The sequence below is a fragment of the Manihot esculenta genome, chromosome 7 (genome assembly GCF_001659605.2).
Source record: "Manihot esculenta cultivar AM560-2 chromosome 7, M.esculenta_v8, whole genome shotgun sequence".
NCBI classification, from domain to species: domain Eukaryota; kingdom Viridiplantae; phylum Streptophyta; class Magnoliopsida; order Malpighiales; family Euphorbiaceae; genus Manihot; species Manihot esculenta.
Window position 1 is genome coordinate 5,521,029 of NC_035167.2, and position 144,179 is coordinate 5,665,207.

The window sequence follows — 144,179 nt, forward strand, 5'->3', positions numbered from 1 at the left end:
AGTTAAAAGCACAATTGCAGGAGCTACTTGATAAAGGTTTCATAAGACCCAGTGTTTCACCTTGGGGAGCCCCTGTGCTATTTGTGAAGAAGAAGGATGGTTCCTTAAGGTTGTGTATTGACTACAGACAATTGAATCGAGTCACAGTGCGAAATAAGTACCCTTTACCCCGCATTGATGATCTTTTTGATCAGCTTCAAGGTGCTAAAGTATTCTCTAAGATTGATTTGCGGTCTGGGTATCACCAATTGAAGATCAAGGAGTCTGAAATACCTAAGACAGCCTTCAGAACTCGTTATGGGCATTATGAGTTCCTCGTTATGCCTTTCGGGTTAACTAATGCACCCGCTGCTTTTATGGATCTCATGAATAGGGTGTTCAAACCCTACTTGGATAGCTTTGTTATTGTGTTTATTGATGACATTTTAGTATATTCTCGTAGCAAGGAAGAGCATGAGAAGCATTTACGGATAGTATTGCAGATTTTGAGAGATAAACAACTATATGCTAAATTGAGCAAATGTGAGTTTTGGCTTGATCGGGTGGTTTTCTTGGGACATGTTATCTCAGCAGATGGAGTTTTGGTTGATCCTAAGAAGATTGAAGCAGTAGTCAATTGGGATCCTCCAACTAATGTTACAGAGGTTAGAAGTTTTCTGGGCTTAGCAGGGTATTATCGTCGTTTTGTTCAGGATTTCTCCATCATTGCAGCACCATTGACTAAACTCCTTCGGAAGAATGCAAAGTTTGAATGGACAGATGAATGTCAAGAGAGTTTCGAGAAGCTTAAAACATGTCTCACATCAGCCCCAGTTCTTACCTTACCCTCAGGTACAGATGGATTTGTGGTGTATAGTGATGCTTCTCACAAGGGTTTAGGCTGTGTACTCATGCAACATGGGAAGGTGATAGCTTATGCTTCTAGACAGCTTAGACCACATGAATTAAGTTATCCCACCCATGATCTGGAATTAGCTGCAGTTGTGTTTGCATTAAAGACATGAAGGCATTATCTTTATGGCGTGACTTGTCAGATTTTTACAGATCACAAGAGTTTGAAGTATCTTCTCACACAGAAGGAGTTGAATTTAAGGCAGAGACGGTGGATTGAGTTGCTTAAGGACTACGACTGTACCATTGAATATCATCCAGGTAAAGCTAATGTGGTAGCTGATGCCCTTAGTCGCAAGTCCTTTAGTAATTTGGCTTATCTCAAAACAGTTTGGCTTCCTTTGTTACTAGAGATCAGATCCTTAAGGGTAGAACTAGCAGTGGATGATGTAGGAGCATTGTTAGCAACTCTCAAAGTTCGACCAGTTTTGATAGAAAGAGTCAGAGAAGCCCAAAATCAGGATGAGCAGTTGAGTAAGATCCGGAATGAAGTAAGAGATGGCACTCGTACCGACTTTTCTCTAAGGGAGGATGGAACTTTAGTGGTTGGTGATAGACTATGTGTACCCAGAGTGGAAAGCTTGAAGAGAGAAATTATGGAGGAAGCCCATTATTCTGCTTACTCTATGCATCCAGGCAGTACAAAAATGTATAGAGATCTTAAGGAAAATTACTGGTGGCCAGGTATGAAGAAAGAAATAGCTGACTTTGTGTACACATGCTTAGTTTGCCAACAGATTAAAGCAGAACATCAACATCCAACAGGAAAGCTGCAACCGCTCCCTATTCCGGAATGGAAGTGGGAACACATTACTATGGATTTTGTTTCTGGGCTACCTCGTACTTCGCGTGGACATAATGCAGTATGGGTGATAGTTGATAGGTTAACCAAGTCAGCACATGTAACAGCCCGGAAATCCGGACTGCTACCGGCGCTAGGATCCAGATCGGCATAAGGCCGCCGGGAACCGTAGCAAGCCTGACATAACCTGTAATCCTGCTTAATCCCATACATGATCAACAATACTCATAAACCTGTAAACATTTTCATATAACAACCAAGCTCAACCTGTACATAAACATAAACATAACATAAACCTCCACTGGGACCCTCATCAAATGCTCCAATGGGGTATCTCATCATACATAAGCTTGGTTGAAACATAACCTCATATCTCATATCATAAAGACCATGTACATACAAGTGGGATTAACAATCTGTATTGGTCAAGCACAACTCTATCCTCAATATTCAAATTACATAACATAACTTAAAACTCTTTTACATTACATCATAATACAATTTTCATGTCCACAATCTAACTATTACATAACATCACTGCAAACTCTGGCTAACCTCCTGGTCTACCCTGTACCTGCACATCTGGGGTTAGGGGAGAGGGGTGAGCTATAAAGCCCAGTGAGCAGAATAGAGAAAAACATATATTAAATATTTCATGCTTCCATGAAATGCAACACATCACAAACATATCACATATGGATGGTATTGTCACCTATAGTCCTCAACATAGCCCAATCGTGCCAGGGGCGTAGAATGGGCCTCACTGGTCTTTCTCTTACATACATAACATAACATAACATTCCAATATGCCAGGGGCGTAGAATGGGCCTCACTGGTCTTTCTCTTAACATAGTCCAGGGGCGTAGAATGGGCCTCACTGGCAATCCATACCGTATCATCATCATATCATACCATAGGAGGACTAGAGGATCATCCAATAGCCAATCCGCATCCACATCATATTATGCAATGCAACATATTCGTGAATACTAATGCAAACAACCTAAAATATCACATGGCATATATGATGCATGAACATGCTCCAAAAAGTTATATTTCATTTATTTAAAAACTTAAGGTTCATTCCACTCACCTCTGGCTGAAGCTCTACAGACTCTGAAGCAGCTATCTCACTGCTGAGGTCCTCGGTTCCTCGGGTCCGAACCTACACGGGTGGACTCCAATGAGGGACCAATCATACATAAACATAACTCTAATAAACTTCCCCAAAAACCCCCTAAAACATCCTGAAACATTACAAAGAAATATGCATGAAATGGCTGAACAGGGCACTTTCGGCGGCACCTTCGGCGGCCGAAAGTCCTGGACAGATCCGAAAGTCGGGCACTTTCGGCGGCACCTTCGGCGGCCGAAAGTCCCAGACAGAGACGAAAGTCTCTTTTCGGGGGCAACTTCGGCAGCCGAATGCTGCCTCCACAAAGGGGGTTCGGCGGCCGAAACTCCCTTCGGCGGCCGAACCTGGTTTCTGCCAAAGGGCAGAAACTCAGCTCTTTTATGCCCATTTCGCCTCCCAAGCTCAAATCATGCAAAAACTTGCTCTACAACATGCATACTTCACATACATCACACCTAGGGGTCCCAAACTATCATATACCCCATCTACAACACTTCCATCAACAAAAACAAGCTACATTGTTCATCAAAGCATCAAAACCCATAAACTCATCAATAAGCCTAAACATGCATCTTTACCCATAAATCAACTTAAAACTTACTTAAAACATACATTGAGCTTAAGATCGGCTCTTACCTCTTGAAGATCGAGAGAGAGACGACCTAAACTCGGAGATCCAAGAAAATGAGCTCCTGAGTTCCCAAAGCTCCAAAACTTGGTTTGAATGCTCAAAACTTGCAATGTGAGTTTAAAACTCAAGAAAAATGGAAGAGATTTGGAGGAAGAGCACAAGATTTGCAAAGGGAAGGTTGGAAGCTTGCTGTGGTCGAAAATGGGAGAAAGCTCGCCCATTTCGGCTAAGTGCCCCTTTTATAGGTGGCTGGCCAGGCCACGTTCGGGGGCCGAACATGCCTCCGCATTCATGCAATGTTCGGCGGCTGAACGTGAGTTTCGGCGGCCGAACCTGGACTTCCCTCGCCTATGCTTTCGGGGGCCTAACGTGCCTCCAAAACGCATGCATGTTCGGCGGCCGAACTTGCCTTTCGGCGGCCGAACCTGGGTTTTCCTCCAATGCTATTTTCATGTAAAAACTCATTTTCTTTCATACTTAAAACATTAAAATACATGAAAACATTTTATAAAACATGTTCTTACCCTTCTAGAGATTTCCGACGTTCGAGATCCCACCGGACGGTAGGGATCCCGATACCGGAGTCTAGCCGGGTATTACATTCTCCCCCCCTTAAGAACATTCGTCCCCGAATGTTCCTCGACTAGTACATAGCATAACAAACAACATAACATACATACATACATATAAAACACATAGGGACTAACCTTAAAAGAGGTGGGGATATTGCTGGAGCATGGACTCCCGTGTCTCCCAGGTACATTCCTCCAAATTGTGGTGGTTCCACAGGACTTTCACCATCGGGATTTCCTTGTTTCTTAACTTTCTGATCTGGGTGTCTAAGATCCGTACTGGCTGCTCAACATAGGTTAGATCCTCTTGGATCTCCACGTCAGGCTCACTAAGAACCTTGCCCGGATCTGACACGAATTTTCTCAACATAGAAACATGGAAAACCGGGTGGATTCTTGCCATAGAAGCAGGTAAATCCAGCTTGTACGATACATTCCCAATCTTTTGTAAGACTTCAAAGGGTCCGATGTACCGCGGAGCCAGCTTACCTTTCTTCCCGAACCGAACCACTCCTTTCATTGGAGACACCTTAAGCAATACCAGATCCCCCTCCTGAAACTCTACTAGCCTTCTGCGGATGTCTGCATAACTCTTCTGTCTGCTTGCAGCCGTCTTAATTCTTTCTCTGATTAAGGGTACCACCCTGCTGGTGATCTCTACTAGCTCAGGCCCTGCCAAGGCCGTTTCTCCAACTTCCTCCCAGCAAACAGGTGACCTGCACTTCCTCCCATATAAAGCTTCATATGGAGCCATCCCGATGCTAGCATGATGGCTGTTATTGTAAGCAAACTCTACTAAAGGTAGATGTTGCCTCCAAGAACCGCCAAAGTCCAGCACACACATCCTTAGCATATCTTCTATGGTCTGGATGGTCCTCTCTGACTGTCCGTCTGTCTGTGGATGGAAGGCAGTGCTGAAATCCAACCTAGTACCCATAGCACTCTGCAGACTCCGCCAAAACCTGGAGGTGAACTGGGGCCCTCTATCTGACACTATAGATACCGGGACCCCATGCAGTCTGACAATCTCATCAACATACGCCTGCGCCAACTTGTCCACAGAATAGCCACTCCTGACAGGGATGAAGTGAGCAGATTTGGTGAGTCTGTCCACAATCACCCATATGGAGTCCAATCTGTTGGACGTCGCCGGTAACCCCACTACGAAGTCCATAGCTATATTCTCCCATTTCCACTCTGGAATAGGTAGCGGGTTAAGCATTCCAGCCGGCTTCTGATGTTTCAGCTTCACCCTCTGACATATTTCGCAGGCTGACACAAACTGTGCCACTTCTCTCTTCATAGCTGGCCACCAATAAACTTTCTTCAGATCTTGATACATCTTGGTGGCTCCGGGGTGAATGCTGTATCTTGCATTATGAGCCTCTCTCATAATGTCTCCTTTTAGCCCTATGTCATCTGGTACACATAATCTATTCCCATAGCGGAGGATCCCCTTGTTGTCGAATCTGAACTCGCTGTCTTTGCCCGACTGAACAGTCCTGGCAATCTTTACTAACTCTGGGTCCTCATGTTGTTTCTGAGCCACCTGCTCCAGAAACACGGGTGTCACTTTCATCTGAGCAACCAAGGCACCTGTACCAGATAACTCCAACTGTAGACCTTCCTCAATGAGCTTGTAAAACTCCTTCACCACTGGTCTCCTCTCTGCCGTGATGTGGGATAGACTGCCTAGTGACTTCCGGCTTAGGGCGTCTGCCACAACATTCGCCTTACCCGGATGATACTGAATCTTGCAATCATAGTCACTCAGCAGCTCTACCCACCTCCTCTGTCTCAAATTCAAATCTCTTTGACTCAAGATGTATTGCAGGCTCTTATGATCCGTAAAGATCTCACATTTAACCCCGTAGAGGTAGTGCCTCCACATCTTGAGTGCAAAGATTACTGCTGCCATCTCAAGGTCATGTGTGGGGTAATTCAACTCATGCTTCTTCAGCTGCCTAGAAGCATAAGCAATCACCCTCTCATTCTGCATAAGCACACAACCCAGTCCCACACGGGACGCATCACAAAAGACTGTAAAGTCTTCATCACTAGCCGGCAGAGCTAAAACTGGTGCTGAAGTCAACCTCTTCTTGAGCTCTTCAAAACTCTCCTCGCACTGGTCGGTCCACAGAAACTTCTGATTCTTCCTGGTCAATCTGGTTAGAGGAGCTGCAATCTTTGAGAAGTCCTGAACGAACCTCCTGTAATAACCAGCCAAACCCAAGAAACTTCTGATCTCAGTCACTGTGGTGGGTCTAGGCCAGTTAGTCACAGCTTCTATCTTCTTGGGGTCTACTTCAATCCCATTCTCTGACACTACATGCCCCAAGAACGAGATGCTCCTCAACCAGAATTCACACTTGGAGAACTTGGCATACAAGCCATGTTCCCTCAAGGTCTGCAGAACTATCCTCAGATGATGGGCATGCTCCTCTGCATTCCTGGAATACACTAAGATATCATCTATGAAGACAATAACGAAGTGATCCAGGTACTGGCTAAACACTCTGTTCATGAGGTCCATGAATGCTGCAGGGGCGTTAGTTAACCCGAACGGCATCACAAGGAACTCATAGTGCCCATATCTGGTCCTGAAGGCTGTCTTTGGTGTGTCTTCTTCCCTTATTCTCAGCTGATGGTACCCTGATCTCAGATCTATCTTGGAGAAACAACCCGCTCCTGCTAGCTAGTCGAATAGATCGTCGATCCTTGGCAATGGGTACTTATTCTTAGTAGTGACTTTGTTCAACTGTCTGTAGTCGATACAAAGTCTAAGGGATCCATCCTTCTTCTTTACAAAGAGTACTGGAGCACCCCAAGGTGAGGTACTCGGTCGGATGAAGCCCTTGTCTACTAGATCTTGCAACTGTTCTTTCAACTCTTTCAACTCAGCTGGGGCCATCCTGTAGGGAGGGATAGAGATCGGTCTCGTTCCAGGCATTAACTCTATCTCGAACTCTATCTCCCTAGCAGGTGGTAAACCTGGAAGCTCGTCTGGGAACACGTCTAAGAACTCTCTGACCACTGGCACTGAGGCGGGCTCTCCAACCTGACTGTCTAGCTCTCTCACGTGAGCTAGATAACCCTGACAACCCCTCCTGAGCAGCCTACGAGCCTGTAGGGCCGATATCATACCTCTAGGCGTACCCCTTTTGTCTCCTCTGAAGACGACTTCTGACCCATCCTGACATCTGAACTTAACTACCTTATCCCTGCAGTCCAAGGTAGCACCATGGGTAGATAACCAGTCCATCCCTAGAATGACGTCAAAATCAGTCAACTCTAGAACCACAAGGTCGGCGGACATGCATCTTCCCTCCACAAAAACTGGACTACATTGGCAGACTGACTCTGCCACTGACGGGTCACACTTAGGTCCACTGACCCAGAGGGGACACTCTAACTCAGAGACCATCAACCCTAACCTCAGCACGGCTCTCGGAGCGATGAAAGAATGAGATGCACCAGGGTCCATCAATGCATACACATCAGAACAACCAATGATGAGATTACCTGCCACCACGGTGTTGGATGTGTTCGCCTCTTGCTGTGTCATTGTGAAGATCCTCGCTGGAGCTGACGGACCTTCACCTCTGAAACCCGCTGAAGAAGAGGCTGCTCCTCTCCCTCTACCTCTGCCGCTGGCTTGAGTTGGTGCTGGAGCTACTGGCTGAGCTACACTGCCTGAACCTGTCTGCTGGGACTGTGCCATAACAGCTGCTCTAGGACAATCCCGAGCCATATGTCCCTCTTGCCCACATCTGAAGCAGGCTCTGGACCCATAGAGGCACACTCCCCTGTGTGGCTTACCACACTTCACACATGCTACATTGTCTGCACCTGAGCTCGAGCCACCTCCAAAACCCAGACCTGACTTGATCTTGCTCCAGAACTTGTTCTTCTTCTGCTTCTTGGTGGTACTGCTCCACCTCTTACTACCTGAACTTAAGGAAGAAGGATCCACTTTTCCCCTACCTGGGGTTTTGGAACCGGAAGGCTGTGCCACTGACTGCTTGACTTTTCCCTCGATGATAGCACTAGCCTCCATTCTCCTAGCCATATCGACTATGGTGTGAAAACTCTCTCTATCTGCTGACTGTACCAAGGAGGAATACCTGGGATGGAGCTTCATGATATACCTCCTCGACTTCTTCTGGTCTGTGCTAAGGTCCTGCCCAGCAAATGGCAGCAACTCCATAAACCTGTCAGTATATTCATCTACACTCATGTCATCAGTCTACCTCAACTGCTCGAATTCTATTATCTTCAATTCCCTTGAACTATTAGGGAAAGCCCATCCTGCAAACTCATTTGCGAAATCCTCCCATGGAAGACTGTCCACCCTCGGTTTGATGTAGTTCTTGAACCACTCACGGGCCTTCTTGCATTTTAGGGTGAACCCAGCCATCTGAATGGCTCTACTGTCGTCCGCCCCTATCTCGTCTGTTATCATTTTGACCCTTTCCAGATACACAAATGGGTCATCACCATTATCATATTGGGGAGCACCCAGCTTCATGTAGTCGGTCATCTTGACCTTGCTCCCTCTGGATGAGCTAGGGTTAGGAGGTTGAGTAACTGGGGCTGCTGGTTCTGTAGGTGGTGGAGGTGGGGCAACATTTTCTGTGGTAGGGTTTTCTGGATTTGGGTGATAGGGTGGTGGTGGATACATAGGATACTGTGGGTATGGTGGGTAGTATGGTGGGTGTGGCATCTGTGTGGGGTAAGGGCTAAAACTAGGGTAATCCGACGTGCCTCCCATCGAATACCCGGGGTGTTGCGAGAAATGTGGGTAGTGGGGTGGCTGAACAAATCCCGAGGCCTGAGTGCCTCCTTGGGACTCTCCCATTCCCTCTTCTGACATACTAACCCCCAAACTGCCATCCCTCCTCTGCTCTACATCCACACTGTCCTCCACATCCACTGACATTCTCCCTTGTACAGTTCCCCTCACAGATCTGCTTCTGTCCAAATCCAAAGACCTTCTAGGGTCTCTCATTGCTCGGTCCCTGTTGGACCTGCTAGACATTGCCCTAGGTGTAACGACCCGGAAAACCGACCCGTTACCGGCGCTAGGATCCAGATCGGCTTAAGGCCGCCGGGACCCGTAGCAAGCCTACATACATCCTGTATACCTGTTTAATCCCATACATGATCAACAAACATACTTAAGAATTAAAACTTTTCTTTTTCTTCATACACCAAACTCAACCTGTGCATGCACTGTATTCATCATATACATAAACATTAATCCCTCTGTGGGATTTCATCAAAGCCTCAATGGCAATATAAAATCTGTGTTGAGTTGGTTCACATACACATCATATAATAAGATCATGTACATACCAAGGGATTAACATATACTATGGTCAAGCACAAATCTATCCTCAATAACATAGTTACATAAACATAACGGTTCAAACTTTACATTACATTCTTATCATATGTCATGTCCACATACTCTAGCTATTACATACATATGACTTGACTTCACTCTAGCCGACTTCTTGATCTCTCCTGTACCTGCAACTCTGGGGATAATGGGAGTGGGGTGAGCTAAAAGCCCAGTGAGCGGAAACTAAAAACATTTGTTTTAATTCCTCCATTTTTAGGTACGTTATTATTCATTTTTATTTTTATTATCAAATAACTTTTATTTTCATTCTTATTCTTATTCATGCTTTCATGTATGCGTCATAACACAAACATTTCACAACAAGGATGAACTTGTCACTATTTAGCCCCTATCCTTCTTACTTATACATGCCGGGGGCGTAGAGCCGTAGCAGGCACACCCGGACTTCCATCATCAATCATAGTGCCAGGGGCGTAGAGCCGTAGCAGGCACACCTGGACTCACATAGGCTATCATGTCATACGAGGGCTAATGGATCATTCAATGTTCATCCACATCAACAACAAATTATGCAATGCAACATATTCGTGCATTCTAATGCAAGCAACCTAATATTGCATGGCATAATGATGCATGGGCAATGCTTTATGATTCATTCATTTATTCAATTACTTTAAAACTTAAGGGGTTGTTCCACTCACCTGGTAACTGAAGCTTGACAACGAACTCTGAACAACTATCTCACAACCGGGGGTCTCGGTTCCTCGGGTCCGAACCTACACAGGTGGACTCAAATGAGGCACCAAACATACATGAGCGTGACTCTGAAAAGCTCCCCAAAAACCCCCTAAAACATCCTGAAAACATCACATGAAAACATGCAAGAAATGGCTGAACAGGGCACTTTCGGCGGCAGGTTCGGCGGCCGAAAGTCCCTCTGCAGCCGAAAGTCATGCAGGTTCGGCGGCACTTTCGGCGGCCGAACCTCCCAGACAGAGACGAACCTTGAGTTTCGGGGGCAGGCTTCGGCAGCCGAAACTGCCTCCACAAGGGGGTTCGGCGGCCGAAAGTCACTTCGGCGGCCGAACCTGAGTTTCTGCCGAAGGGCAGAAACTTGGCTCCCTTGTGTCCACAGCCTCCAAAACGCCACAAAACCTGCATAAACTTGATTCTACTCATGCATACACATCATACCAGTTCCTAGGGGCCTCATACAAACATATGCCCCAACTACAACACTTCAAACACACATCAAGCAAGCCACATTGTTCAAAAATCACATAAACCTAACATATGCTCAATTAACTCTAACATGCTTCTCTACCCCTTAAAACTTCATGAAACTCATTTGAAACATACATTGAGCTTAAGATCGGCTCTTACCTCTTGAAGATCGAGGAAGAGACGACTCAACTCGGAGATCCAAGCACGAGAGCTCCTGAGTTTCCAAAGCTCCAAAACTTGCCTTTAAAGCTTAAAACTTGCAATGTGGGTTTAAAACTCAAGAAAGATGGAGGAGATCTAGTGAAAGAACACAAGATTTGAGGAGAGGGAGATCGGAAGCTTGTTGTGGCCGAAAATGGGAGAAAACCTCGCCCATTTCGGTTAAGGGTCCCTTTTATAGTGGCTGGCCAGGCCACGTTCGGGGGCCGAAGGTGCCTCCGCATGCATGCAAGGTTCGGCGGCCGAACTTGGAGTTCGGCGGCCGAACCTGCATTTCCCTCACTCAAAACTTTTGGGCGCCTAAAGTCCCTCCGAAAGCATGCATGTTCGGCGGCCGAACCTCAAAGTTCGGCGGCCGAACCTGGGTTTTCCTCCAAAGATTTTTCATGCAAAAACTCATTTAATTCTTACTTAAAAATATGAAAACATTTCATAAAATCATGGTTTTACCCTTCTAGAGGTTTCCGACATCCGAGGTCCCACCGGACGGTAGGGATTCCGATACCGGAGTCTAGCCGGGTATTACATTCTCCCCCCCTTAAGAACATTCGTCCCCGAATGTTTCTCAACTAACATATAAAGCATGGCATCAATCATAACATACATGCAACACATAGAACAACTAACACTCACCTCAAAACAGATGGGGGTACTGCTGGAGCATGGACTCCCGTGTCTCCCATGTGCATTCCTCTAAGTTGTGGTGGTTCCAAAGGACCTTTACCATCGGGATTTCCTTGTTCCTCAACTTTCTGATCTGAGTGTCTAGGATCCGCACTGGCTGTTCTACATAGGTGAGATCCTCATGGATCTCCATATCAGGCTCACTAAGAACCTTGCCCGGATCTGACACGAACTTCCTCAACATGGAGACATGGAAAACCGGATGGATTCTCTCCATAGAAGCAGGCAAGTCCAGCTTGTACGATACATTCCCAATCCTTTGCAGGACTTCAAAGGGTCCAATGTACCGCGGAGCTAGCTTACCCTTCTTACCAAACCGAACCACCCCTTTCATCGGAGACACCTTGAGCAATACTAGATCCCCCTCCTGAAATTCTACCTGTTTCCTGCGGATGTCTGCATAACTTTTCTGCCTGCTGGTGGCAGTCTTTATCCTTTCTCTGATCATGGGCACCACCCTGCTGGTAATCTCTACAAGCTCAGGCCCTGCTAAGGACCTCTCTCCTACCTCTTCCCAGCAAACGGGTGACCTGCACTTCCTCCCATATAAAGCTTCATACGGAGTCATCCCTATGCTAGCATGATAGCTGTTATTGTAGGCAAACTCCACCAAAGGTAGATGTTGCTTCCAAGAACCGCCAAAATCTAGCACGCACATTCTGAGCATATCTTCTACGGTCTGGATGGTCCTCTCTGACTGTCCATCGGTCTGGGGGTGGAAGGCAGTACTGAAATCTAACCTGGTACCCATAGCACTCTGCAGACTCCGCCAAAACCTGGAGGTGAACTGGGGCCCTCTATCTGACACTATAGATACCGGGACCCCATGTAGTCTGACGACTTCATCCACATAAACCTGCGCTAACTTATCCACAGAGTAGTTGCTCCTAACTGGAATGAAGTGAGCAGATTTGGTGAGTCTGTCCACAATCACCCATATGGAGTCTAGTCTGTTGGATGTTGCCGGTAACCCCACTACGAAGTCCATAGCTATGTTCTCCCATTTCCATTCTGGAATAGGTAGCGGGTTAAGCATTCCAGCCGGCTTCTGATGCTCTAGTTTCACCCTCTGACACACATCGCAGGCTGACACGAACAGTGCCACGTCCTTCTTCATAGCTGGCCACCAATACACTCTCTTCAGATCCTGATACATCTTGGTGGCTCCAGGGTGAACACTATACCTGGTATTATGGGCTTCCCCCATAATATCTCCCTTCAGACCAATGTCATCTGGCACACATAATCTGTTCCCGTAGCGGAGGATCCCCTTATCATCAAATCTGAACTCACTATCTTTGCCTGACTGAACCGTCCTGGCAATCTTCACTAACTCTGGGTCCTCATGCTGTTTCTGAGCCACCTGCTCCAGAAACACTGGTGTTACCTTCATCTGTGCAATCAAAGCACCTGTGCCAGACAACTCCAACTGTAATCCCTCACTCATAAGTCTGTGGAACTCCTTCACCACCGGCCTCCTCTCTGCTGAAATGTGGGATAGACTGCCGAGTGATTTCCGGCTTAGGGCGTCTGCCACAACATTCGCCTTACCCGGATGGTACTGAATCTTGCAATCGTAGTCACTCAACAGCTCTACCCATCTCCTCTGCCTCAAGTTCAGTTCTCTCTGACTCAGGATGTACTGCAAGCTCTTATGATCTGTGAAGATCTCACACTTTACCCCATAAAGGTAATGCCTCCACATCTTGAGTGCAAAGATCACTGCTGCCATCTCAAGGTCATGTGTGGGGTAATTCAGCTCATGCTTCTTCAACTGCCTAGAAGCATAAGCGATCACCCTCTCATTTTGCATTAGCACACAACCTAGTCCCACACGGGACGCATCACAATATACTGAGAAGTCATCATCACCTTTTGGCAGAGCTAACACCGGTGCTGAAGTCAACCTCCTCTTAAGCTCCTCAAAGCTTTCCTCACACTGATCGGTCCATATAAACTTCTGATTCTTCTTTGTCAATTTGGTCATAGGAGCAGCAATCTTTGAGAAGTCCTGAACGAACCTCCTGTAGTAACCTGCTAAACCCAAAAAACTTTTGATCTCGGTCACTGTGGTGGGTCTAGGCCAGTTAGCTACAGCCTCTACCTTCTTGGGGTCTACTTCAATACCCTGTTCTGACACAATGTGCCCCAAGAATGAAATGCTCCTAAGCCAAAACTCACACTTGGAGAACTTGGCATACAAGCCATGCTCTCTCAAGGTCTGCAAAACTATCCTCAGGTGATGGGCATGCTCCTCTGCATTTCTGGAATACACTAAGATATCGTCTATGAAGACAATAACGAAGTGATCCAGATACTGACTGAATACTCTGTTCATGAGGTCCATGAATGCTGCAGGGGCGTTGGTCAACCCAAACGGCATCACAAGGAACTCATAGTGCCCATACCTGGTCCTGAAAGCTGTCTTCGGTACATCTTCATTCCTTATCCTCAACTGATGGTACCCTGATCTCAGATCTATTTTGGAGAAACAACCTGCTCCTGCTAGCTGGTCGAATAGATCGTCGATCCTCGGCAAAGGGTACTTGTTCTTGATGGTGGCTTTGTTCAACTGTCTGTAGTCGATACAAAGCCTAAGGGATCCATCCTTTTTCTTTACAAAGAGCACTGGAGCACCCCAAGGTGAGGTACTCGGTCGGATGAAACCCTTGTCCACCAGTTCTTGCAACTGTTCCTTTAGCTCTTTCAACTCTGCTGGCGCCATCCTGTAGGGAGGGATAGAGATAGGCCTAGTTCCAGGCATCAGCTCTATTTCAAACTCTATCTCCCTTGCAGGTGGTAGTCCTGGAAGCTCGTCTGGGAAAACATCTAAGAACTCACTTACCACAGGCACTGAGGCGGGCTCTCTGACATAACTATCTAACTCCCTCACATGAGCTAGAAACCCCTGACATCCCCTCCTAAGCAACCTACGAGCCTGAAGAGCTGAGATCAGACCTCTAGGTGTACCCCTCTTGTCTCCTCTGAAGACGACCTCTGACCCATCCTGATCTCTGAATCTGACTACCTTGTCTCTACAGTCCAAGGTAGCACCATGGGTCGATAACCAATCCATCCCTAGAATGACGTCAAAATCTGTCAAATCTAGAACCACGAGGTCGGCGGAAAGGCATCTTCCCTCTATGAAAACTGGACTACATTGGCAGACTGCCTCTGCCACTGACGGGTCACACTTGGGTCCACTGACCCATAGGGGACACTCTAACCCAGAGACCATCAATCCTACCCTCTCCACGACTCTCGGAGCAATAAAAGAATGAGATGCACCCGGGTCCATTAAGGCATACACATCTGAACAACCAATGATGAGATTACCTGCCACCACGGTGTTGGATGTGTTGGCCTCCTGCTGAGTCATTGTGAAGATCCGTGCCGGAGCTGATGGACCTTCACCTCTGTATCCTGCTGATGAAGAGGCTGACCCTCTCTCTCTGCCTCTGCCACTGGCCTGTGTTGCGGCTGGAGCTACTGGCTGCACCACACTGCCGGAGGTTGTCTGCTGAGACGGTGCTGTAAAGGCTCCTCTAGGACAGTCTCGAGCCAAATGACCCGCCTGTCCGCATCTGAAACATGTGTTTGTCCCTGCCAGACATACTCCCTTGTGTGGTCTCCCACATCTCATACATGCTGTAACCTCTGCGCCAGAGCTTGAGCCACTGCCTAAACCCAGACCTGACTTGATCTTGTTCCAGAACTTATTCTTCTTAGATTTTCTGTGGCCTCTGTCCCACTTCTTATTGCCTGCAACTGCTGTACTCAGAGAAGAAGAGTCTACCCTTTCCCCACCTGGGGTCTTGGAACCAGAAGACTGTGCCACTGACTGTTTTACCTTCCCCTCAACGATAGCACTAGCCTCCATTCTCCTAGCCATATCCACTATGGCATGGAAACTCTCTCTCTCTGCTGACTGTACCAAAGAGGAATACCTGGAGTGCAGCCTCATAATATATCTCCTTGACTTCTTTTGATCTGTGTCCAAATTCAGCCCAGCATATGGCAACAACTCCAGGAACCTGTCTGTGTACTCGTCTATACTCATGTCATCAGTTTGCCTCAACTGCTCGAATTCTATCATCTTCAATTCCCTTGAACTATCAGGGAAAGCCCATCCTGCAAACTCGTTTGAAAACTCTTCCCAATTCATGCTGTCCACTCTCGGGTTCACATAATTCTTGAACCACTCCCGTGCCTTCTTGCACTTAAGAGTGAACCCGGCCATCTGAATGGCTCTACTGTCATCAGCCCCTATCTCATCTGTAATTGCCTTGACCCGCTCCAAATACACGAACGGATCATCACCGGTTTCAAACTGGGGAGCACCCAGCTTCATATAATCGGTCATCTTGACCTTGCTCCCTCCAGATGAGGTAGGTTTGGGTACTTGTGTTTCCGGGACAGTAGATACTGGTGGTGGTGGAGGTACAACATCCCCTGGGGTAGGGTTTGCTGTACTGGTAAAGGGAGGTGGAGGTGGGTACATGGGGTACTGAGAGTATGGTGGGTAGTAAGGTGGGTATGGCATATGTGAAGGATAAGGGCTAAAACTGGGGTAATCCGATGTACCTCCCATCGAATACCCTGGATGGTGTGAATAGGGTGGGTAGTGATGTGGCTGGACATAACTCGAGGCCTGAGTGCCTCCTTCTGATTCTCCCATGCCCTCTTCCGGCATGCTCACACCGAGACTGCCATCCCTCCTCTGGTCTACTTCCATATCCTCAGACATTCCTCCCTGCACTGTTCCCCTTACTGATCTGCTTCTTCCCAGATCTAAAGACCTTCTAGGGTCTCTAGCTACTCTGTCTCTGTTGGACCTACTGGACATTGCCCTAGGCAATGTTGGAGGACGGGCATCAGTGCCCTCGTCCTGAGGTGGCACTCTAGTCAATCGTGCAGATCGACGAGTTCCTCTCATTCTATCTTCTAAAAAACAGCACATAGTATAAACAATCATTAGCATCATATGGCTCATGTGGAAACACATGAACCCTCATCACATACATAGCATCACATCATAGCATTTATGCACATGCATATCATCATGGCATATCATATCATCATATTGACAGGACTCTACATCCTATCCTAGTGGACATGATTTTCCTAGTGTGCTTGACCTTCTAGAACATCTATGAGCCCGACACTCTAGGTCCGATCATATGAACCTAGGGCTCTGATACCACTCTGTAACGACCCGGAAAACCGACCCGTTACCGGCGCTAGGGTCCAGATCGGCTTAAGGCCGCCGGGACCCGTAGCAAGCCTACATACATCCTGTATACCTGTTTAATCCCATAGATGATCAACAAACATACTTAAGAATTAAAACTTTTCTTTTTCTTCATACACCAAACTCAACCTGTGCATGCACTGTATTCATCATATACATAAACATTAATCCCTCTGTGGGATTTCATCAAAGCCTCAATGGCAATATAAAATCTGTGTTGAGTTGGTTCACATACACATCATATAATAAGATCATGTACATACCAAGGGATTAACATATACTATGGTCAAGCACAAATCTATCCTCAATAACATAGTTACATAAACATAACGGTTCAAACTTTACATTACATTCTTATCATATGTCATGTCCACATACTCTAGCTATTACATACATATGACTTGACTTCACTCTAGCCGACTTCTTGATCTCTCCTGTATCTGCAACTCTGGGGATAATGGGAGTGGGGTGAGCTAAAAGCCCAGTGAGCGGAAACTAAAAACATTTGTTTTAATTCCTCCATTTTTAGGTACGTTATTATTCATTTTTATTTTTATTATCAAATAACTTTTATTTTCATTCTTATTCTTATTCATGCTTTCATGTATGCGTCATAACACAAACATTTCACAACAAGGATGAACTTGTCACCATTTAGCCCCTATCCTTCTTACTTATACATGCCGGGGGCGTAGAGCCGTAGCAGGCACACCCGGACTTCCATCATCAATCATAGTGCCAGGGGCGTAGAGCCGTAGCAGGCACACCTGGACTCACATATGCTATCATGTCATACGAGGGCTAATGGATCATTCAATGTTCATCCACATCAACAACAAATTATGCAATGCAACATATTCGTGCATTCTAATGCAAGCAACCTAATATTGCATGGCATAATGATGCATGGGCAATGCTTTATGATTCATTCATTTATTCAATTACTTTAAAACTTAAGGGGTTGTTCCACTCACCTGGTAACTGAAGCTTGACAACGAACTCTGAACAACTATCTCACAACCGGGGGTCTCGGTTCCTCGGGTCCGAACCTACACAGGTGGACTCAAATGAGGCACCAAACATACATGAGCGTGACTCTGAAAAGCTCCCCAAAAACCCCCTAAAACATCCTGAAAACATCACATGAAAACATGCAAGAAATGGCTGAACAGGGCACTTTCGGCGGCAGGTTCGGCGGCCGAAAGTCCCTCTGCAGCCGAAAGTCATGCAGGTTCGGCGGCACTTTCGGCGGCCGAACCTCCCAGACAGAGACGAACCTTGAGTTTCGGGGGCAGGCTTCGGCAGCCGAAACTGCCTCCACAAGGGGGTTCGGCGGCCGAAAGTCACTTCGGCGGCCGAACCTGAGTTTCTGCCGAAGGGCAGAAACTTGGCTCCCTTGTGTCCACAGCCTCCAAAACGCCACAAAACCTGCATAAACTTGATTCTACTCATGCATACACATCATACCAGTTCCTAGGGGCCTCATACAAACATATGCCCCAACTACAACACTTCAAACACACATCAAGCAAGCCACATTGTTCAAAAATCACATAAACCTAACATATGCTCAATTAACTCTAACATGCTTCTCTACCCCTTAAAACTTCATGAAACTCATTTGAAACATACATTGAGCTTAAGATCGGCTCTTACCTCTTGAAGATCGAGGAAGAGACGACTCAACTCGGAGATCCAAGCACGAGAGCTCTTGAGTTTCCAAAACTCCAAAACTTGCCTTTAAAGCTTAAAACTTGCAATGTGGGTTTAAAACTCAAGAAAGATGGAGGAGATCTAGTGAAAGAACACAAGATTTGAGGAGAGGGAGATCGGAAGCTTGTTGTGGCCGAAAATGGGAGAAAACCTCGCCCATTTCGGCTAAGGGTCCCTTTTATAGTGGCTGGCCAGGCCACGTTCGGGGGCCGAAGGTGCCTCCGCATGCATGCAAGGTTCGGCGGCCGAACTTGGAGTTCGGCGGCCGAACCTGCATTTCCCTCACTCAAAACTTTCGGGCGCCTAAAGTCCCTCCGAAAGCATGCATGTTCGGCGGCCGAACCTCAAAGTTCGGCGGCCGAACCTGGGTTTTCCTCCAAAGATTTTTCATGCAAAAACTCATTTAATTCTTACTTAAAAATATGAAAACATTTCATAAAATCATGGTTTTACCCTTCTAGAGGTTTCCGACATCCGAGGTCCCACCGGACGGTAGGGATTCCGATACCGGAGTCTAGCCGGGTATTACACTAGGCAATGCTGGAGGACGGGCGCTCATGCCCTCATCCTCAGGTGGCACTCCAGTCAATCTTGCAGATCGACGAGTTCCTCTCATCCTGTCTTCTGAAAAACCACACATAGCACAAACATCAGCATCATATGGTTCATGTGGGCACACATGAATCCTCATCACAAACATCACATAGCATAGCATATCATTTATGCACATGTATATAATCATGGCATATCACATCATCATTCAAGACAGGACTCTACATCCTATCCTAGTGGACATGACCTTTCCTATTGTGCTTGACCTTCTATACCTCTATGAGCCCGACACTCTAGGTCCGATCATATGAACCTAGGGCTCTGATACCATTCTGTAACAGCCCGGAAATCCGGACCGCTACCGGCGCTAGGATCCAGATCGGCATAAGGCCGCCGGGAACCGTAGCAAGCCTGACATAACCTGTAATCCTGCTTAATCCCATACATGATCAACAATACTCATAAACCTGTAAACATTTTCATATAACAACCAAGCTCAACCTGTACATAAACATAAACATAACATAAACCTCCACTGGGACCCTCATCAAATGCTCCAATGGGGTATCTCATCATACATAAGCTTGGTTGAAACATAACCTCATATCTCATATCATAAAGACCATGTACATACAAGTGGGATTAACAATCTGTATTGGTCAAGCACAACTCTATCCTCAATATTCAAATTACATAACATAACTTAAAACTCTTTTACATTACATCATAATACAATTTTCATGTCCACAATCTAACTATTACATAACATCACTGCAAACTCTGGCTAACCTCCTGGTCTACCCTGTACCTGCACATCTGGGGTTAGGGGAGAGGGGTGAGCTATAAAGCCCAGTGAGCAGAATAGAGAAAAACATATATTAAATATTTCATGCTTCCATGAAATGCAACACATCACAAACATATCACATAAGGATGGTATTGTCACCTATAGTCCTCAACATAGCCCAATCGTGCCAGGGGCGTAGAATGGGCCTCACTGGTCTTTCTCTTACATACATAACATAACATAACATTCCAATATGCCAGGGGCGTAGAATGGGCCTCACTGGTCTTTCTCTTAACATAGTCCAGGGGCGTAGAATGGGCCTCACTGGCAATCCATACCGTATCATCATCATATCATACCATAGGAGGACTAGAGGATCATCCAATAGCCAATCCGCATCCACATCATATTATGCAATGCAACATATTCGTGAATACTAATGCAAACAACCTAAAATATCACATGGCATATATGATGCATGAACATGCTCCAAAAAGTTATATTTCATTTATTTAAAAACTTAAGGTTCATTCCACTCACCTCTGGCTGAAGCTCTACAGACTCTGAAGCAGCTATCTCACTGCTGAGGTCCTCGGTTCCTCGGGTCCGAACCTACACGGGTGGACTCCAATGAGGGACCAATCATACATAAACATAACTCTAATAAACTTCCCCAAAAACCCCCTAAAACATCCTGAAACATTACATAGAAATATGCATGAAATGGCTGAACAGGGCACTTTCGGCGGCACCTTCGGCGGCCGAAAGTCCTGGACAGATTCGAAAGTCGGGCACTTTCGGCGGCACCTTCGGCGGCCGAAAGTCCCAGACAGAGACGAAAGTCTCTTTTCGGGGGCAACTTCGGCAGCCGAATGCTGCCTCCACAAAGGGGGTTCGGCGGCCGAAACTCCCTTCGGCGGCCGAACCTGGTTTCTGCCAAAGGGCAGAAACTCAGCTCTTTTATGCCCATTTCGCCTCCCAAGCTCAAATCATGCAAAAACTTGCTCTACAACATGCATACTTCACATACATCACACCTAGGGGTCCCAAACTATCATATACCCCATCTACAACACTTCCATCAACAAAAACAAGCTACATTGTTCATCAAAGCATCAAAACCCATAAACTCATCAATAAGCCTAAACATGCATCTTTACCCATAAATCAACTTAAAACTTACTTAAAACATACATTGAGCTTAAGATCGGCTCTTACCTCTTGAAGATCGAGAGAGAGACGACCTAAACTCGGAGATCCAAGAAAATGAGCTCCTGAGTTCCCAAAGCTCCAAAACTTGGTTTGAATGCTCAAAACTTGCAATGTGAGTTTAAAACTCAAGAAAAATGGAAGAGATTTGGAGGAAGAGCACAAGATTTGCAAAGGGAAGGTTGGAAGCTTGCTGTGGCCGAAAATGGGAGAAAGCTCGCCCATTTCGGCTAAGTGCCCCTTTTATAGGTGGCTGGCCAGGCCACGTTCGGGGGCCGAACATGCCTCTGCATTCATGCAATGTTCGGCTGCCGAACGTGAGTTTCGGCCGCCGAACCTGGACTTCCCTCGCCTATGCTTTCGGGGGCCTAACGTGCCTCCAAAACGCATACATGTTCGGCGGCCGAACTTGCCTTTCGGCGGCCGAACCTGGGTTTTCCTCCAATGCTATTTTCATGTAAAAACTCATTTTCTTTCATACTTAAAACATTAAAATACATGAAAACATTTTATAAAACATGTTCTTACCCTTCTAGAGATTTTCGACGTTCGAGATCCCACCGGACGGTAGGGATCCCGATACCGGAGTCTAGCCGGGTATTACAACACACTTTTTGCCTGTCAGGATGGATTACTCTTTAGACAAGTTAGCAGAGATCTATGTCAGTGAGATTGTAAGACTTCATGGTGCTCCAGTTTCTATTGTTTCAGATAGAGATCCAAGATTCACTTCTCGTTTTTAGCCTAGCTTGCAAAATGCTTTAGGCACCAAGTTGAAGTTTAGTACTTCCTTTCACCCTCAGACTGATGGTCAATCAGAAAGAACGATTCAGACCTTGGAGGATATGCTGAGAGCTTGTGTGATGGAGTTTAAAGGAAGTTGGGATAGGTATGTGCATTTAATGGAGTTCTCTTATAACAATAGTTATCATTCGAGTATCGGCATGGCTCCTTACGAAGCTTTGTATGGGAGAAGATGCAGAACGCCATTGTGTTGGAATGAGGTAGGGGAAAGACAATTAGAAGGTCCAGAACTAGTACAACACACTACAGATAAAATTCAGATGATCAGAAGTAGGTTAAAAACAGCACAAGATAGACAGAAGAGTTATGCAGATTTGAAGAGAAGGGATATTGAATATAATGTTGGCGACAAGGTATTTCTGAAGATCTCTCCTTGGAAAGGGATTGTACGTTTTGGCAAACGTGGAAAATTGAGTCCGCGATTCATAGGACCGTATGAGATTTTAGAGAGAATTGGACCAGTTGCTTATCGTTTAGCACTACCTCCAGAGCTATCTCAGATTCATGATGTCTTCCATGTATCTATGTTAAGGAGATACAGACGTGATCCTTCCCACATCCTCCAGAAACAGCCTATCGAGTTGAGGGAAGATTTAACATATGAAGAAGAGCCAGTAGAGATCATTGCCAGAGAAGAGAAGGTTTTAAGGAGCAAGATAATACCCCTGGTTAGAGTTCGGTGGAGTAACCATTCTGCTAAAGAAGCTACCTGGGAAAAAGAAGAGAATATGCGAATTCAATTCCCACATTTATTCCCTTCACCAGGTATGTAAAATTTCGAGGACAAAATTTCTTTTAGGAGGAGAGAATTATCAGGCCCAGGCCCAGGCCTGTAAAAAAAAAAAAAAAAAAAAAAACAAAAAACAAATAAAGCTTTGGTTTCGGGAAGGATCCCGAAACCCCAGCCACTGTCTCCCTCCTCCAGAAACAGAGCTTGCTCTGTTAGTTTTAAAAAAAAAAAATTCCTTTTCTTTAAATCCAAATCTCCACCTCCTCAACCCAATCAACCCATAAACTTCTAAGATCCTTCAGCTAGATCCTGATTAAACCTATATTCTGCTTAAAAATTCAATAATTTCTGCCAGAGGCTCCAAAATTTGGGTAGGTGAGTTTTATCCCTTTTATTCAATTTTACGATATAATTTATTTTCTTTACCTTTTAATAGTGATTTTTGTGATTTGAGGATATGTTTTAGTTAGATCCAATAGGTTGATTTAAATAATATTTACAGCTTATTGAGTATTTTTGTTGAGTTTGGGTATTTTTGGGAGGACTAACTATGCCGAAATACTGCCGAAATTGTTTTAAAATATATATAAAATATATATAAAATTTCGTATTTTACGTTTTATATTATTGTTCTAGAGCATTTTTTTTTATTATTTGATATATTATTTTATGTTCTTTTTAATTCTAGGAGAGGATCCAGCTTCCAGGATAGATACTAGGGGTCCTCCTGCGACCTAAGTCGATAAATATATAACATTGATATTTTTTTTAAATATATTTATATGTGTATATGTTACTTTGTTTATTTAAAGTTGGGAAAGGATAAAGATAATTTATATGTCTTGAATGAATGAAAATTGAATTTAAAGCACACCTGAATAAATAGCCGATTACACTCTGTATATGCACCGAACAGATAACACCTTGATGACAGGTGATTTATTTTCAGCATGATATATATGTATACTGTCTTTGGGACAGCGCTTGATATACAGACAGCCTTTGGGGCGTATGTCAGGTGGTCACCCTTTGGGGGTAGCTCTGCACATGTGTATGACCAGTAATTGATTTGCTCTTGGGCCAAACTTGTCATTATAGAGCCTAAGATGCCAGCATTGCTCTCAGGCTGTTATTATGTTATTACACCTGAGATGCCAGCATTATCTGCAGGGCACATATTATGAGTGTATGCGGATTCTATTTTTCACAGTTTATTTTATGTTGATGGAATTAAATTGTATTTATTCAGCTGACTTATTTTAGCTAAATATTTGGTACTCTTAAGTACCTAAACTTATCTTTTCCCCTTTGTTATTTATTTATCCGCTCACTGAGTAGTTTGTACTCACCCCTTATATTTCTTTTCATCTTTCAGTTCCTTTTGGGTGATCCGCTCAGCAGTCCTCATTTCCTAGTTTGTCATTCCTTCCACATCGTCCACTCAGAGTTTAGAGGAGGTCGGACCAATCCTAGGCCTTTTGTCGTTTCTTTTTTGTACTTTTGATATATCATGTATAGATTGTACAGCCCAGTGAAGAATGTATTTTGTTTATTGTAAATATATGAGGGATTGACAGGTCCAACTATCAGTTTTTCTCTTATATGTTTTATAATTTGGAATTATAGCAGGTTACATGTTTTTATATGTATAAATATCAGGGGAAGTTCTGTCAGTTTTTCAGGTCATATCAGTCTCTACAGTTTGGGGATTGGGTGTGACAGTAGATGTATATGTTTTTACAGAATATGTGAAAAACCAGGCTTAACAGGTAGGATACAACCCATCTAGAGCAAGCTCTAGTTAGGGGTACAGAGTACAGGGTACTGAGATAGTGCATGCACAGGTTAAGCCTTGGTACAGAGAAAAGAGTTTGTATTTTTTTCACAGATTATGTTTGATCATGTATGAGATTTACAGGGACACAGAGAGTATAGCAGGCTTGCTACGGGTTCTGGCAGCCTTAAACTGACCTGAATCCTAGCGCCGGTGACGGTCCATTTTGGGGTCGTTACAATATTGTATAGAAGGTCGAATTCAAAATGCTCTTTGGATTCATGGGCTTTTTTTCTCTTTCTCATTTCTAATTGTATGATTATCGGTTAGGGGATCGATGTTCACTGTTCTATGAAGAGTACTATGAGAAATAATACTGTGGTATCAAAACACCAATGGGTTGTGTGTTTTGCTAGTATTGTATACAACAGGGAGAGTTTCTCCATTATGTCAATGTAAATATTTTGTACTCGTGGTATAAAAACCAGAAAAAAAAGAAGGTGCAAATGATGGATATAATGAAAAAAAGAAGCAGAAGAAAGAGATTGGAAAGGAGAAGAAGAAGAGAGAATGGGTATTTTAGTCTTTTTAACTAAAATTAACGGTGATTTAACTGAAAATCTAACGGGAGGGACTAATATCATAGTTTTTAAAAATCACAGTGACTAAATTGAAGATTTTTTAAAACAGAGGGACAAAAGGTTACATTTTACTAAATCAGAGGGACTAAATTACAGTTTACCCTTAAAAAAATTAATAAATTCTATTTAGGAGCGAATACTATTAAATTTAAACCAATAAAAAAATCAATGGGCATAAAAAATTGAGTTTTATACATTCAATACTTTAAAATGGTCAGGACATTTTGAAATCAAATTGTTTTAACAGTGAGATTTATTTCTTCATTACAAAATCTGGGATCTGTTTACAAGCAAGAAAAGTAACATACTTGCCCAAATTTTACAGGAATTCAAGCAACTTTGCAACAATTTTATCCACAAAACCAAAGTATATGTCCCCCCAAGATGTTCTGATTGCAAAAGTTAAATAAGGAAGCAATAACCCAGCTGCATATCCCAGCCCAATGCTCAAGTAGAACCACTTATCAATGAAGCTGTCATCCCTGTCAGAGTCTGCATTCCTTCTGCCGTCTGAGTCACCTGTCACTCCACCATCTGAACACTTCACTGTAAGGGGACCTCCACATAGACCTGGGTTCCCAGAAAAGGATGTTGCATTAAAAGTTGTCATCTGATTTGTGTAAGGGATTATACCTGACAATTTGTTGTTTGAAACGTTCAGATATGCCAAGAATGTCATTGAAGACATGCTTGGAGGAATCCCACCTGAGAAGTTGTTGTCTGAGAGATCAAGAGATAACAATTGGCGTAGTTCTGAGATGCTATTGGGAATCCTGCCACTGATATGATTTCCAGACAAGTTCAAAACCACCAAGCCAACCAATTTTGTTATTTGTTCTGGGAGCTCGCCATGTAAATTGTTTCCGGAAAGATCTATACTTGTTAGAAGGGAAAGAGTCTTGGTGTATACAAGAGGCTGGCCGTACATATTCACAGCGAAGTTTTCTTGATAGTATTGTGTCATGTAAGATCCGTAGAACAAATAGATGTTTACAGTTTGTTGTTGAGTCATGGCTTTAAGATCTCCAAAGCTGGCAGGAATTGTGCTGTTCAACTTGTTTTCTGCCAGGTCAAGAACTTGCAGGGAACTTGTTAGTAATTTGCCTTTAGTATTTGACTAAGTCTTTATAGATTTTTTTAATTTTTAATCATGATTTACTTGTTGCTTAATTATAGGAGATTAGTTTAGATTTTTTCCAGATTATTTGCAGCAGTAGTTAAGTAGTTTTTTCCTTTCCAGTTCTTTAAACCCTTTTCATATAGCTTTATATCTGTCTTTGCTACAAAGTGGTATCAGAGCAAAGAAGGATAATGAGAAAAGAAGAAAATGTGGAGGATGCTTTGAAGGCCAAGTCAGAAAGTTCAGGAGGCAAAGACAAGAAATTTATTGAAAAATATAAGAGCAGCAATGTCAACAAAGGGGCTAGTTCACCTTGTACACACTGCAAAAAGTTGAATCATCATCCAAAGAAGTGTTGGTGGAGGCCTGACATTAAGTGCAGAAAGTGTGGTATCATGGGACATATGGAGAAAGTGTGCAAATCCCAACATTCCGAAGTAGCAAAAGCTCATATAGAAGAAAATGATGAAGAACAACTCTTTGTGGCAACGTGTTTTGCAGCTAAGAACAACTAAAGTGATTCTTGGTTGATAGATAGCGGCTGCACCAATCACATGACTAACGATCCAACTCGCTTCATAGAGATCAATAAGACTTTTATCTCTAAAGTGAGAATTGGAAATGGCTAGCTTATTCCAGTCAAAGGAAAAGGCACAGTGGAAATTGAGAGCTTGACAGGTTTAAAACTTATTTCTGATGTTCTTTATGTGCCTGATATTGACCAAAATTTGTTGAGTGTTGGGCAGCTTCTTGAAAAAGGCTACAAAGTTTTTTTTGAAGATAATAAATGCTTTATTAAAGATGCAATGGGCATAAATGTGTTTAAGGTCATGATGAAGTCTAAGAGTTTTGCTTTGAATCTACTGGAAAATAGACAAGCAGCACTTGTATGTCACCTCAGCAATGCAGAGTTGTGGCACAAAAGGTTGGGACACTTTCATCATGCTGGATTACTGTCTATGCAGAAAAATGATTTTGTGAAGGGTGTCCCACCACTCGAAGAAGAGCTAGCTGATTGTGTGGCTTGTCAATATGGAAAGCAGGTCAGGAAACCATTTCCTCGAATCGTATGGAGAGCATCACACAAGCTGCAGCTGGTGCATTCAGATGTTGGGGGACCTCAGAAAACATCATCTTTAAATGGTAATCAGTATTATATTACATTTATTGATGATTCACAAGATTTTGTTGGATTTACTTCTTCAAATCCAAAGCTGAGGTTGCTAGCATATTCTGGAAGTTTAAAAATTGGGTGGAAAATCAAAGTGATTGCAGAATACGAACAATAAGATCTGACAATGGGACAGAGTACAAGAATGCAATTTTTGATAAATTTTGTGAGGATGCAGGTATTGAGCACCAACTCACAACTCCTTACACTCCCCAGCAGAATGGCGTAAGTGAGAGAAAGAACCGGAGCATCATGGAGATGGCAAGATGCATGCTGCATGAAAAAGAGTTGCCAAAAAATCTTTGGGCAGAAGCTTCAAGTACTGCAGTGTTCTTGCTGAATAGGCTCCCGACTAGAGCTATTGAAGGCAAAACACCATTTGAGGCCTGGTTTGGTTATAAGCCAGATTTACAAAATCTAAAAATTTTTGGTTGCCTATGTTTTTCTTATGTGCCACAGGTGAAGAGAGATAAACTTGATAAGAAGGCAGAACCTGGTATATTTGTCGGATACAGCAGCACTTCTAAAGCTTACAGAATTTTCCAACCTCAAAATGGGAAAATTATTGTAAGTCGTGATGTCAAATTCATGGAGGACAAGCAATGGATTTGGGATGAGACAATAAAAAGAGAATTTTCAGAATTCTCTCAAGAACTTGATGACAAGATAGATGATGTTCCTGTTCGTGGCACAAGATTATTGTCCGATATCTATGCAAGGAGTAATGTTGCTGTTTTTGAGCCTGCAGAATTCAATGAAGCAATGAAGGATGACAAATGGATAGATTCCATGAAAGATGAACTACGAATGATCGAGAAGAATGACACATGGGAGTTGGTGGACAGACCTCAAAATAGAAAGATCATTGGTGTGAAATGGGTTTATAGGACCAAACTCAATGCTGATGGTTCTGTAAACAAACATAAAGCCAGATTAGTTGCGAAAGGGTACAATCAAGTCTTCAGAGTAGATTTTTCAGAAACTTTTGCTCCGGTTGCACGTTTGGAGACTATAAGGATGTTGCTGGCTTTATCTGCACAAAAGGGTTGGAAACTTTATCAGCTGGATGTTAAGTTGGCTTTTTTAAATGGTTTTCTTCAAGAAGAAATCTATGTTGAACAGCCTGAGGGATTTCTAGTCAAGGGAAAGGAGGAGAAAGTTTACAAACTGAAGAAGGCTTTGTATGGCCTGAAACAGGCTCCCAGGGCCTGGTACAGCAGAGTTGATGTTTATCTTCAAAGTCTTGGATTTGAAAAAAGTCCAAGTGAAGCCACCTTATATGTGAAGAAATCTGATACTAACATAATTGTGATATCTATTTATGTTGACGATTTGCTTGTTGCAGGAAGCAATGAAAAATTGGTGAATGAATTTAAAGCTGATATGTTCAAAGCTTTTGAGATGACAGATCTTGGTTTATTGTCTTATTTTTTGGGCCTAGAGGTGAAAAAAAGTGATCATGAAGTCTTCATATGCCGGCAGAAGTTTGCAAAGGAAATTCTTAAAAAGTTTCACATGAAAGATTGCAAAGAAATTAGCACACCAATGAATTTGAAGGAGAAGTTCAGTAAAGAAGATGGAGCTGAAAAGGTGGATGAAGGGCTGTACAGGAGTTTGATTGGTTGCTTGATGTATCTCACAGCCACAAGACCGGACATAACCTTTGCCGTAAGTTTGCTGTCAAGATTTACGAATTGTGCCAGTAAAGTTCATTTTGTAGCTGCAAATACTAAGGCAAGGAGGAGATTGTTAGTAATTTGCCTTTAGTATTTGACTAAGTCTTTATAGATTTTTTTAATCTTTAATCATGATTTACTTGTTGCTTAATTATAGGAGATTAGTTTAGATTTTTTCCAGATTATTTGCAGCAGTAGTTAAGTAGTTTTTTCCTTATAAATATTCATCAGTAAATAAGAAGAAGTATGCTTCCAAGTCCAATATATTCCAGTTCTTTAAACCCTTTTCATATAGCTTTATATCTGTCTTTGCTACAGAACTCAAATTTGAAAGCACTGGAGGAATTTCCCCAAAAAATTTGTTTGATCTCAGGCTAAATATTCTAAGATGTGGGAAAGTCTGTCCAATCCAAGGTGGAATGTTCCCTGTAAAACCTGTTGTTCCCAAGGTCTAGAGTTTCTAGAAAAGACAAGTTCTGGAGAGTTGATGGGATTTCTCCTGAGAATCTGTTGTTGTTTAAGTGAAGTGTCTGAAGTAGATTCAGTTGTCCTAAAGATGCTAGAATCTCGCCGGACAAATTGTTTTTTTGAAGGTCTAGAACAGAGAGCAAAGAACTATTCCCTATGCTTGGAGGAATGCTTCCTGTCAAATTATTTCTCGAAAGATCAACGACCTGAAGTGATTTCATCTCTCCAATAGACACTGGGACTTCAGAAGTTATTTGATTGTTTGAAAGAGAGAGAAACACCAAATTTGGCATGATTTTACCAATGTTGTCAGGGATAGGACCAGAAAATTGGTTGTTAGAAAGATCTAGCAAGTTGATTTCAGCACTTGGAAGAGGAATGGGTCCATAGAAGAGGTTGGAACTCAAATCAAGAAGTGCAAAAGGAGCTATATTAAATGGATTTGGCAACTGACCCTCTAACTGATTAAATGAAATATTCAACACAGATAGATTGCCAGACATTTCCCAAAACCATTCTGGTATTGAACCTGAAACACTGGCATTTGGGAAATGAAGATACTTCAACTCCTTTTGAGATCTAAGCCACTCAGGAAACAAAGGACCAAGATGGCAGGAACCCAGTTCAAGATACCACAGCTGGAATGGTGGGATCCAATGAGAATTGAGATTTAAAATGAATGAATTTTCAGACAACAGCAAGAGCTGCAATTTACTTAGCCTTGAGAAATGAGTTTCAGAGATAACACCTGTTAATTCATTGATAGAAACATCAAGGGCAGACAAGTTGGAGAGTTGTCCTAAACTTTCAGGGAGACTACCATTTAGTTTATTTGCTTCGAGCCTGAGTTCAGATAGATGCTGCAAATTTCCTAAAGAAGCAGGAATGGGACCATGAAGTGAGTTCCACTGCAAATTGAGTTCTACAAGATTCGTAAGCTGGCCTAACCAGTCTGGCAAGTTACCGACCAATTGATTGTCACTAGCAATAAACTGCTGCAAACTGGGTAGAGGTCCTTTGGAGGGGCAGTTTTCTATTCCTTCAGGTATGCTTCCTGTCAGAATATTAGCTGATAAGTCAATATATTGCAGATTACAAAGTCTTCCGATCGAGCCTGGAATCCCGCCCTTGATACCACTGTGAAACAAGTTGAGGCGAGTGAGAAAAATTCATGTTCCCCAGGGAAGCAGGAAGGCTCCCATGTAACTTGTTGAGTTCAAAATCAAGAACTTCTATCTTTTTCCAGCTTCCCCCAAGCAGTAGAGAGCAGCTAGCCGTAAGGTTGTCATTGTTACCAAGATTCAATGACCGCAAATTTGTCAGTTCTCCAAAACCAAGTGGAATTCTTCCATACAAGCTGCTAGAGCTGATGTCAAGGGATACAAGGCTGCTAATATTCACAAGCCAACTAGGTAACATGGAATTGAACTGGTTACCATGCAAGTCCAGGACAGCAAGTGATGTAAAGTTAACAAAAGTAAGAGTAGAAGTGAAAGTTGATAAACCACAAGAAGATAAATGCAACTCAGTTAAATGAGGAAGCTTATGGAATGCTTCAATCCATCTTAGTCCTACCATTGAAAGGTTTGATCCAGTCATTTCCAAATATTTCAACGAGACAAGGCCGGTCACCCATTCGAAGTTATTGACAGATAGATAATAAGGAAAGCTGGGGGAGAGATCAAGGTATTGCAGCCTAGAGAGATTTCCAAGATTTGGAGGGACTGCACCTCTGAAGCCAGCATTTGACAGGTTTAGATATTGTAAATTCTCCAGAGAGGATAAGAAATCAGGAATTGTGCCATTGAAAGTGTTGAAGCTCAAGTCCAAATATCTCAAGGACTTGAGTTTTGTCAGTGAAGGTCTTATCTCTCCACTCAAGTTCCAATTTCCATACCTGCCAGAAGCATCATAACCTGATGGATATTGGTTGTGGAGATCAACAGTAACAACAGCTCCAGTATTGTTATCGCATGTTATACCCCACCATTGACAGCAGTTGCTTCCTCTCCATGAGGAGATCCGACCCTCAGATTCTTCAAGACCCTTTTTGAAGTCAATAAGAGCTTCTCTGTCAGATTCATTGCAGTCCACCATTTGAGCTTTTCCATTGAGAGCAAATTCTCCTATTATCAAACAGATAACAGGCAATACAATATGAAGTTGTGAAATTGTCTCCATAACTATGCATAAGATTTTTGAAGTATTGTAATGACTATAGAGTACAAACAATGTTATTCCAATATATATATAGGTTATTTTGAATCAAGAATTGCAAGGAGATCCCATTTTCCTCAGCAAAAGTAAAGAGTCAGCTTTTACTGATAAAATAATCACACATTGTTTTCACTAATCAGAACAGTGTTCTTATGTGCAGTGCTGGACTTTGAGTACCCTTAGCAGGCAGAATGAAAAGGGGAAACTAATAAAATAACAAGACCTAAAAGTGAGTACCCTTAGCGGCACGTTGGGTGAGCATTCGATTGGTTCAATTTAAAACCGAATCGAACTGAATAAAAAGAAAACTGAAATTTAGAATTTATAAAAACTAAACCGAACAGATTTTGGACAGAAATTAATTTGAATTGAACTGGTCTGACTCGGTTCGATTTAATTGATTGAACTTTTTATTTTTTCCACATTATTTTTAGTATTTTAATATTTCTCTATATTATTAAAAATAATAAACTATTGCCACTCATCGATTCAATTTTATTAATTTTTTTCTGACTAAAACTGAATCGAATAGAAATAATTAAAATTGTTTAAAATAAAAATAGCACCGAAAAGAATAAAAAATTGAACCGAATTTTCAAATTAATTCTGTTCGATTAATTTTTTTCAATTTGAACCAAATGCTATTCACCCGTAATTGCAGGTCGAGTCAACATGTAGTGCTACTATGTTAGGTGAGACTTTATTTTCATTGTTGTGAACAAACATATTGTAAAAAAAGATCTCACTCACCTCAACATATTTGATATTTCCAGGTTCTTTCTTTGATTTAAAAAGCATATCATGCTTACCACCTTTTGTTTATTGAAAGGAAGAGCATTAGGTTAATATTCATCAATAATTTTTCTTTCATAACCTTGTCAACTCTGCCATTATGTATTTGGCTTTTTTGACTCTACATATCTCATCATACCAAAGCTTGGACTCTAATAACTAAAATAACATTATTGCTGTTGATCTTTAAACAAGTAAAAAAATGAAATATTTACTAGGAAAGAACAAAAATCAAACCTTGATTAATAAAATGAGACAAATTTTTAATGCAACTTTGAAAAATTACTTATTAGGAGGCAACATGAAAGAAAATGTCTTGAAAGTGAGATCAATGACAAATTCAGCCAACTTTTTTATATATATTCAGTTTCTTGGATTGGAGTCATGACATTTATTAACAAATGGCACTGTCATCTGTAGGTTATGTGTCACTATAGTTGATTTTGTCAACAGGCTGGAGTTGCCTATGTCGAGTGTTCTTGAAATTAGCATTGAAATGAGAATGATTTGGTATTTTTCTTCTTTAATAGAAATTGATAATTTGATTCCTATAAATAAAATAAATATTTGTTAGGATAAAATTTTTATTAATGACATTTTAATCTTAATAAATTATGCCGTTATCAGCAAAATATTTTAAAAAAAATACTAAATGATATAGAAGGTGACATTCTCCTGCGATTAGGACTGTATGACTGTATGAGTGTGACACAATTACGGGAGATTCAATATAGAAAGATTTTGATATCATATTAAATTTGGATTAAGTTTAACTCACCTAACTTAGGGATGAATATTTAAAACTCTTATAAAGAGGATGTTATCATATCTTAAATTAATATAAAATTCAACAGTTTGATGCGTTTTCGAGTAGATTGATTTACTTCAAAAATCTTGTTGAGCTCAATCATGCAGACGTCTAACGATTTTCAGACTAGAAGAAAACAAACTAAATGGAACTCATCCAGACAATTTGGGACAAATCTCAATGTTGTCAATCCTCGATGTTTCTTTCAATCATTTGACTGGAAAGCTTCCTGAAAGTTGAGGCAAATTTTCTTTGTTGAAAAACCTAGATGTCTCTTCCAATCGGCTGGATGGTGTTCTCTCTAAATCCCACTTTTCAAAGGGCTTTTTGGCACAGGGGCCAGCAGTGGCAAGGTGATCGCGGCATACATCATTAAAAAAAAAAAAATAAATTAAGAACAATGGGATTTGGAACTTAATCTAGACCTCTAGTTGATTTCGATATGATTTTAATTGGAATTTAAGTGAACAGAACAAATTCAATGCTAAATTATCAGAAATGAGAGATCAGCTGATGAGTCTCTGATGATTAGATCAATGTAAACTCACCCTTCTTTTAATGTATATGGATACTATATGTTGTGGGTCAATGCAAAAATAAGACTCACAATAGTTCAATGGAAACATCATCTCTTCTTCACACATTTGTTACAGTCATCTGTTTGATGACAGGATAGCTTGCCGATTATGGCAATGCCCAGTTAGTGAATTGCAAAGCATCTGACAGAGAAACTCTTATTGACTTCAAAAACGGACTCGTGGATCCAAAGAACCTGCTCTCATCATGGGAAGGGAGCAATTGCTGTCAGTGGTGGGGAGTAGGTTGCAACAATTGGACAGGAGATGTTATTGTTGTTGATATCCACAACCCAGATAAAGTTCCAGAAAGCTGTGGGTTGCGTGGGGAAATTAGATCATCATTAGTTTCTTAACTTTACTAATTTTAGTTCACTTGCTGTGTTAGACCTTAGTCATAACATCTTTCACTCATTCCCTCAATGGCTTGTGAACGTCACCAGCCTCATGTACATTGATCTCAGCTTTAACTCCATTTGGGATAGCATTCCAGTTCGTTTTACCAAGCTGCCAAATCTGCGGTTCTTGAATCTCATGGGCAACGGTCTCATGGCCAGCACCTATCAATTGTTCGAGGAGAGTTGGAGCAAAATAGAAATTCAATTGGGATTGATTTTTTGCAGGGTAAGCTACCACCTTCTATTGGAAACGTGACATCTCTCACTCATCTTGCTTTGCCAGGCAGTAGCATAGAGGGCAACATTCCGAACTCAATTTTCAAGCTTTGCAGTCTGGAACATCTTGATTTATCATATAATAATCTAACAGGAAGTTTACCTGAACACCTTGAAGGGACAAAGTCTTGTCTTTATGAAAGTCCATTGCCTCATTTGCAGAACTTGCTGTTAATCAGAACTCGTTTGGTTGGTATATTGCCAAACTGGTTGGGTCAACTTCAAAATCTTGTTCAACTAAATTTGGATTCCAATTTCTTCCATGGTTCTGTCCCTGCTGCTTTTGGGACATTGAGACATTTAGCTGTCCTGATACTTAAACAGAATGAACTGAATGGAACTCTTCCAAATAACTTGGGGCAGATCTCAAACTTGTCCATCCTAGATGTCTCTTCCAATCGTTTGACTGGAACACTCCCTGATAGTTTGGGCAAGCTTTCTGAATTGTCATTCCTAGATGTTTCTTCCAATTGTCTCACTGGTATTGTCTCTGAATCTCATTTTGCAAAGCTAACAAAAATCAAAGTCCTAAGCTTTTCTTGGAATTCTTTCATTTTCAAAATTAGTCCTAATTGGGATCCACCATTTCAAGTTGAGTCCCTCATGCTGTCTTCATGTCATTTAGGTTCATTTCCAGGATGGCTTAAATCACAAAGGCATCTTCTTGATCTGGATTTATCAAATGCTAATATGTCATGTAACACCCCTTACCCTATCAAAGAGTAGATAGAGCAAGGAATGTCACAAACTATACCTTTTTAGATATATCAGGACTAAACAATTTCTTTTATCTGTAAATACCACGTTTTTAGGTAATGCATGTAACTTTCATCAATAAATGTGAGATTTCTAAACCAAAATTTTTCGGCAGAATTTCCTCTGTTTCATTAGCACTTTAACCTGTAATACATATGAACATCACACTTATAATTACACTAACAACTGTCATTTGATATCTTACTATTTTTTATTACATAATCTTTACAACTCACTCTATTTAATATGTACATGCCAAAATAAAACTGTACTATGACTCAGAGACTCAAAAGAACCAGCTATGATAATGGCCTTGATATCTGATGTAGACCTTTGATGAACTTCGCGTGCCTACTTTATCTACAACCTGCGTGAGGTAAAAACCAACACGCTGAGCTAAGGCTCAGTGGGTGATAACAACAAATAACAAAATAGCGTAAACAAGTTCACATTTACAGATAAACAGAATAAAAACATCTTCTTTTTCCTTTATTGCACATTTTCTATTCATAGCAAATCACCACAGCTTAGTGCATGTAATAGATGCAAACATATTAACACTCACTAATAAGTTCACAAAATCAAGTATCAATCTTAACTAAGATCTTAGCCCTTATAAACACATAGTAGGATCGACTAGGTAGATAAGGAGTTATAACGGTAGGCACAGGGTGCCGAACGGTAGGCTCAGAGGCCAAATCTGTGATAGCAGAGCTCTGTGGCCATGCTTATGAGGTACCAGATATGTAACCTCAAATATAGATCATGTATCGGTAGCAGTACTGCGAACTCTGTATGTTTATATGGCATGCCATACCCTTATACTAACCTCGACTCCTATTACGTTTACCAGGGCCAAGCACTATTATATCATATGCCAAGATTTACAATATGGAAAACTCATGGCAAATAGTGCAAAACTTTATTGACTTAGCATTTTAATGTAGAAAACTACATTCTGCCATATATTGCATCAACTTTTCAAGTAGTTTAGAGTTATAATTTAACTTCAGTTTCTTCAGAAGAAATGTACATTTATGTCTTATCTTTCCAACAAGGTATGATTCATGCAATTCTGATCATCCTAACTTAAGTTATGAATTTTTCTTTACAAGCTGCTCAATCAGGTCTTAATCAGTCCAGTATTAGTACCTGTTTATAGTATCACAAAAATTATCAGATTCATACATTTCCATACAAATTAAAGCTTAAGTGTCTTCTACAAAGTTTTAGGTATACTTCTTAGGATTCATTTGGCACTGGTATTAACAAATTTTTCTGAGTACATAATTAGTTATAGTATAATCAATACACACTGTTCCGGATGCACTAACTCTGTATCCAATTTAGGTTCACTTCAAATTTTCATCATCTTACCTACAGATTCAGAATTTGGTCAATTCATGAAAGTTTTAGCTCTTTGTCTTATCTTTCATTTGGTATATCTTAGGCTTAATTTCAATAACCACACAATAAGTTATAAGAAAATCAACACAAGCTGTCCTGTTACAACCTATTCTGCTAGATTTGCACTTTTAGATCTCATGTTAACTTTCTTTACTCTAAGCCTTTCAAACATCATTTTAACACTCATATAACATATTTATACAATCAAAACAACATTTTCAGCAAGTAAAATCAACCCCTAATTTCACTTATTATGGCAGAATCAAAGGAAAACAGAAAAATCATACAAACACCAAACCTTTCTTGGATTCCTTCTTTCTTTTTCTCTTCTAATCTCTAGCTATCTCCTTTCCCTTTGATGTTCCTTCACCTAGGTCAATTTATATCTTAGAGAAGGATTGAATAAACTATAAATTAAAGCTCTATAATGAAAATTCATGCATGAAGAAATGAGAAGATGTTATTTCCTTCACCTTTCTAAGCTTACCTTGAATTTTCAAGCTTGGTGAGGTTTGGCTTGGCTTTGGTGGAAGGAAGACAAAACAAAGCTTTGGTTTTTTTCAATGGGTGAGCTACGGCAATGGTGGAGGAAGAAAGAAGAAAATCCCTTTTTCTTTTTTTAATTTTCTTTTTCATTTCTCCTTTCCTTAGTTAGGTGACACATGGAAAGTAAAATTTGACTTTTATGTTTTAACTTTCCATATTTACACTTTAACCCACTAAACTTTTTACCATGTTTCAATTTAGTTTTTTAAACTTTCACTAATCATAGATTGACCTACTAAAATATGCTTTTAGCCTTTAAAAGTCCTTTTCATTTAAGCAAGCATGACGAATATAAACAAGCACCTCAAGCAAGCACGTCGGAAAACCCTAAGCACCTTTCGAAAGTGACTCGTTCCCGACTCGCTAATCACACTGTCTGCTTTATTTCTGAATACGTCTGTTTCTTTATTTGAGTTTTCTATGATTCAGTTATTAGCAGTTTAGAGTTATGCTAGCACATTCCCTAAGGCCACTTACTCTAGTAGTGAAATAGCCTAGCCCTACCTAGTGATGTCACTGCTCTAGCTATGTGTTTGAAGATGTTACATGTCAGGCCCTATACCCAGTTGGTTTTGGGATATTTCTGGCAACCTCTCTTTGTTAAACTTTTCTTCCAATTCATTATGGGGTCAGTTACCAAATAAATTCAAAGTACATTTTAATGCATTCACTGATTTGAGTTTCAATCTCCTTGAAGGGCCAATTCCTCTTCCAACTAACCAAATTATAATTTTAAATCTTTCTCATAACAATTTTTCTGGCCCTATCCCAGAAAATATTGGTGACTTGTCATTCCTTAGCTTCTTTTCTCTTGCAAATAACCAAATTTCTGGTGAAATCCCAACATCTATAGGGGAACTGCAGGTAGCAAGTGTCATTGACCTTTCAAGGAACACTTTAACAGGAAGCATTCCTAAGAGTATAGGCAATTGCCTTTACCTGGAGGTCCTTGATCTTCAGAACAACAATTTATCAGGAAAAATTCCAAGGTCTTTGGGTCAGTTATCTGATCTTCAAACATTGCATCTGAGGGACAACATGATCACAGGAAAACTCCCTTCGTCTTTCAAAGGTTTGTGGAGTTTGGAAACTCTGGACCTTGGATACAATAGATTAATAGTCAAAATCCCACAATGGCCTGGAGATGTTTTTCCATATCTAAAAGTTCTTAGCTTGAGATCCAATGCCTTTTCAGGAAAAATTCCTTCTGCACTTTTGAATTTGACTTCTTTGAAAATCCTGGATCTAGCAGAAAATCAGCTGAGTGGAAGCATTCCTCCAGGAATGAGTAATCTCAAAGCCATGACTCAAGAACAAAATATTAAGCAGGATTTAATTTATGGGTGGGTGGCTGGTGTCTATTATGAAGAAAATGTAATTGTGAATACGAAAGGCCAGTCTTTAGAATACACAAGGACTCTTTCCTTTCTAACTTGCATAGACCTTTCAGGAAACAATTTTCATGGGGAGTTCCCACATGAAGTAACAAAATTGGCAGGATTGGTGGTTTTGAACTTGTCAAGGAATGAAATCAGTGGTCAAATCCCCCAGAGCATTTCAGAACTGCATCAGTTGGCATCACTTGATCTATCATGTAATAGGTTTTCTGGTCCAATTCCTTCAAGCATCATCTCAATGTCCTTTCTGGAATTCTTGAACATGTCATAAAATAATTTCTCAGGAAGAATCCCTTATGCAGGACAAATGTCAACTTTTGAGGCGTCTTCTTTTGCTGGAAATCCTGGATGGTGCTCCTCTTGCTGTTGAATGTTCTGATTCTGGTCCACCTATTCCAGGAATCAATGGTCAGATTGATAATGGCGATGGTTACATTGTTGATAAGTTGCTTTACCTTGCCATTGGGCTGGGATTTGCAGCTGGTGTGCTGATTCCTTATCTGCTTATGGCATTTAAAAGGACTTGGAGCTACATGTACTTTGATTTTGTGGATAAAGTTGCTGATGCATTAGTATATTTGGGTTGCAAAATTTATATAAAATATTATATATTAATATAAATAAATATGTATAAGAAACTATAATATAAAATATATAATAAATTTTATATAAAATCTCTGAGTATTCATGTAAATTCAATTCAGATAAATATTTTTTATTAATAATGTTGTTTAGATATACAAAAGCAATTGGTAAAATTGGCTTGTATGTATTGACATTTCATTTCTTTTCTCTAAATTACAACAGCAAAGAAGCAAATACCCAAGAGATTCATCATCATATTTTAGCACTCACACGGTATTAGCCGTATTTAAATAAATAAATTTGAGAAATTTCAAATTCGTATTTAATTCCCAATTTCAAAAAAAAAATTTATTCACTTGTTTTAGGAAATAATTGACAATCCAAAATAAGAATGCACAGCTGACAGTATGCAACCTTTACACCATCAAGAAAATTACTAGCATTAGAGGTAGCCCTGCAATGAACCCATTTTTGGAAGCTGGTCCACATGTCACGGAGGCTGAGCTTGCGTGCTGACCTCTGTTCACACTCGTACCACCACCTCCAGCCGCAGTAGCACCACCTGTTCCTACTATAACACCACCACCACCTACAATTCCTCTGCCTCTAGTTCCACTACCTACACCTCTGTTCCCACTTCCACTTTTCCCACCGCTACTGCCACCACCTTTCGCACCCCCACCTGCACTACCTCTACCACCGCCGCCGCCGCCACCCCTTCCACCACCTCCGCCGCCGCCAATTCGAGCATCTGCTGAAGTTACCATCAAAGCAATAAGCGCGACCACGAGAACTATCATTGCAATGTTTGTGCCTGAGAGCTTCTTCATCTTCATCTTCGTATTTGGATACAAAAACGCAGAAAATCAAGAACCCAGAAACCGAGACACAACTGTTGATGAAGAACAGATTTTTGTTTTTGAATAATTGAAGAAGAAGACGACAATGATCTCCGGGGTGGAACTAAGATGGTTTATATAAGAGATGAAAGAGAATTAAAAAGCTGATCAAAAGCGAAACCAAATCAAAGTCAAGAATCGAGCGTGTCAGAGAAACAGAGTAATCTTCCAAGAAACAGAGAAAGAAGCAGTGGATGTGTAGATGGTGTCCTGCAAGATAAGGAGGAGTTTTGAACCACACCAACAATCATTAGGTTTAGAAATTGGATTATTGACTTTTTTGCAATTTTCAAATCTGTTCTACTCCATTAATGACTTTCTTCTTTGGTGTGTTTTATTTTTTCGGTCTACACGTACTCTAACCTCCTCCGTGTCATCCGAAATCATTTTTTTTAAAAAATATTTTTCCTTTTTTGGATACATTCTGATTTAAATTTTATTAATTTTTTAAGTATATTCATTATAAATATGTTAAATTTATTAAATATTAAAAAAATATATTAAAATTTTCTTAAAAATTAAATAAAATTATAATAATTAATTTATATATTATTATAATTTAAAATAAATAAATAATAAATTTAAAATAACAAAAAATTAGAAAATAAAAAAATATTATACTAAATATATTAAATTTTAATTTCTTAAATTTTTTTGTTTTTATTTTATTATACTAAATATATTTTAATACTAAATTAAATATCATTAAAAATTTTTTAAAAAATACCATTAATCTTATTTTGTTATATACTAATATATCTTAAATAATAGAAATTTTTTCACGTAAATTAGTAAAAAAATAATTAATATAATTAAAAATAATAAAAATAATATATTTTCCTTTTCATACTATACTTCACTTGTATTATTTCATTAATTTTATTTTTTATATTAAAAAACATCTTATAATTTAGAATGAATAAAATAGAAAAATATTTATTTTAATAAAAAGAGTATTTTCTTTTAGTGTTTGACACTAAAAAACTTTATTAATAAAAAATTATAAAAAAAAAGCCAGGTAAGTTTGATTTAAAACCAAACCGAATTGAATAAATTGAAAATTGAAATTTTAGTATTTATGAAAATTGAATAGATTTGATTTTGATCAGAAATCGAATCGAATTGAATCGATCTGATTCGATTTGATTCAATTCGATTTGATCGATTTGAATTTTTAATAAATTTATTATTTTTTAGACTTTAATTTTTAGTATTTTAAAATTTAATTGAAATATTTAATCTTAATATAATGTAATCTCTTTATATTATTATCACTAATCGATTCGGTTCGATTTTTAAAATTTTTTTTCTAATTAAAATCGAACCGAATCGAAATAATCAAAATTTTTAAAATTAAAAACGGAATAAAATCAAAATAAATAAAAAAATTAAACTGAATTTTCAAATTAATTCGATTTGGTTAATTTTTTCGATTTAAACCTACTGTTGACCCTAATCGATGTGTCATCTTGTACTAATTGAATAGCACTATTTGGAGCTATTTTAATTAAATTAAATTGTATGTATTATCATCTCATGGCTACTATATTAGTTTTAATTAATTATTTATAATTATTTTTATTTAATTAAAAATAAAAATACACAATTTAAATTATTATTACTAATATTTATTCATAATAATATTTTAAATTACTATTATAAATATAAATTTAATATATTTATATTATAAAAAATTACTTTTTATATTTATCATAAATTTTCAATAAATATTTAATTATTTTTTATATTTAAAAATAATATATCAAGACATATACTAAAAATTTTTTAAATTTGTAAAAATATTTGTTTTCACATATAAAAATAACTTTTAAAAAATCTTGTAAAAGCATAATTTTCGGTAATTTAAAAATGATATAAAATAGTATAAATATATTATTATATTATAATAATAATAATTATTGAAAAAAATTATAAACATATAGGCTTGCAGTCATTTGGGGGATGATAGAGTCTCTGCCGGTCCTATTTTCATTTGAAGCTAAAAAATCAATGGAATTGGATTAATTTAAAATTTTAATTTAATTTTTTATTTATTTTAATATGATTTAATTTTTAAAAAAGAAATTAAATTTAAGTGATTAAATTGAAAATATGTTAAAATTAGAAAACTAATAAATTATCCTCAATTTATCGGTTTGGTTCTTACCAAATCCCAGCAATTCCAAAACCCTTCCAAGGAAATCATAACCCTGTCCCTCGAAATGGCCTCAAGAATTCGTAAAAACAAGAAAAAAAAAAAAAAAAAAAAAAAAAAAAAAAAAAGATGGCCTCAAGAATCCAACTCTTATGCCTAAATGCCCTTTCTCAACTCCTAAAATCCCAACCCTATCTCTTTCCAACTGCGACCCATTTCACCTACACAATCAAAACCCAAATCCCATGCACCAGTACCAGCATCAGCGATGTTGATCTTGCATCAGATTGGCTAAAGAAGTTGCAAAGGTAAACACCCATTTGGCGCAAAGAGAAGAGGCCATGAAGAAGAGCAAAGAATTACTATTCACTGAGCTCTGCCAGCATTTGGCTATGGCGAGGGAGGAATTGAGAAGACAACGGAGCAAACTGCATCAAGAGGAGAAGTGGGTTTTGATAAAGGGTTTTGTTAATGAGTGGGGTTTCAATTTTCACCCCTTGTCTGCTAGGTCTGTTAAAGAAATAATCGAAGAGAAGCCTTCTTCGTGATCGAAGTTTCCTAACTCTGACAAAAAAAAAAGTCTCCTCTGTTTCTTGATTTGAGGAGAATAATGGGGTTTTCTCAAAATAAGTGAACTTTTCTGTTTTGTCTATAGATTGAGTCCTTAAGACAAATCAAAGAATGAGAACTTGGAGATATAACCATAGCAAATTAGCTTAGATAAATTCTTCTAAAGGATATATTGGCCATTGACACTTCCCCTAAACCAATATATCTCCCAACTGCATTGCATAGAATGTCTTTGTTAATGGAAGCCATTTAGTTTCCAACTCCAAACAAACTTGTCGTATGGTTGGCCGACATTGGGGATTGATATTCAAGCATGCACATGCAAGTTTTGAAATATATATTACTTCCTTAGCAACTTTGGCTTCTGGAGGTGGAAGGCGTTGGTCGATTACATCCTTCACAAGCGTATATTGATCCACCGGTAAGGATGATGAAGATGAAGATGAAGATGATGGCGATGGTGATGTTGAAAGAAATAGAAGGAGATCTCTCGGATGTTTTCCCATTATAATTTCTAACGTTACCATTCCAAAGCTATAGATATCGCACTTTTCGTTCACTTTCATTGTGTAAGCTAACTCTGCAAAAAATAAAAACATTGTCAACATTGATGCTGCCTGTTGATTAGGATTGCAGGGTCAAAACTACTAAATTTATAGTAATTGAAGTAAGATATGCACCTGGAGCAGTGTAGCCAAATGTTCCAGCATGTGATAAACAGTTGGAAGAGCCAGGCATTAAGAGCCTAGCTGTCCCAAAATCAGAGATATGAGCTTCAGAATCTGAATCCAAAAGAACGTTGTTGATTGAAATATCTCCATGAATAATTGGAGGAAAGCAATGATCATGCAAATAGGACAATGCATTAACCATTCCTTTAATAACATTCACTCTCTTGACCCAATCCAATTCTCTTGCTTCTTCTTCATTGTTTAAAATCATTCTGAGACTTCCTCTTTCCATGAATTCATAAACCAGAAATGAATGTTTAGGATGCGAACAAAAACCATATAACTTCACTATGTTTCGATGGCGAATATTCGTCAGCACATCAATCTCGTTTCTAAATGCTTTTAAATTATCTATCTCTGCACAATCTTGTGATTGATGGAATTTCTTCACAGCAACTATCTGACTTGTTGGCAGCACAGCTTTGTAAACAACTCCTTGTCCTCCTACCCCAATGCAATATTTTGAGTTGAAATCCTCCAAAGCCTCAATTATGTTTTCATATTGCATTCCGTGATCTTGGCTCCATATTGAACAGACATTTTCTTGCCTTGTTCCGGCCGAGTCGGCCTTCTTATTTCTAGCTCTGCAGATAAAGAAACTTCCAAGCATTACAGCAGCCAGAAACAAAATGCCCACAAGAGGAAAGACAATCAAGTACACAACTTTTTTGCCTTGTTTCCGAGTCTTTTTGCGGTTAAGGACATGGACAGCACAAGCCTTCAGACCAGTGGAATTGCCACATAAATTCGAGTTGTTTCGCAACGCAGCGAATGGGGCGTTGCGAAAGGCTTTAACATCAGGGACAGGACCCTCTAACTCATTGTAAGATACATCCACCATTGTCAAGCTTAACAAATTATCAAAAGTAGTAGGAATGGAACCTGACAGCTTATTGTGCGAGAGATTCAACATCTCCAGTCTTTGCAGCCTCCCCAACTCTTGTGGTATCTTCTCTATCAGCAGATTTTCACTGAAATCAAGGCTTTCAAGAGAGTTTAGATTGCCAATCTCCAGAGGAATACTCTCAGTAAATTTGTTCATGCTAAGATTCAAGAACAACAGATTTGAGCATTCTCCAAGCCGTTCAGGAATTGCTCCACTTAAATTGTTTACTGCCAAGTTAAGACCTTGAAGATCAGATAACCTTCCTATTTCTGGAGGAATGCTGCCGGAGATAAAGTTATTGTCAAGAGCAAGATTGATAAGCATCAACTTTAACAACTCTTCAGGAATTTTTCCAACTAGGTGATTGGAAGATAGATCAACTGAACGCAATTGAGTTGCATTTCCAAGCTCAGATGGTATTTCACCAGAGAGATTATTCTTTGAGATTTTCAGGGTTGTCAAATTCTGGAAAAGGCTCCAATTCCATGAGAGCTCGCCATAGAATTTGTTTTCACTCAAATCTATGTAGTACAAATTTGGGTTTACGCCAAAAACTTGGGATATATTTCCTGTAAGCTGGTTCCTCTCAAGCCTAACTCTCACTAAGCTACTACAGTTTCTCAAGCTTTTGGGGATAGGACCTGTAAAATCATTGTCAAAAGCTCCGAAATAAAAAAGAAATCCACCAGCACAGATGTCTTGCGGAAAATGGCCACTTAATCTATTGGAAAATACTACAAAAGCTCGCAAAGAAGTCATATTGTTCATCCCCGAGGGCAGAGTTCCAGAAAGTTTGTTGACATCAAGGTAAAGAGAAAACAGGCTTGTCAAGTTTCCGACAGAAGTTGGGATAATACCAGAAAGGTTGTTGTCTGATAATCCAAGGTGAGAAAGAGATGTCAGCTTTCCAACTTCTTGAGGTATAGAACCTGAAAGCTGATTCCTACCAAGACGAAGGATTACCAACTTTGTCAAGTTTCCTATAGAACTTGGGATTGGACCAGTCAGAAAATTTTCAGACAATTCCAGGCTTGTAAGAGATCTCAACATTCCAATTTCTTGAGGTATAGAACCTGAAAGCTGATTCCTACCAAGACGAAGGATTACCAACTTTGTCAAGTTTCCTATAGAACTTGGGATTGGACCAGTCAGAAAATTTTCAGACAATTCCAGGCTTGTAAGAGATCTCAACATTCCAATTTCTTGAGGTATAGAGCCAGTGATACTGTTAAAAGACAAGTCAAGGAACTTGAGCTTAGAAAGATACCCAATTTGTGAAGGGATAATCCCATGTAAGGAATTGTTGCTAAGGTTGAGATCGATGAGATTGGTTAAGGACAAGAAGGTGATGATGAGACTCTCAAGTCTTGCTTTCAGACCAGAATTAATAAGACTTACGTTAGTGACACTTCCAGCCTTGTTGCAGTGGATTCCAGACCAATTGCAAGGGCTTGCTCCAGCAATCCAGGAGAACAGGAGAGCTTGGCTTTCATTGTCAATACTGGCTTTCCATCTTAGAAGAGCCTCTGCTTCCTTTGTCACTGATGCCACTTTGTTTTTACCAGCTGCAAATGGAGTTGCAAAACCAGCTAGTGCAAGAGCTTGTGAAGAAATTATCAAAATGGGAACAAAGCAGCATGTAATGAAGCATAAGGACGCCATGGATACACTTATCAAGAAACCTGAAGGAAGTATTTGTTCTGGGACTTGGGTATCTTGGTGAATCCACATTTGTAGCAAGAGTAATACAATTTTTAGAACAATACCTTGTACTGCTCGTGCTCATGTTTCTTTGACTATGGCGGCTTTCGTAGCGTCTATGCTGTCGTAAGTCACAAGTAAGTGATCTGTCTACATCGGACTAGGAACACTCTGATTTCTCCTCAACTACTTTAAACTTTTTCTTTGAAAAATTTTTATAATTATTGTAATTTTCTTTCAATATTTTCATATTGTTTTCTTATTTTTTTCATTATTTTCATTTTTTTATTATTTTCTTGCATTATCCATAATTTTTTTTCCATTTTATATTATTTTTCCTGTTCATCAGTTTGACATTTTCTTTCTATCTATTATTTTTCATCTTTTTTCTATCATTTCTTTCTTTTCCATCATTTTTTTTCTTTTTCTCATATTTCTAACTTTTTCTTATTAAATTATTTTTTTCTAATCTCTTTTATTTTATTTATTCAAAAAACAACTTAAAAATTATATTCGAACTCAGTTTATTTAAAAAATAAATTAAGTCAAATCAAATTTTTATTCTGTCAAATTTCAAATAATTTAGCTGATTTATTTACAGTCCTATTAATAATTTAATTATCATTAATTTCACAAATTATCAAAACTATCATATTTAACTATGATGATTTTCATAAATTAATAATTGGAGGACCATTTTAGTAAATTGCATTATTTTAATGTAAAATATATATTATAATAATTATAAAATAAGTTTAATTAAATTTTAAGGTTCAAAATATTTTTAAAAATATAATTTGGAATTTTAAATAATATTATTAAATTATGTATAATAGAGAAATATTTAAAATAAAGTTTTAATAAAATAAAAAAACAGATATTAATATGTTAAAATTATATAACAGAAAAGATAAAAAAATTATATTTTTCATATAAAACACTAATAAAGAAATTTTAATTAATGAAATAAATTACTAATATTATTAATTAACAAAATTATACTTTTAAAAAGATTTGTTTAGTTACACTAATTATTATAATAAGATTAAATTTTTTAAATAAGGATATATATTAGATTATAATTTTATTATTTTAAAATAATTTTGGAGTTTATTAAGAAAATCTAAATTAATTTAAATACTATTAAATTAATTTTAAAATAAAAATTATTAAAATAACATGTTTAAATATTAGATAAATGTTAAGAAGATTATTAAAATAATAAATTTATATTTTTAAATTATAAATTAAATAAAAAGTTAAATTTAATTAATAAATATTAAAAAATAAAAATAAAAATACATAAAATCACTAATTATTTAGTGAATTAATAATTTAAAATTTATTTCAATTAAATATCTTTAATTTTTTTAATTTCTAATGACCGCTGGATTTCTTCACTCTGGTCTGGGACGATATCAGCCCATTATCTAGAGGCCCTCAAGCCTCATACATGCATCAAGTCTGGTCCACTCAGTCTGGAGACCGGACTCCCATCAATCTCCTCAATCAGGCCGGCCTAGCTCTTTGGGCCCGACGAATAAATCCTCTCTAGGTTCAGCCCATATCATATCTTCCGGTTCAGTCCGGAATCAGGAAGGAGACCTACCAATCCTTCACGTGGGACCGCCCGCATGCGCGTTCATCAGGGGCCGTTACGCATGGAACAGAAATATGATTTCCTCGTACGTCCGTATCAACGTGGCAAGGACAGGTGGCCCAGTGATAGCCAGTCTGTTATACGTCATTAGCAGACGGAAGAAACAAAAAAAAAGGGAGATACTCCCCTCTAAGTCTAAATTTTTTCTAAATTTAAAAATCTATTGTAAAACCCTATTTTCGGAATTTTAGATTATCAATTTCTATAATTTATCTATACTAAATATTGTTTGGAGAAATTTTTGTATTTGTTAAATTAGTTTTAAGAATTAATTAAGAAAATAATAAGATATATAAATTTATTAATGTTTAAAAACTTTAAATTAAATAGATTATTCTTCAATTTAAATTTAAAATTTATTATATTGTAAAAAAAATTAATAATATATTATTAATTATAAAAATAAATTTTTACTATTGAAATTTATCAATTATTTTTATTATAATTGATTAAAAAATAAAAATAAATTTATTATAATTTAATATTTTAATTTAATTGAATTTTTATTTAAATCTAATTATAGAATATGATAAATTTATTAAAAGTAATCTTTATAATCTATAGATTAGATTAATCCTATTTTTATATTAGAATAACCTATGTGTATTGCATGTTTTTATATCCGTTAAAATATTTAGTTTATTTTTTAATTTTTTTATATATTATAATATTATATATATATATATATATTAAATTAATAAAAAATATTTAATCTAGTTTAATTTTATTAATTAAATTAATTATAGAGTTTATATAAATTTTAATATCTTAATTTTTTCTGTTTAAATTCTTTAATTATTTTTGTCATAATTTAAAATCTTTAAAAAATAATTATAATCGATAAGATTTTATAGAAAACTATTCGAAATATATTGTTTTAATATTTAAAAACTTTAAATTAAATATATTATTTTATATTTAAATTTAAAATTTATGTTATTTTTTATTCAAATTTAATGTTATATATATTAAAATTATATTATTAATCGCAAAAGTGTTTATATAAATTTAACATTGTTAATCGAATTTTGTAAAATAATTTAATAATTTTTTTATTTTAAATTAATTGACTCTTACGTATTTAAAAATAAATACTTATAATATTATTAAATTTAGCACTATTTATTTAAACTTTCACAATGTATAAATTGAAAGACAAATTATTTAATTAAATATTAATTTATTTTCTATAATTCTATAATATAATTAAATTTGGAAAATTTTGTTAATATCATTAAACTTTTTGAATTTGATTAGCATTCTTTATTTTCTAATATTAAAATTCAACAATTAAAAAATGAGTTGTTTTCTTAAAAAATAAATTTTCTAAAAAATATATAGGCCAAGTCTATTTTGTGAGGTAGAGCATGTGGCGTAAAGGCAATTGCGAAACCGTACAAGGAAAACGTCAAAGCCATTTTCTTTTCGTCTTCATTGCATAAACAGCAAATTCTGTCTGATTTAAAAGTTTTGTTACTTAATCTAACAATAAGACAATTTAGATCCGCACAATTGAGCTGCCATTAGAATTAAATTTAATTTTCTCTATATAAATTTCGACCGTTCTTTACGTAAATAAGACTCATTATTCATACTATTTGCGTACCTTTATTACTGTGAGAGCGTGAGATTATATCCTTCTAAATACATTAAGAATTAAGGTAAGTTTATCAATTCAATTGTGATGTTTGTCTAGTTTCTCTAATTCTTAATTATTAATATTTTTACTGTCTTTTGTGTTAGGTGTCATACAAGAGAATTTATTATTGATTTTTAGAGTTACTCCATCTTATCAAAGTTTTTGGACTTAATGTATAGGGTTCCGTGTCGGTTAATATCAAAGCTAAAAGTTAATATAAATTTTAATTTATCTTAGTTTAGAGTTTTAAATTTGAGTTTTCTTGTATTTTTTATTTCTGAAGTTTCGGTCTTATATTAGTTTAATTTGTTTAGGGTCTAAACTTGTTTGATTAGTTGTTGATTCAATTTTGGTGGTTAAATTAGTTAAGTTTTATTATTAGTTAATTCAGTAAAAAAAATAGAAAATTAAAAGAAGCAGAAAAAAGAGAAGTAAAAAGAAAAGAAAAAGAAAAAAATTAAGAAGAGAAAGAAAAAAAAAATTCTTGATGTGTCTTGGAGGAATATTTCTCCCTCTTAGATTTGTTTTTTTGTCCCAGTTGAATTAGGACTTGAAGTTTCTTGTGCCTAAATAAATTGCCTCATTTGCCCTAATTTGCATATTCTTATTGTTTTAGGGGTTGTTTGGATAGATTTTCTACTGTTTTAATCAATTTGATACCATATTTAATCACTCACATACATGTGCATGTTTAGAATTTCAAATAAATTTCTTTGACACAAAATAATTAATTTAGCTCTAAAAATTAATTATACATGAGAATTCTGATTTAGTTTAAATATTTTTGCTTTCTTGTTTTGTTGGATAAAAATATTTTAAGTTCCATATTTGATTTACCTTTTAGTAATTCAAATTTTTATATTTTTGCCTAAATTATCTATTTCTCAATTCTTATTTGCTATTTTTTTTTTCAGTCTTGTCATCTTTGTTTTCTTTACATTGTTAAGGTATTATTTGATTGTGATTACACTCTAAATTGATATAATCAAGTAGTACATAGTCTTGTCTTTTTGCTATCATTCATTTTTGTCTTATATCTTCTTTCTAGTGTGTTTGAACTTGCTTTTCTTTGTTAGGATTTTAATATTCTAAGCATTTCTTTTGAGTTGTTGGGATGTTCTAAACTCTAAAATTCAATTAGAAAAATTACAAAAAGTGGTAAAAGAGTGCAAACACGTGAGGAAATGCATTGCTACTAACTCTATTTTTTTTTCTTGTGATTTAAAGTTGTTATTCTTAATCATGAGTTTGGACAAGTATAGAGATGATAGAGAGGAACTTGAGATAGAGATTAAGGAGAATGTTTCCTATTTTATGCTTGATTTTTCAATAAATACCTTGAAAAATTGTACTCAACATTGTAGAAAACGGATGGATAAGAAAGTTACATATAGGTTTAGAAAAGCTATGTTGTTACTTGAGGAGCTTCAAGGTTATGAAGAGAATTTACGTGAAGCAATATTGGAGACAGAGATTTGTTGCTGAAAATTCTATCATTGAGCTTAAAGAAGAGGTTATGATTGATAATAGACATGGGGAAGACATGATAGATGAGGTGGAGGAGACAAATGTAGCTATTTTGAAAGTTGTATAGGAGAATGGGTCATATCCATATGATCTTATTATGACTAGCATTGTTGTGCCTAATTCTTTTGTTCTTAATGTACAAATTGTTGATGAGAACATCAATGAAAAGAGTTTCAGGCTATTTCCACTTATTCAAGGGAAAGTCTTAGAAGATGCATCGGTTACTAAAGTTTCCATTCCTGATATGAACATGAGTAAGATTTGACCATAAATCTTTTCTAAAGAATGAGATAAAAATACGAATTCAATAGAGTAAACTTTCAACGGTGGTGTTAAGTAATCTTATATCATTCAAATGGATCTAAAAATAATTTAAAATTATATTCATATGATCCAAATACACTTGGAGCATGCTTCAATTCATATGAGACAGATATGGTGCAACACTTGCAATTATGAGTTTAAGGAGTATAATCAAATCTATGGGCCAAAACTATATATAAAAAAAAAACTTAAAGTGAAGATCAATGAAGGTTTTTGTGTAGATTTAAATCCATTGGGCTTAATTAGAAGGTGTGAAATCCATCAAACCAAGTGAGCAGATTTGAAGAAATATGTGCCATATATATGCAACTTAAGGAGCATGTGCAAGGCATGTGCACAACTCATGGGCAGCCTTAAATGATGTGTTATACATGTTATTTGGACTTGAATGATGTATTTGGTAAACTCATTTGTTTGGGTTAAGTTTATGCTAACTTATTTACTTTAGTATTGCTTATTTAGTTGTTTGAGCCTAATTTCTTGGTCTTAGTGTGCTGTCCCTATGCTATGGGCTATTTAATTCGACCAGGTTTAGTTTATTCTTAGTCTTTTAGACTTAGGTTTAGTTTTCTCTATATAAACTCTAGCCGTCCTTTGTATGGAAATGACTTTTAATCAAAATTCAGAATTATTCATGCTATTTACGTGTTTTTGTTATTATGAGAGTGTGAGATTGCATTCTTCTAATTGCATCAATAATCAAGGTAAATTTATCAATTCAATTGTGACTTTTATCTTATTATTGTAATCCTTAATTATTGGTGTTTTTACTGCCTTTTTGGTTAAGTGCCATTGAAGAAAATATGAATTATAAACACCTCCAACGATCCTTTTATGGGTCAAAGAAGGAAAGCCTCGCTTCAGAGGTTGCCAGATATGGTGATGGTGGAGTGCTATACAAGAAAAGACTTCTCCGCCACCACCTAACTGCCTTTCACCGGTTGAAAAATGAGAAAGGGTAGAGATAGAAGTCTTTCAAATGTGCAAACTCAAAAAAATGACATGCACACAAATCCAAGAAAAAATAGTAGGAAAAATGATCTTCCCATTCAAAAGTCAGTCAACTCTCGAGAAGAAACGAACTAGAACAAAATCAACCCACCTAAATGGAAAAAAAAAATTTCCATCTAGACAGGAATGGAGAAGTTGCTCTTCCCAATAAGAGGTAGGAACGGCTGTGACGTTGGCAAGGAAAGGAGTCCCTACCTCACAAGAAATATCGACACAAAGGAGGCTTCTCCCTCTTTTTAAAATAATTTTTTAAAATTTTTCAACATCAAAAAAATAAAAAATATTTTTCTATTTCTCGTGAAAAATGTATGGTGAAACTTGTATGGAGGCTTCTCCCTCTTCCTTCGCTTTTACCTTCTTCTTAGGCTTATAGCTGAGAGATATGATTGTCTAGCAGTGCTGCAAATGGATATATGTGATATAGATTTTTCCTTTTAAACTAATTCCGATCCATACATTTTTAAAAGAAACTTAGGCTTTGGAAAATATTTTTGGTGAAAATTAATTTTCAATAAAATAATTTATTTTTTGTTATTTAATTTTAATTTAAAAATAAAATTTATTAATAATTTATATATAAATATTTTTTTTTTAATTAGAAAAATATTTTTGGTTGAGTAAATATTTTTTTGAAAAATATTTTTCTGTAAAATATATAGGGAGGCTTAGTAATAAAATAAATAGCTAACTAAAAACTGAAATAATCTTAACCAAATTATGCATGATTACATTTGACAGAGACTAATTACAAATGAAATACACAGAAATCTTGGGAAGAAAACATTGATCTTGAACTTACCTAGTGTTTAGCAATAGCGACACAGAAGGAGATGATGTCCCAGAAGACGATGTCAATTTTGACGAATCATTTTTGTCACTGTTGGCAGCAGAACCACAGGATGCCATTAGGAATGATATGGACAATTTCATCGGCGGAGAAAGATAAGCCGGCACTGGCATTTCAGGTGGAAGAATAGGCAGAGGAGCCTGAGCCTGAGCCTCACAAGTAGAAAGCACATTAATCACTTGCCGTATTGAAGGACGAAATCTCGCATCAGGATGCACACACCAGAGTCCAACAATCAGCAGCCGCTCCATTTCTTGCTCATCAAAATCCCTGCACAATTTGGGGTCAGCAGATTCAAGAAGTTTTCCAATTCCATAGAGTTCCCAAACCCATTCCACGATTCTTGTTTGATTTTCCTGGAATCTTGGTTCCACAGCTCTTCTTCCACAAGCTATTTCCAAAGCAACAACTCCAAAACTGTATACATCTGATTCTTTGCTAGCTTTCCCAGATGTGAAACATTCAGGAGCCATGTAGCCCATAGTTCCTGCTAAAACTGTTGTTTGAGATCCTTTCCCATGGTCGACAAGCCTGGCTAATCCGAAATCTCCAAGTTTAGCATCAAAATTTGAATCCAATATGATGTTACTCGATTTGATATCTCTATGAAGCACGCATTGATCACCTTCCTCGTGTAAATATAGTAATGCAGATGCTAATCCTTGTGCAATTTTGTACCTGAAATCCCATGTGAGCAAGCTTCTGCCATTGAAAAGGTGGGAATCTAAGCTTCCATTAGGCATCAACTCATATGCAAGAAGTAGTTCTTTTTCATGGCACCAACCAATGAGCTTCACCAAATTTCTATGCCTCATTCTATTGATGATCTTCACTTCTGCTGCATACTCTTTGATCCCTTGTTTAGATTCCCTCGACACCCTCTTAACAGCAACATAGTAATTGAGATCCTTCAGGAATCCTCTATAAACTGCGCCAAAACCTCCTTCGCCAAGCTTCTCGTTCTCTGAAAAATTATTGGTGGCTACAGCTAGTTCATCGTAAGAAAATTTTCTGGGTCCTGTCCCATTCTTGAAATTATCATCCAGCGATAACTCAAAGACAAGATCATCTCTTTTCTCTTCTTTCTTTTTCTTTCCCCATAAACGAAATAAAACGAAACCCAAACTAACAATCAAAATACATGCTCCAACAATGAATCCTGCCATGAGTCCTCTATTACTTCCACTTCCTGCTGCAGCTGGTTCAGTATCTGAGTTGCTAATCGTTATAGCATCTACAATTTCTGAGCTTGAACTGAACTCCCATGATGTGATTCTGTTTATCTGAGATAAAGATCCTGTACTGCCAGAGAAGCCGAAAGTTACCCATTCAGGTAAAAACTTGGCCAAATCAACTTTAGCTGATAAGTTGCCATGCATAATTGAATTATTAGAACGATGAACATAAGTGAAACTAACATGCAAAAGTTTTTGGCTTGAATCATACGTAATCCAAGCATCTGTTCGATTCCCTTGTCTTATATTACTTAACCAAGGAGCAGTAACAACTGATCTCATGGACCTGATGTCAACACCAATATGATCGTCATCTGGATCCCAAGGATTTGTAAAGGTATCAAACTCCACAGCCACGAAGTTGTTCAGTTGAGTGTCTAATGCAACACTATCATTGATTGCCAGGGCAAGATTACCGCCTGATCTCGTTTCAGGAGAAGCTTTTGAGCCATTCGGAACCAGGAAAAATGTCAGTCCATCACCGTACTGGAATTTATCTTCTGAGTCTATAATGAGAGAGAAATGGGTAGTGAAGTTGGTTAGATTTCCTGAAGTTTTGTCCCATAAGTGCAATGGCTGCTTATACGTAGCTCGACCAATGCTGCCACCTTCTCTCTGATCTCTGAGGTTCGTGGTGAGTTCAATACCTGTTGTGCCAACGGTAGTATTAATCTCTGTGTAAATATCAGGATGGTTTGAATCAAAGCTGGTGTAGGTTAACTTTAATGAAGTGGCAAAGGATTTCATTGTTATGGGAATAAATAAGAAAATGGGCATCCATATACAGAGTAGAAAATGAAAATTTGGTAAATGGAGATGAGAATTCAACACCATGAGAACAGCTCCCTGGATAGATTGGAAGGAAAAGAATGGGGATTGATATTAATTCCTTGGCTTGTCAATGCTTCTATAAATATTCCTCCCATCATATGTACAAACATCCAGAAAACTTTCCTGTATTTTTATGTGAAACCATTAAGGTTTTAACTTTGCTGTCTTGATTTGTCTGTGGCTTTAAACTGTGGGAATACTTCAATACAAACGCTCACATGGAAGACGATTGCAAGTTGCCAACCGGAAAGGGACAGAAGGAAAACTTCAAACAAAGCTATTTCTTTTTTCCCTTTTCCTTTTCAACTTCATCGTGGATAACGATAATCTGTCTTTATTATTATTATTAGTATTGTTATCAGTAACAAAACCTAATAATAAAAAATGTTATTAATGTTATCAAAATTTTGAAATTTTTTAATAATATTATTTTCAATTTTAAGTAAATATTTTATTATTTATTTTTTTTTATAAATTAATAGGTCAATTAAAATTATTCATATTTTAAAGAAATTATATGATTTCAATAATTTTAAATACTACCATGAACATACATATTGAACCAGATTTATTATAAAAATATTATAAAAAAATAAAAAAAATATATAAAATTGTGATATTATATAATTTTTTTATTAATAATATATTATATTAATTTTTTACTTGAATTTTTAGTTATCCCAATAATTTGTAGTATAATATTATATATATAAATTTACGAATATACATAAAGGAATGCAGATTTAGAAAAAACGAGTTTTCAATAAAAGTAAAAATTAAGTTATTTTTAAATAAAATGATATTCTCTTTTAAAATAGTTTTTTTTTTTTAGCCATTTAAAAGCTTAGTAACATTCTTATATATAAATTTATTAATTTCCTTTTTGTTTTTACATCTAAAAAATTGAAAATAAATTTTTTTTTTAAATTATTGTTGAAAATATTGTTTAGAAAATTATTGATATAGATGTGAATGGTATAGTTGATTCTCTCTTGGAATTGGAAGTAGAGACGAGAAGGATTCAGTTTAAACTGAAAAAATTAATCGAATTAAATTAATTTAAAATTTTAGTTTAATTTTTTATTTATTATAATTTAGTTTGATTTTTAATTTTAAAAATTTCGATTATTTCGATTTGGTTTTGATCAAAAAAAATCAAAAAAATTAAGCTGAATCAATTAGTGATAATAGTATATTATTTTTAATAATATAGAAAGATTAGATCATATTAAAATTAAAATATTTTAATTAAATTTTAAAATATTAAAAATAAAAGTGTAAAAAGTAAAAAATTTATTAAAAATTCAAATAGATTAAATTGAATTGAATCGAATTGAATCAGATCAATTCGATTTGATTTAATTTTTAATTAAAATCAATTCGATTTAATTTTTATAAATACTAAAATTTTAATTTTTAATTTATTAAATTCGGTTCAGTTTTGAACCCAATAGACCGTGCTCATCCCTAAGTGGAAGGTTCTCATGTTTCTGGATTGGAAGGTTCTCATGTTTCTGGCCTCAAATGCTCTTTTAATATAACTGAATGGAATAATTTGATTTTTTAATTTAATTAATTAATAAATTCAAATTTTATTATAATATTTTAAAAATTTTCTCTTTTTATTTAATTAATTCAATAAAAATCTAACTAATTAATAATTTTACGTTAAAATTACAGAAATATCCGTATTTTGCATGCTATTATTTAAAATTTTACCTTTAATATGTAAAGATGAAATCAGATTTTTTTTTTTTGAACATCCATTTAATATTATTTTGAATAAATTGTGAAATAAAAAAATTCTATTATATATAAACTTTTTGGTTATTAATTAGGTCTTATATTATTATTCTTATTTAAAATTATAATAATAATAATAACATAATCATTATTACTTATTTAAAAAATATGTATTAAATACATTGTTAATGCGGTTTAATTATTTTTTTTAGTAAAATCATAGAAAAATGTGTCTACATTATATACAAATAGGTAAATGTTGATATATGTTAATAATATTAAGTAAAATTTATTTTTTTATTTTAAAATATAGTATAATTAATGAATTTATTTTTTTATTTTTAAAATTAAAGTCTTTAAAATTTAATTTTGTTAAAATTAAAAATTTTCTATTCAATAATTCTATTTAATTAACAATTTAAATGTAATTAAAAAAATTAAAATATAATTCAAAAATACTTTTATGGATAAAAATTCCTTTCACTCCTTAAATCTCTAAATTCTTTTTTTTTTTTTTTAAATCTCTAAATTATTTTCAATCTCTTTAAATTTCTAAATCATATTCATTATTGGTCAAAGAGAACGAATGAGCGAAGAGCGACAGCAAGTGGCAAGCAGCCAGCAGCGGTCGGGGGCTAGCAATGTAAAATGGCGAGCAACAGTGCACGATGGTGAATGACGCGAGCTGCAGCCGATGATGAGCAGAGAGAGATGTGAGATGACGAGCAATGCAAACCACACGTTATGGCGAACAAGGATGGATGCGAGTGGCTGATAACGGCAATCGACGGACTATGCAAGCGACAGGTAACAGCGAATAGTGGCAAACAATAAGAAATTTTTGTTGAATTTTGATTTTTAATTTTTGATAATTTAAATTTATCTATTTTAATTTTTTATTGAATTTATGGAATTTGAATTTTCAATAGATTTTTTTCTGTTCGTGGAGATTGAATTTGAAAATTTTAGTTTGTTGCTTAAATTTATAAATAAATTTTATTGGTTCAATTTTTTGAAATAGAAACTTAGTCATTTTATCATTTTATTCTTATTTTTATAAAGAAATATTAAATTTTAACGAAATTAAAATTTATGTTTAAAAATTAAAATAATAAATTTATTAATTATTTTATATTTAGGAAATTAAAAAATAATTTTTTTCTAATATTAAAAGGAAGAAAAGGTTAAGTTAATTAGACAAATCTTAAAGTTTTGGGAAGCAGTTATTAGAAATAACAATTTAAATACTCTGTTGTGTTATTTGTGCACTTTGTTTTTTCAATGACAATTTTTTTTATATTAATTTTATAATTATATTCGTTTTAAAAAAATACTAAATTTTATGAAATATTAAAAAATATTTTAAAAATAAAATTAAATAAAATTATAATAGTTAAATTTATATATTATTTTAGTGTTAAAAAAATAAATAATAATTTTAGACAGCGGATAAAAATTATAAAAAAGTAAAAAACTAATATATAAATAATAATAATAAAAGAATTAAATTTATTATAAATGTTATTTAAAACAAAAGAAATTTCTTATAAATAATGACATGTGGCAAAAAGTAAATGAGACAAGATGATACTATATCCAAATAAAAGAAACACCAAGAGGGAATCAGACTGTTTTATATATATATATATATATAGATGTTAGCTATTTTAAAATTGGTGGACATAAACAGAAATTAAAGTTTAAAACTCTAATACTTGATTTCTCTCCCTCAAAGTCCCACTATCTCCTTTCGTTCCACAGCCTTTCTCTCTCCCTCTGGTTTTTTCTTCTTTGTTTGGTCCCTCTCCCTTAGATCATTTATTTTAGATCGAGTTTGAGATGTATCCCACTTTGCATGTGGATTATTTCTGAGATTTATTAGATTTAGCATGATCTGGTTTTGGCTGTGAATAATTTTGAGAATTTTATTCATGTGGGTTATTTATTTTTGGATTTCTTTGACTGTGAGATATATATATACTACTGATTGGTTGTATGGTTGGGTTGTGTTTATTTACCGATGCATCTTGAATAGTATTGAAATTGTTGATTAATCTACTAAAGTAATATAGTGCTCTGTTACAAGGCAGAGAAAAAGGAGAGGGAAGATAAATGGAGAAATGTAAATCTCGTATATCATTCTCATAGTTTGTCACATAGCTTATATATATAAATAAGTAGTTAGTGCTAGCTCACTATTCCAGCTAACCACATAATTTATACTTTACTAACTATACTAGTAGACTAACTAATTACTTGTAATTGTTCTTCAACTTGCTTAGTCCGATACTCCTCCTCAAGTTGGACATATATATTATCAATATTCAACTTGTTTATGAGATGTTTGAATTGTGAAGGGTCAAGTTGGACATATATATTATCAATATTCAACTTGTTTATGAGATGTTTGAATTGTGAAGGGTGCAAGGCTTAAGTGAATAGATCTGTTGTTTGCTCTCTTATGTTGATATATTCTGGTTGAATTATACCAACCAATACTTTCTCATATATAAAATGGCAATCAATCTCTATGTGTTTAGTTCTTTCATACAATACGGGGTTCTTGGAGATGTGGATAGTAGACATATTATCACAAAACATTTATACAGGTTGAGGAACCATCACATTCAGATCAATCAAAAGTGAAACCAACCAAAGAACCTGATGTAACAACAGCCATGGATCTGTATTCTGTTTCAGCTGAACTTCTTGCTTTTTTTATTTTCAGCTAATCACGGACTTAACAAGGAATACACAGAACCTGATGTAATACAGGGTTCTTGGAGATGTGGATAGTAGACATATTATCACAAAATAATTATACAGGCTAAGGAACCATTACATTCAGATCAATCTTGAGTGAAACCAACCAAAGAACCTGATGTAACAACAGCCATGGATTTGTATTCTGCTTCAACTGAACTTCTTAAAAAAATAGCTTGCTTTTTTTATTTTCAGCTGATCAAGGACTTACCAAGGAATATACAAAAACCTGTCAAAGATCTCCTTGTCTCTGTACAGCTTCCCCAATCAATATCAGAGTAAGCAGTTAATCTCAATTCAAAGTCTACAGCCAAGAATAACCCTTGACTTGGAGAATTTTTTTAAGCACTTAAGTATTTTGTAACCAGCATCCAAATGTGCCTATGAAGGTTTATCTATGAACTAGGATAGGATGTGCACACTATATATAATATCGGGTCTAGTTAATGTAACATACATCAGCTTTCCAACTAATTGTCTGTAAAGAGTAGAATTAGGAAGCCCACTTTCATCTATATGTTTCAATTTCAAGTTTACTTCCATTGGTATTGAATAGGGTTTAGCACCAAGTAGTCCATACTCTTCAAACATTTCTAAAATAAATTTTCTTTGTGACAAGACTATGCTTTTGACGGATCTGGCAACTTCAAGACTTAAAAAAATAATGAAGTGATCCTAAATCTTTCATCTTAAAATGAGAGTTTAAATAAGATTTGAATTGATCAATCAACAACTTACACTACAAAAAAACAGAATCCGTCGCTGATAGTAAAAAATCTGTCGCTAAAACTTTCAGCGACGAATTTTCGACGGACTCAAATCCGTCGCTTAAAGTCATGTCGCTAATTTTTTTCGACGGATCGGGCTTCCGTCGGAAAAATTTGCGATGGATTTTCCGACGGAAACATTTTAGCGATGAGTTTTTTCGTCGCTAAATCCGTCGGAATATCTAAATTTACCTATAACAATCCGTCGCTAATCTGTCAGAAATAATTAGCAACGGAAATTTTCCGTCGGAAATCCGTCGGAAATATTAAGACATTTTAATAAATATTCTCTTAAATCCGTCGCTAGTCTGTTAAAATTCGATCACAAAAAAAAAATTCTTGCTTTTATTTAGATATTCCCTGTATAATCAAATAATTTATAATTAAGAATCATATTGAATATAAATCAAATATTTCATAATACTTAACAATATTCATAAAATTTAAAATAAATTCATAATATTTAATAATATTCATAAAATTTAAAATAAATTCATAATACTTTACAATGTTCATAAAATTTAAAACTAATCTATGAATTTGTTGAACCATCTGAATCTGCAGTTGTGTTATGCAGTGAAGATCTATTTTTGTTCTTCAATGATTTCATCTGATCTTTTATTTATTTTTCTATCTACACTCGCATTTGCTCTTGCATTTGCTCTTGTATTTGCTCCATGTCTTGTTTCATTTTGATCCGGTTTTGCTCTAATATTTGTTCAACCTCCTCTAAAGAAAACATAGTTTGAGAAGGTCCTCCAGGATGAGCTGATGTGCATGAGAAAAATGTAGTTGGAGTTCCTGATTTTGCTGTAATACCCGGCTAGATCAGGCATCGGCATTTCTACCGTCCGGTGGAATTCGAGGATGTCAGAGGTTTCTAGAAGGGTAAGAGAAAGGTTTTCTAAGATGTTTTTAAGTATTTTAAAGGTTTAGAATGGAATAGGATTGAGTTTTGAAGAGAAAAGACCAAGGAGGCAAAATGCAGGTTCGGTCGTCGAAGGTAATGTTCGGCCGCCGAAAGTGCTATAGGTTTGGCTTCCGAAACTTCACGTTCGGCCGCCGAACGTTGCATGGTTTCGCATGCATGTTTGGCTGCCGAAGGTAAGTCGGTCAGCCCTCTATAAGTCGTCTTCCAGTCATGAAAAGGATAAGTATCACTTTCCTTTCACTCCCTAAGGTAAGACCATGTCCTCCATGAGTTGTTTTCATAGTTTTATCAAATCATTCAAGGATTTAAAGTGTTTTAATGTTGTTTTGAAGGTTTTGAGTTAAAAAGCTAAGTTTTGAGGTTTGGAGAGTTTGAAGAGGAGTTGCTCCATATCTCTAAGTTCAGATCGTTCATCTTCTTGTTTTCAAGAGGTAAATGAAGATCTTGAACTTCTGTTGATATTTTATAGAGTTTTGATAGAGGTTATGGGGAGAGTTGCATGGTTAGGTTTAAAAAGATGTTTTTGAGGGTTATGCATGAAAGCTTGTATATGTGTTATGCTATGTTGTTTGTTGGGGTTGTTAGATAGTTTTGGACCCCTTTATACATATACTTAAGTATATGTGTGTAGAGGAGTTGAAGTATGCATGTTTTGAGAGGTTGAAGGGGTTGAGGAGCTTGGTTGCCGTCGAAGATGGGTTCTGGATGAACTCAGGTTCGGCAGCCGAAGGTACATTCGGCCGCCGAACCCCTTGAGAGGTGGCTTTGGCTGCCACAGTTCACCCCTGAGAGTTTTGGGTTCGGCTCTGGAAGGGGGATTCGGCCGCCGAAGGTGCCGCCGAAGGTTAGAGACTTTCGTCTCTCGAGTGTGTTTCAGCCCCCGAACCTTGCCCTCGAAAGGGTTCGGCAGCCGAAAGTAGAGATTCGGCCGCCGAAGGTGCTTGAGTTTCGGCTCTGGAGAGGACATTCGGCCGCCGAACCTGCCGCCGAAAGTGTTCTATCCAGCCTTCTTTTGCATGCTTTATGTGATTGTTTTAGGAGGTTTTAGGGATTCTTTGGGGAGTTGTTTAAGGGTTGTTTATGAGTTGTTTAGAGTATGTTTGACACCTCATTCGAGTCCATTTGTGTGGGGTTGGACCCGAGAGATCGAGGAGGTCGTCAGGATTAGTTATTACAGAGTCAGTTCAGTTTCTGCTTGAGGAGCAGAGGTGAGTAGAACTAAACTTAATCTTTTATACTGAGAAAATGGAATGCTTTTAGCATAGTTCATGCATCATGGATGCCATGATATGTATTAGGGTGATTGCATTAGAATCACGACTATGATGCATTGCATTAGTTACTGATAGTGGGGATTGGACCAAGGCGACATCAATAGCCCACGATCTGTCATGGTAGTGAAAATCCTGTGTGAGTTCCTTCGGGAATCGGGTGCCGACAGAGGGAGTTTTGAGGTCATGTCTGATCCGTGATGTGAAATGTTTGTGCTGTGACGCATTTCATGAAAGGTGTGTAATTAATAAACTGTTTTCAGTGTTTCTACTCACTGGGCTTTAGAAGCTCATCCCTTTCCCTTAACCCCAGTTTTGCAGGTTCAGAGTTAGTTGGGAAGGTCAGAAACAGCAGAGTGTTGGCTCCAGTATTGCTTATGTAATAGAATAGTGGACATGATGTATATTAAAGAGATATTTGTAAAATGATGTAATAGATAGTCAGTTAATGTGTTTATGGTTTAGTATGTGTTTTGCCTAGTGTATGCTTAATCCCTGGTGTATGCATGTATCCTGTTTTACGTTTCTTGATGAGAAATGTGTTAAACTAGGCTTAACGTATGATGTGTTTATAAACCTCCAGTGATTGGGAAGAAAGGGTATAAAATCCCTTGACCCAAGAGTAGACCGTGAGGGAAGAAAGGGATTCAATCCCTTGACCCAAAGCGGAAACCAAGGCTAACTTGTGATATGCTGACCCTAAGAGAGTGGGTTCTATGTTGTCAGACATAGGGCATGGAGGTTGAGCTTGGTAGTGGATCACTGGTGTGGCCCTGGGGGCTGTTTCAGACGGGTATGTCTAAGTGCTTTTCAGGTTAAGCCTAGTAGTTTTTCAGAAAAGTTTTGGAAAGCTAGTGGTCCAGTTGGATCATGTATGGGATTGATCAGGTATACAGAGATCAGTTTAGGCTTGCTACGGGTCTAGGCGGCCTTAAGCCGATCTGGATCTTAGCGCCGAGCAGTTCGGCCCGTTACAGAGGGGTACCGGTTTCCGGGCTGTTACATTTGCAATATCAGAGGATCCAAAACTATAAACTCTTCCTTTGCTACTTCCATAAATTTCAATCCACTTATTCAAATCAAAAGCAGACTGACTCTCACAATTGTCATTCACATTTTCAGCAATTGCACTCAAATAAGCTCCCTAAGTAAAAAAAGAAAACATAATAAACATTTCATGAATCATACACAACTAATGTGATAACATTAAATAAGCAAAAAGTAACTTACATCAACTCGTCGTGATTTTCCATCAATGTAAACACCTTGACTCCCCTTTTTTGTGTGAGTTGCACGAAATAGTTCAAGTTGAGTTGGTTGTCTACCCAACTTCTTTGCCTACAAAAAAGAAATAATCACACAACATAAGATGCACGGATAATTTCTAACTATCTATATAAAAATAGAATTGTATAAATAAAAGTAAGAAATAAAAGAGTTATACCAATCTATTCTCATGAACCTCCAATTTTATTGAACCACCAGAGTGTTTCGTAATAGTCCCATCTTTTTCTATGTTTCTATTTGCTTTACCAGCTTCTGATTTCTTTCTCCACTCTGGTGTACTCCAATATGCAACAAGTTCATTCTATATCTCTGCCTCCATCCAATCTGGTCCTAAATTGTATAGATAAGCAACATCTGTCTTCTTGTGCTTGCGCAACAATTCGCTCCTAACTCTATTAAGAATGTCTCGCAGTCTTTCTTTACCTACCTTTTCCCAAGCAATTCGAACCATACCTTCTTCACTCTCATCCCATGCATATCGACTCTATAAATAACAATCAGTGTTAAATAAATTTAAAAAACTTAAAATGCATATTATAAATTTTAAAATATAAGTTGTATTTACCCGAAAAAGTCCGAAGAGCTCGTCTTTTGTCTTTAAAGGTATTTCTGACCAAGTTTTCCATGGAGCAGTATAGCGCATCTTAATGTCATTAGTGATTGATCTAGTAACTGTGGAATCTAAAAAACTGCAATATTTTTATATGTAATGAGTAGTTGTAAGTAATAATACATATTAAATCAATAGCAAAAAGTTGTATATGACTTACACAGTTCCTTTCAATCTAATCAATTGAAGATCAGACGGGTTTGATGGGATAGGATGTCCCAAATTCGGACCTCTAGTTCGAACTGATGATGATAAGGATGCGTTTGCTTGGCCCTCTAATGCTTGTGGAGTATGCTCCAGTATTTCCTCCTGGACCTGTACTACCTCATCTATTTCATTCATAGACAGATGCTGGCTATGTCCTCTACCTCTGGATGATACTGCTCTTCGAGGCATCTGAAAAAATAATTGTCCATAAGTAACATATCAAAGTAGAGTTGAAAGGAAGGCATGTAAAGCAAACCCACAAATACTATTTTAATTCATGTCTTTAATTAACTAACTACTTTTAAATATTATTATTTTTTAAAAAAAGTTAAATTAATAGATTAGTTTGTTAATCCATTCATTAATATACTAATCAAATCAAATTAATTTCTGAAATTTATTTTTTTATTCTTTTTTCTCTAATTCCTTAATCACAAGAGTGTTTGCTAAATCCAATATTGCTTTATTAGACAAAAAAGAAAAGAAATATAATTTAAATGATGACACAATTAGATAAAATAAATTTCTATTTGATTTATTGGCCCACAATTATTATTTGATCTCTTTTCTCAATTAAAATTATATATATTTTAAATAAGAAATTAAAATCTCAATTAAAATTATTTTTTGGCCCACCTCTATTGGATGCTGCTGGGCAGCAGCAAGCAGCTGCTGGGCACACAGCATTAAGCATGCTGCGCACCAGCAGCTGCCGCCCACAATTTAATTTTTTTAAAAATATAATTAGTAAAACTAAAAATAAATTTTGATTAACACAAATTTATAACTAAATGAATAATATTTTCACTATATCATAACATATTCAAAAACTAAAACTCAAAATTTCAATAATATAATAAAAAGAAACTAAAAATCAAAGTAGACACTTACTTGATAGGCAGTGGCAGAAGTGGCGGCAGTGGCGAGCGGCAACGCAGTAGTGGCGAGAGGAGTGTCCAGCAGTGGCGAGCATCCAGCAGCGGCGACAGTGACGGGATCAACGGCGGCGGCGGCGATTTCGGCAAGGAGAAAGATGTGGCATCCAGGAGAGGAGAGGAGAGGAGAGGAAGTGGGCGGCTAAAATCAGAAGTGAGGATGAATGATTAGGGTTTTTTTTTATATATTATTTGCATTTTCTGACGGATTAGCGACGGAATAAATTTCGTCGCTAATATTTTTATAATCCGTCGCTAATCCGTCAAAAATCTGTCAGAAATGCCAAAATACAATATTCGTCGCTGATCCGTCGCTAAATTTTTTTTTCCGACGAAAGTAATTTCCGTCACTAAATCCGTTGCTGATAATCTGTTTTTTTTGTAGGGTTACTACCATTGTCAACTATGATATCATCTACATATACTAACATTGCAACAAACAACCTTCTATATGTTTGGTGCAAGGTAAATAATCATTCTTGGATTGAATAAAGCCTTCCTGTAACAAGCTTTCAGTGAATTTTATATTTTATTGCCTTCCTTTTTAGGCCATACAAGGACTTTTGTAAATTGTACACCAATCTAGACTTGTCCCTATACTTCCCTTTAACCTCATATCCCAAAGGGATTTTCATGTAAAACCTCTTCATTCAGATCCCTATTCAGAAAGGTGTTGTTGACATCCCATTAGGATAAATACCTATCATGTATGGCTGCAAGAGCTAAGAAAGTCTTGACAGTAGTGTGCTTAGTTATTGGACTACAGGTTTCTTGAAAATCAAAACTTGGCCTTTAAGTGTATCCCTTTGCAACCAACTTAGCTTTATATCTTTCCACAGTGCCATCAGAGTTGAATTTAACCTTATATACCAATTTGCAGCCCACTACCTTGGCTTCTGTAGAAAAGGTGGTAATAGTCCATGTCTTGTTTGCTTTAAGTGCATCAAGTTCCTATTGCATAGCATGTTTCCAATGATGAAACTGGGCTGTCTAAGAGTAGGTAGTAGGTCCAAAGGTAGAGGATACATTGAGAGTAAAAAAATATGTAGGATGGAGACAATTTTTCACATGACAGAAATTGTTGAATGGGATAAGAAGTACATGAAAGAGCAGACTGAGGACAGGAAGACTTCTTGAGGTTGAGATGATAACCTTGGAGATATATGGGAAGCTTTGATGATCTGGAACTTTTGTTGAGAATAGGAATTGGAGCTTGGCAATCTGGAACTTTAAGAGAAGACTGAATAGGAATTGTAACTTTTGGAGAATGTGAAACAAATGTGGAATTTGAAGGTGTTGGTATGTGATCAAGAACTTCAGTAGAATAAAAAACTGTAGGTTGAGAATCCCCATGAGGAAATGAGACATCAACTTCAGGAATGACAGACAATACAAGGTCAGAGCCAAGAGAAGGACTGAGATTCATGGGAGAAGACTTCTCAAAAGGAAATATTTGCTCATAAAGCACAACATATAACAATAGCTTTGACGTCCAAATCATAAAGCTTGTAGCCCTTAACTCCAGTAGGATAGCCAATCAAGAGACATCTTCTAGATTTAAAGTCAAACTTTATTCTATGAGCAAGAAAATTAGAAGCATAGCAAAGGCAACAAAAAAATTTGAGATGAGCATAGGAGGGGAGCTTATGGAACATCAATTCAAAAGGAGTCTTAATGCCAAGTTTAGGAGTTGGAACTCTATTAATGAGGTAGCTAGCAGTGAGGACTGCAGATCCCTAAAAATAAATTGACATGTGAGAGTGAAAAAGTAAGGCTCTGGCTACATTTAGAAAGTGTTGGTATTTCCTCTCAACCACAACATTTTGCTAAGGTGTATAAGCACAACTAGTCTGATGAATGATACTACTTGCAGCAAAGAAAGAATGCAACAAAAATTCAATGCCATTATCTGTCCTTGTGTACTTGATAGAAGCTTGAAAATGATTCTTTACGTACTAGTAAAATTGGGGAACAAGAAAGGCAACTTCAGACTTTTTTTTCATAAGAAAAGTCCACACATATCTAGAAGTATCATCTACTATAGTGAGGAAGGATTGATTCTTATTAGTGTCTGCTTGAGAATAGGGTCCCTATACATGCATGTGAAACAATTCAAAAGTACATAAATTCTTAGAAACATTATTAGGAAAGGTTGACCTCTTCTGCTTAGCTCTAAAGTATGCATTACAAGGGTAATGTGACTTATTTAAAGAAAACAATAAATGTGATTGTAAAAAAGACAATCTATCATCTGAGGGATAACCAATTCTATGATGCCAAAGATCAAATTCAGAAGGTAAAGATGTTACTGATGAACAATGCAGTGAGGAATTTATTGTTTTCTATTCAAGAATGAACAAACCATTTTTCTGATTAGCCTTCCCAATCATCTTCTATGTGGAAAGGTCCTAGATAATGCAATAATTGTTCATGAAGATGAGGCATATGTTTCTGTTAGTAATTAATTTGCTTACTAATAGCAAATTGAAACTAAAATCTGGTACAAATAAGATATCTTGAAGAGTGAGAAGAGGACTGATCTAAACATTTTCAACACCTTTAACTGGAACCTTTTAGCCATTTAGTAAAGAGACAAAGGACTTATTAATTGTTCTAAAGTCAGAGAATAATGAGGAATCATAGATTATATGATCTGTTGCACCAGTGCTCACAATCCAGCTATTAACAGAACCAATAGTATGAGTATTTATACATGCAGTATTAATCTATGAAATTGATCCAGGAGCAGAATTGGTACTCATGCTCTAGTCATTAAGAAGAATCATTAATTTATGTACTTGGTCTTTAGAAAGATTCAACTGAGAAAGACAATTATTGAGAGATATATCATTTGAAACTTGAGCAACTTGTTGTACTGGTGGTGTCTTTGATAAATGTCCAAAACTACTAGCACTTCCCTTCATCTTGGTGAATTTGAAATCTGGTGGAAAGCCTATGAGCCGATAACATTGAGCCTTCATATGACCTTACTTTCAACAATGAAAACAAGTAATATCACTTCTTGCTTTCTTGACAGCCATGGTAGAAGATTCTATAAAAGATTGAGTTTGCATTAATAAAGATATTTGTGATTCTTCTCTTAGCACCATATTATAGGCTTGATCTAATGAAGGAAAGGTTTTATATTGATAATTTGTGTCCTAAGTCCTTGAAAGGTTTCATTGAGACCATTCAAGAACTTGAAAACATAATCCTTCTATAAAATCTCAGCAAACTTTTAGAAATAGTCAGAATTACACTTTCCATAAGAATAAGAAGGAAGTGGCCTAAAATACGCAATGGCTCCCATAATACATTCAATTTTGTAAAGTTAACATCAACAAACTTAGTTCATTGAATAGTAGTAGAGAGAAGATTTTGTAAATGACATATATGATACTCATTTAGTTGAGAAAATCTCTGGTGCAGTTTATCCCAAATCTGTTTGGCTTGTTCCAAGTAGAAAATTGTAGAGGCAATGGAAGGAGAAATTGATCTTAGAAGCCATTTTACAATCAAATTATTACACCTGATCCATAATAGATACAAAAGACTTTCTGGAGGAGGCTTTGAAACAATGCCATCCAAGGATCGTTGCTTGTTCCTTATAGAAACGACAAGTTGAATGATCTCTTCCAAGAAGGAAAATTTGAGGATGTTAATTCTAGAGTTACAATTACTGAGCTATAATTCTCATAATGATGAAGATAGTAAGGTAAAGTGGAATTCTCCAAAGGATTGATGGAGCGATTAGAGACATTTGCTTCGGTTGAAGCGTGGATATGGAAACCATTGATGAGGTTTTGAAGCTTTCAGGAAGGTAATCGTCTCAGATTTTGAGTTTTGATACAATGTTATGAGGCATAGAAGAAAAAGAGAAAAGAGAAATAGAAAAATGTAAATCTCATATATCATTCTCATAGTCTATTACATGGCTTATATCAAATAGCTGGTGCTAACTCACTATTTGAGCTAACCACATAACTTACACTTCACTGACTATACTAACATACTAACTAATTAATTGTAACTCTTTTTCAACTTGCTTAGTCTGATAAGCTTTTTATTTACTCACGAGCGTAACATATAAATTAATTATTATAACTTTATTTAATTTTATTTTTTTAAAAAAAAAATTTATTATTTAATAAAATTTAATATTTTTAAAATGAATATAATTAAAAAATTAATAAAAATAAATTATATTTTTCAAAATGCGTAAAAAAGTAAAATGAATAAAAATAATAAAAAAAAATATAAAAATTTGAAAAAAATTATTTTCCAAATCGGAGTATTTTAGAATAATACTGCATTTATAAAATGCCATAATGATAACCGCATCTCGATGGCCATTCAAAAAATTGAAAAAAGAAGTAAAGCCTTACTGCAGCTATATCAGTTGTTTAAGATATATATATATTCCTATTTTTTAAATAATAAATAATATAATTATTAAAATTTATTTTATTAATAAAATATTTATTTTTTTAAATTTAATTCCAGTCAATTATTAATTAAAATAAATAAATTAAATTAGAGAGATTAATTTATTATAAATATTAAAACTATAAATATTTCTATACCATTCTGTGATACTCTTTTTCTGTATTTTTTATAATCCATGCATGCCCAATTGGGGACTACCATCATCTCAATCACACAATAACCTCTTGTTGATTTGATACATGGCACTTTGATAGTAGTCCAGTAACCATTATACATTTTTCTTTCTTGGCTGCAATGATTTGCTTGAGGCAGGGGCAGGGGCGTACCCCCATTGGAGCCACGAGGAGCATGACCCTGAATTTTTTGAAATTTTTTAGAAATATATATATAATTTTGTAATTATAAATAAATAAAAAAAATTACTATTAAATCCCTTAATTTTTAAAAAAATTATTAATTTATCTTATTAAAAATTACTCAATTAAAATATAATTTTAAATTATATATTTATTTAATTTTAATAAATTTAAATATATATTATTCCGTTTCTATAATTTTAAATATTTATATTATTTAATTCCGATGAAACAAATTAACTAGTAATTTTTTAATAAATAAACTAAGTAATTTAGTTTTATAAAATATATAAATATTTTAATAAAATAATTTTTATATAAAGTTCAACCATAAATTTTCTAAAAATTTATTTTTAATTTTTAAAATTTTAACTCCAATTACTCAACTTAATTTTTTATCCTTTCAAATTATTTATAAAATAAATTATTCATTCATTATTTAATTTATTTTTATACACTATTTTTATTATTGAAAAATTATAATTATTTTTGTCTCTATTTATTTATACGATTAAAATTAAATAAATTATTTAATTTAGAGAAATAAATTAAAAAAAAAGTTTTATATATAATAATTAGATTATTTAATGAGTTTCATGGACTATTTATATTTTATAACAAATTTAATCTCAAAAAAATGTTTAATGGATAATGAGTTAGGTTATTTAAATTTAAAAAAAAAATCTTAAGTATAGATTAAAATTAAATAGTATTTCTTTTTATTGATAATAGGTTACACTATTCAAATAAATAAATAAAACTAAAGGCTCATATTTAATGTTTTATATTAGGAACTTGATTCAACTTATAAAATTATATATATATATATATGAAGTTTTTTCGGTTATTTTATTTCAACTTGAATTTTAATTAAATTATTATTTTAAATTTAAAAAAAAAATATTCAATAAATAAAATTAGAAGTATTGCTGAAAAGATAGAATTAGACTCTTAACTTAAATTTCTGGATTCTCCAGGTAATAGTTTAGAAGCAAGAGGATCCAGCAGAAGATGCAAATGTGTTACAATTATAAATAAGCTAAGCATGGGGCAATGCTCCTGGAAATGGCAGGGAGACTGAGAAGTAATAAGTTGAGAAAAATGACTGTTCAAGAGTAAGGAAGGAAGCCCTGTGAAAACAAGTGATGGGAAATGGAAAATTTTAGTTTCATTAAATTCTTTGATTTATTTATCAAAGCTACTTTCCCATGAAAGTGAGCTCTCTCTCTCTTGTGAAAAGTTCATCAGCAAGCTTGCTTCAATTTTACATCATTGAATGAGCTTATGCTGTTTTAGATTCATTTTGAAATGGATGATTGTGTAACCCATATTTGTAATCAATAAATTTATAAGAATTTAGTTGAATATAATTTCAAAATTTTGTTAAGGCAATGATCTAACTAAAATATAATTTCAAAGTACTTTTTTTTTTATTTTTTTTTTATTCCCACAACTTATACTGTCAATCATCACAAAAATTTGCAGTAATTGCGGAGGAGATGTAGGGGTTGAGAGACGAGCGTTCGAGCGATAGATGATGCAAGCGATAGGCGACAAATCGGTTGGCAGGTGATGGGAGCCGCAAGCAACATGAGCACCATGTGATTCGAGCGATAGACAATGGGAGTAGCAAGGAATGGGAGCAACGCGAGCAGCATGTGATGGATCAACAGGCAATGCGAGCGACGGTCGATCATGAGCAGCGAATGACGATGAGGAGCAGGCAAAAGGAAGCAGCGATTGTTCTGTTTTGAGATTTCAATTATTATTTTAATTTGTGAATGGATTTTATTTTTCGTTCATCAACGGTAAAAATCTGAACATAAAGAGAAATTAAAATATGAACATAAAGAGAAATTGTATTGAGAGTAAGAAGAGAGATAAATTGAAGGGCAGTTCGGTCTTTTTATTTTTTTACGATATTTTTATCTTAGATGGAAGAATTTTGAATTTTAACGAAATTATATTTTAAAACGGTGTCGCATTAGCTAGCGCATCGCTGGAACCGGTCTGAAGTCCAAACGAAGCAAACACAACACATTATCCAAACCAACTCTGCCTCTCTCTCGTTTTCTCTCCCAGATGATGGGCTTCAACATCTTAAAATCCTCGCCTTTTTCTTCAACCAAAACAATTCTCATAACCCCCGCAGCCAAACCCACTCTCTCAAAGTTTCTTTCTCGGCCCCACTCTGTTCCTAATTCCTTCTGCAAAACGCATTTCAGATTTCAATCTTCCAAATCCGCACTCTATTCCATTTCTCTTACTGGGTTCGGTGGCTCTCTCCACCGGAGCAAGCGTAATTTTCGTGGTGGGATAATCGCCATGGCTGCTCCTGGGTCCGTCCAGAAGTCAGAGGAGGAGTGGCGTGCGATTTTGTCGCCAGAGCAGTTTCAGATTTTGAGGAAGAAAGGCACAGAGTATGATTTTATGTATAGCTGAAATTTGTTTGTGTTATCAATTTCTTGATTTGTTTGTTCTATATTAGTTTAATTATTTACAATTGAATTAATATGCTTGTCTGATGCGAACTATTTGAGAGCTATTTAATTCATTTCTGTTGTTTGGAACACATTGGAAATAATCTTATATCACAGTAGCAGAATTATCTTTGATGGAGTGCAATACAAGCCAGTGTGAATAGAAAGCATCTAAAAATATGAGAGCAAGATGGGTACTTGTTTTACATTATTTTGTATTATAACGTTACAATGGTTTGATTTTGGTGGTTTTTAGGTTCTTTTTGTTGATGCATGCTGTTTGGTTTTATGAAGTATGATGATGGCTCCGTTTCCGTTCTGGTCATTAGGATATAAGGGATTCAGGTGTGAAGGGAAAGTTTTGTTTGTTAGAATTAAAGAAAAGGGAGGAAGCAAAGAGACGTCTGGTTGGTTATTGGGTAGGAGAGACATTTATCAATTATGAATAATCTGTGACACTCCACATTGAAAGCTTTTATTTTTCAAAGAAAAAAGCGCTGGCTTTTCTCGTGAGATTATTCATGTCAATTCCACAAAAACATGCATCCTAATGCCTCATGCGTGCCAAATATTTATGTAGAAGTAATGAGACTATAACTGTTTAAAATAGGGGTACTAGATGTTGGTCACTTGGAGGTTGGAATAGATGTACAATACAAAACAGGTACTTGAATGATGTGGGGGGAGTTTTATTGGACAAGCTGGTAATGAGCCAAAATTCTTCTGCAAGACAAACATGGTTAGAGGGCCAAAAGGCTATTTTCCTTTGGAACTCCCATGCTCAAGTTAGCTCAAAGGCGATAATAAAGTGGGCAAGGAGTAAGAGTAAGGAGCGAGTGAAGAATATGGGTTCAGATTTACGGGAACACGCATTAGTCTAGTATAAGATATGTATCCGGTTGACCACTCGGAGTGCTCTCCCTGGTCCCTGCAAAAAACATGACTACTCTCCTCTGTCAAAAGGACAGATACTCAGTAAGATTAGGAGTATTGAGCCTGCCACTTGACAACATATACAGTTTTGGCACATTTACTAGAGAGGTAGACTCTTCTGAAAATACTGCAAAATCCGTAAAGGTGAAGATATGACAGTTGGAAATTGTGGCATTCAATGAACCTTCTGCTGCCATAAATTAGACTTGACCGAAGATTGCTCTGGCCCTAACCATTACCCGGTTAGAGAGGTCAGGTGCCCAGAATTGGGCCCAAAGTTAGAAGATGGGTCTTTATACTTACCACCCGGATTCTTATTAATGCAGACACATCTCAATCATCTAGGAACTGGTATATTTAGATGGCATCAAGAAGGATCGGTTATATTTCACTAGTTAAAAGTTTTATTTAAGGATCGCTTATGTTTCAGTAGAGAATAGTTTTATTTTTAGAGAAACTAGGTATGTGACACTATTAGAACTGAATACTGGTATAAGGAGTATTTATACATTTATTGTTGATATGAGTGTGGTGTCGGAACATCAACCAAATATAAATAATTATAACAGGTTTAATGCATATCTAAGGTGATATGTGTGCACCAAATTGTACTGCCCTACCCCTTAGGGCCTAAGAGAATTTAATCTGAAATTTATGTTGCTGGATCTGATTGCAGCATGCACCCGTACCATTGGTTGGTTGCATGTAGATATGTCCGAAGTTGTTGTGTTCAATTGAAAAAGAGGTTTTGCATTTTGATTTTATGCAGGTATCCAGGCACAGGAGAATATGACAAGTTTTATGAAGAGGGTGTCTACAACTGTGCAGGATGTGGGACTCCCCTCTATAGATCCACAACCAAATTTAATTCTGGATGTGGCTGGCCAGCTTTCTTTGAGGGTCTTCCTGGAGCCATAGCTCGCAATGTGAGCTTTCTTCTCTCTCTGTTGTACTGGTTTTGGCTTCCGCCATAGTTGTCTTTGAAAACTGGTAGTAATTCATTTGTAGAGATTTATTGACAAGATTTCCATGCATTATATTATCAGCCGGATCCAGATGGCAGGAGGATTGAAATTACATGTGCAGCTTGTGGTGGACATCTGGGACATGTTTTCAAAGGTGAAGGATTTCCAACACCCACAGATGAACGCCATTGTGTCAATAGTGTCTCACTCAAGTTTGTTCCTGCAAATTCTTCCCTGTGAAATTCTGTCGTTGTGGTTATCTTCATTGGAAACCAACCATCTGATTCTGTATAAAACATGGAAATAGTGTCATGTTTGCCCAAATTCTAGTGCTGAGTTGCAGTTCCTTTGATATGTGCAAAAAACTTGCTTAGATGTAAGATGGTATTTATTTATGGAATAAAGAGATGTTATTATGCTAGCATGATTTTTGGCTCTAATTTATTCTAATTCGTCAGAAATTTCATAAAATTAGAAGACAAAAAGAAAAAAAAAAAAAAAAAAAAAACATTTGCATTTTGCCCATAGAACTTGAATTATTTGGTTAAATTCTAAATTTGCACCTTGAATTGTACAACATGGCCCAAAATATTAAATTTCAATTTTCAGTTCAAATAGTCTATGAGCTGTCTTTAAAATGTCAAATAAGGCAGTTTGTTTGGCATTATTTGAGTTTTTTTATATTATTTGAACTTATCTATATAAATTAGACTTAGACTGTGGAGAGGTTGATAACTGGTATATTTAAATTTATACATATATTTAAATTTATGTTTGACACATCTAAATTATATTTAATATATTTTATTTTTATTTTTGAATTATATTAATAAATATAATTTATTATTTTTATTATTAGAATTTGTATATGATTTTTAAATTTTCTTGTGATTTTTTAATTTTTTATAATTTTTTAATATAATATATTAATTTATAATTAAAAAATATAAAATTGAAAATTACCTATATTTTTAAAATAATTAATAAAAAATTAATGCATATCTATAATAGTATAAAATGTGGAAAATGATATATTTAAATTTATAATACTTTTTTTAATTATATTTTTATTATTAATAAATAATATACATATATATAAAATTAAATTTTAAAATAAAATTTCAAGAAATTCACAAGTGATACGATTAATTCTAAATATTTATAATATATAATGTAAATATATTTATTTTTAAAAATGGAAATTAGGGATTAGGAGAGTAGAATATCTATATTCTTAACTATAAGATGTGAAAAATGATATATTTAAAGAGATTGACAAGTGATATAATTAATCTTAAATATTTATAATTTACCGGGTAAATTTTTTTTTTTAAATGGAAATTAAGAAGTAGAATTTGAGATTTTTAAATTTTATTTAGATATATTAAGTCTGTGTGCAATGTAAATATATTTATAATTTTTTTATATATTTATAATTTATTTTTATATAAAATAATAATCAATGTACATGTAATAAATATAATTTATTATTTTTTTAATTACTATTAATATTTGACCTTTTAATTTTTTACTACTTTTTAATCTAATAAATATAATTTAAATTATATTTATAATAAATATAATTTATTATTTTTTCAATCCCTATTAATATATACTTTTTTTATTTTCTATTATTTTTTAATATAATAAATATAATTTTTGTTATATTTATTATTATAATTTTGATGTTCTATCATTTTTAAATATATTATATTATTAATATAGTAATAAAAATTTTATTTTATTTTATTATTAAAAAAATTTATTGTATTTTTTCATTTTAATAATAAATAAAATATTAAAAATATATTTATAAAAATTAAATAAACACTATATAAAAAAATTTTGAACAATTAAAAAAAATCACTTTTACCATATAGCAAAAATTATATAAAATATATATATATATAAATTTTTTTTATTATATTGTTGTTTATTTATTTGACAATTTTATAAAATTATAATTAATATAATTTAATTATAAATACTATATATATATATATAATTACATAAAATAAATATATATAATCGATTAAAATTATTATAAAAGAAATATTAACCGTGATAAAATATAAAATAATTAAAGAATTAATAGGACTAATTGTATAATATTTTTAAACTAAAATTTTATTCATTTAAATAACTATAAAAATTAAAAAATATAAAAAATTAAAGTATAATAAAAAGTAAAATTGTAATTCTAATACTAAACAATCAAATTATTAAATTTAAATTATTATAATTTATCATATTAATAATTAATAATTTAGTCTCTTTCGCTTTTCAAAAAATAAAACTTTTATTATTTATTCTTTGTAAAATCTATTTGCACACCCTTTATTTCATATATTTTTTCACCCATCTCTATCCTCCATTTTACCATTCAAAAAATTAACATACTTAAAGGATATTGCGACAAAGCATATGATTTTCCTCATCCACTACTACCATTATCACCATTGTCATCCACCACCGCCCGCTATCACCGTTGTCATCTACATCCACCGCTGCTTGTTGGAGCTTAATAAACTTTATTTTTAAAAAATATAATTTCTTGAATAGAATTTATTATTGTATATTAATAATATATAATAATAAATACTAAAACCTTTGATTTGGCCGCAAAGAATACAAATTGAATACTCAAAACTAATACCAGGTGAGTTTTGAAATGGAGGAGCAACGGCAATAGAGGTGCTGGTAACAAGGACAGAAAATTGAACTCCAAATTCATATTCAAAACCACAATCCACTTGAGTCCTTTCAGGTCTGGCTGCAGATTTTGAAGACCATCCAATAATCTTCCTCTAGACTTTTCTACAGTTGTATAGGCTGTTCATTACCAAGCAGTTCATCTACATCTATATCCATGTCTTCTAGGACCAGCCATTGAAAATTTTATGTATTAGAAAAAGCATCTAAGGTCATAGAATTCAATTCAACAGGTATATAAGGTTTACAAGTAAAAAATTTTGAAGCCATAAAAGCAGAAAAACAAGCGAAACAAAAAGCTGAACAACTACCAAGAAGGAAACTTAACAGCACAATAGAGTCCTCGGTATCTTTAACTGGTCATGCAGAAACATGAACAAAAAGAGGATTCAAACAAGAACATAAACTCTTAAAAGTAACTCATTTTTGGTGGAGTTTTACGGGATCAGATGTTTTATTACAGTGGTTACTTAGAAAAACTCATCAGACTATCATAAAACTTGTGTTAAAACCAATGCTGCAACGAACTAAAGCAGAAAAAGTAAATGAGAGTTTTCTTTTTTCAACCTGATATGCATCTATTCTGAACTATTTCTGGAACTCAGGTGACCCAATGTAGAGATGGGGAACATGAGACACACTCCGCCTGACCTTTCTACCTTTCTCTTGCTTGCACCAGCTCTCAAGATTAGGACAACCTTGAATAGACAAGTGCTGGAGTTTACTAAGGTGTTGCAGTCCATCTGGCAAGGAAGTCAAATTTTTGCAATCTGAAATTGCCAGTGATCTTAATGAAGAAAGTTTATCCACCCACTCTGGCAAATCTTTCAGACCATGACAGCTACGAATTTCCAAAGTTTGCAATGTTGTAACATATTGCAGCCCATCTGGCAAAGAATCCAACTTTGGACAACATAGAATGCTCAAGCTCCTGAGGACTGAAAGATTTCTCCATTCATTAGGCAAAGAAGCCAAATTTGGGCAATCTACAATAGTGAGTTGCTCAAGAGTAATGAGATTCAGCAGTCCAGCTGATAAAGAAGTAAGATTAGTACAGTTCTCAATGGAAAAGATTTTTAGGCTGCTTAAGCCTCCAACACTGGCATCTGACAAAGAGATAATATTGCGACATTCATTAATCTCCAAGGACTCCAGAGATTTAAGGTTATGCAATCCTTCTGGCAAAGCTGATAGCTCCTGACATGAGCATATTGTCAATGACTTGAGAGCTGTGAGTTTTTCTAGTTCTGAAGGCAGACAACAGAGACTTCCACATGAGCTGATCTTCAGAGAGGCTAGAAAAGTATTGTTTTCCAGCAACTTTCCTGATAGAACTGTCAATCCAGGGATATTTTCAACCACAAGAACAGAAAGCAAGGATAGATTTTCCATGGAGGTAATTATCGATGGATGGCAATCGTGCAACTCTAGATGTTGTAGTGATGGAAACAATGGTGATGTACTCAGCTCTGGGCATTTGCTCACAATTAGCTTTTCCAGGCAAGGAAATGCTTCTCTTCCATCGCCCTTAGACCATTCTTTCAACTTTGGAAACTTTCTGAGAGTTAATTCCTTCAAAGCTGGGAATGGTCTCTGGGTGCCAATGCTATAGAATTCTCTGGAAATGCACTCAACATTGTCCATGCCTTGCAGGTACAGTAACTTCAGGTAAGGAAGGTGCCCAAGGGTTGGCAAGTTTTCACACCTTTTGCAGTTGATTAAAACCACCACAGTAAGATTTGGAAGTACCCATTGTGGAAATTTGACTCCTGGATACCCTCTGATGAAAAGCTTACCAAGATTTGGGTGTGGCTCAAGGCATTTCAGGATTTCTTCCACATCTATGGATTGAGCATCACCACCATGATTTCCATGCCATAATCCTGATGACTGAAAATTTCTTCCAGTATTCATGCCACTGGAATGTGTTGGCCTTGCAGATTGGATCTTCATGCCTCCGTCATTATCTTCCCAGAATAAGCGAAGCACCTGAATGTAGGTCTTTTCTTTCAAATTTGCAGTTTTTGCCTCTGCTGGGCCTCCGACATTCTCCAAGCATTTGATGTTTAGCTCACCTCGGAGGTTGACAGATCTAAGTTCAGTAATGCTTTCTCCAATTCCCTTGCCGACAATGAATATAGGCAATGTCTGAAGATGAATCAACTTTCCGATTCCAGCTGGCATACATGTCAGTGCTTCACACCCTACTAAAAAAAGGTGTCTTAAATTGATCAACATTTCCATCCTGCTGGGCAGCTTGTGAAGGTGAGAGCAACCTGATAAGTCAACTGTCTGCAAATTACAAAGATCACAGATGGTTTCAGGAAGCATTTGAACAGATGTGTTGGACACATCAAGATATCTCAAACACATCAATTCACAGATTGATTCGTGCAGTTTTTTTATGCCATACCCACTTAAATTTAGCGCTCGTAAGTACTTAAAATTAGTGGGCAAAAAGGAAAGTTCTCCAGAGAAAACTGCAGGAGACATCAAAAGCAGGGTCCGTAGACGTTTTGCATTCAACAAAGCTTGTGGAATTATTGAAGGCCTATGATTGTGAATTATTGATGCATGACGAGCTCGCGCAAGTTTAACTCCATGAACTTTCTCCAGCTTCACAAACTCATTTCCTCCAACATAATGTGCAAGATCATGAATGAGATCATGCATTTTGTACACTTTCCTGTTGCCATGTTTACCAACTTTAACTTCCTGAAAGAAGGACCTCCACAGTAACTCATCAAAATAATAATTTCCTATGTCTTCTAGCTGTCTGTCTCCTTCCTGTGCTAAAATAAAGCCTTCTGCCATCCATAAATGGATTAATTTCTCTTTTTGGAATTCATAGTTTTTCGGAAAAAGTGAACAGTATGCAAAGCAACGTTTAAGATATGCAGGCAAATGGCTGTAACTCAATCTTAATGCAGGCAGAATTTGGCTTTGGCATTCATCCATGTAACAAAGCTCATTCTTTTGCACATCCAACCAGTCCTTCTCCTCTCTTTTGAGACGCATCAGGCTTCCCAAAGTTGTTAGAGCTAATGGCACTCCTCCACATTTCTTGAGGATTTGTTTTCCGATTGACACCAATTTAGGATACTTTTCATTATCTCCCAATGGTAAAGCTCGATCCTTGAACAAAGCCCAGCAAGCATCCTCAGGCAAGCCTGTGAGATAATATGGAGAGATTGTTCCGACCATTGATGCAACTTTGTTACTACGAGTCGTCACTATTACCTTGCTTCCCCCCAGACCACCTCTCAACAAATTTCCAAGCTTCTCCCACTCACATGGATCTTCAATCCATACATCATCCAAAATAAGCAAGAACCTTTTCCCACATAATGAATCCTGCAGTTCAGATTGCAGTATATCCATCTCTGAGAACTTGCATCTTTTCCTGGTTGCTGACTCTACAATAGCTTTAATTATCCTTTTAACATTGAAATCATCAGAGACATAAACCCACAATTTCAAATCAAAGCTACCTATCAACTTATCATCATTGTAAACCAATTGAGCAAGGGTTGTCTTTCCAATCCCACCAATACCAACTATAGGAATAATTGTAACATCCCCTATAATTTTCCCATGGAAAGATGGTGATAGAAGTTCTAAAATCTTCTCTTTATCCTTCCCTCTCCCATAAACTTCTGATTTAATTATAAAGGAGCCTGTGTCTCTATTTTTAGCTGCACTCTCAGACTGCATATTACAAGCTTTTTCTTTCAAATTGAAGTGCAGTCCTTCGCTTATTTTTTTATCCAACACCTTAAGCATCTTTTCAAGATCAGAAGCAATGCGAAAAAGACGCCTTGATGGTTCAAAAGGTAAAAGCAAGCTGCGTACCTGACTCCCAGTGCTGCAGTGACTCTCACAAAGAGTGATTTCTGCAGCAAGCTCATCCAACAAGTCATCTGAATCATAAGCCACATCTTTGAGCTTCAACAGCCAAGCTTTCACAGCTTTGTCAGTCACTTGCCGCTCTTCTGCATCTTCAAGAATGGCTTGAATTATAGGCAATGACTGCTGTAGCTTCTCTAAGTTATGCTTCAGATTGCAGAGTTCACGAAGCTTTCCAAGAACTGGAGAAGCTAGTCTGTCAAAAACAACTTGCAAAATTGGGGATATGGCTATCTCTGCCATTTTTGTATTCTTTGCCGAAAAAAATGTAGATAAACAAGGATTTTCTTGATGGGTTCTTCTGATGACACACAAAGTATTACGAGGATATAATACAATTAAGGAAATAATGTTTATCATAGAAAATATAGCCACATTCTTGTTCTATAAACATAAACAATTATTTATTTATTTATTATTATTTTCTTTTTGGGTATGCTTATTCTACAGTTTCCACGAAATTTCTTGCAGCCCTTGTTAAAGAAAACCGAGAAAGGAAAGTGGAAAGAGGAGGAAATGAGAGTGAAAGTACTCTTTTTATGATGTGGTTAAATATTCATAGGTTAAATTATATCACAGAAAGAGAAGGGAAGCCATTAGGGCCCTAATTGAATCAAAGTTTTGATAAACTCGTACTGAGTTATAAAATAAATTTAAAAATTTGAGTTTGGACTCAGAGCTAGATTTGATCATCATTTATAAATTTGAATTCTATTTATAAAACAAATATTAAAATTGAGTTCTGTTTCAACTCTATTAGTAATAAACTCATTTATCACGTTGACGAGTCAACTCAAATTTAATTAAAAAATTTAAATTTAAACTCATTTAGACTCGAATTTAAGTTCGATTATATTATAAACAACCTCAATATAATTTAAATTCATTTGAATTAAAATAAAATTTAAATTATAAAGAATTTTAAATTAAATATTTTTATTTAATTGAAATCTCTCAAAGTCAAAACTAATAAAAAAGAATGTAGAAGATTGTTTTTTTATAGAAAAGTCACAATTCCCAATATCCCTTCAACTTTCAATGTGAGATTGGTGTTGGCGAACTCATGAATTTATTCGCGAGTCTGTTCATGAATTTATTCGCGAGTCTGTTCAGGAACTTGAGTTTGTTCGCGAGCTCAAACTCGGCTCATTTATTAAACGAATCTCAAAAGTGAGTTTTAGAAAACTAGTCGAGTCCGATTGAACTTTTATCGAATCGAGGTTCGTTTACGCTCCTAAAAACTATCGTGATTTTGCATCGGCGATCCGGACTTCAATCTTGATTTTCCTTTTTTTCGGTCATCCAGATATAGTGTTTCTGTATTTTATAAATTTTTATTTTAGTCTTTTCAAATTTGAGATTTGAGTTTTTTCCTGTGTTGTTAGGTTTTCTTGTGTTTTTCTTGGTGTGAATGGTTGTAATTCTTGATTTTCTTTCTTTTCATTTGATAGTTGGCATTTCGACTATTTCTATTTAATAGAATTTGTAGCTAATCGCTGGATGATTAAGGGCTGTTTCTGGTGAAAATTTTCATTGTCGGCTCAATAGAAATTTCATTGGATGCGAGTGGCTTTGGAGATTCCATGTTTAGGCCATGGTTCGTCTGACTTCTCCTAGACCGTAGAGAGTTCAGCCCCTGAGTGTCTCCATAGCTTTATTGAATTGTGTTTCTCCTTAGACTTTACTGATGCTCTCTTCGCTCGTCCGGTGTTTTTGATTTTAAGTCGGTTAAGTCATATTTTGTTCGGTTGTTGAGTATGAGCTGAACTGTGTTATGAGATGTTTGGAATTATTTTTTTTAGATTAAATTTTAAATCCTCTCATGTAAATTTTTATCCATTTAAATTATGAAATGCAATATAAGCGGTTGCATATAAAAAATAAAAAAAATAGAGAACATCCCTTTGGAATCCCCTGACAAGGGACATGTTCTGTGCTCCTACTTCATTGGACCTCGGATATCTCCGAGGTGCCGCCTCTCCCTTGTCTCAAGAGAAGACCGTAAACATAAAGATCAAGAAGAATACTTTCTTTTTCTTTCTTTCCAAAGCTTTCCCTCTCCGTCTTGATGCTGACACAGAGACGAAACGATAAAATGAATCCTGAAATTTCTTCGCACTCAGCACTTAGAGACAATCCTGTTTTGTCGACTTTCATAATTTTAATTCCAATTGTTTTAAAAAAATCGGAAGTTTGCCTAATATGTGTATCTTAATTTTAATTTTTTAATTTTAATTTAATTAATTTAATATTTACATTTTAATATAATTTTAATTAGTACTTATAAATTTAGTCTGGTGATAATTTAATTTGAGTAAATCTCTCAAATTCTACTCTCTCAACTTTTTAATTTTTATTTAAAATAAAATTTTAATTAATTTTAAAAATTTTAAATTTAAAAATTTATGTGACAATTTAATTACTTGGCATATCAGCTTTATTGTTATAATTATTTTTAAATTTAATATATTTACAAAGTTTATAGAGAGAATAATGTTGGGTGTAATGCGTACTCCGAGGCTTAGTCTGGTGGAAAGTCCATCCTTGTACCTTTGTGAGGTCAAAGGTTCTCGACTCCCCACCCCTATTGAAAAAAAAAAAGTTGGGTGTAATGCAGACCTAATTAGAATGCAGGATCAAAAGAAACCCAGTAATGAAACCCTAGACAAGTTGGGTGTAATGCAGACCTAATTAGAATGCAGGATCAAAAGAAACCCAGTAATGAAACCCTAGACCCGAGACCCGGTGGCAGATCCAACAAAAGCTTCCAAATGCGCCACTTCACCGCGTAGCTGGTTCCGGCCACCATTGTAAAGGCTTGATTTTCTCCAAAAGCGACTACTACCGTCCATACCAGTTCAATGGAGAATCACCAGCAACCAGGACGTGGAGACTACCGAATTATGGCGGTTGCAACAATCTTCCACAACCATCATATTATTTCATCGATTTATTCTGTAATTCAACAAAAATAGTATTATTTTTTAAAAAGAATTATTATTTAGTTTTAATAGAAAATTTTACTAATTAATTTTTTAATTTTAAAAAATATATTAAAATGTTTCTGAAATATTAAAAAATTTATTAATTAATTTTTTATTAATTTTAATTATTGAGAAAAACTTAAAATAAAAATTAATTAATTTAATTTTTATAAATTAAAGGATCTACTAATAAATTGTATTTATATTATGAAGACTAAATAATAAAATTCACACAATCCTGATTAGTAAATTCTTTTAATATTTGGTAACGTTGCAACGAGTTTTTTAAATTAATTTATTAATTAATGAGTTTCATAATTATATTTTGAATTTTTACATGAGTGTTATATAAGTTTATGATAATATAGCTGGATTAATTAATTTAAATTCCTGTAAATTTAAAATTCTTAAGTTCTTAAATTCTATCGGGTTAGATACTTTAAATTTATATAAACTTAAAAATTATTGTTGTAATCTATCAAGAATATTTTATTTATTTTATATAAATATGTAAATAAATAAATCATATGTTTTATTGCCATTGTATTTTTAACTTAACTTATATATTTTATAATTAAATTAAATTTTAGTAATTATTTGATGTGGCTAAAAATAAAATGATAACGTAGCGGAAACAGAGTTATACTGTAATTGGCTAAACCATAAAGAAGAGAATGTGAGGTATGGTGGATGCCCATGGTAGTTAAATGCCACTCGAATTCAAAACTAGTTGGTTCTCCCCGAAACACGTTAAGGCGCAGCAGTTGACTGGACATCTAGGAGTAAAGTACTGTTTTGATGCAGGCCGCGAGAGCGGTATCAAATCGAGGCAAACTCTGAATACTATATATGACCTCAAAATAACAGGAGTCAAGGTCGGCCAGTGAGACAATGGGAGATAAGATTTATCATCCAGAGTGAAACAGTCTGAATCACCGACTAAGACCCCTAAAACTCAAATCAATATATTGAAAAAAAGGAGAGAATGCAATGAACTGTATAGAACTTGAGTAGTGTTTTTGAATAGCGCATATTTGCCTATATAATTGTTTTTCTTTTATACTGTAAGAAAGTGAGTATAAATATAATATTTTTTTATAATCCAGCAATGATGTGGCTGGCTTATTGATAAAGAATTTTCACCGGCTAATTGATTGAGAATCCCATAATCGAAGGCGTGAAGGGGATCAGTTAGATTGTAATTGTTAAGGCTAATTTTCTTATGAAGCCTCGCCCTAAAGTTATGAGGGTTAGTCTTATCTGACTTGAGGCTGACCTGTCCTAAAGCACCCGAGTCTCCTTTTCTCTTTAGGTTCGGGCACTAGGGGTGAGCATTCGGTCAGTTTGGTTCAAAACCGAACCGAACTGAATAAACCGAAAATCAAAATTTTAGTGTTTATGAAAATCGAACCGAACCGATTTTGGTCAGAAATCGAATCGAACTGAACCGATCTGATTCGGTTCGATTCGATTCGGTTTGATCGGTTTCAATTTTTAATAATTTTTTATTTTTTACACTTTATTTTTAATATTTTAAAATTTAATTAAAATATTTTAATCTTAATATGATTTAATTTCTCTATATTATTGAAAAAACATATTATTATTACTAATCGGTTCGGTTCAGTTTTTTTCTGATCAAAACCGAACCGAACCAAAATAACTGAAATTTTTGAAATTAAAAACCGAACCGAACTGAAATATATAAAAAACCAAACTAAATTTTCAAATCGGTTCGGTTCGGTCGGTTTTTTCGGTTTGAACCGAATACTGCTCACCCCTATCGGGCACTATAGTCGTCTGAGCCTTCCTTTCTACTAGTGGGACCGCGTATTGGTTTATCAAATCCTTGCCATGTGGCATCTTATGGTGACAACTCACTACCTATTTTGAGCGAATCCCATGTAGCATAAGAGGTCCCCCCATTGGTCTTCAATTTTTTAAACTTGAAGGTGACAAATGTCTTTAGGATCTTGGTCATTTGGCTTGTTTGTCTAGGCTAAGCGCATGATGTCCTTGCTTTTCTTCTTGCTTGTATGGCCAATCAATTAGGTTTAAGATCTTGTCTTGGTAAAAATTGATCCGAGTGATATAATAATACCTTGATAAGTTTCCGGGTATTTTTTAGTCCTTGTGAGCTCCCAGGCCTTTTATAGCCTTATCATGCTTCTGGGCTTTCTTTAGTCCTGACGAGCTTTCGGGCATTAAATACCTTTATGAGTTTCCAGATATTTTTCTAACCCTAGCGTGCTTTCGAGTTTTCTCTAACCTTGACGAGCTTTCAGGAATCAAATGCATTTGCGAGCTTCTGAGCATTTTTCAGCCCTAGCGTGGCTTTCTCTAGCCCTGACGAGCTTTTGGCATCAAATGCCTTTATGAGTTTTCAGGTATTTTTCTAACCCTTATGAGCTCCTTGGCTTGGCATGGCTTTCTCTAGCCCTGATAAGCTTTCTGGCATCAAATGCCTTTATAAGCTTCCCGGCATTTTTCTAACCCTTATGAACTCCTTGACCTTTTCTAGCCTTTATGGGCATTTTTCTAGCCCTGATCCTAACCCTGACATGCCTCCGAGCTTTTGAGCATCAAATGCGTTTGCAAGCTTTTGGGCATTTTTCTAACCTTGTCGAACTTCTTGGCCTTTTACAGCCTTGACGAGCTTTTGGTCATTTTTTCTCCTTGCAAAAAGTTTTAGATTTCCATGAGTGATTGTATCAATGACACATGCATGTAATTCTCTCTGTGAGATGGGACTAACACTCAGTCTTCTAGCCTAACATATACTCGCCTTGCAATCTGGTATAAAAATGCTTTATTGTGCGAGACCCATGTCCGGATAGCCTTGTGGCCTTTTATGAATTTATTTCCGCAAACTCATGCCTGATTATAATGCGGGATCCATGCCTGGATGGCCTAGCAATTGTCTTATGACCTTTTATAAATTTATTTTCACAAACCAACGCTCGGATTATAATGCGAGATCTATGCCCGGATAGTCTGGCAATTGCCAGATGGCCTTTTATGAATTTGTTTTCACGAACCAACGTCCGGATTATAATGCGAGACCCATGCTCAGATTATCTATGGGACCTATATCCGGATGGCTTGACAATTACCTTACGGCCTTTGTTCTTGTCTCCATACTTTCATCCATCCAATCGATTCTAATTTTCCTATAAAAAAGAAGCTTGAAGAATGTATCTTGATTTTATAATATTACCATAAATCATAAATATTTATTTAATGATAAAATAAAAGATTCGATTGTCTGATCTGATCAATTTCAAAACTTAGAGTTTGACCCATAAGCTAGACATCTGTGACATTCCCCTTATTGTCATCACTAGTAACACTCGGTCCTCCTGCAATCACATGAATAATCCCACAAGTTCACTGTCATGAGTGGTTTCGAGAATTGTTACCTCGAGCTTGGACCTCCTATTTTTTCTACTCTCTCTAATGAATTTTCAAAGTGTATTGTATCTCTTAATTTCGTCTTTCAGATGCTGACACTCCTCCGTTTGTATATCAGTAGTCCTCATGAAAACAGTGATACTTGATCCTATCTCATTTTTTTTAGCTTTCTTAGGGTTGAGTTTGAGAGGCCACCTTACCTTCTCATCGTTTTTCCTAATCCACATTAGAATTGTGTTCGTGAGTCAATTAATGGGATGTAATTCTTATACTTACTTTGGTCATCCCTTCCTTGGGAGACTGGATAACTTTTGTGTTTTTCCCTCTATCCTTGCTTCTCCAATTGTTAGTCTTATTTTTTGCTCGTTCTTTTGTCCTCTTTTTGTCCTTCCTGGTACCTTGGAGCAGCCCGTACTAGCTTCCAACCGTCGTCCTTTGGAGCATCGTCTAATAATTCCTCTTTTTTGAACTTGTCCTTTCCTTTGGACCGCATTTGGATTGTCTCTGTCCAAGGCATTGAGGTATCAACAGTGACTTCCTCCCTTTCTCTGGGACCCATGAACGATGCTTCTTCCTGAGCTTGTATTGCTCGAAAATAACCTGCAACCTTCTAACGTACTGGAGTATTTGCTCAATACTCAGGTTATTGGGACCTACCTTGTTGACAATAGGGAGTGTGTTTTGTCCACTACCAAGAGTGAAAGAAATGATAACATCCTTATTGATAGCAACCATAACAGCAACCCGTGAATTGTCAGTCATTTCTAAAGATAAAAGAGAGATTTTTTTTTTTTAGAGAAAATGGATAAGAGACCAGTTTTAATCCAAATAAGTAGAGAAAATCCAATGGAGCTGCCAGCAGCGGAACCAAATGATATCGCTGAAAATAAAATAATGACGTAGCAAGAACGGAGCTGTGTTGTGATTGGCTAAACCTGCAAGGAAGAGAATGTGAGGTGATAGTGGTGAGTACCCACGGCAGCCACTCCGACGCTCAAGTCAGTATACTAAAGAATGGAGAGAATGCAACGAACTGCATAGAACCTTAGTATTTTTGAATATCATTCATTTGCCTATGTGATCATTCTCCTTTTATACTATAAGGAAGTGGATATAAATATAGTATTTTCTGCTAATCTGGCAATTTTGTGGCTGATTCATTAGTAAAGAATTTTCACCGGCTAATTGGTCGAAAATCCTGTAATCGAAACCGTGAAGGGGATCTGTTAGATTATAGTTGTTAATAATAATTTCCTTATGGAGCCTCGCCTTGAAGTTATGAGGGCGAGTCTTATCCGATCTGAGGCCGACCTGTTTTGAAGCACCCGAATCTCCTTTTTTCTTTGGATCCAGATACCATGGTAGTTTGGGTTTTTCTTTTTATGGGTGGGATTGCATATTGATTTATTAGATTTTTACCACGTGACTTCCAATTTTACGGTGACAGCTCACCATCTACTTTGGACCATGTAGCATCATCATTTAATATAATAACTATTATCTAAACAAAACATATTTTGCAAAGACATTAAAAATATAATTTAAATTTTGCAGAAAAATTAGAAAAACAATTTAAGCATTATTAAATTTAATATTATTTTTAAACAACATAATTCTAGATTAGGTAAAAAAAATAAGTATGTTTTAAATAAAAATCAGTACATCAAAACAATGAAGACGGATTCACACAATATTATTATTAAAATTAGTGTCATTCAAATAAAAATACAATCAAATTCATTACCCATTGGTTAGAAAAAGAAATCCTAAAAATTAGTCAAATCAAATCAACTCCTTCAACTCCAACTTCTTCCATTGGGGTTAAGTTCTCTGCGCTGAAATGGGTCCAACAAGACAATACCATCTTCAAAGGAAGTTATAAAGGGAAGGGATAATCAATGGTAGATGCATCTTTGCCTGCTGGTGATTCTGCTACAGAGAAGAGATTTGAAGAAGCCCTTGAACACAGCTGCTGGTCCTAGGGATGCTTTTTAAACTTCCTTTCTTTCTCTCTCTCTCTCAAAAAATTAAAAAAAAAAATCATACACTGTAGTATAGTTTTGTTTGGGATTGGTAGGGCTTGAGGGCTAATTTGTGTAAAAATCACTTTACTGATCATGAAGTACAAGTTCATATGGTGGTGTATGTGTATGATGTATGATATCATATGAAAGAATCTAATCAATGAAATCAGAGTTTTAGTTTTTCTGCTTCAGTTCTTCTTATCCTAAAAAGGGAAGAAGAAACGCAATAGAATTAACCTCAAAATGTAAACAGTGGTTTGACATGTGGAGTACAAGCAAACTTCACAGCATCAATGGATTATTCATGATAATTTAAATAAAAAAAAATGTTTGGATATCAACATTGAAGACTACAGAGAGACTGGCTTTCCAGAAGGCAAAACTCTGGTAAGTAGAAACTACTGCTTCCAGCTCCAACTCTACTTTAAGGTTTAAGCAATTTATAGAAGTGAGAGCTCTCCAGCAGGAATTGATCTCTTCACTAGCTTTGCCCAAGATTCGTTTGTTTCAGTGATAACCTTCAAAGCATAGTCCTGCTCATCACACAGAAATTGTAGATCAAAGAAGAAAATTGATTATGATAAGATAAAAAGTTAGCCTAGAGGAAGATCATCACTTTCTATTTTTAAAGAATATGGCATTCATTTGGTTCCTCAGTTTGTATAGGATGAGCACGTGCAAAATGAAATTAACACAGAAGTTCTCATATCAAAACAAAGCATACATGTATGCCTAAAAGAATCTCACAGCATGTCTATCCCACATTATTTAAATTAAAAGAGAAAACCCCTTTTTTTTTATTGGGTCCAGGTAGAGACCAAAGGTTTTGAGCAACCAATCCAGCAAAATAACTCAAAAGATAAAGAAGTATCGAAAAAAAAAAGAGAAAAAAAAATCACAAGTGTTATAAACGTTTCGAAATGGTAGAGAAGTAAATTATGGAAAAAAAAATATATATTACCTTGTTTGCTGCCTTGTTGCCAAGACCAAACTTGTTGGCAGGCTTACCATCAGGGATCTTGTAGTCCCTGAACCAGTCCCTGATTGCAGTGAGGGTGCCCTAGTGAACAAAACAGCAGGTTAGTTCTCAAAATTCTATTATGTGGTAAGGAATCGATTATGTTGTTTACAATAACAGTATCAGTATATCAATTTCAAAAAATCAGCTAGTGCCTTGGCACCATATTTGTTAGTCAACTCAAAAGTCCAAAGCATAAAATCCAAATTGAAGTAATCTTAGCAAATAGTGGCCTGGGCATAAAGCATACCATAGTCAATACAAAGTCATCAAAATCGCACGTTAATCTATGACCACCACTGTCAACAAAACTCGACCTCTCCAACTAAACATAACAATTGTTCTCACATATCCGTCCACTTCCTTATCATCACTTGCTAGCTTTATGCCAGTAACTAATTATTGTTTGTGTGAGCTTGACATAGACCCTCTATTTTGTAAACAGTCTATACTTGAACCAAAATATCCTTCAAACCATGGCTCTTGGGAAGCCACTTTGCACCCTGCTAAACTGAATGTATTAGCTGAATTAACAAAGTATTATAGATAATCATTTCCCATTATATAGAACCTTTTCTTTCTGGTCATTTTGGTAGCAAATGGGACAACAACAGTTGGCTAGATTATGGATTTTACAAATTACAATATCAAAGAGAAGGCCGCTTACTGGGAAATGTTTCTCTACATCATCCGCATCATTTACAAGAGAAGCTCGTGGATCATCCAATGAGATGGCAACAATTTTCCAGTCAAGTTCACCCTCATCAATCATGGCTAGAGCTGCCAAGGGCTTGACCTTCAGAATTTCACCAATCTTTCCCCGTCTTTCACCAATCTCAACAACATCAACTAAACATTAAGAAAACAATGTTACTAAATTAAAATGTTAATGCATAGAAAAGCAGAGGCCGAAACAAATTGTGGTGATATACCTGGATCATTATCACCGAATGCCCCTTCTACTTCATGGTTTGCAAAAGATGGGTCTTCCCATGTTTGTGGAAGCAATCCATAGTTCCAGTTTATGTTATAGCTGAAGCAAAGGAATAAGTGATCACCACATCACAGAGTATACAAATAATGAGAAAAGTGCAAGAGAAAACTAAATTTCTAGGTATGGGATTGCTTATGTGGAATGCATCAGTAAAAAGTTCTATAACTAGAAGTACAATATTACTCTAAGATGGCAGCAAAATCAATACACATTTCTTTATGAGGTCAAAGAAGGAGCAAAGGGGATCACTCAGGAGTCTTCCTCAAGTATTGTATAGCCAGAACAGTCACTCTCGTATCTGCATTATACTCGATTTTGATTGTGATCATATGTATGGTGATGATTGAGCATGCAAAGGTTAGATGATAAAGTCCCTGAAGGATGGTGGATGGACAGTGTAAGCTAAGATAATAAAAAAATGTTTCTGGCGTTATGAAGAGCAAAGTCTAGCTCTTGTTGATGTGAACAGGAAATGGGAACTCAAGCTTGTGAATTTTGGACAATGAAATTAAGATTTTGGGAATAAACAAGGTACAACCACAAGCCCAATGCACAACTTCAGGAGGAACATGTAGATTGAGGGAATAAACATCAGGTGAAAGATATAAGCATCAGGAAAGCTTATAAACATCAGGTGAAAGATATATGCATCAGTAAAGCTTTCCACATTATTGAGTGAGGGAATTTCCCAGGTTTCATGATAGATTAATTGGACACCCAGGGGCTTGCAATATGACACAGATTCAAGAATTTTACCAGCGTAATCAGTGTGATTATGCATGGATCTAAATAAAGAAAAAAATTTTATCGTATCCAGATTCAAGAGCAAGATGGAACAATTATGTACTTCATCCAATACCATATGGGAACACATGCATGATTCACCATTCAATAACTCACAAGTAACAAGATAGACAAAACCAAAGATATTCCTAGCATCCTTAATGTGGAAGGTCACCATTGTACATTCTCAAGCGCAAACCACTCTGACTAATTTGGCCAATTTCACACTCAAACAACAGCAAACCTGGCAGTTCGTTCCATAATTGCGATTTCTCAAAACCAATAGAAGCATCGTTTTGGAACTAATAAACAAAGTACAAGAAAAAAGAGGAGGAGATCTTACGGGTAGTATCTAAGTTTTCCCTTTTTTGTGTCCTGCTTGATGGGAGTGAATTGCTCATCAGTGGCAACCTCCATCTTCGCACTTGTATCTTTGGGGATTTCAACAACAAAATTGAAAACACCGTCACCCAAGTGCAATGGTATGTCATGCCAAGGAGAAACCTGCATGGCAAACAATAATACATCTCAGGAAGCAGATAAAACTGATGCAATGGACAAAACTGTTTCTGCTTCAAAAAACCAATGACAGCAAGAAAAAGGAAAAACTTATATACTATCCGTGCAGTAGCGTAAATGGATCACATGCACATAAACAAATAAAATTTGACAAAAACAAAAAGTTGAAAAACATGAAAGGGAAGCGCTTTAAACCATTGAAGAAATCCAAGTCATATATTATCCTCCTATAAAGATAACTTGGACCCAAACTCATGTCAGGGATAAACTATTGTAAAATCCTTCTTTTGTATTGCATTTTTTTCAAAGAATTTCTTCAATTCGCTAAAGAAATTGCCAAAAAGATTTGAAATTTACCAAAACCGAACTTAAAAAATCGTATATTCCATTATTTTTATCGGGAAACAAACAGAAATTTGATGGAAATTAAGAGAATTTCAATCAAAGACCCAAAACAGGGACAACAACTAAAAAACAAATTATATGCACTCATCAACTCAATTTTAACAGAAAAAACGAAACTACAATAAAAAGGTATCCGATAGTCCAAGATTCAGCCATTTCAATTTCTTTCACTTCTCACATTTACTAAAAAACAAAGCAGTTTATGAAAAACACCTTTTTCCCAGAGTTATCAAGGAAGAAGACACGGTAATCGAGCGTCTCAGGCTGACCTGCCTCCTTGATCTGAACGTCAGGCTTATGTAAAGCGGTACAAGTGAAAAGCGATCTCTTGGAAGAGGAGAAAGCCAGTTGCCTTTCCCCATTAAAGCAGAATCCGGTGAAGTGAAGCCTTTGGTTCAAAGAGAATGTTCTTTTGAGAAGAAGGCAAGATGTGGCGACGTTGGTCGCAGCAGTCACTGCCATCACTCTGGCGGCCGCCATTTGAAGTCGGCAAGATGAGGCAAAGGGAAGCGGAGAGTTGGAGATAGTGATTTGCTCTGTGGTCTCTGATAGTCTGTGACAATTTTTTTTCAAGCTTTGAACCACAGAATTGAAGCAGGAACATGTGGCTTGGTCCTGATAGGCTGCGTCGTCGTTTCTTTTATTATTAATTAATTAATTAATTAATGTCATTATTAATAAAATTTAACGAGATTATTTTTTTAATCAAAATTTCAAATTATAAATATATTTTTAAAAATACACAGACTCAGTAATTAATTTACGTCTCTTGAAAAAAAAAATCAATTAATTTTCTGTCGTCCAATGAGTAAATAGCAACTTTGTCTTTATTTTAAAGAAGAAAGAGTGAATAATTTCTTAAACTTTATGGAGAGTAATCTTTTTCATTAATTTTAATATAAAAATTAATTGCTTTGTATTATATTATAAAATAATTTCTTTATTTCTATATATTTTATAGTGGGGACCACTGGTCTTTTGTCTTCGTGGAATGGATCTGCCCGGAATCTTCTGTCAAATGCGCCATGCGAGAGTTCAGCTCATGATTGTTTTCTTTCGAGATAATGGAATTTGTTAATTTAAAATAAAAAATATAAATAATTAATAATTAATTTTTAAAAATATATTATAATATCTTAAAATTTTTTTAAAATTTATAAATTAATTACTCTATTAATTTTAATCATACTTATATTTATTTAAAATATTTAACTTAATTATTAAATACATTTTACAACTTATAAATATCTAAATAACTGAATATAAATATTTACTAAACACACGATATGCATTTTATAGCGCCATACAATTAGAGTTATTTTTTATTTAAATTAGTATTTTTAAAATTTTTAATTATAATTTTTTATCATTTAAAATAAATCTTTTACATCTAAAAATTATTTAAAATTATAAAAATAATAAATAAATATAAAAATATTATAAATAATAATTACACTAATTATACTATTCATTTTTATATAATAAAAATATAAGCGTTAAAGTATTTTAAAATATATATATATATATGTATTTTTTATATTGTATTGTATGATAAATGGATAATTTTTATATTTATTTTATTAATATAATAAATCAATATATTTTATAAGTGATTTTTATACAACAATAATAATTATACATATTTTACCAATTATATAATATAAAGTAAATTCAATTATCAACAGTTAAAAATAACTTTTAATTATCAATAATATATAATAGCTAAAGTAAATATATTTTTAATTTTATATTTAACATAATATTTTTCTATAATTTTTAAAATATCATAATACATGAAAATAGAGAATAAATTCTACATATAACCATATAACAGTAAGTATTATTAATCATTAGTAGATTTTATATATTTTATTTTAAATAGTAGAATCCATCAAATTGAATTAATTTATAATTTATAATTTATTTTTTATTTATTTTAATTTAATTTAATTTTTAATTTAAAAATTTTAATTATTTTAATTTATTTTATTTTAATAAAAATAAAAAATTAACTGAATTATTTAGTGATAATAATATATTATTTTTGATAATATAAAAAATTAGATTATAATTAAATTAAAATATTTTAATTAAATTTTAAAATATTTAAAAATAAAAAGTAAAAAATAAAATATTTATTAAAAAAATCAACCAATCAAATTAAATTAATAAAATTAATTTAATTTAAATAAATTTATATTTAAAATTGATTCAATTTTATTTTTATAAATATTAAAATTTTTATTTTTATTTATTTAATTTAATTTAATTTTAAAATGAGCCGATTAAATTGTATATATAATTAATAGTTATATAAAATAATTTTTTAGAGTGAGAATCGAGAGTTATTTGGTTTTCAAAATAGTTAATTTTGATAAATTGTGGAAATTTAGAAATAATTTATCCTAAAATTAATTATGTATTATAGAAGTGTATTTCTAAAAAATATATATATTTTTAATTTTAAATATTCCAAATTAAACCGCGCGAATTACTACCTGGGGTTTTTTACTCCGCAACCTTACAAACTTCATGCCAATTAAAAAAATTACGCAAATTATTTAAGTAGAAAAAGGAAAAAAAAAAGAGCTCGCCCGTCTGATTTCGAGACCAAAATCGCTGCCATTTCCAAATCCAGGCGATAAACCCTAAACCTCCAAATTCAGAAAGCCCATTTGGAATCCATTCCGCATGCATTGGTCAACCTACGTATGGCATCTTCAGAGATCGAGGTAGTGTCATCGGAATCCAAAACGCAGCCGGAGCAAAGTCCAAACAACAACGCACCTACTGTGATCGATGTCTTCTCCGCTTCTGCTTATGGAGATTTCGAGAAATTGCGCAAATTTGTCGAGCAAGATGGTGCTTCTCTCTCTAAACCTGATGGCAATGGGTACTATGCTCTCCAGTGGGCGGCCCTCAACAACTTCGCTGATATCGCACAATACATCATCGAGGTAGTGTACCCAACGATTTTGTTCCTTTTTTTTTTTCCTTTTCCAATTGAAGTTTGTAACACTTTTCCTGAATCGCTGTTAGTTTTTATTGTTTTATTTGATACCTAATCTGTTTGAATTTAGTTGAATACTCTGTTTATATATGCGACAAATGATTAATGCTTTTGGCTGGTGGATTATGTTATGGGCTTGTTTGGGACTAAACCACATGTCTTTTTTGTGCTGTTAAAGCATGGGGGCAATGTGAATGCGGCTGACAATTTGCAGCAGACAGCATTGCATTGGGCTGCAGTTAGGGGTTCAATTGCTGTAGCAGATGTGCTGTTGCAGAATGGAGCTCGAGTAGAGGCAACCGATGTAAATGGCTATCGGGTAAATTTTACTTATTTCCTAATTGATATAATTTCTTTAAGCTTTCAAATGCATCCATATGAATGAATAAGCTTAGCCATAAGGAAGAAATGTTGCTTTTAATAGAAAGCAGATGCCAAGGAAGTTTGATTTTGATGCTGCATGGGTTCTGTTAGTTGTTGCAGAAAAAGTACTCGTGCTTATGGCATGATAAGTATAGCTCTAGCACTTAGTTTATTTTAGAAAATATGAAGTGATATTCTTGTGCATCATCAGATATCATTTCAGTTATTCTTGTTGGGCAGTTTCTTCATGACATATATCAATGAATGTTGAGTAACTAAGAACCTACTATAGCAGCAGTTAGTCTGATTTGCTTGAAGTTTTGGACTGTTAATAGTTACTTTGCTTTGGCCTGGGCTTTATATTTTCCAGAGCTTTAGGTCAAACATTTTCTTGGTTATTTGGGCATTTTGTTAATCTCTTCACATGGCTTTTCTATAGGCCAATGAAGAGAAAATGTTATTTTGCACGGCTGTGATAGCCTTTGTGAATTTTTGCTAGTTCTTAATGTAAATAGTAAAATACTTGATATTTTGGAACGATTATTCAAGTTTGTTCCAGCTGATATTGATTTGATTGGCAAGTGCTTATTTATATTATGTGCAGTTCTTAGCATTTCTAAGGCCATATGCACAATTGGTGCAATAGAATGCCTTTTACTTCTGCTGTAAAACATGCTTTATGTGATTGCCCGCAATGTTACTTAATTTCATCACTCTCTATTTTTAACCTTAAATACCTATTTTTATTTTATGTTTTCTTCAAAGTTACAGATTTAGTCGGTCATCATCTTATTCATATTTCCTAAAGTTGATTAAGTTAGCACTTGTATATTATTCTTCTAATCTTTGTTTGTCTGCTGCAGGCAGTTCATGTTTCTGCCCAGTATGGACAGACAGCTTTCTTAAATAACCTTGTTGCAAAGTATCATGCTGATTTTGATGCACCAGACAATGAAGGGAGGAGCCCTCTTCATTGGTATGCTAAAACATGGATAAGTGGTTTATATATTTTTGTATTTATCATTCTGACTTTGAAATAAAATATGTGAAACTGGTGAAAATTCTTGTTTTATGCAGTTGCATTTTGTTGCATAATTTTCAAAATTGCTGCTCTCCTTCCCTTTTGTAAGCCTGAATAATATACTTCACCTATAAGTGGCTGGAAATGGCTTGATCATAGTGTAAAAAATGTTATTCTCAGGTATCTTATGGAGAATATGTCAATCTAGTTGGTGAAATGGAAGGAAGAGATGTATGTACTCAACATCAATTAATTTAAGATTTAGCTTCATTAAGCACTCACTTATTGTTAAGGGCATAACCACATGATATTTTATTGCCAAGTAAAACATAGATTTATATTAAAATGCAATAGCAGATATATAATCTAGTAGTTTCTTGAACACATTTCCAGTCTCAGAGAAATATAATAAGGTTTAGAATATAGTGTACTACCTGCTTCACCCTTAGTGTGGGTTAGGATATTAGGGTACAGAACTGAAAATTTTGGGGTGAAATTTTATCATTACCTTGTAGGGGATTGTTAGTTATTACAGAAAGAGGGTTAAGAATAGACAGTGAATGTGATGTAGTGTGAACAGGTATAGAAAAGTCAACAAAGGTTGGCTATAGTTTTAGAGGGAAATAGTTAGGCTGTTATAACTGCCTCAACAGGCCCGGAAAGTGAGAATAAAAAGGGGAAGCCACTCTTGTGTTCAGTATGCTATTTTTTCAAGAATCAATACAACTCTCTCTCACTCTCTCTCGCTCTTCTCTCTCTTCCTCTCGCTCTTCTCTCTCTTCTATCTTCTCTCCTAAATTCTGTTCTCCTTTCTCTAAATTCTCTCTGTTAGGTTCCTAACCTTACAATTGGTATCAAAGCCTGTGTTGGATTGAATCGCAAAGGTTGATACTGCCATAGTCAGTCAAGGAGTGTGCTGGCCGAGATCGAGGAGCAATTCAGAGCCTTCCAGTCGCAATTTCAAGGATCAAGAAAAGAAGTAGAAGTACTCCAATCAGAATTCAAGAACCTACAAGTTGGAGTTAAATATGACATGGATGGTGTGAAGAAGGAAATTCAAGAAACAAAGAATTCTGTAACTTGGAGAATTCCATTGATGAGGTAAAGGTTTTGGTGATAGGAATGAATGCTACAATGATGAAGGCCAATTCCAATGGCTCCCAAGGAGACAATGGAGTGCAAAACTCAGGAATTCTGCCATTTCCCAAAGAATCAAGTTCTCAGCAGGGCAGAGATCTTGCGCTAAGAGCTGAATTTGGAAGTGCAGGTTTATGAAAAAGATTATTCCTAAAGTTGAACTGAGTTCTTATGATGGCATTGAACCGAGAGAATGGATTAGAAAATGCCTTAAAAATTTTCAAGTTTGTGATGTTTCAAGGGAAAAAATGGTAGAAATGGCTAGTTTGTGTCTAGTGGATAGGACTGATGCATGGTTTAATAACCGGAATAGAGGAAATCAAAATCCATCCCGGGAACAATTTGAAGAAGCCTTAGGGAAAAGATTTAGGGACCTAAGGGTTGAGGATATTGTGGAGGAAGAAGCCTTATGGAAAAGATTTAGGGACCTAGGGGTTGAGGATACTGTGGAGGAATTTATGAGATTGATGCAAGAAGGCAGTATAGAGAAGTACCAAGACAGACTTGAGAATATCAGGGTTAGAATGGAAAGGGTGTTGCCTGAGTTAGGGGAATCCTATTTCCTTTCAGGATTTATTGAAGGATTAAGGGATGAAATAAAGCCAATGGTGAAGATGTTGAGACATATTGATTTAACTCATGCGATTGAGGAAGCAAGATTGCAAGAAATGTTACTGTTAAGTACAAGCAAGGGCCCGTACACTACCAAAACCCCTTATTCTCAAACAAAGCCTATCACCAACAATTATAATTCCTTTAAAACATCCCAATTGCATAAGAATTTTCCTTATGTGACAAAGCCTCCAAATGACAGCATCTCAGTCAATAAAACAACCATTGCAATCCCCAAGCCAGCAAACTCTAACCAAAGCTCTTCTATCACTCAACTTGCAACTAAATCCAACCAGCCAACTAGTAATCTCAGCATGAGGGTCCCAAGCCTTGTTTCAGTTGTGGAGAAAAGTACTTATGTGGCCACCAATGTAAGCCAAGTCTGTTATGTTATTACAGGCTGATCATCAAGTTTCAGAAGGCATGGAGAAAGAAGAAACTGAAGTGGCAGCGAACCTGGAAGAACCAGAAGGAGAGCAGGACATTACTGTGTCTGTATAGAAGGAAAGCAAGGTGTGAACGCCATTAGGCTGATTGGGAGCTATAAGGACAACCAACTCATGATTCTGGTAGACAGTGGAAGCACAAACAGTTTCATTGATGAGAAAGTGGCCAAGATCTTGAAACTGCCACTAATGCAAGTCCCTTTGGCTCCCATAATCACAACATACCTTTAGTACCAAGAACTAGCCTATTAATGTTAGGCCATGTAGATACCCCCATTGCTAGAAAAATGAGATAGAAACACTGGTCTCTAAGATGCTAGAATCTAGAGTAATTTAACCAAGTACTAGTCTTTTTTGCTCTCCAGTTTTACTAGTTAAAAAGAAAGATGGGTCTTAGAGATTTTGCATAGACTACGTGAATTAAATGAGGCTATTGTCAAAAATAAATTTTCTATCCCCATAATTGATGATTTGCTAGATGAATTACATGGGACTGCTTGGTTTTCTAAGATCGATTGAGAGCTGGTTACCACCAAATCAGGATGGACACTCTTGATATTGCCAAGACACCCTTCAAAAAACACCATGGTCATTTTGAGTTCACTGGCATGCCATTTGAGCTAACAAATGCACTTGCCACCTTTCAAGCTTTAATGAATCACATCTTTCAACCTGAAAGTTTGTGTTGGTATTCTTCGATGACATACTGATTTACAATAAAGATATAAAGAGCCATTTATAGCATTTAGAGGCAGTCTTTCAAGTCCTCCAGTAGCAACATCTCCTTGCAAATATGTCCAAGTGATCTTTTGGCAGAAATAAGGTGGATTACTTGGGACACATAACAGTGCAGAGGGTGTTGCAATTGATTCCACCAAGGTAGAAGCAATGCTGAATTGGCCAGCCCTTAGTTCTATTAAAAAATTGAGAAGCTTTTTAGACAGGCTATTATAGAAAGTTTGTGAAGGGATATGGATTGATCAGCAAGCCCTTGATAGACTTGCTCAAGAAGGAGGGGTTCCATTGGTCTCCAACTACACAGGGAGCCTTTGATAGGCTCAGAAATGCAATGGCTTCTGCCCCTATTTTAGCCCTACCAGATTTTACTAAGGAATTTGTGGTAGAAACTAACGCGAGCAGTGAAGGAATAAAGGCTGTGTTACAGTAGGATGGGCACCATATAGCTGTCATCTCAAGGGCATTCGGGGCTAGGAATAAAGGACTTTTTATATATGACAAGGAGTTATTGGCAATCACATTTGTTGTGAGTAAATGGAGGCAATATCTTGAGCAAGGAACCTTCTACATCAAAAACCATGAGAGTATCAAATACTTGTTAGAACAAAGGCTGCATACTAACTTTCAGCAGAGGGGCATTTCTAAATTGCTGGGGCTAGATTACAAGATCCTTTGTGGCCGATGCCCTCTCTAGACAATTGGTCTCAGCAACCTCTCAATTATGTGCAACCTCTTCTGTGGTGGTCCTTACTTGGAGGTCCACACTTGCTGCTGAGAGTTACAACAAGGATGCTAAGGCTGCACATCTGATTTCACAACTATCCTTGGATGCAAATGCTGTACCTGGATTTCAGTATAAGCAATGGTTGTTATACTATAAAGATAGACACTATGTCAGGTTATTTGTTAATTTGCAGCAGCATCTTCTAGCTATGTATCATAATAGCCTTGAACAACACCTCTGTTGGCCTAAATTGCACTCATGTTTTGACGTGTGCAACAATGTTCGGTGCAACTCAGGAACAGAGCCACTCATGGGCCAAGGGGGCCATGGACCCCCCTCAAATTTTTGAAATTTTTTAAGGGTATATAGGTAATTTTTCTTAAAACATGAAAAATTATTATTAGATCCCTACATGTTTAAAAAAACTTACCAACTCATCGTATTTCAAAATTATTTAATTAAATCATCATTATATTTTGTAAGATCAAACTCTTTAATCTATTTGTTAAAGAAATTTTTACTATTTAGTCCCTCATCTTCTATGTTATTTTTCAATCCAAAAAATTTGTTTCTCATTTTCAAAATTTCAAGTTCACGTCTTCATTTAAATTTTTTCTTAGGTTATTCATTCATTATTTAATTTTATATACCATTTTTATTATTAAGTGGTATTTTTTATTTATTTATCTCACTTAGTTATTAATCTATTTAAATGATTGAAATTATACAAAAATAAATTTTAATGGGTTAGAATTTTTTTTTTTTTTTTTTAATTTTCAATAGTAAATCATGTATTAAAATATTATATTATTTTAATAGTATTTATTTTTTTCTATGGGTTTGCATGTTACAACCATAGCGAAAAGAAATTTTTCTGCGGTAATAAATCATAAATAATTGATCGATAACTGATATTGAAAGATATATTTGCAAATGCTGACAATGATATTATTAAGAATATATTTTAATCAATGAAAAATAGATGAGAATGACCATGATTTAATTATAATAGTTTATTCACTTTTTATAAAAATTTATTTTTTGAATACGTATTTATTTTATACTCACTTTATTCTATAATTTTTGTCCATTTTGATTTTTCATACATATTAAAAAAGGCAATTTGTTTTATTGATTTTCCAATGATACTATTTTAAAAATATTAAACTTTATTAAATATTAAGAAATATTTTGAATACTTATTTAGAAAAATAATAATTAATGATAGGTTGATTTGAAATAACATAAAATTAAATAGGATTATAATAATCAATTATGTTACTATAATAAAAGAAAGTGAACAATAATTTTGGAAAAATAATAAAAAAAAATCGACAAAATAATAAAACAGAAGACATTTATTTAAATTTGGCTCCCTTGAACTGAATTTCTTCATCCGGCACTGTCTGGACTCTTTTAGCCTCTTCTAGTGCCTTCTCAAGCTTGGCAACACATCCATGGATTTTATAGAGTAGCTACCTAAGTTAAGGGAAAAGGACATCATTCTAGTGGTGGTTTATAGATTCACTAAGTATGGCCACTTCCTTTTCTCAACACATCCCTTTATTGCCTCCTCAATAGCTAAAATTTTCATGGAGAATATTTACAAGCTACATGGAGCTCTTGCCTCTATTATATCAGACATAGACAAACTTTTTACAAGTGTATTTTGGAAGGAATTCTTCAAGCAGATAGGTGTTCCTCTGTCCTTTAGCAGTACCTATCATCCTCAAACGGATGGTCAAATAGAACGCATGAACCAGTGCTTGGAGTGTTGCTTGAGGTGCATGCTGCAGCAGCAGCAGTCATCTTGGAGTGAATGGTTGGCCCTTGGTGAATGGTGGTACGATTCTAGCTTCCACAGTGCCATCAAAATGTCACCCTTTGAAGCTTTGTATGGTACAAACCACCTTCACTTCCAGGTACTAGAGCTGATAATTCACCAGTACAGGTTGTAGAAGATCTTTTCCAGCAAAGGTAGCTGGTGCTCAGGCTATTAAAGGATAATTTAGAACAGGTCGGGTGTCGAATGAAGCAGTAAGCTGATAAAAAGAGAAGTGAAAGGGAGTTCTAGGTGGGAGACTGGGTCTACTTGAAGCTTCAGCCATACAAACAAACTTCAGTCGCCTTGAGGAAAAGCTTGAAATTAGCAGCCAAGTATCATGAGCCAGTTTTTATTGAGGAAAAAATTGGGAAAGTGGCTTATCAGCTCCAGCTACCTCCATCCACAGCCATACATTCTGTCTTCTATGTGTCCCTCCTCAAGAAAAATTGGGGCATAATGTTGTGCCCCCAGTTACAGTTCCCCACCATTGTAGAGGAAGAGGCTGTAGTAGCACCAAAAGACATCCTTTAGCTAAGAACCATTTCTAGGAATGGCCAATTGGTACTGCAGGACTCATTAAATGGACTAATCTAGTCACTGAAGATGCAACGTGGGAAGATCAAGCTTTCATTCAAGCTCAATTTCCTGACTTTAATGGGGGCAAGAATGCTCTCTAGAGAAGGGTATTGTTACATATTACAGAAAGAGGGTTAAGAGTAGAAAGTGAATGTGATGTAGTGTGAACAGGTATAAAAAAGTCAACAAAGGTTGGCTGTAGTTTTGGAGGGAAATAGTTAGGCAGTTGAGAATAAAAAGCGGAAGCTACTCTTGTATTCAGTATGCTATTTTTTTAAGAATCAATACAACTCTCTCTCTCTCTCTCTCTCTTCTATCTTGTCTCTCAAATTCTGTTCTCCTTTCTCTATATTCTCTCTGTTAGGTTCTTAACCTAACAGGGATGTCTTGAGTTAGATGGTTGTGATTATTACATGTGGTGGTGGTATCTGATAACTCAAGTTTTCCTATTTTCATCTTTTTTGCAGTGATTTGAATTTCTAGTTTCAACTTTTTTTTTCTCCTTTTTTAATTTGTAAAAAGTCTCATTGCTCTCTAATTGCATGTGTGCATCTTGTTTCCACTGTTCTCTAGAAAGGTTTTGCTATGCAATGTGTTCTCTTTATCCTATTAGCTTGCTTTTAAAATAGAGGGGAAGTCATATGTCAGAATCAATCTGCATTGTTCAAATATTTTGGATTCTTAGCTAGTCTATAATATATAAATGAGCATTTCACTTGAGTTGTGAATGCAATTGGCAAATATTCAGGATTTATGTTTGCAGATTAAACTATGATCTTATGACTTTTCTTTTGAAAATATGCGAATGCAAGCGTGCAAAGCTTATTCTTATGATACTATCTACCAGGGCTGCATACAAGGGATATGCTGACACTGTTAGATTACTTCTATTTCGAGATGCAAGCCAAGAAAGACAAGATAGAGAAGGTATAAATGGAAAGCTTAGAATTCCCTTTTGCCCCTTTTCTATTTCATATCATGCAATTATTAGGTACTCATCCCCTTCAAAGTCTATATGAGACGCGACTTTGAATTTATGTGACCATCACTACCTAATGTAATTACATTATTCTACCTCTATCTCCATTTGCTTATCCTATTTGGGGCTTTCCAAACATAGAAGTTATCCCCTTTTTTGTTTAAATATTATCATTAACTACAAATTTGTGAATTTCACAAAAATGCTTTTTGAAAGTTACAAGTGGACAAATTTATTCAGGATATTTCAACTGGGGAGGGTTAAGAAACACACCAGAAGGGAACTTCATGTGCAGATGAAAGAGACTGGATCCTTTAGCATGCATGTTTGATGATGTGTTTGGTGCATTCATATGATCAAACGATCTTTGTAGTATGGCATCCATTATAAAAAAGGAGAACAAATCACAGAATGGAATTGAAGTCTGAAAGCTTGAAGATGATACGGCAATAAGGAAATAACTTGTATCATATCAGGACACTGGGGGAGCTACCTTTTCTAGTCTATTTAAATAAGATAAATAAGTGGTTGATGCTAGAGGTAACACCATTGTGCATTGAGGAGAATGGAAGGGATGAAATTTCTATTCGAATATCCTTGGGCAATTGGGATTAAATGACAGAATTAACCAATAAAGTTGTTGTTTGCTGGTTGATTATTCTTGAAATTGCAATGTCTCCATTCAGTGTGCATCTTGGAGGATTTTATCAAGAGCCTTTATATCATCTTATGTTACATATTGAGTTTCTGAGATTATTGATTGGGAAAATAACTATTTAGTCCTTGCGGTATGACAAAACTAGGCGGTTTGTCCTGTGTTTTAAAAAATATATTAAGTAGACCTTGTGGTTTTGACAAAACTAGGCGGTTTGTCCTGTGTTTTCAAAAATATATTAAGTAGACCTTGTGGTTTTGAAAACTCAACTAGAAGATCCCACCTGTTAAGTTTTAGCACTATTACCATTAATATATACTATATTCTAATGATAACAGGTGAGAGAGAAGCCAACACTTACAGTAACAATGTTAAAACTTAATGGAAGGACATTTTAGTTGAGTTTACACAAAGACTAACTAGCTAATTTCGCCATATTACAGGGATTAAATAGTAATTTTCCCTCATTATTTCCAGCTTAACCTTTATCATATGAAGTTTTGTTGCTACATGATAGATAGAATCAATGAAGATATTCTCATATTAAATAAAATTCTCTAGGGGGTGCACCTCTTTCTGGCATTATAATGTTGTTTGTCATGAAAAAAGAAAGAAATCATTTTTGATGCATCTAAATCGTGATTCTGGTGTTGAATATCCAATGCCATTAGGTTGCACCCCTTTGCACTGGGCCGCATTAAGAGGAAACATAGAGGCATGCACTGTTCTTGTACATGCTGGCACAAAGAAGGAGCTGACAGTGAAAGATAAAGCCGGATTTACCCCTGTTCAGCTTGCATCTGATAAAGGTCATCGGCATGTCGCCCTTTTCCTTGTACGTAACCTTGTATTGTGTTGATAATATTGTCCTCAATAGAAACTTTAAACCAAGGTCTATAAGGATCTGAGTTGTGAGGAGCCTACAAGGTTCCAAGAGGTTTTTTTCATCTGGACAGTATTTCATGCTGAATTTGTCAGATCCAATGTTAGGAATAGTTAACATTTGGATGTCCATGGTCTTGGCCTTCAGTGTTTAAAGCACATATCAGATGTTGCTGAATAATTAACAATAGTAGTTTTGGTAGACATTTGGCATCATGCACCAGGCTGACAGCTAAGTTTAGTAGCTCCAAGTCTTGCACCTTGGCCTTTGCTTATGTGTCTTTCAATCTTTTTTTTTTTTTTTTTTCACCTGATGTGAATTTAACTTTCTATGTGAAACCCCTGTTTTTTTGGTAACATACCATTCTGCATGGAACAAATACATTCCTCCACATCATGTGAGGTCATGTCACGACTATGCATTAATATTCAGATGAGATCCATGAATTTCTGATGATATGGGCATATGATGAAATGAAAAATAGAAATTTTAAGCTAGGAAAACATAATTTCTGATCGAAACTTATTTGTTTAATGGCATACATTTGGAGCATGGAATGACATTTATTAATACAACTGTTAATCTGGAAGGTGGTGTTTATCTGTTTTAGCAATTAGACATGTAGATTTTAGGAACCTCCATTCTACCCTTTTCCCCCCTCAAATTCAATCACAGTTGGTCTAATTTTTAATTTATCTATTTGGACTCAAATCTGGGAAAAGCTTAAATGATGTTGAGAATATCTGTGTCTTCACAAATAATGGCCAAGTATTCACACTTTTGCTTTTTTGTTTTTTTTTTTCAGTCTAATGCACAACGTTCACAGAGCAAACACTGGGGTGACAAAATTTGCCGTGGGAAGATGGGGGACATTGGCTATGCTCCTATCTTGTTGTCAATTATAATCTTTCTCATGTTTCTATTTATTAACTCAGTTATTGCAGGTAAGATACTTATATTTTATAGTTTAACTTTTGATGGTGGATGAAAGCATGTCCTGTGTTAATTATGATTATCCTTTCAATTTCATTCTAGCTCCAAATCTTCCAAAAATAACTGCTGTTGTTGGACTTTGGGGATGGGCCGCTCTTTCTCTGGCTGTTGCTGCACTGATCATGTTCTACAGGTGTAGTAGGTAATTTTTGGTGCTGTATTGATTTTTTTCGGTTAGTTCTCATGTGGTATATAATATAATATAAAATATCCCAACTAGTTTGAGATTAAGACTTGGTTGAATTGAGTGTATTTGTTGCTTGCCTAGATTTCTTATGTCTATATGCAGCCTTATCAAGGCGAGAGGCGAGACGCCTTTTTTAAAAAAGGCGACCAAGCTAAAATTTTGTTATATATTTTAAATATACATATATATACATATAAACACTTCAATGAACACCCATATTTTTAAAGGAAAAATTACATGTTCAAATGAAATATATATATTATTTGTAAGAGAGAAACTTTTTTTTAAAAAAAAAAAGGAATTTGCTGTTGTGCCAGGTCCACCAAAGAGAGAAGAGAGGATGTGAGAGAAAAGGAGAAGAGGAGAAAAAAATTAAAAAAATAAGACATGCTGCTATGCAGGTACAGAGAGAGAGAGAAAGGAGGAGAGACATATTTGGTGGATGATATTTGGAGCAAAAAAGAGTAAGAAATTTGCATTGTAGTTGCTGCAGAAGTGTTATCTGCTCTTTGAAAGAGAAGGAGAGAGACTAGAATTTATCTTTTATTGTTTAAAAGCTTTTTTCTTTTAAAAAAAGGGCCTGCTTCAGTGAGGCATCGCCTCTGGCGCCTTTGTAGACTAAGGCATCGCCTTTGTGGAGGCGACTCGCCTCTCACCTTTAACAACACTGTCTATATGATATTATTTGCTGGCTTAGCTGCTGCATTTTTACTTTGTGCTGATTGTCCTTAGTATGCCATTGTTGTTTTTCATCTGTCTTACTTTTCTATTCCTAAATGGGTAGAACTACCAACTTCACCTAAATTACCAGAAGTAGCAAATTGCTGGACATCAATTCTCATGATCAGTGATTTTCAATCAATATATGTTACTGTGTATGATCAGCAATAGGGGGGAACATTCAACTGTTTTAACTAAAAGGATGAACCAAACCAATCTGATTTATTTTTGGTTCAGTTCAATATTTTAAGGAATTTTGGTTTTTGATTCGGTTCTTTTGACAGCAAACCAACAATAGAATGAACCAATCAAAATTGACCCATTTCAATTAAAGTTAAAGCCTCTGCCTGCTGTCCATTATAGCTACCCACAAATTCTTTGCTTTCCCACCTTCCTGAGCTGCTGCAGCATCTCTACTCCTGATCTCATCTCCCCATAACAACTTATCCACATCTCTATGCTTGCTGCGCTGGATGCACTCTCTTCGTTTCATACCTACCAAGTCCTAGCACTCTCATGATCTCATCGTCTCACGCCCTTCCAGTTCTCATCTGTTGTACCATGCTAGAATCCTCAACCGGTACCTCCCCTTATCTACTCTTCTGACTTCTCATCGATTCAAGGTGAGCCTTCAATTCTTCTCATCATGTCTTTCACTATTGGTTCTTTCCTCATCGGTTGTGCCTTGCTTATCCGATGCCTCCTTTGCTCTATTCACCTGTCGTGTCATGATTGGAACTTTCCTTGTGGTTTATGTGCTTGTCTGCCTGTAGTCATGGGTAAGAATTAAGAACAGTTGTCATTGAAAATGCATCCTCTCCTGGGCTGTCCTACTGCAATTATCTGGTTGAAATTTGATGGGTCTGTGACTGTTTTGTTGAAATTTCATTTAGACTTCAGTTTCATTTCTGGATTTGGATTTTTTGAGATTTGAATTTGAGAATTTGTTGTTAATTGATTTTGTTCGAGATTTGTGTTTCTTTTAATGACCCGTATATGAATTTTGAATTTCATAGTGTTGAATTAGCAAGAAAAGTTGTGTGTTTGATCAAATTCCCTAATGAACCGATAAACCTGAATCAAATAGATTTTTTTTGTTTGGTTCAATTCAGTTCTCCAACTAATTTGTTTGGTTTGTTTTGGTTAATATTCCTTAGCAATTTGGTTGTTTGGTTCTTATGGTTTGGAACCAAACTAATCAATGGCACCACACATCCCCAATCAGCAACATTAATTACTTCTTCAAATCTATCATCTGTGTGTGTCATATAGTACAGGATACATCTTAATATTTTTTAATTTGCAAGTATTGTCAGATCTATCTTTTTTCATGTTCATTTCTGAGATTTATTAATTGGGAAACAAGGAAGAGGGGAAAAATGAAAAGATCTTCAAGATTGTAGAACTGAACTTGCTTGATCCATTGTTTGTAACTACCTCTTTTTTCCACCAGAACATCTATTATCTTCTGCCTCTTGGCAATGTCCTAAAGTTTGGTTGAGGTGCTTACTGGGTTATCCTGTCTTGAAATGTAGATTTGCAGTTTCTGCTTCCTACAGCCGCCTCTGCACCTTTTGATTTTAGTTTTGCAGATTGTATATCTCTTTCACATTGTTGCTGTTGATTTAAGTTATTCAAAATTTATTGTCAGAACTTCATTTCTTTCACAATTACATGCAGTAAAGATCCAGGTTTTATCAAAAGACTTGAAGATTTGGGTAGAGATAAAGATGCAGAGGTATGCAGCTTCTGTGAATTAGTTGTTTCTGTTTCATTAATATCTGATTTTACTGAAATTACGTGTTTCAGTTGTTCCCATTAAAATACATTTTCCATTGCTGGGTGGAAATCTGAAATCCCTTTATGGGTTTCTTTCTGGGCTGTGTGTTTTTGAACTTTAAGGAAATAATGATAAATGGAAAATGGTACTTTAACCCCCTTTAGGTGGAAAAGGGAATATTATGAGAAAACAATGGGAGGAAAGAGAGGGACAGGGATAAAAGGGCTTACTTCTCTCTGCTATTGTTGATTGCAAAATGAGAGAAGGAATGTGAAATGTTGTTGAAAAGAAAACAATGATGTTATATGATTTATGGGGTTAAAAATTTTAAAACAGAAATGGCAGCAATAATTGGAAAACCCTCTCTTCATATGGTTCCTGTTTGAGTTAGGTGTAAATTTCTGGCGTTAAACTGGTGTTATTTCTCTTTTTTCCTTCGATCCTTGATTCTAACTCAAACTGAATGGGAGCAGAGGTTTTTTCCTTACTTTTCCCACCAGGTTTATTTTGTCATCATTTCTCCTTCAAGCCAAAAGAAGCACTGTACTCTTTACTATTTGACTCATCATAGGAGGCATAATTCTATTTTTCAATCTATTTTACTTAAATTTTTAAATTTCTAATCCCATTCTTTGGATGTCTATGTGTATCATTCTTTGCAGCAGACAATGTCCTATCATCAATGGTTATTTGTTTATAGTGAATATCTTTTCATGTCAATGCTTCTTTGGACCTCTTTATTTGTTTATTACTCCATTAGCTGATTACTATTGAACATATGTAGGATCCCTTATTAAATGTTGATCTGAATAACTGCTCTGTATGGATGGGTAATTGGTCTCAGCTTTGCCCTACCTGCAAGGTACGGGAATTAGACCTGATAATAGTTTAAACTTTCATGTAGTTTATTTTTCTGTCCAGTGATTCATGAATGGTTTAAATATTGTCTAAACTAATTAGCGTTTGTCTTGAATTTTCTGTTCAGATAATCAGACCCGTTCGCTCCAAGCACTGCCCTGCATGTAAGCGCTGTGTGGAGCAGTTTGACCATCACTGCCCTTGGATATCTAATTGTGTTGGGAAGGTGAGAAATTGGGTTTACAACTCACGAGGATGTTTTTATTTGGGAATGTTGGTGTCCTCCTTTGATGGTGCTATTCTATTTGATACTTGTATGTGAGGATGTCTTTAGCTGTTGCATGGGCTATTATCCTGTGACAGCCTATAGAAATTTAGGAGATGATGTCATGCAGCTTTTAGTGGCGTTGATGTTCTGTAAATTTCCAAAGTTGACGTAGATCTTTTTCAATTTCTGTGGGCTGTGCATACTTCTATGCAGTTATTCACGTGTAAAATTTGTCCTTGCCATGGAACTTTTGCTTTAATTATTAGCGCACAATGATATGCGACTTTGCCATCAAATTTTGATGTATTTTTAAATGTTCTCATCTGTTCTTTTGGTTTTCATCATTTTATATTTTGTAGAGGAACAAACGGGATTTTTTCATTTTCTTATGCCTGGGAACTTTGACATCATTCCTTGGTGCTGCTATTACAATTCAACGTAAGCGGGTTGCTAAAAATTACCTCTCCCCTCTTGTGTTCCACTGTCTTTTTCTCCCTAATATGTTTTACCTTTTTTTTTCTTTTTATTTATTTCCCTTTCTATCATTACAGGGATCTGGACAGCTGTGGAGTCATTGCATACAGAAGGAAGATGGATTCGTTACGTGGTGGTTCAACATCCTGGGGTAGTTACATTTTTGGTTTTGGACATGATTATTTTCATTGCTGCCACAACCTTAACCACAGCACAAGCATCGCAGGTGATTCACCAAAAAACCATGATTCTGAACTTGATTTTAGGTTTCTGTCCACCATGTCTCTGTTTTTACCATTTTGATCGAACGAAAGCAAGCTAGTTGCGCTTATGAATATTTTGTGCAGATAGCTCGGAATATCACCACTAATGAACTTGCAAATGCTGCTCGCTACGGGTACCTTCGTAGTCCAGATGGACGATTTCGGAACCCATACAACCATGGGTGCAGAAAGAATTGTGCAGATTTCCTTATTCAGGGCTATACAGATGATGATGAAATAGCTTGGCCACCATTACAGCAGGCTGCCAGCTAGAACTAATGCAAGGAGGTGCTGCTTTGCTAGGTGGAATACTTTCTAGCAAATGCCAAGATTCTTGTAGTGTTGTGCAGTGCTCATTCTTGTTGATGTATAAACTTGGTTATTTTAGAGTACATTGACCATTATATGTACACTCAATACCACAAAATAGAAAATAGATGTGAATTAGTTTCAAAAATTTCCCTTTTTTTCATGCTTTGTCTGTAACTTTGAATAATTTTCCTTCTATGAGAACAAAATGGTCCAGGAGAAAACTCTGCCATTTGGGTTTGACATCTGATAGTGCCATTTGGGTTACAGAGTTCATACTATCTCAGCTTGCCCGATGGATAACGTGAATATTATTTATGAAAAGTTATGATTCAGTCTTGCAGTTTTAACGAGTTAATTATTTGTTTCTTATTTTGAAAAATTGTATCAGTCGGTCATTATATTGTCCCTTTATTTTTTATGTCTATAATTTTTATTCACTTAATTTTTTTATACATATTAAAAAAATAAAGGCAATATTAAAAGAGAAACTAATAAAATCAGTTGTCACCGGATAAAACGTGATGCAACTGGACGATTTCTGTATGCTTGTATGTTTAATTTTCTTGGACTCGTCTTCCCAGCTATTCAGAAGCCGGGTGTTGGTTTTGATCATATGACTGTTGGTTTTGATCTTATAATTTGGGAGTCTGATGCTTTGCAGGTTGTTCAGTCTCTTTCTCATCCATGCAGTAATCATACTTAATTAGAAAGTGTAATCATACTTATTTAGGTAGTGTTGTAGCTGATTGTGCTATATATATATAGTTTTACAACGGCTTGAAAACACAAACCAAATCCAAGTTCTTAAACGTCTGATGAGAGGAATGAACAAATCATACAATTTATTAAGCTTCAGATCCATGTGTGCATAATAATAAATTAATGAGAGGCGATCCTCTCTTTCCATTTTCAACGCATTCTTTTTTCTTGGGGTGGGGCAGAATTGTAAAGGATATATGATGGCCAAATCATCAGCTCTTTTGGGTTCCACTAGGCCATGTCTGATTCTTGACAGGGCTCAGAATAGCTTCAATCTTAGCCAGTGTTTGTTGATCCTTCCCAAATGTAGAAAGTTCTATGGCAGCACCAACATTTTCCTCAACCTGATCATTGAAAAGCTTCACATCATTAACATGCCAAAATATAAGTTCAGCTCAAATCATAAAAAATTTTCTCAAGAACCAACCAGAATCCTTTTGCATAAAGCATAAAGGTTTGACAGCTACCCTCAATTTGGGTATCAATGCCATTCTCATAAACTCCATTTTCCAATACCAAATAGTAAACATCAGTATTTAGATACCAGCCCATGTAAAAATGAGCGTACACAATCAGGCACAGGCAGCTCTGTTCATTTCTCAAAATAAATAAACCTTTCGTGCAGCATGCTTAGCTTATAATATCTAAATAAACAGAGGCGCCCCATCTAAAAAATAATGATTATTTGTAAGAGCATAGCATTAAGTAGTTTTAAAATGGACAGCTAAGCCAAATGAACTAAGCAACACGACTTTCACCAAGATACCATTCCCAGATTGATCTCATTTCTTGCTTTGCACTTATCAAGGTTTCCTATTCTCTCTCTCACAGAAGGGAAAAAGCTTCTAAACACACTCAAATGAACACAGCCTGGTGGTCTTGTGATATGAGGGCAGGAGAGTGAATTTGTCAATGTTGAGATTAAATAACTATAACAAAGTATTTTGGCTTTGCAGTCTTAGTTCCCAAGAAACTGAATACTATCAAGTACTAAAAAAAGCAAAACAAACAAAAATGAATTCAAGACCTGTATATCAAAGAAAATATAGCACCAAAGGCAAAATATAAATGAGAACCTGTGCAACAGAGTTCATGCCAACCAGTACTGTAGAGATATCCTTGTTCGACAAACTGTATTGCAATGCTAACTTAGTAATACTCTTCCCCTTCTCTTTACAATAGGTAGCAGCAGCTCGGCACGCAGACTGGGGGAAAATAGACACATGATCATGATTAATTAAATTTGCCAAAAGAATAAATCTCTAAGTGAGAATAAATAATGAAAGCATATTTCAGTATCTTGTAGATTAGACATATGATGTGCAGGCCCATGAATAATTGGTGATTAGTCTTTCAATTGTTGATTTAGTGAAAAGGTAGAAGCCTCTCATTAATACGGGTATGCACATTATCAAGCGCATTTGTCCAAGTTTGAGTTAAGAGTGTTCGGATGAGATCCATATTGAACAACATAATCTAAGATATTCACAATTCAATAAGCAATAAAAAGACAAGATACAAATTCTAGTAGGATAGTTCTAGTTCCTCACAAATTCCACAATGCGCGAAGGGAACTGTTTGAAAACCAATTGACTCCATGTTAAAAATCAATATATTTCAAGATAACCTGTTCCCTTTCTCCTATTCTCTTTGAGGGGAGCTCTAAGATTGATCATCATGTAATTGGCAGCTTATAGAACTGTACGACCAAACATGAATATACGGCACGAGAAACATAGAGTGGAAATGAATGTGTGCACCATCAGCATGCATGTCTAGTCTATTCATGTTCCAGAAGCATAAGTGCATTAATTATGGAGATAATCCTAAAGGCAATATGTCCTCTAATTTAAGCAGAACTGCAATTAAGAAAATGGCGTGGAAAGAAAACATCAAAGATCATTGCAGAAGTGAACCTTTAGCTCAGGAGAGGCAGGGTGCCACTCTGGAGGGCCATTCTCTGTAAGGAGTCCCATTGCAAGTGGAGAAGCACTAATTACAGCCACACCTTTGCTTTTCAAGTAAGGCAGTAAATCTTCCAAGGTTGAATCATTAATACTATAGTGACAGTATGAGAGAACCACATCAACTGCACCACGTGGAACCCGATCGAGCACATAAGTAAAGATTTCTAATGGGAGTCCAGTTATACCAATAAAACGAATCTTCCCTGCTTCCTTTAGTTTCTGAAGGGCAGGGATTGTTTCATTCACAATCTGCCATTGGAAACAATATTAGAAAATCATGATAACACATTACACCTCTTACATTTATACTATAATCAAAAGCAAATAAATCAAGCAACACTAAGCAGATATTTTTAATGAAGAACCTGGTCCAGAGACCCAAACTCAATATCATGGCATTGCAGTATATCAACATAGTCCAACTGCAATCTTTCCAAACTCTCATCAATGCTCTTAGTTACTCTTTCAGCACTAAAATCAAAGCCCTCTATATACCTCCCACACTTGGTTGACACAATATATTCATTTCTAGGAACTCCTAGGGCTTTAAGTCCCTTACCAAGCATCTTCTCTGACAATGTTCCTCCATAATACCTTCAAAATAGGAATAAGAAGTTGTTGAGGATTAGGCAAAAACGAACATTGGATAAGATTGAATTCAAGGAAACAAATATAAGAACAACTGTTAAATCCAGGTCAAGGATTAATAAATCATGGATATAAGAATTCAATACAATGATATTAGTTGAAAATAGAGGAGAATAGGGGAAAACCCAATATAAATTTCAATACCCAAGAACAAAAAGATTAGGAATCAGAGGAATTAACGAACACTGTATCAAAAAGACCTAAACTTTCCTTCAGTTTCCCATATTTTACCGGTAACCCAACAAACAAATTCAAATCAGAAGTGTAACAACCACAAAGAAATGTGTGATATATAGAAAGTACATACGGAGAGGTGTCAAAGAAATTGATGCCCCGCCGGAAGGCTTCACGGACGGAGGCGATAGCCTCGTCTTCGGAGACAGGGCCGAAGACACTACCAAGAGGGGAGGCTCCAAAACCCACAGAACTGACCTTCAGCCCGGTGTTTCCCAAGGGTCGGAGCTCGAGGTTTGAGGGTGGAGCTGCCATGAGAGTGGGCTAGTGAGAGCTTCGGAAGTGAGAAAGAGGGAAGAAGCCGGTTACCGAAGAAAATGGGGGAGCGAGAAAAGATATAAATAGACATTGGAGAATATGATAGCAGTAGTTTAATGACAAGTGACTAAGGAAAATGATCAGAAACCGTAGCACTGATTACGAAAATGGAAATTTCTGCCATAAAAAATACATCTTTGGTTAGATTATTGTTGGGAAAAAGCCATTGTCGTCAGTACGGTTGGAAATTGTAAGTTTAATCCTTTTAGTTTAATAAAATATCTATTTTAATTTTTAAATTTTTATAATTTAATTTTTATATTTTAAAAAATTTATAATTTAATTTCTAGAATTAAATTTTTAGTTAATTTATTATTTATTATAATAAAAATGACCAAATTATTATTTAATATATATATTTTAATTTTAAAATGTTTAATTAAATCTACAATAAAAATTCTCTATAATTTTTTTACATATTTAATTATTTATAAATAATCTTTTTACAATTGAATTTTATAATGTATTTTAGAATAAACTATTTTAATTTTATAAATTAAGCTTTAAATAATTATAACATTTAAAAATAAACTTTATATTTTATATGTTTAATTCTTTAATATTATAGTATTTATAAATGTCTTTATATTTTTTATAAATTAATTTTAAAATATTATAATTATTTATAAATAAATTCTTATAGTTTAAAAATATTGAAAACCAAACTAAATTAAAAAAAATATAATTAGATGGATATTTAGTTAGTCCATTTCTAAATAAAAATAAAAGAATCATGAAATTCAAAATTAAAATTGAATCACAACTAAATAATAATCGAATTAAGTCGAATCAAATCAATTTAATTGGATTCAATTCTAAAAATAATAATTAAAATTAAAAATACAGCATATAAATTTTAAAAAATTAATAATCAAACTAAATTAAATAAACTAAATAAGAATCGATTAAATTTGAGATCAAACAATCTATAAAATAATCTCAAAATACAGTATTAAATTTCAATTTCATACGATTTTCTTTCATTTGAATATAAATAACCAAATCATAATTCGAGCATCATGAAAAAAAAACCTTCGATTAAAATTATTATAAACTTCAAACTGAACTAAACCAATTAAAATAAAAAATTAAACCAATTAGTTTAGTTCAAATTTTAATTATTTTTATACTTATTTCTAAATATTATTGGTTCAGTCCATCGGTTCCATTATGCTCCAGATCCTAGAAAATACAGGACCACCACATCTCCCTGTAGATGCATGATGCACAATTCAAGCATTAGCTCAATTTCATTGATCATCAACTCCTATCATAAAATGTCAATATCAAGCAATAGTTCAATTTCATTCATTATTAACTGGTATAAGAAATCATCCGCAATAAAAATATTTTTTTTTATATTTTTAATATATATCTAAATGAGATTATAAATTCAAATAAATGATTATCTAACTAAATTTAAGATATTGACATTAAGGACAATAAAGTTGAATGAAAAAATTTACAAAAAATAGAGCAATAAAATAAAATTCAGTGTGCAAGAAAATACAAAATTTGAGTTCTCTAAAATTCTAATCAAACCATCAAAATTTACTTGCAGATCTAGAAGTTACAAAGAAAAGGAAGAAGAAGAATAAGCATAAGAGACGCAGATCTAAAAGCACCATAGAAGTGCGTCGTTCTCTTCATCTGTAGGGAAAAGAAGCAGCTGATGGTGAGGTATAAGAATCTACTTCTCTATAGATGAAAATTTCACAAGAAAGAGGGGTGGGAGCGGACGGCTGCATATATATATATATATATATATCTTCAATTTTCTCATTAATTTTAATTTATTAATCAAATTGAAAATTAAAAAAAATATAAAATTACTAATCGAATCAAATTAAATAAATTAAAAATTTAAATTAAATAATTTAATTTAATTAATTTTAAAAATTATACAACAATATATATAGAAGTCAATTTAATATTTTATTTTAAGTAATTATAAAATATAAATATCAATTTAAAAAAAATATTATAGAAAACTTTACTATAAATTTAATTAAATTTTAAGGATTATATTATTTTAAATTAAAAATATATACAAAAGTGTAATTTAATTATTTTCATTAAAATGAACTATTGGTAAATTAAGAATTTAATGTAGAAACCAAATTATAGTTTTTTTAAATATCAAAAATTAAGTTATAAGATTTTAAAAAGACAAGAATTAAATAAAATATTTCGAGTTTAAACTGAAGATGAACTTTAAAGAAATAATTCAAAATTTTTACAAAATAGAATAATGAAGTACCAAATACGGGATAAATCTTTTAAAAAATAAAATTATTTTCGAATAAGCCAATTTATTAGGACCCAGTTTACTCAAATTTTAATTGGGATTCAATTCGTTAACTTTTGAAAAAAAGAAAATCAACTAAGTTGGACCAAGAAGTGTCCAAAAGAAATACCCCGTGATAAACAGACGTTAAATTATCATCTGTTTCATTTAATGAACCTCTCTCTCCATCATCAAAACCCATTCTCCGTCCAACGCTACCCTTCCATCACCATCTCCACGAAACGCATGGCACTTCACCAAATGAGAATCAGCTTGCAATCTTAAGAAGACACAGCTAGCAGAATCCGCACCCAAATCCCAACTCCTCTCTCAGAACTCGAATCCCTCCTTCACAACCACACTCATCCACTACTAGCCCAGACAAATCATTCCCGTCGACCACCCAGTCCCAACCTCCTTTCCTCTATACTTCTCATCATCGAGAAATCAGAGAACCACCTTTCTCATTATTTCGTGCATTCCGAAATGGCTGAAATTCCAATTGAAGACCTTAGTAGCAGAATCCATATAGATAGCTTTTAGTGAATTGTTCCAATGCCCCTTCACACTTAAAGAGGCATTTTGCCTAAATTTTATTTAAAAAATTTCCATATTAATATAAAATTTGAGAATATTTCGTAACAAACATCAACATAACGTGAACTTCAAACCTAGAGAGGTGAACACATATTCCCTCTAATTCTTTAGAGAGAAGATTTTCTCTCATTCCTCTCATTTTCTTCTGAAAGTTTAGCCTCTCTCTGCCGAAGATAGTGTTGCAGCAAGAAATGGCTTCTCCGCAGCTCTGGATGTAGGCCTTCTCTCCCTGCCTCTTTGGTGTAAAAAGGAATGTTTTACGTTATTCTGTACAGGTTGCATGTTACTATTTATATACGTATTTCACCTTCTAGAATCTTCTCCTACGTAACAAACTTTGTATGACTGTGAAAAGGACACGTCATTCTTCTATACTCTTCTACAACATTCTATATTTCTCCACAATATTCTACAATCCTCCTAAGCCAGAGGATGGTTGAAAAAGCGTTTTAGATATGGTTGAAAAAAATAGTTTAATAAAATAATTTTATTATTTTGATATTTTTATAATTAAATTATATTAGAATTAATTTTAAAATATTTTTTAATATTTTTTAATTAATAAAAACTATTTTTCTTAACATCAGTCTAATAATAATACCAACATATACTATAAGCTTAATTTTGAATGGAATATACTAATTCTCATTAATTTCAATATTTTACATGCATAATAAAATTTAACTATTTTATTCATTTAATCGAATTATCAAATTTTAACAATGTTTTATTATATTGTTTATTTAAATAATAAAAATATTTTTAACACTCTTATCACTTTTTTCTTTTTTTATAAAATTATTATCTCTTTTGTTTTTCTTCAGCTCTATATATTCTCTCTCACTTTATCACTTGATTCATATAATTTTAAAAATTTTAATTTTTTTAAAAATTTTAATTTTTTTAAAACGTAAAAAATATTTTAATATATTTTTTTAAATTCAAAAATCAATTAAATTTTTTAATTTCTCCTCTTTTAATTTAATCTTCTAAAAGAGACGGAAACTGGACGGCGTATGCTTCTAAAGCCATCTTGGATCAAAGTTTTCTCCCTAATCCAATGACTCAAGATGATTTTGGAGAAAACTCATATTTGCCCTTAAACTATGGGGTGGAGCTTAAACTTACTTAAAATCAAGAATTAGCATTAATTAAATCAAACCTTCTTAATTCAGCTCATAAATGTCCATCGTCTGATAGGTGAACCGCGAGTGAGAGATACGCACTACAAAAGAGCCTTAAGTTCAATTAAAAATAATAAAAATATAAGGATGTCAGAAAAAAATAGATAATTTAAATGGGCGGAAATGAGTCACCACGTGTTTAATTTATAAAAGATTGATGAGTTCTATTCTTTTCACTTTGAAATAAAAAAAAATTTCACAAAAATTTAATTTATTTTATTTTTTATTTAAAATAAAAATAATAATTTATAATAATTTATTTAAATTATATCGAATAAGAGAAATTAAATTTTTTTATTTAACTTAAAATCAATTTACTAAGCATTATATATATTTAATAAATTTATGTTAAATTAATTCTAATTTAATTAGAATTAGATTTAATAAAAATATAAATTTTAATTAATAAAAAAATTAACTTCTTAATTTTTTTTAAACTTATAGTCACTACTTACCCTCCCTTAAGTCTGTCATCGTCTATAGTTAAGCCTTTGATTGAAAGGTTGTTCAATTAATGAGGTATGTGATCTATGGAAAAATCTCATAATATTATTATATGGAAAAGTTATTATTAAAAAATTTATTAATTAATTTATCAATTTTAAAAAATTATTAAAATGTCTTTAAAATTTATGAAATTTAATAGTTAATCTTTTCATTAATTTTAATTGTTAAAAACTCTACTAATTGATATAAAGATTAATTAATAATTTTTTAAAAAATTTTATGAATATTTTATTATATTTTTTAAAATTGAAAAATCAACTACTAATAAATTTTTTTATACATTAAATACTTAATGATTAAAATTAATGAAAATCAATTGGTATTTTTTTAAAATTTTTAAAAATATTTTAATATATTTTTTAAAATTAATAAACTAATTAATAAATTTCATGATATTATAAATATTAAATAATATTTTTTCTATTTTATAATAAATGTCAATTCACAGAAAGAAAATTTTTTTTATTAAATTAAATCCAAGCATTTCATTATATTAACTAATACAAAATTTTTATTTATTATTATTTATCATAAAAATTATATATTGATTATTATATAAAACATTACATATTTTATGTATTTCTACTGTCCGTTATATATATATATTTTTGTTTAATTTAATTTTATATATATATTAAAAAATATAATTTTTTATTAATTTTTTAATTAATTTATTTTAAATATATTAAAATTTATTAAATATTAAGAGATATTTAAAAAAGATTTAAAAATAAAATTATAATATTTAATTTATATATTATGATGAGAAAGTGAATAATAATTTTAGACAATAGACTGAGAAGATATTTCATAAAATTTTATGCTAATCAGATTCAATTCCCATTTTTCATTTTAAATAATTATAAAAAAATCAGAAATTATATTTATTATCGAAATATTTAAAAATTCATAACCTTTTCTACGGATGAGTCATCAAATTCAAGTGTAATCATGATCCAACCTTTTAGTGGGTTGAATTTCCGGGCCAAACCGGCCCAACAACAAATACCTTTCCAGTTTTCAAATGCAAAAGTCAACCATAGCAACTTTATCCACAAGGTGGTGTTACCCTATTGGCTAAAAATACCCCAAGTCAAAGGAAACTTCCCTATACAACCAATTATTATTACCATTTTTAATTTAAAATTTTGTGCAATCATGGCTTGACACGTCCCTATTCACATGGCCAAAACGGTGTTGATCTTTTGCTAATCTGCCCATTTTGGTCTTCTTGCAAACGAATTGTGTAATTGGCCTTCATGGAAGGGAGCAAATATTAATATTGGGGATTTGCTAATTTGATTGAGACATTCTTTGGGTCCACATTTATTTTTATATCTAAAATATCTCTTTTCAAATCAATAAAAATTATTATAAATTATATTTTTTTCTATTTCATAATTTTTATTTATTTTATTTTTTAACTATATATTAAAAAATATAATTTTTTATTATATTATTCACTTTATTTTTTACATATATTAAAAAATATAATTTATTTATTAATTTTTCAATTATATTTCTTTTAAATATATTAAATTTTATTAAATATTAAAAAATATTTTAAGAGTTATTTTAAAAATAAAAAAAATTAAATATAATTATGATAGTGAATTTATATGTTATTATAATTTAAAAGAAATAAATAATAATTTTAAAACAGAAAAAATAGACAAAAATTATAGAAGAGATAATATAATATATGCGATCGATTTTCATTCGTCATAAAAATTAAAAAAATATTATTTAATTTTTATGATATAGAAAAATTTATTAATTTTAAAATATTATATTAAAATATATTTGAAATTTTAAAATATTTATTAATTAATTTTAACCGTTAAATATTATAATAAAATATAAAATATTTTTATAAAATTAAAAAATTAATTAATTTTGATTAAAAAAATTAATTAATTAATTTTTTAATTATATGATCTAAATTATAAAACCACGTAATAGTTAATAGTTAAAATTAACATAAATACTGATTCATATATTTTAAAATCTTAAAAATATTTTAATATATTTTTTAAAATAAAAAATTTAATTAATAATTTTTTTATATTAATTTTTTAATTAACTTTTCTTTGAATCATCTAGAGTGGGACCATTATCTATTAATTAGAGTTTGAATTCTTAGTTCCACCCATCAACTTTTTACAAATGATTTTAATTTAATTATGTTCAAAATTATAAAATATAAATTTTAAACCAATTTAATTTGGAATCAATAAAAATAAAATCATCTAAAATTTAACATTATAAGAAAATTTAATGATAAATTTCTAATTTCTTTATATTAATTTTTTAAACGAGAATAAAAAGCTAAATATTTAATTTCACCCTTATATTTATTAAAAATATTTAATTTAGCTATTTTTAACTTTTGTCCAAATTAAAATAAAAGTTGAACTTAAACTCAATCTAATCTAAAAGTCAAAATTTATTCGCCAAAATTTCTTATTTTTTATTTAAATTAGAAACCGAATAGTTCAACTTCTTAATTTCAAAGTAAAATTTATTAATTTTATTAGTTCATTTTTTCGTGCTAAATTATACTTAACTTAAAACTTCTTGACTAATTTAAATAGAAAAAAAATAAAATGAATTAAATTAAATTCTTTAAAAAAACATAGAGAGGTAAAATTGAGCATTAACTATAAAATACCACAATTTAAATAACTTGCTCATCACACAATAATCACTTAAAATTATCATAGTAAAATAGAGATATGTTGTAAAAATTTGATAAGTCCATACGCGATTCTTTTTATGAAAAAAAAATTAAAAAATGCAAACACTATAATTTCTAATTTTTCATTAAAAATTTATCTTTTTTTACAGAGATTAAATATTTATATAAAATTACCATTAACCGGCACAATCTAGTATTATGAGATTACTTATCAATTAGTCGGAAAGATTATTTATTAATTAATCAGTACTCATCGAATTTTCAGAAAATATTACATTTAACTCCATTTTCCTACGGTATAAAGGCTAATAATGTAACAGCCCGGCCCCGTACGACCGGCCCTGTTACCGCTCACAGCCCGTGACCTTCCTCTGGGCCCAGCCACTGTGAGCAGCTCTTAACATCCCTTCACCCTCACGGGTTCCAGGCATGATTTGTCCCTCGGGGGAGCCATTACGGCTCGCCCTAGCCCAAGTGGATTTGGCCCAATTCCTTCCTCTGGGAATTAGGTCGCCTCCTCCCCCACTGCTCGAACCCTTGACCTCCCACTTTAAGGGAATAGTCTGGTGAGAGTGAGTACCAATTGTTCCAATTGGAACAATTGGTACTCACTCTCACCAGACTATTCCCTTAAAGTGGGAGGTCAATGGTTCGAGCAGTGGGGGAGGCGACCTAATTTCCAAAGGGAAATTTGGGCTAAATCCACTTGGGGAAGGATGCGTTTGACGAGAATCCAAGGGGACAAATCCTGCCTGGAACCCGTGAGGATGAAGGGATGTTAAGAGATGCTCACAGTGGCTGGGCCCAGAGGAAGGTCACGGGCTGTGAGCGGCGGTAACAGGGCCGGTCGAAAGGGGCCGGGCTGTTACAAATAATTACAGAAATAAAAATATGCAATTATTACATAATTAGTAATTCCCGTTATATTCGCCAACCACGTCATATTTTTTTTGTCTACCGGATTGACCAATCACAACATAATTCTATTTCGATCAAATAAGTTTGAAGACAAATAAAATTATATATTTTTAAAAAAAAAAATTATAATTTAAGTCTCCATTTGTTTTATGAAAAACAATTTTTAAGAAAATACTTTTATATTTTCTAGTATTTGAGTCATAAAAAAATTTAGTTAATAGAAAATATTTTCTTATTTAAAAAAATTAAGTTATTTTAAAGGAAATAATTTTTTAAGTGAAAATTATTTTTCATATTTTTAAATATTTTTTATTAAAACTTTTATACATAATGTTGTTAATAATATTTTATTTTTAAATAAAAATTAAATAATAAAAAAAATAATATAAATTATTTTTTAAAAACACATGGAGCATAAATTAAAATTAATGAGACAAATTATATATATGTGTATATGAGCAAAGATGCTTGAAAATTTCAAACCCAAGTTGGTAATGTATCCTTCTGAAGCCAGCAAAAAAACAAAAAGTGACTTGTTATTGTTACTAGTTTTGTCAGCAAAAACCACCCACTGAAACATAATTAATAATCTTTTTTTGTTTTTTTTTAAGTGTTAGCTAAAGAAATAATCTTTACAACCCACAATGCAGAAGAATTTCCAAGAGCTTTTCACATCAGACAACCCGTGAGAGAGGTGTGGACTATTTCTGATAAGAAATTAAAGAAGAGCTTATAAAGCTTGGAGCAACAAAGACCTTCTACTGCTTTACAGGAAGTTTGACAAACAACTTTCTCTTTTGATTATCATTGAGAAGGTGAGTTTTCTTCCTAATTTTCACATTTCTATATCAATGATTTCTGGGTTTTTGGAGTTTTCTTGCTTTGCTTGCTTGATTCCTTCTTTCTGTATCTGGTCTGGGATTTTGTTGAATTTGCTTATTTTGATTCTTCTTGTGTTGAAAATTTCCAACAGGGTTCTCTTGTATGTTCTCTCCAATGGAGATTTCTTCCATTAGTGGGTTAAGTGAACTGGTACGATTTTCTGATGTATCATAGAGATGGGATTTTTCGATTTTATCAGTTGTTCTTGATTTGAAGTTGAATGATTTTTTGATAATCTGGGAAATTTTTTGTTGATGGAAATGTGAATATCAATTGATTGATAGGAAATGGAGGACCCCATCTTCATAGAACAATGGCCCATGAACTCCATTGATGATCTGAGCTTACAATCACTAGTAGCTGCATTTGGAGAGAACATGCAGCATTCTTTATCTCATCACCCAAATTTCAACCTCAAAACCTCCATGGAAACTTCTGCTACAGCCATTGTTAGACCTTCAAAGCAACTCAAACCAAATGGCTTCAATTCAATCAAAACTACAGAATATAATCTGCCAAACCCACAAGCTGATTTCTACCCTAACATTCTTTCCTTTGCCAATTCCACCAACCTGAATCAAATGGGAATTGTGAAGCCTAAAGAGGAGGCAGTTTGTTCTACAAGAATCAATGCCTTCCCTTCTGATATGGTGATCTCTCCAGGGAACCAGAACCATGTGTTCAAAGCCTGCGACGGAGCGAAGAGGATCAGTAACAACAGTAGCAGATATTCTCAAACTCAAGATCACATCATAGCAGAAAGGAAGAGAAGAGAGAAGCTGAGCCAGAGATTCATTGCTTTGTCTGCTATAGTTCCTGGCCTCAAGAAGGTTTCAATGTTCATTCTTGATTATCCTTGTTTTTCTTTCTTTTGTCCCCACAAAACCTTGCAAGTTTACTTAAAAAATTGTGGAAATTTGAACATTTTTAGATGGATAAGGCTTCTGTTCTTGGGGATGCTATCAAGTACTTGAAACAATTGCAAGAGAGAGTCAAAACACTTGAGGAGCAAACAAAGAAAAAAACCATGGAATCCGTAGTCATTGTGAAGAAATCTCAGCTGCTCCTTTCTGAGGATGAAAGTTTTTCCTCAGATGAAAGTTTCTCCAAAGGCCCCATAGATGAGCCTCTGCCAGAAATTGAAGCAAGAATCTGTGACAAACAAGTGCTTATAAGAATTCACTGTGAGAAAAGGAAAGGAGTTGTGGAGAAAACTGTGGCAGAAATTGAGAAACTCCACCTTACAGTGGTGAACAGCAGTATTCTTACATTTGGGAGTTCTGCTCTTGATGTTACTATCATTGCTCAGGTAATTAATTTCTTCCTTTTATATGAATCTAGCAAGAAATTATTCACTATTGTGAGTTAATTTTGCTAGTTGTATCAGCAAAATCACTTAATCTCAATGTTCACAGATGGATATGGAATTTGTCATGTCAGTGAAGGATCTGGTGAAGAATCTACACTCAGCTTTCAAGCTGTTCATCTGAAAAAAAAACCCACAAGTTTTTTCAGTTCATATAATATGCAAGAATCTCTTTTTCTAAGTTCAATGCTTCTGCAAGAAATAAATTCTCCTACATCTATACAGAGTTTTTATAGACAAGGCCTGGAATGTTCCACCATTTTAGATCATTACATGTAAGCTTGTTTTGCTGTGAGGCTCATTTTGCAGGAGGGTTTTTGTTTTTTTCCCCTTTTTTTCCAAAAAAAAGGGGTTTTTCTAGTCATTTTTGCATGACTGAAGAACACCCACCTGTTACAAAAGAGCAGTCTTACAGCTTGTTTGGGCTTTTTCTTTTTTCTAGTGGGAGGTTGAGAAGTCAACTGAACATGTTAGGTCCCTTTCCTTCGTTGAATAGGGAAACTGATTTTTTTTTGGTGTATAGACAAACAGGCCTTTGTTATGGTTAAGTATTTGTTTGGTCAGTGTTTTAGAGGGAAATATAACATATTGTTCAGCCTCTTTTCAATAATTCCTTTGTAATGTCTAATGGTTTGTGACATTTTGGTTGACATTATGGGAATAATATTGACTTTGCTAAACTTTTGTTTTGTCTTTTCGGGAAAATACGTCGAAATTCTTATTTAGAATTGATTTATTTTAGATCAATATGCATAATAAACTTTATATATAATAAATAATATTATATTTAGGTTCTAAATCATGATGAAACATGTATAAGTTATTTTGCCAAAATATATACATACAATTGTTAATGGCAACGTAACTCAATGATTGAGCGAACATTTCATAATTAAAAAAAAAAATTAGTATTTAGTCTTTAAATATTATCATTATTAAAATCTTCTTTTTTTTTAGGAGGAGAAAGAGAAATTATTTCGTTTACGAAAAGAAAAGGCATTGATATTTTAATAGATTTGAAAAAAAATAAAAAAGCTTTAATAGATTTTTGAAAATATAAGGGACCTGATTTGTTAATAATGACAATATTCAGAGACTAAATAAAATGTTTTATTTAAGTGCAAAATTGAATTTTATAAATTTTCTCTCTCATTTTTCATTTATTTTTAATAAAAAAGAGGATGGAATGACTATTTTGTTAATGGAGAGAAAAGATAAGAACGTTTTAATAGATTTCTTAAAATGTAGGGATTAATTTATTAACGATAAAAATATTCAGGAATTAAATAGTAAATCTCTGTAAAAGAATAAAATTTTTTTAAAAAAAATGTTAAATACCAATTTTCAAAATAATATTATTTAGGAGTTAGGGTGATTATATCAATGATATTTTTTTACTTTTAATTTAAAAAAATTCACTAATTAATCTCTTGAATTTAAAAGATATATTAAAATATTTTTGATATTTAAAAAAATCTACAAATTAATTTTTTCATTAATTTTATTATTAAATATTTTACTATTTAATTCTTATAATTTTAAAAAATTTATCATCTTTCAAATTTTTAAAAAATTTATTAATTAGTTTTTCTTTACGAGAGACATTTTAAATTTCTTTTATAATATTTAACGGTTAAAACTAACGGAAAGACTAACTAATAGATTTTTTAAAAATTTATTAATTAATTTTTCCTTACGAGAGATATTTTAAATTTTCTTTACAATATTTAACGGTTAAAACTAACGGAAATACTAACTAATAGATTTTTTAAAACGTTATAAATTAAATAATATTTTTTTTAATTAATTACTGTCAAAACAATTACAAATTATTAAAACAATTAGTATTGCATGGCAGAGTAATATTAAAATTTATTTATTTTCAAAGTTCAAACCATAGGGATGTTTAATCTCCTAAAAATATTATAGCATTTTTCATAATAATTGTCAAGTCTTTAGTGTTAGTTTGTGATTTTTCATAATCTTTTATTATTTATTTAATCATTATTGACTGGAATTTTCATATTTTTATTTAATCATTATTGACTAGAAACCTTTGTAATTTTTTAATGAGTATAACATTGTACTTATAAAAATTTAGTATTTATTTTTACCAAACTTAGTATTTTTAGATTTACAAGTCGAGGTGAGCATTCGATCGGTTTGATTTAAAATTAAACCAAACTGAATAAATTAAAAATTGAAATTTTAATATTTTTGAAAATCGAATCGATTTTAGTCAGAATCAAATCGAACTGAACCGGTCTGATTCAGTTTGATTCGATTCTGTAATACCCGGTTAGAATCCGGCATCGGGATTCCTGCCTTCCGGCGGAATCTAGGGTGTTGGATCTCTCTAGAAGGGGTAAAATGTGTTTTCTAAAATGTTTTCACATGATTTCATGGTTTTAAATGAAAATGATTTGAGTTTTGAAAAGAAAAGACCAAGGAGGCGTTTGCCAGGTTCGGCCGCCGAAAGTGAAGTTCGGCCGCCGAACATGGAAAGGCTTCGGGAGTGCTTTTGGCCTCCGAAAGTCTTGTTTGAACGAGCCAAGGTTCGGCCGCCGAAAGTGAAGTTCGGCCGCCGAACATGCATGAGTTTAGGGGGCACGTTAGGCCGCCGAAGGTCTTCGACCAGGCCACCTATAAAGGGCCCTCAGATCGGAAATGGGTGAGTTTTCTCCCCATCCCCGAGCTCAGGTGAGTTCATGTCATTTTTTTGCCGTTTTCATGTTTTTCTTCATCTCTTTCATGTTTTCATGAGCTCCATGGTTGTTTTGAAGAGTTTTGAAGCTTGGAAGGGAGTTTTGGGAACTTGGAGCTTTTGGAGCTTGGATTCTCCATACCTCCGAGTTAGAGATCACGCAACCCTCGATCTTCAAGAGGTAAGCGTGGATCTATGCTTCCTTTTATGTTTTAATGAGTTTTAAGTAAGTTTTATAGAGTTTGATGGTTGAGTGGGTAGAAATGCATGTTTAAGGATTATGTGGGTTTTGTGCCAATGTATGTTATATGTATGCTTTTATGATGTATTGTTGAAGGTTTAGGCTAGGTTATGCATGTGGGAGTGAGTATGCATGTTTGGGAGAGAGTATGTAAGGATTTGGGTATATTTGAGTTGGTTTTTGGCTTGGCAGAATCGGACCTGTCATCCAGAGGGGACCAGGTTCGGCCGCCGAAAGGAGTTTCGGCCGCCGAACCTGCATGGGAGGCAGTCTTTAGGCTGCCGAATGTGCCCCCGAAGGAGGGACTTTCGTTTCTGTCCCAGGGTTTCGGCCGCCGAACCTGCCGCCGAACCTACCCGAGTTTCGTCTTTGGAAGGGACTTTCGGCCGCCGAAGGTGCCGCCGAAAGTGCCCTGTCCAGCCGTTTCTTGGGCGTTTTCCATGCATGTTTAAGTGATGTTTAGAGGGGTTTTTGGGGAGTTGTTTATGAGTTGTTAGAATGTGTTTGGCACCTCATTCGAGTCCACCTGTGTAGGATCGGACCCGAGAGATCGAGGAGGCCATTAGTGCTAGCAGGTGCAGAGTCAGTCGGCGTCTGCCAGGAGGTGAGTAGAACTAAACTTAATGTTTTATTTTAAGAAATTCTAATGCCTAAAGCATGAGCATGCATCATGATTATGTATAGTAGGTTGATTGCACTAGTTCACGAATATGTTGCATTGCATTATTTCCTGTTGATGCTGAGGTAGGTTTGGACCAAGGCGACTCCAATAGCCCATATCTGTCATTGAGTCTTGTCTAAGTCCTTTGAGAGCCGGACGAGTACCTGTAGGAAAGTCCATGTGAGCTCTCTGTGGACCAGACACCATGTTATGTCTATGTTAGTCCTGTGAGCTTCTTTGGGGAGCCGGGCACCGACAGAGGGTATTTTTGGGGTCATGTCCGATCCTTGAGAGTAAAGATGCTAGCAATTCATGAGGACTCTCAGAAAACAGTTCGTGGGGATAAGATGCATGTATGAGCCCCGAGACGGACACAGTTATGTGATTTACTTGTGTTATGACGCATTCCATGAAAGCATGAATAAGAAAAAGTTAAATAATATAATAATATACCTAAAAATGGAGGAATTAAAGCAAATGTATTGTTTTTCCTGTTTCTACTCACTGGGCTTTTTAGCTCACCCCTTTCCCCTAACCCCAGTGTTGCAGGTTTAAGTCAGAGTCCAGAGGCTGCAGGGTAAAGTCAAGGTTAAGATATGCATGTTGTAATAGCTTAGATTATGTATCAGTTTAGTAGATTTAGAAGCGGACATGTACTATAAGTTGATGTAATGTAAGTTGAAATAATGTATGTAACTGATAGTAGAATTTATGTTTATGGATTAGTTGTGCTTGGCCCTATAGACTGGTTAGTCCCTGTTAATGCATGGTTATGTTTATGTTATATGTTGAGTTGAGAACCAAACTTGAGGCATGTAATGTTACCCCATTGGAGTATATGATGAGGACTCCAGTGGAGGTTTTATGATTTTATGATGTACGTTTCATGTCAGGATACATGCACAGGTCAGGTTTGGGTTCAACAGATGTTCAGATTTCAGGCTTTATGTTTAAGTTTTAATCATGTATGGGATTTGACCAGGTAATAGTATGTATGTTTGGCTTGCTACGGGTCCCGGCGGCCTTAAGCCGATCTGGATCCTAGCGCCGGTGGCGGTTCGGGCCGTTACAGAGGGGTACCGGTTTCCGGGTCGTTACAGAATGGTATCAGAGCTTAGGGCCTCAAGAGTACGATGTGTTGAGCGATGTGCTCAGGGATTTGAGATATCTCACATCGGAAAGAGGTTGTCATAGAGGTTGTGTTAGTAGGGCAAGCACATTAAGAAAGATTAAGAGTAAGAGCATGTCCACTAGGATAGGATGTTGAGTCCTGTCTTGTACGTATGATGATGTGATATGCCATGATGTTATGCTATGTATGTATGTATGATATGTATGTTGTAGGTTCATGTGTTTTCATATGAACCGTATGATGCTAATGATTGATTGTATGCTCGTGTGTTGTTCTTCAGAGGAGCCAGAATGCGAGGTGCTCGTCGATCTGTGGAATCGACTGGAGTTCCATCTGAGAGGGAAGGTATGGACACCTTTCCCCCTGCTCTGCCTAGAGCGCAGTCGTGGGGAGTTAGCAGATGGGGAACATCAAGGGACCCTGGAAGGTCTTTTGATGCAAGCAGAGAAGGAATGGCTCCAAGAAGGATGTCAGCTAGTATGAGGGAAGTGGAGATGGATGTTCAGAGAAGGGATGTCAGTATGGGAGTCAGAGTACCTGAAGAAGGTATGGGAGATTCTCAGGAGGATGCTCAGACTCAGGATTCCAGGATCTCAGGTTCAGGAGGGATTGATCCCTCCACTCTGAGTACAGCTGCCACGAGAGGTAAGAAATGGAAGAGAGGTCTCAGGAAGTCGCAGAAGAAGTTTTGGCAGAATTTGAAGGCTAGTTTGGGTTTTGGTGGCTCAAGCTCTGGCTCAGGCAGTTCAAGATGCTTGAGGTGCGGAAGGCCGCACAAGGGAGTCTGTCGGTTTGGGACGACAGCTTGTTTTAGGTGTGGACAGAAAGGACACATAGCACGTGAGTGTCCTACTGTGCCCCGGTTAGCACAGTCTCAGCCAGTAGCTTCAGCCATGGTTCAGGTTAGTAGTCGAGGCGGAGGAAGAGGGTCAGCCTTTTCTTCTGAAGGTTCCCGTGGAGAAGGTCCGTCAGCTTCAGCTCGGATCTTCACCCAAGCTCAGCAAGAGGCAGACACATCGAACATGGTGGTGCCAGGTATGCTCACTTTTGAATGTTCTGATGTGTATGTTTTGTGAACTCTGGTGGTTCTCTTTCTTTAGTTGCTCTAGGAGCCGTCGAGAGGTTGAGTTGATAGCTTCTGGGCCAAAGTGTTCTTTTTGGGTCAGTGGACTCGAGTGTGATCCATCTGTGGCAGAGTCAGTCTGCCGGTCCAGTTCTGTGTCAGCTGAGGGTAGATGCCTTCCACCCAACTTTGAGGTCTTAGACTTGACTGTCTGGACGTCAGTTTAGGGTTGGACTGGTTTTTCTACTCGTGGTGCTATCTTGGCCTGCAAAGACAAGGTAGTCTGGTTCAGAGGACAGGATGGGTCAATGATTTTCTTCTGAGGGGACACAGTAGGGATGCCTAGAGGTTTGATGTCAGCCTGTAAGGTTCGTAGGGTGCGTAGGAGGGGTTGTCAGAGGGTTCTAGCTCTTGTTTGAGAGTTCAGCAGTCAGGTCGGGGAACCAGCCTCAGTGCCAGTTGTTAGAGAGAATTCTTAGATGTCTTCCCAGGCGAGTTGTCAGGTTTACCATCTGTCAGGGAGTTAGAGTTTGGTATAGGAGTGGTGTCTGGACGCAGAACCATTTCTTTCCTTCCCTATAGGATGGCGCCTGCATAGAGAGAGGTAGCAGTAGAGTAGAGGCGAGACTTGGTAGAGAAGGGGTTTTGTCCGACCTAGTACCTCACTCTGGATTGCTCCAGTATAGTTGTGGGAAACGAAGGATGAATCCTTGAGACTTTGTAACGACTGTAAGCGGTTAAACAAGGTCACTACCAAGGGCAGGTATTCCCATGTAGGATGGATGATCTATTGGGACAGCTAGTAGGAGCTGTTTGTTTTTCCAAGATAGATCTGAAATTCGGGTACTACCTGTGAGAGTTAGAGTTAGTTTTGGGTTAGTAGTGAGAAGAAGCCAGTTAGTAAAGATGAGAAGAGAAAAGTAAGAGCAGAGAAGGAGGAAGATAGAGAAGGATCAGAGTAGCGCAGCAGAAGCTCGTGGAGTTTAGGAACCTGGGAGTTCTTACTCCAGCGTTTGGTGTCTCTCTTTGGAGAGAAGCTTTAGGATTCGCTTGCTTGCTTGCATGCTTGTGTTTGTTGTTTTAACATTCGGGGACGAATGTTTTTGTAAGGGGGGAAGAATGTAATACCCGGTTAGAATCCGGCATCGGGATTCCTGCCTTCCGGCGGAATCTAGGGTGTTGGATCTCTCTAGAAGGGGTAAAATGTGTTTTCTAAAATGTTTTCACATGATTTCATGGTTTTAAATGAAAATGATTTGAGTTTTGAAAAGAAAAGACCAAGGAGGCGTTTGCCATGTTCGGCCGCCGAAAGTGAAGTTCGGCCGCCGAACATGGAAAGGCTTCGGGAGTGCTTTTGGCCTCCGAAAGTCTTGTTTGAACGAGCCAAGGTTCGGCCGCCGAAAGTGAAGTTCGGCCGCCGAACATGCATGAGTTTAGGGGGCACGTTAGGCCGCCGAAGGTCTTCGACCAGGCCACCTATAAAGGGCCCTCAGATCGGAAATGGGTGAGTTTTCTCCCCATCCCCGAGCTCAGGTGAGTTCATGTCATTTTTTGGCCGTTTTCATGTTTTTCTTCATCTCTTTCATGTTTTCATGAGCTCCATGGTTGTTTTGAAGAGTTTTGAAGCTTGGAAGGGAGTTTTGGGAACTTGGAGCTTTTGGAGCTTGGATTCTCCATACCTCCGAGTTAGAGATCACGCAACCCTCGATCTTCAAGAGGTAAGCGTGGATCTATGCTTCCTTTTATGTTTTAATGAGTTTTAAGTAAGTTTTATAGAGTTTGATGGTTGAGTGGGTAGAAATGCATGTTTAAGGATTATGTGGGTTTTGTGCCAATGTATGTTATATGTATGCTTTTATGATGTATTGTTGAAGGTTTAGGCTAGGTTATGCATGTGGGAGTGAGTATGCATGTTTGGGAGAGAGTATGTAAGGATTTGGGTATATTTGAGTTGGTTTTTGGCTTGGCAGAATCGGACCTGTCGTCCAGAGGGGACCAGGTTTGGCCGCCGAAAGGAGTTTCGGCCGCCGAACCTGCATGGGAGGCAGTCTTTAGGCTGCCGAATGTGCCCCCGAAGGAGGGACTTTCGTTTCTGTCCCAGGGTTTCGGCCGCCGAACCTGCCGCCGAACCTACCCGAGTTTCGTCTCTGGAAGGGACTTTCGGCCGCCGAAGGTGCCGCCGAAAGTGCCCTGTCCAGCCGTTTCTTGGGCGTTTTCCATGCATGTTTAAGTGATGTTTAGAGGGGTTTTTGGGGAGTTGTTTATGAGTTGTTAGAATGTGTTTGGCACCTCATTCGAGTCCACCTGTGTAGGATCGGACCCGAGAGATCGAGGAGGCCATTAGTGCTAGCAGGTGCAGAGTCAGTCGGCGTCTGCCAGGAGGTGAGTAGAACTAAACTTAATGTTTTATTTTAAGAAATTCTAATGCCTAAAGCATGAGCATGCATCATGATTATGTATAGTAGGTTGATTGCACTAGTTCACGAATATGTTGCATTGCATTATTTCCTGTTGATGCTGAGGTAGGTTTGGACCAAGGCGACTCCAATAGCCCATATCTGTCATTGAGTCTTGTCTAAGTCCTTTGAGAGCCGGACGAGTACCTGTAGGAAAGTCCATGTGAGCTCTCTGTGGACCAGACACCATGTTATGTCTATGTTAGTCCTGTGAGCTTCTTTGGGGAGCCGGGCACCGACAGAGGGTATTTTTGGGGTCATGTCCAATCCTTGAGAGTAAAGATGCTAGCAATTCATGAGGACTCTCAGAAAACAGTTCGTGGGGATAAGATGCATGTATGAGCCCCGAGACGGACACAGTTATGTGATTTACTTGTGTTATGACGCATTCCATGAAAGCATGAATAAGAAAAAGTTAAATAATATAATAATATACCTAAAAATGGAGGAATTAAAGCAAATGTATTGTTTTTCCTGTTTCTACTCACTGGGCTTTTTAGCTCACCCCTTTCCCCTAACCCCAGTGTTGCAGGTTTAAGTCAGAGTCCAGAGGCTGCAGGGTAAAGTCAAGGTTAAGATATGCATGTTGTAATAGCTTAGATTATGTATCAGTTTAGTAGATTTAGAAGCGGACATGTACTATAAGTTGATGTAATGTAAGTTGAAATAATGTATGTAACTGATAGTAGAATTTATGTTTATGGATTAGTTGTGCTTGGCCCTATAGACTGGTTAGTCCCTGTTAATGCATGGTTATGTTTATGTTATATGTTGAGTTGAGAACCAAACTTGAGGCATGTAATGTTACCCCATTGGAGTATATGATGAGGACTCCAGTGGAGGTTTTATGATTTTATGATGTACGTTTCATGTCAGGATACATGCACAGGTCAGGTTTGGGTTCAACAGATGTTCAGATTTCAGGCTTTATGTTTAAGTTTTAATCATGTATGGGATTTGACCAGGTAATAGTATGTATGTTTGGCTTGCTACGGGTCCCGGCGGCCTTAAGCCGATCTGGATCCTAGCGCCGGTGGCGGTTCGGGCCGTTACAGAGGGGTACCGGTTTCCGGGTCGTTACAGATTCGATTTGATCGGTTTCGATTTTTAATAAATTTTTAATTTTTTACATTTTATTTTTAATATTTTAAAATTTAATTAAAATATTTTAATCTTAATATAATTTAATTTCTCTATATTATTTGAAAATAACATATTATTATCACTAATCGGTTTGATTTGATTTTTTTAATTTTTTTTTATTAAAATCAAACCAAACTGAAATAACCGAAATTTTTAAAATTAAAAATCAAACCGAATTAAATAAAAAATCAAACTGAATTTTAAAATTAATTTAATTCAATAAATTTTTTCAGTTTTAACTAAATACTGCTTAACTCTATTTATAAATGATTTAAATAAAGAAAATCTCTCCAAAATCGGCCCTTTTTTTTCTATTCTCGATTATAGTCTTAAATGATTTTACATTTTTTAGTTACCATTTTTTATATTAAACTATAAATTAATTTTTCTAAATGACCTTAAAGATTTTTTTCTCAAATTAATTTAGTGTATTTGAATATTTTTTAAAAAATATTTCTCAAGAAAATTAAATCTTATTTGATAAAAATAGGAGAATATATCCAAGAGTGAGCGATATTCGATTTAGATAAAAAAAAAATAATGAATCAAATTAATTTAAAATTTTGATTTGATTTTTAATTCTTTTCGATTTAATTTAATTTTTATTTTTATTTAATTATTTTAATTTGATTTAATTTTGATAAAAAATTAATAAAATCGAATGGATTAACAAGAATAATATATTATTTTTTATAATATAAAGAGATTATATTATAATTAAAATTGAAATAATTTAATTAAATTTTATAATAAAAAAATAAGACTTAAAAAATAAAAATTTTATTAAAAAAACTCAACCTATGAAACCAAATCAAATCATAATATTTTGATTTGATTTTTATAAATACTATAATTTTACCTTTACTCACCCCTAAATACTTCCTCTTTTATTGATGAGTTAAATTAATTCTGTTTAATATGACTGAATATATATATTTATATTTTTATACTAATTAAAATTAACCGCTAAACAAAAATTGTTATTTATTTAATAAATTTATAAAAAAACATAATAATTAAATATAAATTAGTTATAATATCAATAATTTATTATAAAAAAATAAAAAAATTAATATATATATTACTGGCTATATTTTAAATTTTGCTAATAATATCCTGAATTTTTATGAATTTACAAAGTTAAAGAAATATAATTTTATCAATTCACAAAAATTTAAACTTCAACCAATAAAATTTCAAGTATTATTAATAATAAATTGAACTATTTTTTATTTTTTTTATAAATTATTAATAACATAATTAATTTATATTTAATTATTATATTTTTTATGAATTTAAATATTTAATAAATTATATTTTTAATTTAAATATTTAATATACTATTACAAAATAATGTAAGCATATAGTTAGCTATTAAAAAAATTTATATTATTTAATATTAATAAAGATTTAATCACAAATAAGTAAAATAACCAGTCCCAACCAGTTAGGATTAAAACTTAATTATTGCATTCATATCACTACTTTAATGTCAGTAATTTTTAAGGAAAAAAACTATTTAATCCTTAGTGAAACACATTAGCTAGTTTATTAATTTAAAAAACTTATTAGAACATCATTAAGTATTAAAAAATTTATTAATCAATAATTTGTTAACTTTTTACACTTACAAATTTAGTTGATAAATATATCTAAATAAAATTTGAAAGATCTCAGGTTTTACTCCTCCAATCTTCATTTTAAAAAGAAATATTTTGTTAACTTTAAATATTAAATATTTCATTATTTAATTATTATAGAACGAATAAAATTCATTGATTTCTCTTTTAATTTTATAAAAATTAAATTAATTAGTCTCTTTAATTAATAGTATTTTAGATTTTTTCGATACTTAATAGTTAAAATTAATAAAGGGACTAGTTAATAGATTTTTAATATCTTAAAAATATTTTAATATATTTTTTAAAATTAAGAAAATAATAAGATTTATATATTATAAAAATTAAATAGTAATTTTCTGTGAATTTTATATGCACTCAGTGTATATGTGACGATGAATAAATAAATAATGTATTAGTTAAAATCATGAAAAATCAACATAATTAAGTTTATGGTCTTTTAAGGAGAAGAGAAAAGGAAATTAGACTTATTACGATTAATTTGATTGGGTAAATTATATTTTAATTTTGAATTTTAGTATAATTAATTCAATTTCAATAAAAGTGTAGAAATGTCTTTATTATTCTTTTAAATAGATAAATTATATTTGAGCCTTTAAATTTTAGTATAATTAATGAATTAATTCTTATATTTTTTAAATCGTACACTTAAATTTTTCTATAATTAGTCTGTTCTCATGTATTATAATTTAGAAAAAATTACTACTTAGTCCCTATGGTTTGGACAAACTCACTAGTTGGTTCATCGATTTTGAAAAATATATTAAAATTTTTTGACATTTTAAAAAGTCTACTAGTTAGTCTTCCAATTAGTTCCAACTGTTAAATATTACAAAAAAATATAAAATACTCCTAATATGGGAGGACTAATTAGTAAAATTTTTTAAATTTGAGGGACCAAATGATAAAATTTTTAAAATTATAAGAAATAAATAGTAAAATACTTAATAGAAAAATTAATGCAGGGACTAACTAATAGATTTTTTAAAACGTTAGAAATTTTTTAATGCATTTTTTTAAATTAAGAGACTAACTAGTGAGTTTTTCTATACCATAGGGACTAAATAGTAATTTTTTTATAATTTAAACACTTTTTTATCTCTCATTTTTTATTTAAAAAACCACTTAAATTCTCATTAACTTTTCTCTATAATATCTCATTTAACTAATTTTTAACATTTTATTAATTTTTATTCATTAAAATATTTCAATATTTATAATTTTAAAATTTTTAAAAAATACTTACAATTTCAATTATTTTTAGATAATATCAAACAAGCTTTAAATAGATTATAAATTTTTATAAAAAATATTTTAGAAAGGAATCATACTTCCAAACGAAATTTAACCATACACTAATTTTGAATTAATATTTATAATAGATAAAAAAGCTATAATTCTAGACGAATTAAGTACAGAGGGATTAAAGTTTTAATTTTAAAAATATAAAGATTGATTCATCAATTACTCTAAAATTTAAGAATCAAAATATATTTTATACAATATAAAATTATTCGTTTATATTATAAAATATTTAAGTATTTATTATGATATTTTAAGTATTTAAAATATTTATTCTCTCTTTTAAGGATTAATTATATAAAAATTTAAGTATAAAATTTTAAAAATATAAAAATTGATCCATTAATTAATTACGTTAAAAATTAAAATATAATTTATTCAATTTATTTAATAATAATAGTAATATTGAATAGTCTAATTGAGTATGCATATTGATTAATTATTTTATTTTTATAATATTAAAAAATTAATTAATTAATCTTTTAATTTTATAAAAATATTGATTAATTAGTTTTTTATATTAAAATTTTTTATTTTTTTAAAATTTTACTATTAAAATTAATAAAAAATTAATTAGTAACTACTTAAAATATTAGAGATATTTTTATATATTTTTTAAAATTAATAAATTATTTAATGAATTTCTTCGTATTACATAAGTCAAATAATAATATTTTATATTATTGTAATTTTTTTCCCCAAATTTAGCCTTCACATTTTATTTATTTAAAACAATTGAGACTCATAATTGACAAAGGCTTGTACCACCAAATCATTGCCAACCACCACCTTGACAAATTTCTTAATTAACATTTTTTTTTAGTCCCTTGGGTTAAAAGTTCCTTGCCACCATACAGCCATAGTATTAAAAAAAATAATAATATTTTTTATTAATTTTTTAATTATATTCATTTTTTAAAATTTTTTTAAAAAATAATATAAAATTAAATAAAATTATAATAATTTATATAGTATAAATAAAAAAGTGAAGAATAATTTTAAAATAATTAAAAAAGAAAAATAAATAAAAATTATAAAATAGAGAGAATATTTTTTTCCATAAATAAATTAAAAAAATAATAGTATTAATTTTGATTACCAAATATTGACAATTAATCAGAAAAATTCCAATGAAATTCCGGTCCATTATTGCCAAAGTAGGTGCGGACCGGACAACATAGAGCCAGCTACGTTTAGCTTATTTATAGGTTGATCATGACTTCAAAGAAGTGAGAGTTTTTCTAAAAACAATTAAAATCAAGATATTTATGTTGAAAAATCCATTATACGTACTAAATTAGTAAGATTAGTTAATTTAAATTATAAAAAATTATTATTTAATTTAATTATTTTTTCAATTTTAAAAACATATTAAAATATTTCTTAATATTTTAAAAATTTACTATTTACTCTTTTTATTAATTTTAATATTAAATATTTTATTATTTAATTTTTATAATTTTAAAAAATTTATTAATTAATCTTTTAAATTTTTAAAAAATTTACTAATTAGTCTCTCTATTTAATAAGTATTTTAGTTATTTTTATAATATTTAACAAATAAAACTATTCAAGAAATTTAATAGATTTTTTAAAATATCAGAAATATTTTAATATATTTTTTAAAATTAATAGATTAAATAGTGAATTTCTCCAAAATATAAAGATTAAGTAGTAATTTTTTCTCAAAATTATTTAGTTGTTATGTAATAAAAAAAATTAATTAATTAGTTTATTAATTTTTTTTAAGATTTTAAAAATTTATTAATTAATCTCTCCATCAATTTTAGTGTTAAATATTTTTTCCATATATAATTTTTATCTATTTTTTATTATTCAAAATTATTATTTTTTTATTTTTTTATATTATAATAATATATAAATTGGCTATTATAATCTTAATTTATTTTATTTTTAAAAACATCTCAAAATATTTCTTGACATTTAATAAAATTTAAAGTCTTTAAAATATGTATAGTAATATATGTGAAAAAAAATTATAAAACGGAAGAAGTATTTAGTATTTAATTCTGTGGAAAAATTTATTGGTTATTAATTTAAAAAATACATTAAAATATATTTAATATTTTAAAAAAATCTACTAATTAATTTATATATATATATATATACATATATTTTCATAATAGCTAAAGTTAATGGATATCTAATTATACTTTAACAACATTTTAAATGTATTTTTTAAAATTATTTTAAAATTGAGAAAATTTATCTAATGAATACAAATTAAATAATATATATTTTTTCAATTAATTAAATAATTACTAATTAAAATTGATATACTTGCGCCCAATCTTATTTGACTTAAATATAATTTGTCATTACAACCATAGACCTCTGTCCCCACCAAAGATTACAATCTTTCTATCACTTCAATTATAACTCTCTCAAACAGAAAATCATATGGGTATTATTATTATTATTATTATTATTATTATTATTATTATTATTATTATTATTATTTTCCAAAATTGATAGTTAAATGAGATTCCTTACCCTAAAATGATGACAAACCCTCATGTCCTAATTTCCTCTATTATTATTGGATATGACATGTATACTATGTTGTGATTTGATAGACAATAACATAGGTGACATAGAGAAGACATTTTGCAAATTTGTCCAATTTCAATTGTTCTTTGTGAATGTCAATTTCAAACCCTACCTTACCAAATCAATGAGACTTTAGCATTAGGATGGAAGAAGAAGTCTATCATACTTCTTAATTCTGATCATACATGTTTGCTTCCTCAGGCTTGTGGTGTGAATAATTTTATAAAAATATATTTCGTAATTTTTATAACTTAGTGAAATTAATTTTTTTTTATTTTAAAATTTTTTTAAAGTTATTTTTATATTTAAAATTTTAAATATTAAATAATAAAGTTAAATTTTTTTAATTTATCATGATTGATGTTGCTGAGATTAGATAGATTATGTGGTCAAAATATAGTTACGCTATTATTAGTTAGGACTTGTAAGGGAAAGAATGTGAGTTAGTAGTGGGTACCCACGACAACCACTCCAATGTTCAAGTCAGTATATCGAAGAGTAGAGAGAGTACAATGAATTGTTTAGAACTTTTTATGTAAGAAAATAATGAATTTTAAAATGAATATGGTATTTTTTGGTAATTAGGAGGTAATGTAGTCGGGTGCTTGATATGGGGCATTGTCAGCAAATGGGTTGGTAATCCAATGAGGATATGCTGGTTATGCCTGATAATGGTAATTTCGTGCCGAGACTCGCCCTGTCAAGGGAAGGACTGGTCTTTGACTATAACCCAAGTGTTAAGGTGTCTGAGTTTTCCTTTTCTCGAGTGAGACCGCGTATTAGTTTATCAGATTCTTGCCATGTGGCCCTGTCTTATAGTGATAACTCATAACTTTGCTTTGGGCGATTGTTATGTAGCATCAAAGGTCTCTCGCTGGTCTTCGATTCTTCAGATTCGAAGGAGATGGCTGTTCTCAAGGTCTGGGGCACATGGCCTCCTGAAATTGATTTTTTGGCTCCTCCTGCCATTTCACTTACTTAGTTTTTCCATGATGACTACACTGCTTATAATATCGCATTTAAAGCCAGCCGTCAAAACTGTCTCATAAAAGCCCTTCATTTTCTCCAACTCCATTTTTGCTATCTCTTGTGATCCTTTGCTTTCAGAGAAAACCTGTTTACAACTTCTTTTCCGTTTTTACTCCTAACAAGCTTATACTCCTTACGATAATTTTTATCTTCCTTTTCTTCAATATGAATAGAAATACTTCTTCTTTCCCTAGCGGGATTCTTCCTTCAGCTCCTCCTCTGATGGCCCCATCTGAGCACCAGTCCCCATCGTTCTATTGAGGGAGGCTCTAGGAAATGAAGGCGGCTTGCTCATTAAGACCCCTTCTGTCCTGTCTAAGTGTGATATAGACCATCTCTATGCTTATCAAATTTCTCAGGAGTCTTTTCGTGTTTTTGCTCCTTCTCCACGTGTTCGCGTGAGCAACTTGATTCCTGCTGAGGATACTATCGTTGTCTTTAAGGAGCAATTCAAGGCGGGTCTCCGATTTTCTATGGATCCATTTTTTATTGATGTCTTCCGGTTTCGCAAGCTTTCAGTTGCCCAGCTTCATCCTAATAGTTAGAGAATTCTAGTGGCTTTCCGGTTCGTCTGTCTCAATAATCACATCGAGCCGAGTGTAGTGCTTTTCTCCCACTTATACCAGCTGGGTACCCACAAGAACAAGGAGTTTTGATACTTCAACAGTCGAAAACACTTAATCATGTTTGACCAGATACTTTCCTCTTTATAGTAGTGAAAAAATAAATTTTTTATTCTCTGTCACTAGACGCTGGAGGGGTTTTGGGAGTCTTCAAACAAGCTGGCACTATTGGGTAGATTTGAAAAAGGATGGGGTTCGTTCGAGGAGGGAGGAGGACGAAACTTTATCCTTTCTCTTAATGATGGCTAAATCTTCAAAGAAAATGGACATCACCCAAGGAGTAAGGAATGCCATTTTGTTTTGACAAAGTCATCTGCAAGTAAGCCAGATTCAAAATTCTCATCTGCCAATCTTTCCCAGCTTTAGGGAAGGCACTTACCTAGCTTGGGATAGGGTACTTCTCTTTATCCCATTTTTATATTTTGAACTAACTTGCTTACTTACTTTTTCCTTTTTTGCAGATATAGTTGGATCTCGAAGCAAATTTGCTGAAGCGGCGTGTACTGCCACAAAGGTAAAGCTGTTGCCAGCGCTATTAGCCCCCTGCTGCTAACGTGCTCGCTCCGCAGAAGAGGTGATCATGCTTCCTCCTCTCCCGCCTCCACCTATGTAACGATCCAAAAATCGGACCGCCACCGGCACTAGGATCCAGATCGGCTTAAGGCCGCCGAGACCCATAGCAAGCCTCACATACAACCTGTATACCTGTTAAATCCCATACATGATCAACATATACATAAAAATTTTGAACTTTTCTTTTCATTCATTTACCAAACTCAACCT

The 144,179-nt window shown here is 34.6% G+C and overlaps 10 protein-coding genes, 1 long non-coding RNA gene and 1 pseudogene across 13 annotated transcripts; 4 read left to right on the forward strand and 8 right to left on the reverse strand.

Moving 5' to 3' along the window:
• Window positions 1–25,303: 25,303 nt before the first annotated feature.
• LOC122723966 lies at window positions 25,304–31,636 on the reverse strand (annotated as a pseudogene).
• A 1,193-nt stretch (window positions 31,637–32,829) lies between these two features.
• Window positions 32,830–39,565, forward strand: LOC110618906 (receptor-like protein EIX2). Its single transcript, XM_043958100.1, has 6 exons — window positions 32,830–32,844; window positions 33,913–34,158; window positions 34,297–35,182; window positions 37,748–38,769; window positions 38,876–39,163; window positions 39,542–39,565. Exons 1-6 carry the CDS (start codon window positions 32,830–32,832, stop codon window positions 39,563–39,565), a joined length of 2,481 nt encoding a protein of 826 aa, XP_043814035.1.
• A 27-nt stretch (window positions 39,566–39,592) lies between these two features.
• LOC110618907 (acanthoscurrin-1) lies at window positions 39,593–40,012 on the reverse strand. Its single transcript, XM_021762180.1, has one exon. It carries the CDS (start codon window positions 40,010–40,012, stop codon window positions 39,593–39,595), a length of 420 nt encoding a protein of 139 aa, XP_021617872.1.
• Window positions 40,013–42,780: 2,768 nt separating this feature from the next.
• On the reverse strand, window positions 42,781–46,293 carry LOC110619186 (MDIS1-interacting receptor like kinase 2). Its single transcript, XM_021762459.2, has 2 exons — window positions 43,481–46,293; window positions 42,781–43,380 (listed from the first exon to the last, which is right to left on the reverse strand). Exons 1-2 carry the CDS (start codon window positions 46,146–46,148, stop codon window positions 42,992–42,994), a joined length of 3,057 nt encoding a protein of 1,018 aa, XP_021618151.2. The 5' UTR covers window positions 46,149–46,293; the 3' UTR covers window positions 42,781–42,991.
• Window positions 46,294–52,948: 6,655 nt separating this feature from the next.
• Window positions 52,949–55,281, reverse strand: LOC110618908 (L-type lectin-domain containing receptor kinase IX.1). The gene has a single exon (XM_021762181.2). The coding sequence runs from the start codon at window positions 55,193–55,195 to the stop codon at window positions 53,075–53,077; it is 2,121 nt and encodes a 706-aa protein (XP_021617873.1). The 5' UTR covers window positions 55,196–55,281; the 3' UTR covers window positions 52,949–53,074.
• An 8,414-nt stretch (window positions 55,282–63,695) lies between these two features.
• Window positions 63,696–64,799, reverse strand: LOC110619736. Its single transcript, XR_002488702.2, has 5 exons — window positions 64,725–64,799; window positions 64,520–64,643; window positions 64,112–64,438; window positions 63,898–64,005; window positions 63,696–63,811 (listed from the first exon to the last, which is right to left on the reverse strand). It is a non-coding gene; the product is annotated as an uncharacterized LOC110619736 (long non-coding RNA).
• A 7,733-nt stretch (window positions 64,800–72,532) lies between these two features.
• LOC110618468 (peptide methionine sulfoxide reductase B5) lies at window positions 72,533–75,310 on the forward strand. Its single transcript, XM_021761602.1, has 3 exons — window positions 72,533–72,928; window positions 74,691–74,847; window positions 74,968–75,310. The coding sequence occupies exons 1-3, from the start codon at window positions 72,591–72,593 to the stop codon at window positions 75,124–75,126; spliced, it is 654 nt and encodes a 217-aa protein (XP_021617294.1). The 5' UTR covers window positions 72,533–72,590; the 3' UTR covers window positions 75,127–75,310.
• Window positions 75,311–77,500: 2,190 nt separating this feature from the next.
• Window positions 77,501–81,873, reverse strand: LOC110619145 (putative disease resistance protein RGA3). Its single transcript, XM_021762403.2, has 2 exons — window positions 78,166–81,873; window positions 77,501–77,769 (listed from the first exon to the last, which is right to left on the reverse strand). Exon 1 carries the CDS (start codon window positions 81,862–81,864, stop codon window positions 78,187–78,189), a length of 3,678 nt encoding a protein of 1,225 aa, XP_021618095.2. The 5' UTR covers window positions 81,865–81,873; the 3' UTR covers window positions 77,501–77,769; window positions 78,166–78,186.
• An 8,261-nt stretch (window positions 81,874–90,134) lies between these two features.
• Window positions 90,135–94,248, reverse strand: LOC110619740 (soluble inorganic pyrophosphatase 6, chloroplastic). Its single transcript, XM_021763287.2, has 6 exons — window positions 93,856–94,248; window positions 93,062–93,222; window positions 91,874–91,974; window positions 91,609–91,790; window positions 90,885–90,983; window positions 90,135–90,456 (listed from the first exon to the last, which is right to left on the reverse strand). Exons 1-6 carry the CDS (start codon window positions 94,120–94,122, stop codon window positions 90,364–90,366), a joined length of 903 nt encoding a protein of 300 aa, XP_021618979.1. The 5' UTR covers window positions 94,123–94,248; the 3' UTR covers window positions 90,135–90,363.
• Window positions 94,249–96,207: 1,959 nt separating this feature from the next.
• On the forward strand, window positions 96,208–112,806 carry LOC110619242 (probable protein S-acyltransferase 23). 3 transcript variants are annotated; one of them, XM_021762542.2, is made up of 13 exons: window positions 96,208–96,599; window positions 96,831–96,971; window positions 97,879–97,991; window positions 104,942–105,021; window positions 106,400–106,563; window positions 107,417–107,555; window positions 107,647–107,746; window positions 110,192–110,249; window positions 111,076–111,153; window positions 111,277–111,375; window positions 111,777–111,855; window positions 111,969–112,117; window positions 112,239–112,806. In XM_021762542.2, the coding sequence occupies exons 1-13, from the start codon at window positions 96,354–96,356 to the stop codon at window positions 112,425–112,427; spliced, it is 1,635 nt and encodes a 544-aa protein (XP_021618234.1). In that variant the 5' UTR covers window positions 96,208–96,353; the 3' UTR covers window positions 112,428–112,806. The 3 variants fall into 3 exon arrangements, with proteins under 3 accessions (XP_021618234.1, XP_021618235.1, XP_043814496.1); XM_021762543.2 differs by having other exon boundaries at window positions 107,647–107,737; XM_043958561.1 differs by lacking the exon at window positions 111,076–111,153.
• A 359-nt stretch (window positions 112,807–113,165) lies between these two features.
• On the reverse strand, window positions 113,166–116,507 carry LOC110619655 (L-galactose dehydrogenase). The gene is made up of 5 exons (XM_021763182.2): window positions 116,148–116,507; window positions 115,558–115,786; window positions 115,142–115,441; window positions 114,302–114,430; window positions 113,166–113,569 (listed from the first exon to the last, which is right to left on the reverse strand). Exons 1-5 carry the CDS (start codon window positions 116,327–116,329, stop codon window positions 113,438–113,440), a joined length of 972 nt encoding a protein of 323 aa, XP_021618874.1. The 5' UTR covers window positions 116,330–116,507; the 3' UTR covers window positions 113,166–113,437.
• An 8,651-nt stretch (window positions 116,508–125,158) lies between these two features.
• Window positions 125,159–127,511, forward strand: LOC110618818 (transcription factor bHLH18). The gene is made up of 5 exons (XM_021762072.2): window positions 125,159–125,398; window positions 125,557–125,615; window positions 125,750–126,295; window positions 126,397–126,774; window positions 126,881–127,511. Exons 2-5 carry the CDS (start codon window positions 125,568–125,570, stop codon window positions 126,953–126,955), a joined length of 1,047 nt encoding a protein of 348 aa, XP_021617764.1. The 5' UTR covers window positions 125,159–125,398; window positions 125,557–125,567; the 3' UTR covers window positions 126,956–127,511.
• The last annotated feature ends 16,668 nt before the right edge of the window (window positions 127,512–144,179 follow it).

Excerpts from the sequence above, each read along its gene's own strand:
- LOC110618906 (XM_043958100.1), top strand. Across the intron at positions 38,770-38,875 it reads TTTCAGAACTGCATCAGTTG|GAAGAATCCCTTATGCAGGA; the intron begins GCATCACTTGAT and ends ATAATTTCTCAG. Across the intron at positions 39,164-39,541 it reads ATAAAGTTGCTGATGCATTA|GAAATAATTGACAATCCAAA; the intron begins GTATATTTGGGT and ends CACTTGTTTTAG.
- LOC110618907 (XM_021762180.1), bottom strand. The coding sequence starts at position 40,012 with ATGAAGATGAAGAAGCTCTCAGGCACAAACATTGCAATGATAGTTCTC.
- LOC110619186 (XM_021762459.2), bottom strand. The coding sequence starts at position 46,148 with ATGTGGATTCACCAAGATACCCAAGTCCCAGAACAAATACTTCCTTCA. Across the intron at positions 43,381-43,480 it reads ATTTGGCTACACTGCTCCAG|AGTTAGCTTACACAATGAAA; the intron begins GTGCATATCTTA and ends TATTTTTTGCAG.
- LOC110618908 (XM_021762181.2), bottom strand. The coding sequence starts at position 55,195 with ATGGTGTTGAATTCTCATCTCCATTTACCAAATTTTCATTTTCTACTC.
- LOC110618468 (XM_021761602.1), top strand. The coding sequence starts at position 72,591 with ATGATGGGCTTCAACATCTTAAAATCCTCGCCTTTTTCTTCAACCAAA. Across the intron at positions 72,929-74,690 it reads TTGAGGAAGAAAGGCACAGA|GTATCCAGGCACAGGAGAAT; the intron begins GTATGATTTTAT and ends GATTTTATGCAG. Across the intron at positions 74,848-74,967 it reads CTGGAGCCATAGCTCGCAAT|CCGGATCCAGATGGCAGGAG; the intron begins GTGAGCTTTCTT and ends TTATATTATCAG.
- LOC110619145 (XM_021762403.2), bottom strand. The coding sequence starts at position 81,864 with ATGATAAACATTATTTCCTTAATTGTATTATATCCTCGTAATACTTTG.
- LOC110619740 (XM_021763287.2), bottom strand. The coding sequence starts at position 94,122 with ATGGCGGCCGCCAGAGTGATGGCAGTGACTGCTGCGACCAACGTCGCC. Across the intron at positions 91,791-91,873 it reads ATTCGGTGATAATGATCCAG|TTGATGTTGTTGAGATTGGT; the intron begins GTATATCACCAC and ends CTTAATGTTTAG. Across the intron at positions 90,984-91,608 it reads ATGTAGAGAAACATTTCCCA|GGCACCCTCACTGCAATCAG; the intron begins GTAAGCGGCCTT and ends TTTGTTCACTAG.
- LOC110619242 (XM_021762542.2), top strand. The coding sequence starts at position 96,354 with ATGGCATCTTCAGAGATCGAGGTAGTGTCATCGGAATCCAAAACGCAG. Across the intron at positions 96,972-97,878 it reads CCGATGTAAATGGCTATCGG|GCAGTTCATGTTTCTGCCCA; the intron begins GTAAATTTTACT and ends TGTCTGCTGCAG. Across the intron at positions 106,564-107,416 it reads GGCATGTCGCCCTTTTCCTT|TCTAATGCACAACGTTCACA; the intron begins GTACGTAACCTT and ends TTTTTTTTTCAG.
- LOC110619655 (XM_021763182.2), bottom strand. The coding sequence starts at position 116,329 with ATGGCAGCTCCACCCTCAAACCTCGAGCTCCGACCCTTGGGAAACACC. Across the intron at positions 115,787-116,147 it reads AATTTCTTTGACACCTCTCC|GTATTATGGAGGAACATTGT; the intron begins GTATGTACTTTC and ends CCTATTTTGAAG. Across the intron at positions 114,431-115,141 it reads CTGCCTCTCCTGAGCTAAAG|TCTGCGTGCCGAGCTGCTGC; the intron begins GTTCACTTCTGC and ends ATTTTCCCCCAG.
- LOC110618818 (XM_021762072.2), top strand. The coding sequence starts at position 125,568 with ATGTTCTCTCCAATGGAGATTTCTTCCATTAGTGGGTTAAGTGAACTG. Across the intron at positions 125,616-125,749 it reads TTAGTGGGTTAAGTGAACTG|GAAATGGAGGACCCCATCTT; the intron begins GTACGATTTTCT and ends ATTGATTGATAG. Across the intron at positions 126,296-126,396 it reads TAGTTCCTGGCCTCAAGAAG|ATGGATAAGGCTTCTGTTCT; the intron begins GTTTCAATGTTC and ends GAACATTTTTAG.